General features: G+C 41.7%; 2 protein-coding genes across 2 annotated transcripts; both read right to left on the minus strand.

The window, feature by feature from the left end:
* Nucleotides 1–24,036: 24,036 nt before the first annotated feature.
* Nucleotides 24,037–75,951, minus strand: SLC9A4 (solute carrier family 9 member A4). The gene is made up of 12 exons (XM_063078692.1): nt 75,696–75,951; nt 70,382–70,845; nt 49,420–49,679; nt 47,971–48,188; nt 46,460–46,662; nt 45,836–45,922; nt 42,694–42,764; nt 40,634–40,795; nt 35,658–35,754; nt 30,898–31,029; nt 29,951–30,035; nt 24,037–24,374 (listed from the first exon to the last, which is right to left on the minus strand). Exons 1-12 carry the CDS (start codon nt 75,949–75,951, stop codon nt 24,037–24,039), a joined length of 2,373 nt encoding a protein of 790 aa, XP_062934762.1.
* Nucleotides 75,952–98,670: 22,719 nt separating this feature from the next.
* On the minus strand, nt 98,671–124,848 carry IL18RAP (interleukin 18 receptor accessory protein). The gene is made up of 10 exons (XM_063079043.1): nt 124,779–124,848; nt 124,005–124,311; nt 123,726–123,909; nt 111,536–111,686; nt 106,820–106,885; nt 105,244–105,367; nt 103,236–103,387; nt 102,036–102,173; nt 99,810–99,983; nt 98,671–99,044 (listed from the first exon to the last, which is right to left on the minus strand). The coding sequence occupies exons 1-10, from the start codon at nt 124,846–124,848 to the stop codon at nt 98,671–98,673; spliced, it is 1,740 nt and encodes a 579-aa protein (XP_062935113.1).
* Nucleotides 124,849–137,844: the final 12,996 nt, after the last annotated feature.

Here is a 137,844-nt window from a genome sequence, read left to right on the forward strand (position 1 = left end):
TGACAAGCAGTATCCGAAATGCTTTCTAAGCACTATGTCTTTTAATTCCCCAACTCATATGACCATCATCACCTTTACAGAGATGAAAAAATGTCACTTGCCCAGTGCAATAAAACTGATTAATGTAACAGCTGATATAAAAATCCAGGTTGTCAGACCCATAGCCCACAATCTTAACCACTAGTCTATATCTGCCTCCTCAAAAGCAGATACTTTGCGGCCTCTTTTCTTGGCATTTATTTCTCCACATTGGATCTTTGCAATTCTTGTTACATTTCCTTAAGATAAGCTAGCAGCTATAAGGTGTAAGTATCTGAGAAAGCTCCCACAAAATTCTGTCCAAATTTTTGTCTATTAGTTTACATTCTACACAGAGTGTACGTAATTGGATTATTTGCAATATAAGGAGGTACAGGTTCTCTGAACATCACGTCAATATCAAAAACACCATTCTCACTGTTTCTCGTCTTCCTTTTTTTTGTCTTTTTTGTGACCGGTACTCAGCCAGTGAGCACACCGGCCAGTCCTATATAGGATCTGAACCCGCGGCAGGAGCATCGCTGCGCTCCCAGCACTGCACTCTCCCGAGTGCGCCATGGGCTCGGCCCTCTCATCTTCCTTTAACAGACACTTTCCCACCCTGTACTCAACCTACATGTTTTCTTTGTTCCCACAGTCTGTACAGAGATGAATGCTACATGTTCTGAGCGTAATTTGTTACTTCTGAGTCATATTTATCATTATAAATACTTAATTTATCCTCCCTGGTATGAGATATCTGTTTCAGATAAACTCTTGCTCATTTTCTTATCTTATACCAAAAAAAAAAAAAAAAAAAAAAAACACTCTCAGGAAACTTACAAAATTCTTAAATTTAAGTAATATTGGAGGTAGAACTTGATATGTGTGACTCCTTTGCATGCTTAAGATAAAACTGAAATCACTTCACTAAAATACTGAGTAATATGAGTGTCTGTCCTGTGTTAGGTACTGAACTAGGCTCTACAGCAACAAAGAAAAATAAGAGTTGGCAACTGTCCTCAAGCAGCTAATGAAAAAGAGGCAGTCTTGTTATTAAACCCTTGTATAGTTCATGAATTTAGAGAAACACTAGAGAAGAAAACCCAGGCAGAGAAGGAAGAGCCCCGACGTCCAAACTGAGACCCTACAAGCACGGGAACCATATCTCCATATATGATCATTGAATGAACTGGCGATTTGTAAAAATAATAAATAGTAGTTGAATGTCTATCATGTGACAGACATTGTCTTAGGGTCTTTAAGTATAATTTTAAAAAATCATCACAATCTTATGAAATAGATATTATTTTTTTACCCCTTTTATTATTATTTTTACCCCCACTTCATAGACAAGGAAACTAAGGCATAAGAAGTAAGGTAATTCGCTCAGCATCACCAGCTGGTAGGATTTGAAGCCATGCTTTGAATACAAGTGTTCCGACTGCAGAATCTGCATTTTTTACACCCAAATCACATGTTTCTACTAACTGCGTAGTCTCAGGTAAGTTATTTTTTCAAAAGTAAAGCAACGGTACTTGTTCTACTTCAAAATAATAATGACAATTAATTGAGTAGCTATACTTCAAGCACTATTTTAGACTCTAGAAAAAACTATTAGTAAACATTGCACTTGTTGGTGAGCACTATGGTAGGCCATACATCAAGAAATCAACTACATGGTTGCCTTGGGTTCAGTGTCCCCCAAAACTTAGTCCCCACTGTGAGAGTGCAAAGAAATTGGGAAATCCTATCATGGAAATTGAAAGGTGGGGCATTGAAGAGGTGATTAGATTGTAGAACCATGCTGTAGTGAATGGATTAATAATGGTGGTTGGAGTATGCACTTGAGAGGTTAGTCTCTCTCTGCGCCACCATTTTCTGGCATGTGAGGCCCCTGCATTGCTGTAAAGCCACCACCAAGAAGACCTTCACCAGATGTGTTCAGTGACCTCTGGACTTCCCAGACTCTGAAACTGTAAGCAATAGATTTCATTTTGGTAGAAACTACCCAGTTCCAGGTATTTTGTTATAAGCAACAGAAATAGACTAATGCAATGGTATTTATTAATTTTCTCTTAATCCATGAAATACATATTTATTATGGTTTAGGCACCGAGGGTTAAGTTCATTCATTCCAGTAAATTTACCAAATCCAGATCAATCTGGCCAGGTTCTCCAGGAAAAAATCTCTAATACAGGAATTTGTGTGCAGTAGGTTTATTTAACAATAGTGTTAGAAGCAACAGTTGTGAGGCTCTAAGGAAAGCCTTTCTGGGCACAGAGAGAAGTGAAACTGTAATGTAGCTGCAACAAATACTTGGCCAATTTCATGAATGTTCTAAAGCAGAACAATTCAGAAATGTCCTGAGCTGAGGTGAGATGGATGGTCCTTTTGTCTTCACATGGATGAGTCACTGGATCCAGTTTGTCCCCATGGAGGGGGAGGAAATGTTGGTGGTGCAGTCTGTTCCCCCGAGGGCAACCTCTGGAAGGATGCAGCTGTCCATGGGCAACCCTCCTGGAAGGTGAGAGAATGAGTACGGATAGCCTGAAGGAAGGTCCGAGTGACTCTCCACGGGATCTGCTATAGTCCACCTGCTGCACCACTTGAATCCACTGTGTCGTAGAATAAGTTCACCCTATCTGGGAATGGCTCCTCCAGGATTCTGAGGGAGACCTACAGGGGGAAGTTTAATGGATGAACCGTGGCACCCTCCCCTGTAGCTGGTCTTGGGGCTATAACAAATGCCCCTCCTCTCCCTTCTGTGTTGTTCGTTCTAGATTCCCCTTATCATCACCTATCACTCCTGCTCATCTAGATGGCTTTTCTTGTGGGGTGACATGCCCCTGATGGCTTTGAGCCATTGCTTACCTGTGCCCTTCTAAGGCTATGGCTGTTGCCCTTGTCCATTTACCACAAAAAAAATAATTGGTCAGGGGAGTACCTGTAGAAGCCCCAGAGGATTACCTGGGTGCCAGGCATGTCCCTCCCTGCCCCACTGTGTAAGGGCTGCCCTACAGTATCATGTGCATCAGTCAGTTACTCCTACCAGGACGGTTATTCCTTCCCACCTGCTGCTTTTCAACTTCCAAATTCACTCCCCAAGCTTGGCTTCTGATTGTGTCCATCGGGCAAGAGGTAGACAGGAGCTAGAGGAAGGTGAGATTTCCATGTTCATTCCCCATCTACTTGACTGCTGGACTGGGCTGGGCATTACAGAGGAATGCAGATACTGAAGGCCATGGCTTCTCGGAACAGCCCTCCTATGGCTCACAGAGTCCCAGGTGAATGTGTTCCTGTCAATAATCTGGCCAGATCTAGTTGTATTTTATCCTCCTTGATAGAATACCCTTAGAACCACTTCTACACATGGTCTCCAGACTGCTCTTAATACAAATTAGCAAAGCTCCACAACTCTTGCAGCTTATTTCCTCTTGAGCCAAGCTTTGCACTCCTCACCCAAGGATGTGCTGGGATCTCCCTCTAATTATGGTCTTAGAGGCACTGAAGAAAGATGGAGCAGGTCTAGAAGGGAATTATTGTCCCCTTGAGAAGCGGCTATCACAGGTAAAGTTATTGGAATATTTTCATATGCAGAAAAGCTTGTTCAGGGGGGGCTGCTTCTGCTGGCAAAAGATGGCCAGAGGAAGCTTTGCAGTTTCAAAGTTTTCAGAGTCATCTTTGTCTGCTCGGATAGTGCAGTCCCAGGTCTCAGGTTTCGACACTTGTCCTGTGCTGAGCATACGTAACCTGGCAGGGTTGAGAGTTCAACTGGAGGTGCGACTTCATAACCATCACAATCAGGCCCAGCTCTTGACTGTCACATTTGCACTGGAAGTTCCAGTCAATATATGCTGTATTTGGAGGTGCTTCTCTGATGTTTTTACCTGGTTTTTCACAAAACTACCCAATTTGAGTGAGATGCACAGAAGTAGAAAACTCCACGTAATTTAGACCATAAGCCAAGTGGCTCTTCTTCTTGGCCCTTACGTTATCACAGATTTAATGATGCTTAAAATGCTATGAAAGATCAGAAACCCTTCAAAGCCAGTGGCAAGTCCCAGTAGAAAAATCACAGCAGAATCCCTAAGGGTTATGGATGAAGCCAAGCGAGTAACCTTTTCTTCTGAGTTTTCTCTTCGCATTTCTTCTGAGAGTGCCTGATTATGGGATACCAGGCACCCACACTCTCTGAGAAGCCATCATAAAGTGTATGTTGGCTGAACCACCAAGCCAGACAGCACCCTATTGTCAAATAAAAGTGGTGCGTGTAGGGTATAGGTTTCCAACTGCTGCTTAATGAATTCCCACAAATACAGGGACTTAGAACAATGCAAATTCTTGATCACACAGTGTCCAAGGTCAGGAGTCTGGCACGACATGGCTGAGTTTTCTGCTCAGCGTGTCAGACCAACCTCAAGGTATTAGCTGGGTTGAGTTCCTGTCTGGAGGCTCTGGGAGAAAATTTTCATGCAAGCCTATTCTTTTTGGCAGTATTCAGTTCCTTGTAGGATGAAGTTTCATGTTTGCTAGCTGTCAGCCAGGGGCCACCCTCAGCTCCCAGATGCCACCATTTTTTGCCACATGGCCCCCTCCATCTTCAAGCCAGCAGTGGAGAATTTCTTCCTAACTGAATGCCTATAAGGCTTTGAATCTCTCTTGCTTCCTTTTTGTGACCAACCTGATAAAACTGCTTTGAAATGGATCGTATGATCAGATAAGTCCCCCCCAGATCTCCCCCCTCTTAAAGTCAACTCTGCCATATAGCATAACCTAATCACAGAAGTAAAATTGATCATGCTCACAGTCCCAGGGATTATGAAGGGTGTGTATATCTACAGGAATTCTCAGGGGCTGGATTATGCTCTTGTAGCTGCAGTGACAAAGTACCAAACAATTAGTGGTAAAAAACAACACAACTGTATCCTCTTACAGTTCTTGAGGTGAGAGGTCTGACATAAGTTTCATGAAGCTAAAATTAAGGTCTCAGTAGAGCTGGTTACCCCTGGAAGCTCCAGGGGACGATCTGTTGTTTCCTTTTCAGCATTTAGAGGTCTCTGTCACTGATTAGCTTATGGCCACATCACTCCAGCCTCTTCCTTCATCTCACCACCTTCTCTCCTGCCTTCTGACCCTGCTGCTTCCCTTTATAAGGACACTTGCAATTACATCGGGCCCACCTGGGTAATCCAGGGTAATTGCTACATCTCAAGATCCTCAAGCTAATTCTACTTGCAAAGTCCCTTTTGCCATATATGGTAACATATCCACAGGTTCTTGGGATTAAGATATGGTCTCACTGTACACAAAAATCAATTCAAAATGAATCAAAGACCTAAATTTAAGACCTGAACTGAAACTACTAGAAGAAAACGCAGGGGAAATGCTACATGGAATGGGAGTGGGCATCGCTTTTTTGAGCAAAACTACAGAGGCACAGGCAACTAAAGCAAAAATACACAAATGGGACTACATCAAACTACAGAGCCTCTGCCCAGCAAGGGGCACTGTCAGCAAAGTGAAGAGACAACCTACAGAATGGGAGAAAATGTTTGCCAACCTCACATCAGACAAGAGGCTGATATCCAGAATATATAAGGAACTCAAACAACTCAACAGCGAAAAGACCCAACAAATAACCCAATGAAAAAATGGGCAAAGGACCTGGACAGATATTTCTCAAAAGAAAACATATAAATGCCAACAGGCACATGAAACAATGCTCAACGTCACTAATCATCAGGGAAATGCAAGTTACAACCACAATGAGATATCATCTCACTCTATTTAGAATAGCTATTATCAACAAGACAGACAATGACAAACACTGGCAAGGAACTCTCCTGCACTGCTGGTGGGAGTGTAAATTGGTACAGCCACTGTGGAAACAGTATGAAGGTTCCTCGGAGAACAAAAAATAGATCTACCTTAAGACCCAGGTCTCCCACTGCTAGGTCCACACCAAAAGGGACTGAGATCGATATATCAAAAAGGCACCTGCACCCCCATGTTCATTACAGCACTATTCATAGCAGACAAGAGAAGGAATCAACCTAATATACATAAGCAGAGGAATGGATAAGAAAGTTATGGTGCACAGTACACAATGGGACACTATGCGGCTATTAAAAAAAATCATATCCTGTCACTTGCAGCAACATGGATGGAACTGGAAACCATCACTTTAAGTGAAGTAAGTCAGATACAAAAAGGCAAACACCACATGATATCACTCATATGTGGAATCTAAAAATAAAAATAAAAAGAAGTAGAGGTAGAGAGTAGAATAACAGCGGTGGACTAACAGCGTTGGATGTAGATAAAACTATGCTATCTACTCTAAGTGAGTCATTGTGCAGTATATGCATGTATCGAAACAACATACTGTACCCTACAAATATGTACAAGTAAATGTTAAAATATTTTGAATTAAAAAAAAAAATCAGCTTCATAGACCACACCCAGATAAAAACTCCAGAGATCACACCTGCCCCCACAAAAGAAGATGTGGACGTCTTTTGGTGGTCATAATTCGCCTTACCTACCACAGGAGCTATCTTAGAATTTTACTGACCACATAAAGTATCAGGCTTGAGCAAAACCTTTATAAAAAGATGAAATGCATGAGCATGTGGCTCACACTCCCAATGCCTATCTCTTACTCACTCTCCGGATTTGGCCCCAGGAAAAGATCCCTGTGGCCAGTCGAGATTGCTCTTCTAGTAGCTCTGCACCATATGCTGGCATGATTTGGGAATGGACTACTTGAGCTTTACAACCACAAGTAGAGATGGGCCTGTTTTTACAATAGAAGAAGGAAACTATACCAATGGCTAGAGGTTTGACCTATATATATTACCCTCTTAGTCTGAAAGGGGCAATTACCTATTGAAATAATTTACAAACATAGCCAGTATCCCATACGTTGGTCAATTGGTTGAAGTCATGGAGGGAACAGGGGCTTAGAAGACTGGAGGATTGGTGACAAGCAGGCCTAGGGAAAAGGAATATGGATGGACCTCTCAGGCTGGGAGAACATTTGAATCTCATGTTAGTACTCAGCAAAAGTCCGCTATTACAGAACCTCTTGGTAATCAGGTGAAGTCGAATTCAGGATATCAGTCATCCCTCTTTTCTTTGCCATTAGTTGGTGATTTCATGAGAAAAATGTCATGAAAGCAGGAACAGGAGTTATGTGTGAGTTCAGGAACACACATTTTCCTTCACCAAAACTAACTTCTCACCAGTGCTGGGTGCTTAAATCTCTTTTGATGGGACCAAATTGAAGTGCCCAACCCCAGGGGATCAACCAGTGCATTACGTTGAACCTCTTTTATTATAAAAGAAACAATGATTTGCTCTCACTGGAATAGGAACTTATTCCGTACTTCTTTATGTGGGTTGGAGTTATTGTCAAGTGTCCTTTTATTTAAGCCTGAGAGACCCTATTTAACATTTCTTGTAGGTCAGATATACTAATGATGAATTCATCCAGCTTTATCTGAGAATGTCTTAATTTCTTCTTCATTTTGAGGGATAGTTTTGGTGGATACAGAATTATTGGTTGACAGTCTTGTTTTAGGTTTTTGGGGTTTTTTTTTTTTGGCACTTTGAATATGTCATTCAACTTCCTTCTGGATTCTTGTTTCTGATGAGAAGTCATCTGTTAATCTCATGGAGGATTTGGTGCATGTGATGAGTCATTTTTTTCTTGCTGCTTCAGGATTTCCTCTTTGTCTTTGGCTTTCAACAGTCTGACTATGATGTGTTTAGGTGTGAATCATTTTTAATTTATCTAACTTTGAGTTCTTTGAGCTTATTTGATATGCAGAATAATGTTTTTTACCAAATCTTTTTTTTGGGGGGGGGGTTACCAGTAAGGGGATCACAACCCTTGGCTTGGTGTCGTTGCACTGCACTCAGCCAGTGAGCGCACCTGCCATCCCTATATAGGATCCGAACCCGCGGCCTCCGCGCTCCCAGCGCAGCACTCTCCCGAGTGAGCCACGGGGTCGGCCCTTTACCAAATCTTCTTCATGAGTACCTTGTTTATTCCCGAGTCTTTGTGCTTTCATATAAATTTTAAAATCGCTTTTACAAATTCCACATTAAACCTGTGGAGATTTCTATACATATTGGAGATCTATTTGGGGTAATTAATATCTATTGTATCAAGTCTTTCTATCCATCCTCTCTCTTCAATTGGGTCTACATTAATATTTTCCAAAACAGCTTTTATCATTTTCTCAAAAATGGCTGGTATACTATGGGGAGAAAAAGTTCAGTAATACCAAGTAATGATGTATAAATGTGAAATAACAAGAACATAAACACACCCCTGGTGGTAATGTAAGTTGGTGTACTATTTGGCTCTATCTTTTAAATTTTACTCTTCACATATACTATTATTCGGAAATTATTACAACATCAATTATTTACTATTTCAACCTTCAAACTTTTGTTAACTCTGGTCAACTCCTGGTCAGTCTTTATGTAAAGTGCTACCAGCTTTTTGCTTTAATTTGGTCTTCAACATATCATTCTTACTGTTTCTTAGCGACATACATTAAAATATTTATCTTTAAATTGATGTGATGTCTGAAAATTTACATCAAAATAATCTGTTGACTGTATGGCAGCTGTGAGTATATCTCAAATTAAGATTGGCCATGGGTTAATATTTACTGAAGCTGGTAATGAGTACATGAGAGTTAATTGTAATCTTTTTGCTACTTTTGTATACATCAAAATGTGCAAATTAGAAAGGTTTTCTTTTCATGTCGGCAACCACAGAAGAAATTATAATCAACAATGAAAAATATATAAATAAACTGAAGCTAAGTAATGCAGAGCTGGGAGCTTGTGTGACCATGTGAGGACAAGTGAACATAGGCTGGCAGACCACCAGCTCCACATGCTCTCAGACAGATCACCAGCTCCACATGCTCTCAGACAGATCACCAGCTCCACATGCTCTCAGACAGATCACCGGCTGCACATGCTCTCAGACAGATCACCAGCTCCACATGCTCTCAGACAGATCACCAGCTCCACATGCTCTCAGATAGATCACCAGCTCCACATGCTCTCAGACAGATGATTAGGGCCATGTGCTGTCAGACAGATCACCAGCCCCTCCTGCACTCAGAGAGGTCTCCAGCTCCACATGCTCAAGGACAGTTCTCCAGCTCCACGTGCACTCACACAGATCTCCAGCTCCAGGTGCACTCAGATAGATCACCAGGCCAGTGATGATGGTTTCATTTGTGTCATCATGTACTACCTTATACCAAAGACCTTATATTTTATTTTGTGTTTTATCTTGGAAGATATCAAAGACAATTGAAACAATACTGATCCAATTTCATCAGTGCTATCAAAAATTAAAAGCTCTCTAGTATTAGGAATTGTGAGGCATTGTCCATGTTTGCCTTGCTTTCCTGTTCCACACCTAATCCCAACAGGGCAAATGGGCACACACAGAAAACTCACTCAAGGAAGAGCTCAGAGTTCTGTGAATGAGTTACATAAAGAAAATATGGTCGGTGCCTTAGTTTTCCTCTCAAACTCTTTCTCTCTCTCACACACACACAAACACACTCACACATACACACTTCCTAGGGAAATAGAGAATAAGTTAGCAATTTTTTTTCATTAGGGCTTAATAGATGCCTTGCCTAGGGTTTTATATGTATTATTTTATTTTCAACATCAGGAGTAATATTATTGTCTCCATTTTATAAGTCAGTATATTAAATAAAGATTAATAAAGTTCAAAGAGTTAGGGCAACTTGTCTCAGGTCCCAGAGTTTGTATGTCACATAGCTGTAATTTGATACCATGCTAATTACACCCCCCAAATCAACCCTATTTCCAATACATCAAAATGAACAGTCTGGATAATGGAGAGATAAAACTTTACAAGTCGATTTTAGGACAGCTCTGCAAATGTTGGGAGCAGCTTAAGCAGACATAGACTATTCATGGAGTAAGAAGAATATTTAAACAGACAACTAAAATGAACTGTCCCAAGGTATTTGTTGACAAAGTTACCAAAAATTAAATGAAGGCCACTCCTGATCTTAGATTCAAAAGAATCAACTGGATCCGTATACAAAGTGGATTTTTTAAGTGTTAAATCTATTGAAAGCATGAATGAGTCAAATTTGAATGAGATGCAAATTTGAACCCTGGCTAATAATCTTGATGAGTCTTATCCCCTTTGCCAGAGGAAGTGGAACTTTCTGAGGTAGTAGTATTTCTCATCAATTTTAGCAAATGTGAAATTTTGCAATATTTCGTTACAAAATAATTTCACTTTCTCTAGTTTCTAGATTAACTTAATCTGCTCCAATCACCATTGTTTTAGGCTTTTGTTGTCTTTGAATTCTTTTGTCATCTTTTAGCTAATTACAGCTCTGTAAATTGTATAAAACTGATAGTGTTGCAAATAATTATTGTCCATAGTCATGAAACTGGATTCTATCAGGTGGAGAGACAACTGATTTCCTCTCCCATCATGCAAAAAGGTTTTTTTTTTCATCTTTTTTTCATCTATTTCTAAGTTCATTTCAGCATTCCTGACTGCATATAAATGATTTTGAATTTTCCTATGAAACCTCATAGTAGTTCCTCATTAATTAATAAGGTGAATATAATCATTGACAATTGTTCATTTTATATTTCAGAGTCATGATTTTATCTTTTAAAAAAATCTTTTCACAAGATCTAGGCAGTCTGACTCTATGGTCCATACCTGACAAAGATTCAATGCTTGACCAAACATTCACCAGGCTCCTAAACCTTCTCCTGGGCCCATCTGTGCACGTCCTTGTAAAATCTATTTTAGTAAAGAATCCTGCCAAGTCAGTTTGGCAAGGACCGCCCATCCTCAATATCTGATCAGGTTCCTCACCCTCCACCAACCCACAGGTAATGTCTCATCACCCTGGCCTGTAATCAGCAAAAACCTTGCTAGGTTGGTTTAGCCAGAATTTCCCTTACCCCTAATGTTTCCTCTTAGTAATTTTCCATCCACTGACCCTCACCCTGCTCCTTGGCTATGAATTCCCACTTGCCCATGCTGTGTTTGGAGTTGAGCCCAATCTCCCTCCCTCCCCAGCACACACACTGCAAAACCCCATTGCCATGGTCTCTTTACCTATCACGATGGTCCTGCATAAAGTCTGCCTTACAGTGCTTTAACAGGTGTCATTGAATAACCGTTTCTTTAACACACCTTGTCAATCTAAAAGAGAAAACTGAGGCAAAACTATAAAACAAAGAGTTTATTTGGGCCAGGTTTTAGGACTGCAGCCTAGAAGATGCCTGCCCAGTTTCCCCCTAGTACATGCTCTTTTTTGGCAGCAGTTACGAGCTGGTTTTTAAAGGAAGAAAGGGAGCAGTTGAGGGCAGGCACCAAATGTGTTCGGCAAGAATTTACACTGGTTCACTAAAGAGGCAAACTACTAATTGGTTATACATTGCTCGTTGGGTCATAAATTCCAGAGAATCTGTAATAATGTATGAGGGTCACATTGTACAACTTGCTACAACACTTGGGTTATCTAAATCTGGTGGTGGCAGCCTGTCAACTAGATACATGCCTTTTAGCAGTTATCCTAGACATGGGCAAGGACATGTGACTGAAGCCCCCATGCTCATGTCTCTCTGAGCCTGATAAGTTTTGCAGACTTCACAGGGCCTGGATGGCTCTAAGCTTCTTCCTTTCTCAACCTTTAACTACGAAACTATCTAAAACCATCACTAGCATGAGAGCAAAAGTGTATTGTGCACTGAACTGTATGCCAAACCCTCTGCTGATACTTGGAAGGGTTAAACAAATTGCCTAAGTAAGGTGTTACAAAGACACAGAATAGGATTCAAATTCAGCTCTATTTTACACTTGTATTTAGCTCTCATCCACTTGTATTTCCTCCTCAAGTTCTTTCATTGGCACAAAAATGCTCTGTTCACTCAAAATGGACACAGGGCTCAATATTTAAGAGTTTACTAAACTCATGACCCATCAGATCTTACAACCACTTCATGATGTAGGTGGAGTACATGTCCTTATCCCCAACTTAACGATATGAAACTGACTTGAGAGGTCAAAGGGCTTGTTCAATATTATACAACTACTGTCTTATGGAGCTAGTAATCCAACCCACACCTTCTGATTCTGAATTCTTATATGTTTCTCTGTTGATGGAGGATGCTGTGGGGTCATCCCCAGACAGGTGGCCAGTGCCTACTGGGAAAGCGTCTGCTGCAAGGTAAACTACACTCACTGCAATCCTGGAAATGGTTCAGAAGCTGTAAGAACTGAGCCTGTAGTGCTAAACCAAGATTTAACCACTGCTCTAAGACACAAACATTTTAGGACTTACTAGGGCACATTATGCAGCAACATTTTTCCAGGGCTTTTTATGTCTGGTATTTCAAGATCTTATAGACTAGAAGAGAACACTGCACAGTACACTAAGCCTTGCAAATAATTTCTCAAGTATAAAATTGTCTTCCTATGTATGAAATTTCCTGAGTCCACCCTAAATATGAGGAAGGGCTTATCATTGTGATTTAATCACAAAAGTCCATTTTCTCCTCCAGCAAATTCATCCTACTCAAATCACTAAGAAACTAACCCTCTTTTGATGTACCCCCAAAATATTTTTTCTGCTCTTTCTGCCTGGAAAATTTTAATTACCCAAATTCAACATAGATGTAGTTTACGTTTCAAATTTTCATTTTCATTGTTGTAATATTTGCTCAAATATTTTTTACCAGAGAGCTGCCTGAAACTCTATGTGTCATGGAGTTCATGAAGCTGCAGAAATTCCAGCTGTACTGTCTAAATTCAGAACTTGGAATTCCACTCCGGGGAGTGGGTGCGGCAGCACAAGCATTGCTTGCCAAACCCATGCTCAGAGGACGCTGGTTTGAGCTATCCCGCTCTGTGTGACTCTCCCATGGGTGTATCCTTTGGTAAGGACCTATCCTTTTGTCTTCTCCTTTGAAGAATATCCCCTTTTTGGAGGACAGAACATTTGTCCTCCTTTCTTCTTTCTGAGTGGTTGGTTTTTCACTTCTACATTGAGAACTTCAGTGACATCCCCCCTGCTCCAATACACACAAACCCTTTTAAAGATGGCACAGTTAGATAATAGAGCTGACTCCTGAACCAGGTCCAGGACAAGCACAAACTCAAAACAAAGGCAGCTTTCACCAGTGAAACAGTACACCAGTGAAACCCAGAGTCAGTTTCACTTGCTCTTAGTTATCCAAAAAAATTCCTGTGATGAAGCAAAATAAATGAAAGACTGAGGAGTCTCCCTTCCTTTTAAACTGGTCCAGGGCCATGGTTCTAGGTGAGCATTTATTTTTAAAGTTTCTAACTGGCTCTATTTCCAGTATTTCTACTAGCTCAAAGAAAAAAATACAATGGGAAGAGAAATATTGAAATTTTTAAAAAAGATTAAAGGATAACTCATGTTCTCACTTCACTGTACTTGACCAAAGATGCACACTCCTGAATAAGTGATTTGGCCACAGTCACTGTTAGCTTGAGTTAGCACATCAACATCAAGTGAAACTAAAAGGGCAGTGGATAAACGAGACTTGAAATATTACCTGATCTGGTAAAAAACTTAGAATTTAAATGATGGTGGCAAAGGGCATATTCTTTTTTTTTTTTTTTTTATTTACTAAGTGTATTCTTTACGACAGCTATGTTGTGAGGCTCCCTCCCACAAGAAATGCACTTACACGTCACTTGTGCAGAAAAGGGCAGTTTATTCACTCCAGCTGGCCAGCGTCCATCTCCCAAGGTGCAACCAAGGAAGGACGGCATTGGGCCTTGGTCCTATAGGGTTTTTAAAGGCAAAAACTACATCCTGGTGGCACACGGGTTTGTTCAGGTGCACAAAGCAAGCTAGGGAGCTAGGTCACAGAGGCCGAGAATGAGCTGTTAGAGCAATCAAGCATACAACTTTTCATTGTGTATGTACTCATGTAATAGTCCACTGTGTATGGTTCCTGTTCCCATGTAATAGTTTACTGCGTATGGCTCCTGCTTGTAGGCAACGGCTTTTGTTTCTATGAGGTCAATGGTTTCTCATGCAGAAGCGGGGTTGGTCTGCAGGTCAGACGGGGCAAAATGGAGTTACTTGGGTTAAGCAAGCAATTCTACAGAAGCAGATAGTGGATGTTATGAGGGTGTAGGGAGCTCTATTTCATTCCCAACTCCTCTTTAGGAAGAAATCAAATCATTAATTCATTGGTACTTAATTTGTTGTACTTAGTATGTAAAACAAGGAGTTTGATTGTTTGTTAACCAAGGTGACCAGGAAAAACATTTTCAAACCAATTTTTATTATTACTATATGATTTTTTTCTTTTTTAATGTATTTTTTTGACTAATGCTAGGCTGTCTCTAATAATACCCAAATGGTTGGTATAGACACAGCAGGTTTTCCTAGAGCCATATATATAAACCACCCTGTTAGTCTGATTGTGTGGATTATATATGGGTGGAGCTGATGCTCTGTATTCAGATAGGTCCAGCCTCTGTGTAGGACACAATGACCACAGCAAAGAGGAAAAAGTAAACTTTTTACAACATTGTCAGATTGACCACTTGGTGTAAATCTTTTTATCAAAGCACTGTACATTTTAAAATTGTTATTTAATTGGAAAAACTCTCAGTAAACTAGGAATAGAAAGCAGGTAGGTAGGTAGGTCTCTCTAACCAAGGGGTGAATCTGGCGTATATAGACTGAAGAAGGTTATGGTTAGTGATTTCAGCAAGTTTATCATCTCTGAGGCGAGGCAACAGAGAAGGTATAATTCCTTGTACATAGGTGGTGCATTTAGCCCTTAGGAGGGCAAAGGGAAGGAGGCTCAGCCAGTTCTCGCCAGTTTCTAGTTTAATTTGGTAAGTGTTTCTTTTAAAGTCCTGTTCATTTGTTCTACCTGTCCTGAATTTTGTGGCCTATAAATATAATGTAAATTCCAATTGATTTTTAATGTTTTAGCTAATAATTGGGAAATTTGGGCTGTTAAAGCCAGGCCATTATCAGACCCCAAGGTTACAGGTAGGCCAAATCTGGGGACAATTTCTCACAACAATTTTTTTAGTGTTATCTGAGCGGTTTCAGTTTTGGAAGGAAAGGCTTTTACCCATCCAGAAAAAGTGTCTGTGAACACCAAAAGGTAGCGATACCCATATCGTCCAGGTTATACCTCAGTGAAATCAATTTCCCAGTGTTTTCCAGGGTTGGTTCCTTGCATTCCAGTTCCAATGGGCAGCCTTGATTTTGGTTGTCAATTTACTTGTGAACAAATTTCATATCTGGTAACAATATCAAGATCTGGGATGTAATAATATTTTTAAAAGTTCAGTTAATTTTGTGAATCCAAGGTATGTTCCTTGACGTATCCGTTTAATCAGCAATCTGCCTAGAGCCTGTGGCAAATAAATCCTGTGGTCTGGCAGAATTTTCTAACTCATGGCATTGTTGCAGGCTTTTAAGATCTTAGCACGTTTTACTTCTTTAGTATAACAGGAAGTCGGCGGCAATTGAGGTGCTGGAATGAATATTAAAGAGTCAAATGGCCCCCATGGTTTTAATGTGGCCTCTTTGGCAGTCAAATCTGTAACATCATTGCCTTGGGTCTCAAACGAGTTATCTTTTTGGTGCCCTGGACAATGTATGATGGCCACTCTTTTTGGATATCATATGGCCTCAAGGAGGGCTAGTATTTTTGCTTCATTATTTATTTATTTATTTTCTGATGTTAATAGTCCTCTCTGTTTGTATAAGGCCGCGTGAACATGGGCAGTGGCAAAAGCATATCCGCTGTCAGTATATATGTTAAGTTTTATCTTTTCCATGCTTTAAAGCCTGTGTTAGGGCTATGAGTTCAGCCTTTTGAGTAGAGGTTCTTTCGCTTAAGGCTTGAGCCCAAATGACTCGACCTAAAGTTACCATGGCTGTCCTGGCATACCTGATTCCATTGGAGACAAAACTGCTTCCATCGGTGAACAGCATTTCATTAGGCTCTGTCCAGGGCACAACATCAGTCAAGTCTGGCCAAAGGCCTTGGAGAGTCTTGATTGTTTTGAGGTAGTCATGGACAGGCTCCATATTACTTCTCCGGTTAGGTTGTCTCCCTCCTCTGGTTAGGTTGTCATCCAGGAGGAGGGTAGCTGTATTTATAGCTGTGGTTTTTAGGGGCTGATATAGAAGTAAAACCTGATAGCCAACATTCAGGTGCACTTTGTAAGAGAGTCTGTACAAAGTGAGGGGCCACTAAGCATATGTCTTGTTAGCCTCTTTTACCAGTAAAGCAGTTGCCGTTATAGCTCAGAGACAGGTTGGCCATCCTGCGGCTACACTGTTCAACCTCTTGGAGAGGTAAGTGATAGGCCTCTTCCATGGTCCCAGGGCTTGGGTGAGCACCCCCTTGGCAATGCCTCACATCTCAGCAACAAACAGGGTGAGGGGCTTCATCAGATAAGGTTGGGGAATTTTTAAATCCTTGGGGGAGGTGAGTTCAAGTTAATTGTCCAGAGTATCCTCCCCCAGGGTCAGTCCATTCAAAGGCAAAGAGAGGTTGGCTTATTTTGGCCAGAGGGAGGCTGAGGAAGTCATCCTTAAAATCTAGGTTTTTTGGTTTGTTTCTCTTCTGGACTATCTCTGTCATTAAAATTGAATCAATTTCAACCAGCTCAGATAATTTTCCTTTAAATACTTCCTGTCTTTGAAGCTTTCTCCTAATGTTTGGGGCTGACTGGGTAACAAATACAATATTTATCACCCGCCGGTTTTCTGGGGCCTCAGGGTCCACAGGAGTGTAGGTCCGTAAGCCTCCATAAGGCATTCCAAGAAAGCAGCAGGGGTTTTGTTTGGTCCCTGAATAGTTTCACTTATTTTCATAGGTTAGTGGGCTTCTGGGCTGCTGTGCAGAGTCCCCTAAGGAGAGTCTGGTGATACAGGTCGAGAGCCCCCTTACCTTGGTCCATGTTTGGGTCCTACCCATGTCTGTTACAGAGGAACACGCGTTCAAGGCAAACAGGGTCATCAGAGGGTCAGCCATCATGACCAGTAACAATTTTCAGGGCCTCCCTCCGGATCCACTTGTGTTCTTCTGATGTGAAGAGAATCTGCAGGAGCTGCTGACCATCATCCCATGTAGGCTGGTGGGTAAAGAAAACAGTCTCCAGGAGGGAGATGAGGCCCTGAAGTTCTTCTGAGAAAGAAGGAATTCTGGGATCAGGTGGGGGAATGAGAGGGGTGTTTGGAGGAACAACAGGGGGAGGCAGTGCCACTCTGAGTATGGGAAACAGGCAAAGAAAGTCCAGAAATACACCCATAGTTCTGGTCAATTGGTTTTTAACAAAGTTGCCAGAGCAATTCTTTAGGAAAAAGCTATGTGTATGCCCTGAAAGCTATTTACACTACCATTTAAATATTTTATTTATATCTACCTAAATGTTGACTCTGACAACTGTCACACTATGGAATTAATAAGGCTGTATATATTTTTAAAGTAATGAACAGAGTATGCTTTCTTAGCTCCCTAATTCACATTTTTCTGAGGTGTTTTGTCAGTTAATGCTTTCAACCAACTTAAAAGTAATGTTTTCCCCATTTTCTCCATGAGTGGAAAGAAAGCAGACAAACTGTTTAACAATAAGGTCAGCATGACGTAAAGTAACAAAAGCCAATAAATCAAAAATGAGGTTGACATTCTGGGGCTAATCTAGCAGTCCAACAACAGTTTTTCAAATTCTTTTCTTTGGTTAAAGTATCTTCAGAGATTAAACCATTGCTGTTATGAACTACTGCTGTTTAACTTATCATCAACCTTCCCCAAATTTTAAAATCTTCTCCAGTGAAGGGAGAAGAAATTATTAAAGGAAATACTCTTAGCTTATTTTCAATTTTTAAAGCCACCTTGGGTCTTCAGAGGCATCAGAGAATACGGGAGGTGCTGTGGGGGGGGGGGGTGCTCTTCCTCAGAGAAGCTGGAAGGGAAGGCTTAGTTAAAAGCACAGATGGTGTTCTATTTCCATCCACCTTGGGACTTTTTTTATGGCACCTTTTTAGTCATGACAGCTTGTTGGAGATTATATCAATCCAAACCTGTATGTAAGGGGGTTGTCTCATAGACCTATTTGGAGGAATTTTGTCCCATTTGTTATATAAGACCACAGTTAATGATGCACAAAAACACACAACTAGCAACACACAAAAGACAGACAAGTGGCCATGTCCAAAATTACTATAAGATATCCACAGACACAACAATCATAACAACAAAGATGAGCAAGAAACACGGAAACACAATTCATATTGACTTGCAAGTCCCAAACCCAAATCCAAATTAAGCACAACCCCCTATTGACTTGCAAATCCCAAACCCAAATTGACTTGCAAGTCCCAAATCCAAATCCAAATTACCACTGGGCCCAGTGACGTCTCGGGAGCCCAAGGACTAGGAGAGTTAATGCTGCGTCCAGCCTCCTGCTAAGTCCAACCATTGGTGCACTGTCCCTTACTGAGATCTCACCTACCCAGGGAGAGAGTAAAGTGCCCCATCTGCCCCCAGGGAGAAGAGGAACAGCTTCTCTATTTTCTCCTAGGAGATAAATGCAGGGAGGCATATACTCATGAGAGAAAGAATCTCACTGGGGCCTCCAAAATGTTGTGAGGCTCCCTCCTAAAAGAAATGCACTTACACACCACTCGTAAAGAAAAGGGCAGTTTATTCACCCCAGCTGGTAAGCGTCCATCTCCCAAGGTGCAACCAAGGAAGAGTGGCATCAGGCCTTGGTCTTGTAGGGTTTTTAAAGGCAAAAACTACATCCCATTGGCACACGGGTTTGTCCAGGTGTACAAAGCAAGCTAGGTAGCTAGGTCACAGAGGCTGAGAATGAGCCGTTCAAGCAATCAAGCATACAAGTTTTCATTGCGTATAGTTCCTGTTCCCATGTAATAATTCACTGTGTATGGCTCCTGTTTCAATGCAATTGTTTTTGTTTCTATGAGAAGGTCAATGGTTTCTCATGCAGAAGGGGAGGTAGTCTGGTCAGACAGGGATCAAAATGGAGTTACTTGGGTTAAACAAGCAATTCTACAGAAGCAGATAGCATATGTTATGAGGATGTAGGGAGCCCTATTTTAGCCGCAAGGCTGTTACCACAGCTTAGTGGATAAAAGTTAGTGGCTTTGGAGTTAGACAGCTCTAAACGATATGGCCACTTAGTTTGTGTCCTTGGTGAAAATTTTCCTGAGACTCAGTTTCCTCATCTGTACAATGGGGATAATAATAATAACTACTGAATAAGATTATCTATAAGAATTAAATTTTTAAATATTTGTATAGATTTCTTAGTAAAACACTGAGCATAGTATGTTTTCAACTAATGGTATAGTACTTGCCAAGAATGTAAGTTCCTTTTCAAATATTATGTGAATGCGGGGTGGCCTATTAGCTCAGTTGATTAAATATTATGTCAATGTTTTAATAGTCGAAGTCATTCTCCCTGTACCCTGCCACCCTTTCAGTGGGATTGTTGGTTTCTATTTCCATCAAGACTAAACAGCACAGTTCAGTGTTTCAACGTGCCTAGGGCTGTGGAGATTGTCTGGTTAGGGACTCCCTTGGGAACCAAGAAAAAAGTTCTTTGGAAACAACACATAACTGAAATTAAAAAAAAAAAAAAAAAAAAAACACCTCAGTTTAAAACCAGTCGCAAAACATTTTGTGAGTCCTCAAAAAAAAAAAAAAAAAAAGTAATGGCTCAAATTATCGAACTTGTTCATTATCTGACTTTCAGATCATTTTTTAAGTTTATAAAAGCAGACTTTCAAAATGACAGCAGCTTCTACTGCATTAACACATTTTAAAGCAATATTGTTTTTTGGCAGGATGGAGCTTCTCTGTTTCTTCCCATTGGATCTTCCCCAAGTGAGAAAGAAAACCATGTGCAGATCTGAGTCCCTTATTAAATTCCCAATTCTGCTCAAGGAGGGAGTTTAGGTCAGTGGTAATGAACCAAGACAAATCTGGCTTCTAATGTCTTCCCTGAAAGAAGGGAAACCTTGGACTTGTTACTAAATCTCTCTCAACCTGTTTCCATTCATTTAAGATGGGGTGATACTGGCATTTATGTAGGTGAAGCATTTTGAATCATGCTTTTTGCATGTAGTAAGCACTCTATAAATGCTGGCTATTACTGTTCTATCCAAGACTGATTTCTTAGAACACAGAATAAATAGCTTGATTTTAGGACCACTTAGTTTGATTTGAGGTCTGCATTACCATGTCTGGAAACCGACAGTCGCGACTGTCTTGGTTCCTTCTACAACATGGTTTTAGTCTCTTTGTTGAGTAAACCCTATCTTGAAGAAAGCTGGGCAATGGACATTTGATTTCTAACTGCCATACTTACTTGAGTATCCCTGGCTTGGAAGCTTATTAGAGTCACAGAAAGAAAAAGAATTTATTAAGTCAATTATTGTACACAGATAAAAGGACATGCCATTTGCTAATTGTGGGAGTGACTGGCTTATGGACCCATTAACAATGAACAGTGACTGATGTCCTAAAATGAAGCCTTCTGTCTGCACTGCTGGGTTTTCTCAGGAGGAGTTAGAAATAAGATATGTGACAGAGTTTAGTAGGGAAAAAAAAAATCAAAAACTGCGAGAAACCACTTGCTTTATTTGTGCATGAGATATACTTGTGAAAGCCTTATATTACACTAACACAATCACTGACTTTATTTATTAAAAACGATTACTTTGCCTAGTTTTGGAATGCTGTGAAACATACTGGAAACTATTTTTTTCCATACTGAAAATGCTGAAACACTTATTTCTCTAGTTAATATCCATAAGTTAAGAAAATCACTTTATTGAAGGGAAGATCTCTTACAGGAAATAAATTCCAAGCTGAGGAATGAAACACCATTGAGTTTTCCACAGCAAATGTCCTTTTTCTTCACTGGCTGCCCATCATGATACACACAGAGGCAGGACCTGTAAATTCATGTCTCTTTGGGAATAAGTCAAAATTAGAATTACACACCAGGGTAACTTTCCCCAAAGAAGGAAAGTGGAATAATTTTGAGAAAATAACACAAAAATAAGCAAGATGCGGTTGTTCTTCAATGGAAAAATGTGAATCTAGATCTAGACCTTATCTCTAGTTTTGCTTTTGATTGAGGGATTCTGGATAGAAACACGTCCGGGTAGAGTTGTGATCACGCTTTTCAGTGTTCTCTGTTTCTGTCACGTCCTATCCCTAGTCCCTCCAAGTATCCTCTATCAAACAACCTCTCAGAAAAGTCTCGGATATCAGCTACTTACAACTCTTCATGTAATTTAATCAATGTACGTTCTCTTTTATCAGTGCATATAGTTCAGCCTAAATAATTATGGCTCACAGAGATCAAGCTCTTATTATAAAACAAGCACTAAGCTAAGAATTTTACAGATATTGTCTCATTTAATCCTCATGAACATTCTATGAGATAGATAAATTACCCAATCTTATCGATTGGTAAATTTCAGCTTAGGAATGATAATTAATTTGCCCAAGATCTCACAGCTAAAAGTGCTTTGACTTCAGAGCCTGAGCGCTTAACTACCTACATTGCTTTAAAATCGAAATGATCAGAGTGCCAGGCATCCAAAGAGGTGAGGAAGTACTCAGGGGGCGTCCCTGCAGGCTGAAGCTGACACTCCAGGCTGAAGACTTAAGTTTTCCACATACCTGCCTTAGTGGTAATTCTAGCATGGAATTCAGTAGGCAGTTCTAGCTCTACCTCCTGCTGTTTCCAAGAAGAGAAGTGCAAAGTACAGCCTTCATGAGAGCAAGAAACGCATGAGGGAAGCATAGGAAAGTGTCCAGAATCTCATCCTCCACTTCGTTGTAGCAGAGTCCCTCCTAGGGCTGATGTCTCTTTCAGCAGGTGGCTTAAGGTCAGGAGAGGTGCTCACAGCTTTATGTCAGATTTGTGGGACTGAAGATGAAAAGGATAAATTATTTGGGGCCACTGGCAGAGGACATTGGCTGCTCAGTGGATCAGAGCCAGGCTCAGTAAAAAAAACAAATAACCCAATTTAAAAAATGGGCCAAGGAGCTAAATAGATATTTTTCAAAGGAAGATATATAAATGACCAACAGGTACATGAAAAAATGCTCAACATCACTAGTTATCAGGGAAATGCAAATTAAAACTATGTTGAGATACCACCTCATCCCAGTAGACTGGCTATAATCAAAAAGATGGTGAATAACAAATGCTGGCATTTGTGGAGAGAAGGGAACACTACTGCACTGTTGGTGGGACTGTAAATTAGTACAACCAGTATGGAAAACAGTATGGAGGTTTCTCAAACAACTACAGATAGATCTTCCATATGATCCAGCAATCCCACTTCTGTGTATTTACCCAAAGGAATGGAAATCATCATGTCAAAGGGATACCTGCACTCCCATGTTCATCACAGCTCTGTTTACAATAGCCAAGATATGGAACCAACCTAAATGTCCATCGATGGATGATTGGATAAGGAATCTGTGGTATATATATACCGTGGAATACTACTCTGCCATAAAAAAGAATGAAATACTTCCATTTGCAACAACATGGATGAGCCTGGAGAAACTTATGTTGAGTGAAATGAGCAAAGCGCAGAGGGAAAGATACTGTGTGTACTCACTTGTATGTGGGAGCTAAGAGAGAAAGAGAGGAAGGAAAGAAAGATCACAGTAGTGCATTGGTCTTGCAGAAGGAGAGAGCATTCCTTGGGCTACAAATTGGAGTGGGGGGGAGGGGGAGGGGGAGGGATGTTGGGGATAATTGGGAGGGGGACACGGGGCACAAACACAATTTGTGGTAAAGGGCATGCTGCCAGTATGAATCTGGCCCTCAGGTCATGGGCATGAGGGATGACAATCAGCTTTGTATCTCATGAATATTCATGAAAAAAAGATTTTTAAAAGATATTGGGTTAATTGATTATTGTAGGTTAGTCATTTGGCACAATAAATAACACCGACAAATGTTTGTTAACCTGCAGGTGGCCAGACATAAGAGAGGAAAGGAGGAAGAATGGGGAAGAAGAGAGGAAAAATGAAGAAGTCTTGTAAAATTGGTGAGCTGAAGTGTGAAGTTCAAGGTCAAGTTTGGGGATGATGAGGATGGAAAATTAAATTGGAAAATAATTTCAAACCCGAGGGCAAAATATTACACCCTACAAATGCACACCTAATAAAAACATGTTGTTTATGTTATTGCTATTAAAGTCTGTTTATGGCTGTTGTGTTTCTAATATTTGTTTTTAAAATAAATATTCCAATTATAAAATAAGCTAGGCCTCTGTTCAAAGGTTAATCCCATAGGCCATATCACATCTGCCCATCATTGCTATTGATTAAAAATAGCAAGATTATAACAAATTTTACCTCTTCTTTGAGGTATAACTGCATATTGAATATCAAAATCGAAATTGAATGCATTTGTGTGGGAGGGAGGATAATTGGCTTGTGAAGCCAGCAACCCATCATGTGACCTTGGGCAAGATGTCCTTATCTATAAACACAGAGGGTTGAGCCAGGTGACATCAAAGGCCCCTCTCTGTTCTAATTTGATTATAAACTGCATGTGCATATTGTCAATGTGAATTATTGACCAATCATGCTTGTATCTCAATATCTGATGTGGATTGCACAGTCTTGGTAGAAAGTTCTTAGGAATTCTTAGTAACTTCTGTCGCTCACAGGCAATTGATCTACAAAGGTTTCCCAGCTAAGAATGTGGTAAGGCTGCGAGTTTGTTTTCAGTCCTCTAAAAAATCTTCCTGCTCTTATAGATACATATCTAATGAAATCAAGAACACAAACTCAGTAGCTCTCTTCTGAACTCTAAAAATCCTTCTTCTGTGATAACAGGAATATGGACTCTTGAAAAACACAGAAATAGTCTGTGGACAATAAACCTATTTTCTTTGGAGCAAAGGACTGTGGGACTTGTGGTGTTCCCTGCTGTGTGCATGCTCAGCTGTCCACCTGGATGCCCTTGCTGAGGCCTCTTCCTCACTTTCCCCACTGGATTCACGCTCTTCGTCCACTGCGTGAAACGGCGTTTTGGGCCTTAAAGCCACCCTCCTGCGTCCACCAACGTGCTCTTCTTGGCTTGCGTTGAATGCCTTCCCTGCTCTGTGCAAGCTCCGCATCGGGATTATTTCTTGTGTCAGTCGTCTTTCCTGAAGAAACCCTGCTGGAGCGTGTGCACCGAACGCGATGGACGGGAATCTGGGATGGCTGCTATCCTCATCTAGGAACACATCATGACAAGAAGGGGGAACAAGATCAGAGTGAAGGCTCAGAACTCAGATGGCAAGAACGCGGAGTGAAGCAAAGCCCGTCCTGAGGTCCCAGCTCTCACACTCAAATTTCTTAGCAGAAGGTTTTCCCTTTTCAAGGTCACCACTCCGAGGGGACAGACTGGGGGGAGCTATATGCGTAGTATTATAAATAAATGGGAATGCATGGAATTCAGGCTGCCTCCCCCAGGTAAGTAAGGTAGTGTATCAGGCTGCCTCCCCCAGGTAAGTAAGGTACTGTCTTTTCACAAAGTCAGATCAACTGGCCGTAGACACAGGCCATGAGGCACAGAAATGCTTTGCCTTGTTAAAGGCCAGTGCTAAACTGAAGGGTACATGGCACTGCCATATGCAAGTGGTTGTTCTTTTTCAGTTTGTTTTTTAAGATGTGGTTACCAGAAAGCGTTATATCTGAGTTTCATCCCTTTGACCTTGAAAAAGCCAATCTCAGAGAAGCAGGAATGCAAGGGGGCCACAGTAGACAGCAGGGTGTGGCCGGATGCTCTCCTTGCAAAGGAGCAAGGGCGTGAACAGACTGCGGCTGGCACATGATGGCAGTGATAAGGACAGTAACATCCATTTATTGAGAACTTACCATGTGCCTGTCACTGTGCTAATTGATTGACATATAATACGCCATTTAATCCTAACAGCCCTTGGAGATGAGTAAAATTACATTATGATCCTCATTGCATAGGTAAAGTGGCCGAAGTTTCCTAAGGGTAAGTGACTTTTGGTAGCACACAGCTGGTGCAGATGGGACTGGATTTGAGACAAGCCTGTCCAGCTGAGACATCACCACTGGGTGGTGTCATCTCTTACACATGCCGTGTGTGGGTTGGGAGGGCCATGTCATGAAACCAGGAGCCATTGGGACCTATGTGATGTCCCTGTCAAGTTATCTTCCAAATACCTGAGCCCTGCCAGGACTCTGGGCTGCCCCAGCTTCAGTGGGCACACATCATCAAAGGAGTATTTCTCACAAATCTCACTTATTCTCATTTCCTCAAAATCATGACTGTATAAACTCACTTTCTCTTTAAACAGTCTCCTGAGATTTTAGGTATTTTCAGACATTTATATTTAAATCTGAAAGCCAAGCTCTTTCTCCCAAAACGAAACGAAACCCCACAGTTAGAACAAATATGCCAAAGGTTTACACTTAACAAAATGGGTTTAGAATGTGGGACACCAGAAAGTCTTAAAATATCCTAATAATGTTTTTGCAGAACGTGACCAAATTATCCTGAGAAGGTAGCTTCGAAGTTGGGGGGGGGAGGATCAACTACTTTCAAAAAAGAAAACGTTAGTCAATATGTGTCCATTTTCTCGTGACCTCCCTCTCATTTGCGTTCTGTGACGGCGCCGGCACTGGAGTCCTCTTGATCCTTCGGTGCCTGGAGCACAGTGGCTCGGGCGCTGCTGCCACTCACCGGTTCCTCGCCCGACCCTGGCCCCTGCCTTCGGGCGCGCGGGACGGTCTAGCCGCCGCTTCCTGACCTCCTTCTGCGTCATCGTAACGTGGGGTCCACGCACCGGGAAGAGGCTCGGGCACGTGGCGGGCAAGGTTCCACTCCACTCGAGCGACAAGGTCTGGCCAGGGTGCCAGGCGGGGCAGGGGCCGGCGACTGAGCCTCACCACCTTTGCACGGACGGCGCAGTTCCAGGGAGCGGGCAGTGGACGCCTTTGCAGCAAAGTCTGCGTATCTGCTCTCCTTGCACCTGACTGACAGCCTCAACCTCTGGACGGGGCGCCCGGGGCGGGGGAGAAATAGGGAAGGTGCTTCTGCTAGGGGCAGGGGCTGGGCCGGGCTGGGCCTAGCCGGGCAGCACCAGCCGATGTAGCGCGCTCTGTGCAGACACCAGACCTGCCCTGCAACGTGCCCCTCGCCTCACCCTCCCGCCACACTTTTTTTTTTTTTTCCAATTCTGGTGAAATAGACATAATATAAAATTTACTATTTCACCCATTATTTTTTTCATTTTAACCATTTTTAAGTGAACAGTTCATTAGCAGTAAGCACATTCACACGGTCGTGCAGCCCTCACCACCACCCACCTCCAGAACTGTTTCCTCTTCTCCAGTCCACGAGGGTTTTAAGCAGCCTCAGTGCCCACAAGGTTTTTCCAGGTGGGACTTCTCTACTAATAACACCAAGTGAGCCCCGAAGGCAAAGGAGCCTCAGAAAGGTATGTGGAGTCCCCAAAACCAGCACGGAGCTCCCAGACAAAGAGCAAGGGATGTCCTGACCCTGGCGGGCCGGGGAGAGCTAGGTAGGGAAGCACTCTCAGGGTCTCGGCCTGGCTAGCCAGGGACTGCCTGCTCTCTCAGGGACACCTCCCTCCATGGGCTGCCCGAGCACCTGTCCACTCGCTCCCCAACCTTCTCCTGGTGAACAAAAACTTTAAGTTTGGAGAGAAGGTGGATTCCAATAATCAACTGTGCCCTGCTACACACTGAGGACCGTCTCAGTCTCACCTTGATCGTTATTGCAAGTCTTTGAGATTTATTAAGGAAAACTAGTTGCTAAGTGCCACTTCATTACCTTCCTTTCTCAGACTTCTAGTTAAATCACTCTCTTTGCTTTCCTAGATGAAATTTAAAACCAGTTGAACGCATTTGAAAGAAAAAAGAACTCATTACAAGTAAGATTTTATTCCATGTCTAAATTAATTCCTGTAGAACTGACACTTAGAAGTGTTGTCTTGCTTTCCAGGAACACCTATATCTACCCATGTCAAGTCTTCTTTAATGTCCCTCAACAGTAACAATAATAATGACTAATATTTCCTGCACATCTTGGTTCCAAGCCCTGTCTTAACAGCATTATGTATCCTGTTCATGTGTGTACCTGGAGGTATGTGATTGGCCTCACCTCCAGGCAGCACCATTCTAGGTGGGAGGTGCCAATATTATCTCTGTTACAAATAGGAACGTTTTATTTTGTCTTCATATAGGTCCTATATGTGTGTATTTTCCTTCCATTTTATGGCTTTTAATGAAAGTGTAAGTGAGATGCCCTTTAGTGAAGGCATCTGTTGAAAGGAGAAGATCCTCTGACCTAGTAATCTGGTGAATAATGTAAATGCATTTCCTGATGTCAAACAGCCCCTGCCTTCTGGAATAAGGCCCCCTTTGCAAGGTGTATTATTCCTCTAATGTTCTGCTGCATTTTATCTATAATGCTTATGTATAGTAGTGCCCACATGAGTCTGCTCTGTGGTCATCTCCTGTTACCACAGTCTTGTGACATTGATGCTCATCTCATAAGAAATAACTGTGACACTTTCTTGTCCTCTATTCACTCAGACAACATAAATACTACCAGATTATTTGTGCCAGGAAAATTTCTTTAAATTAATTTATTATATATCCTGTATCTATCTGGTGCACTCTTGTTTGGTTTGTTTGCTTTTGTTTGTGGAATAAACTCATTGATAACATAAAATAATACTACTTACTAAAGTGTGTTCTGGGAATGGATGATTATATCAATGAAATAGAATTGAAAGTCCAAAACTCTCTCCAGCATAAATGGCTTTAGTACAGAAAAGGCAGCATTTATTTCATCTTGGAGGAAAACGTGGTGTTGGGGTAGGAGCATAAGCCATTTGAAAACAATCTGAAGTACATTTCTATCTCAATCCATACATAAAAATAAATCTCAGATGGGTTGAAATTTAAATGAGAAAATTAAACTACTAAAGTTCTAGATAAAGAAAATTAGGTAAAAAAATTGGGGTAATCATTCTCTAATTTTTCTGTTGAAGATTGAGCAAATGTGATAAAAAAAATTTCTGAAAGGCAAATATGTCTAAAAACTAAAAGACAAATGTGAAATTTGAGGAAAAATCACTAGTAACAAATAGGAGAGTAAATGAGTGATATCCTTGTAATATGGAGTTCTTCAAATTCGTTTTTTAAAAATCAACAACCAAATAGAAAAAAATGGTCAAAGGTAGAAACAGAAAATTCCCCAAAAGAAATACAGTTCTCTCCAAAAGATACAAGATATTTAATCCCACTACAAGTCAAAAAGATTCAGATGAAAATTAAATATGGTGTATAAATTTTATGTTATCATATTGTAGATTACTCAAAAGTTTGACAATCGATCAGTGATAGTAAAGGTGTTGGGAAAGGACCATTCTCACAGACTGTGGGTGTGTGGGTAAGTTAGTGACATAATCTTTTGGATGATGTTTTAGCAATACATGTAAAAACTCAAAAATATGTGATTTTTTTACCTCAAAAATTTACTACAGTAAAGTATACTAAAGGAATAATTGGTTATTTGTGTAAAAATCAATCACAAGTGATCCAAAGTGCTTCTTATATATCATTGCTTATATTTATTAAAAATTGGAAATACCCTGTATATTTACCAATTAGGAATTACCTGAATAAGGTATGGTGCTTCTATATAGTTGACTATTATTCAGTCATTAAAAGTGAATACTAGATGCATATCTATTGACATGGATCTCTGTCCACAACACATTGCTGAGTGAAATAGGCAATTTATAAAAATTACAAAACGATGATATTTTGATTTTATATATAATATAATACTGCATGTTTGTTTTGGGGTTTTTTTTCGTTTTTTTGTTTTTTTGTTTTTTTTCTGTATCAGGTCTGGGTAGTGTAGGGATCAGGAGGGTGTAGAGAGAATTGTAGAAGAATACTAACCAAAATGTGCTGTGGTGATTGTATCTGGGTGTTGGGGTTTCAAGTGCTTTTAACTTTCTTTTTTATGCTTCTCTCTTCTGACTGATTTTGATTTTACATTAAGCATGTTTTAAATCAGAAAAAAAAGTTTCCTTTTAAAGAATAATTATTTACTCTTTAAAAATTTAATTCTAAAATTGTATGTGTTTCATTTACTAGAATTTTAAATATGATTTGAAGGCCTAAAAAAGAAAAATCAAAATAGACAATGTAGCATATTATATATATGACAAGCCACCTTTTGCTAATAGAAAATCATTTCATATACATATTTAAAAATAGTAACTTGGCTTTTACTAGAATAATAAGCAGTTTCAAATAATTTCAAGAATTGAATATTAAATGGGAAACATTTAATCAGTAAATTTGGTGAAATCATTTCAGTAAAGTTTAACTAACTTTGGAGAATTCTCCTTATATTTATACTGTGGGTGAATCCCACAACTTCAACAAAGCACCCCTTTTATGTTCACTTAAGACAGGGGTCAGCAAGCTGTGACCTGTAGGCAATGTCTGGCCTGGTGCCTCTGTTCGTATGGTCTCTGAGCTATGGGCGGTTCTCACACTTTTAAATGGCTCAAAAAAGGTAAAAGATAATATTTCATGACAAGTAAAAATGATATGAAATTCAAATTTCAGTGTTCACAAATAAAGTTCTAAGTTACCTCAATAAAGAAGTTGTTTTCTTCCTTTTCTTGTCGTATAAGTATCTATTTTGCCTCTTGGCCCCCAAACCCCAAATATTTACCATCTGATCCTTTACAGAAAAAGAGACAGAGCTGCCAAACACGCAATTACCTGTGAATTCAGCAGCCCTCGCACATCTCGCTGGCTGGGGGTTGCTGTAGGGAAAGGACAGGTAGTGGATGTTCTTGGTGCCAGCCTGTTGGTAGCAAAGAGAAACAAACAGCAGAATGAGCGACTGCAATTAAGAGCTTCACATGGCAAATACGAGAGTACTCCAAAAAGCTCGGGGGAAGATTCGTATTATCTTTTAATTCTATTTTTTCATGAACTTTTTGAAGTACCCTTGTAAAGTGAAGAACACAGACCTATATATGCTGCGTCATCTTGTTTGGGTTACTGGCTTTCAATCTTTTTTGTTGAAAGAATGCAGAACTTCAGTATTCAATATCTGTTTCCTCTTCCTCTCATGATAAAATGGACCATCATAGACCCCTCAAAGTTACTCCCCCAGCCCCAGTGAGATTGGGGTCGAGATTAGGGAGGCATCTACAAGTCCCAGTATGGTTGGTTTGGTATGGCCTCCAACAGGAAGAATTCAGATGCAGAATGGGTAACGGGAAGATGAGGCCCAAGAGTCTTGGGAAGAACGACTCCGTCCCTCTGTCTTCCTGGGAGAGAAGTAAGTCTGGAGGGCCAGAAGGCCTGGTCCATGGAGGTCTCCCTGCAGAGCCCACCTGGCCTCCAAGGGGGCCGGGTCTGGACTCGCAGCCCCTCACCCACCCTGGAGGGCAGTTGGCTGCCATGTACTCCCATGGGCAGGTGTCTCGGCTCCCTGAGGTCCTGGACCCAGAGGGGGAGGGGCTGCCTCGGTGCCCTGCACTCTCTTGCTTTTGCATCTCTCAGGAAACAAGGTAAGGGTTTTGTTTGTTCAAATATTGATGGCAGGTCACCTGAGTGATTCACCTGGTTATTCACCCTGTACAGGGACAGGCCCAGTTATCAGATGATAAACATTTGTAGACTGAAGGAATGTCCCCAGTCAACTGTCCCCAGCATACCGGCTTTGCCCAGGGCAGGCTGTGGGCTTTCCTCCTGCTTTCCCTTAGAGTGTTCTGGCGGCGGATCAGAATCTCTTTAGCCTGCTTCTCACTTGTTTGGGGTTTGAGGTTGTATTTGTTGTAGGACAGGGTCTGCAGAGAAAATAAAATGTCAAACACATAAGGATGTCTTCAGTACAACTTTCAGACCATGGAAACACCAGGAACCTAAGACTACTAGAGCAGCCAGGCACTGCAGAGGAGAAGAAAAGTCTGTGATCCGAGGTCACCGCTCTCAGGGCAGAGCTGTGGCTGGAACCTGTGCCTTCTGCTTGCAGAGCAGGTGCTGTGCATCTGTGTTGTCCCCTTTTGTCTTTGCAGCGATCCCTCCTGCAGGTACCCACAGGCTTTGCTGCCCTGTCCACACACTTTCTTTCCCAGGTCATGTTTTTATGCTAGGCCAGTGGTTCCTGGGCATTTGGATTTAATGGACAAGGAAATATCAAAACTACTTTGGGAATTTCCATGGCATTGCTTTTTAAAATTTTGCCAATTAAAGATATATACACAAACAAAATCAACCAATTGCTATCACCTCTCAACAATTCTGAAAGGAAGATCTTTTACCAAAGTAGTAAGAAATACATAATCTCAGGTTAAAAAATAGTACATTCTATTGAATCAATTTAGCATTAGGAAAATTTCTTCCTTGTCCTTACCCCAGGCCAGTGAAAACTTGTTATGGGCCATAAACAAACATCGGTCCTCAGACAGATGTTTGCAAAGCACTTAACTGGAACTTCTTCCCCCTTTCTTGTTCACAAGGTTCCCAGTGAATGCTCAGTTTCCTGGGTCAATGGATGACACACTGTGTGCACTGAAGTCTTGGTGGATGATAGGATCGGGACCCTGAGTGCTATTCCTCCCAGCTAATGGATAGCTGCTTTAATAGGGATATTCAGTTCAATGGCAATAGAGCAAATGTTCTACGTGCCAGTGCTGTGGCAGGCACAGGATTAAGAAAACGAATGAATTGGAATTCTGGTCTTCAAAAGGCTTACAGTCTCCTGGGAAAGTCAAAAAACAATGTCATGTGCTCAGGTAAGTGATAAGATATCAGGATCTGCAGGGAGTCACAGAGAACAGGTGAAGGGGACTTATCCCAGTCTTGGATGGGAAAAGTTTACTTCACTGAGCTGAGTCTCGAGAGATGAGTGGATGTTATCCTGGGAATTAGTTCCAGGAAGAGGCAGTATAAGAGCTAAGACATGAGCTTCCAAACAACTGGAGGGTGGGGCAGTGCTGGGGGCATTGGAAAAAGCTGAGAACATGTTTGTCACCACAGGAGAATGAAGTACTTCATTCGAAATGTTGTGAGATGAGACTGGAGAGGTAAGGAGGCTCTGGGGCCAGACCACAGCCCACCTGCGGAGGGGCAGTGACTCCATCCTCCAGGCCAGGTGTCTCTTAGGTAGGCTGCACCCACCCCAAGGGGTGCCATGAGGTGATCCACAGGGTGAAAGGAGAAAATACTAATACTTCTATTTCTATCCAAAAAAATACAAAACAGAATAAGCTTTAGAAGTATCTAATATATGGCTCTATAATGGGCCCTCACTTGGTACATATACGAGAAGGTCAAGTTTCCTGCCCGAACAGAAGGGTGTGTCCATAACAAGGAGGGGGTGACAACGGTGTCCCCATGGGTTTCACTGGCCTCCAGTTTATCATTTGCATTTTAGGGAATATGTGTTCAGTTAGTGGATCTGTGGTTTTCATCATCCGCTAACTTAAAGAATCCTCATGGAATAGATAATTGTCTACAAGCAGTTCCATGAAAAAGGCCCACGCTGAAGGCCAAGGGAACAGTGAGGAAGGGGCAAAGCCAGTCTTCTCTTCCTCCTGGTAAAAGCTGTTTATCAGTCACTTTTGACAAATTAACTGATTTGGTAAGAATTTGGACAAAAAAATTGAATTGTGAAGACAGTTTGAAATATGGTTTTTTAGTCTATCATCATCAAGGATGGACCTCAACCTACGTGCATTTTATACATTGAAATATTAAAGAATGATTATGCTGTCATGAAAAATATTTAACAATTGCTAATCCAAAATACAGAGACAAACTTTTACAACTTTTCATCATTGTTAAAGCCATGCAAACTGAATTCAGTGTGTGTGTGTGTGTGTGTGTGTGTGTGTGTGTGTGTGTGTGTGTGTGTGTGTGTGTGTGTGTGTATCTATGAGCATACATACATGTGTGTATACATGTATTACTAGTAGGAATTTCCTACAGCTAGACTTGGGGGAGGCTATACTTTGAGGAACATTTGGACAATTGGTCTTTGGTCTCACCTCACATCCCATCATCCACGTGCTTGTCTATTTTGCAGGGAGCATAGAAATTTCTATGCATATAATGTATATGCAAGTTTCTTCCCTGTATTTCTTACCGAGGCTTGAGTTCTATGGGAGGAAGAACTTTGGGCAGTATTCCTAATGCCTGGCCCATTCTGCTTGCATCTGAACTATTTGCTGAAGGGAACTAAAATTGAATACATGGTTTTCCTTCTTTGAAAGTCTGTAGAAATTCTGAGAGTCTCCTGACCATTTAAGCCACCCCAGGGACAGCTCGTCGATCTTTAGAATATCCTTGGGGTCTGGGCTGAGGTCAGTTTGTTCTCTTTTAAGTTTGGAAAGGTTTCTCAATCTCCGTCTGACTGTCTTCCAGAGACCTCCCTCTGTGGTTGTCCCACTGGAAACCTCCCGTGGTTGGTCCCTCAACCTCCCCACCCAGGAAGATTCCATTCTGGATGTGCTGAGTGGAGGGACTTCAAACAGGAGTGGCCAGAGTCCTCCCAGGGGCAACAGACCCAGCAGGGCCAGCTCACTTTTGGATCAAATGTGCATTAGGATCTCTGCATTCATGCTGGCCCTGACCTGAGTGACTCCTGACTCCCAAGATGACCTCTTCCCAGACATGCATGGGGAGAAACATCCCAACCACCCAGGCCAGAGGACCCCAGATGGCTTAGACACATGGTTTGTGACAATCCTCAGAAGTGTAGATTATCCACTAGAAACAGGGAAGATACAGCTCTCCTGGGTTGAACTTTGAGGATATTTTTCCTTCAGGAGAGCAAGAGGACCATGGCAGAAGAGAGGAGTCACATGACCTTGGTGAAGCTGGGGTTAGAGAGGACGGGAAGGGGTAGGACTGGTGAGCTTCACTTCCAGAGTAGCAAATGTGGATGCAAAAAGCCACCGTACAGGCTTGTTACTGTGCTGTGTTTACTGATTAGGCTCCCCCCGTCTAACTGCCATAGCTCAGCAGTGACCCGTGTAAGTGAGAAGAGGCCTCTGTGCTGAAATTTGGGAGCAGAAAGGAATGGGAATTCTTCTTAGAAGAAAGAACTCTGGAGGGCAGACCTAGTAGGACACTTATTAAAGAAGAAGGAAGTGGATGAAAAGAGATAACAGGCAGTGGAACTTAATTGACACTGGGCTGGAGTCTGAAGATCTCCATCTCCACTTCTGGGCCTTTCTGAAAATTCCACTCTCATCGACATGGGGAAAAGGCTGAGTACAGGTGCCCTCTGGGCCCTGGCCCTCACTGTGCTGCCACATGCTCCAAGCAGGAAGTTCTTGTCTATTTACCTAAGGCAAGATGTGATAGTCTTACTGAAACAGTTTCACTTGGAATAATTTGAAAGCTGTGGAATTTACTCTAATCATGTTATGATTCATGCTGACTTATATTCCTTCAGCTGGTGCAGAGCCTGTCACTGACACATGCCCCTTAATCATTGACCTTTCTGAAGCAGGAAGACAGAAAATGTTCACTTTCACTGAATTATATAATAATTCAGGCTCTTTCTAGAGTCAGGGAAAGAGCCCTGGATAGGCAATTACAAGACCTGTGTTCTTAACTTGGATTTGTTTTGTGACCTTGGACAGGTCAGATAATCAACTTGGCTAAGCTCAGCATCTTCTACTTGAAATGAGGAAATTTGACTACATGTTTTCTGCAGGGGCCGGGGGTTCCACTAAGACTAGGATCTATGACATAGTCACAAAAACAAAGGCCCTCTCAGTGAATCCACTTACAAGTAGATGCAAAAATTTGGATGGACAATTGAGTCCTTAATCAGAAAAAAACTCTGAATTAGATGACATGAATTTAAATATCATTTGGTTAAGTCAAAGTTTCAGGAGGACTGACAAACATTGTCTCCAGAAATGTTCTTGGTATGCAGTTTGAACCAGTTCCCAATGATTAGTATAGATTTCATACCTATTTTTAAAATTGAAAAATAAAATGCCTAATATGCCTCCTTTTATTCAGGCTTTCATCACTGTAGTTTCAACATTCTAACCTAAACATCTCAATTTCCTCATATTTATTATAGTTAATACGATTGAGACAACTGGACCGTCATCAGCGTCCTGGGGCCGTCTTCGTGCTGCAGGGTGGTGGCTGAGCCTCACCACTCCTCCGTCTTTGGAAGGAGATGGACACCCGCTGGCTCTGGAATGCACCAGTTTGCAGGGCTAGTGCATCCTGACTCCTAGAGACGGCAACTGGATTGGCATTTCTTTTATGCCACATGTGCCAATTTTGCAACAGACACATAACAATTTACTTTCTATTCTCAAGACTAAGCAGAGAAAAATCGTTTAGCAAGAGGCTGCTTCAGAGAGACAATGGGAACAAGAACCGACCCCTGGAGGAGCGGTTCCAAGGACACACCATAGGAACAGTGCAGGTGGCTGGTACACACCCTCTGTCGAACTCGGTACATGTTGCATGTCAGAAGGTCCCGCATGGACTCCACATCTTCAGGGGAAAGCCTTTTGATTCCTTGTGTCCTCTGGGCCCTGGAAACATCATCGGAGGAAAGCCAAGCATTATTCTTCCACCTTGGCGAGAGGTTCCACAAAAATAGCAATGACCCTTGCCCTAGACTGCGAGGAACCCCAGGTTCCTATTTTTACATATCTTTCCTATTGTTCTAGTAAGGTGATTACTAAAACCATGAGATACATGTCTTGACTTAAAGTTTCAAACATATGATTCTTTTGCCTATAACTTTTATTGTGGTAATGATTCTAACCCATTTTTTTTAAGTTTTAAGGTGGTGACAAGTTGTTTTTCACTCCAAATCTGTTATGAACTGACATGTTTGTAAAATACAATAAGAATCAATTACTAGAAAGTGATACCATAAAATGCAATCTAAGCATTTTGCTGTTAAATTCAACAGAAATGAAACTACTCAGTTAAAGGCTGGTTCTTTTTTAGTTCTGTGCTCATCTCACTGGGGACAGGTGACAGACAGTTCCTGGACCAACACCACCATCACTCCACATTTTGAGTAGCAATGATCTAAGAGAATATTAAAGTTTCATGAGCACATTTATCATGGAATTTTACCTTTAGGGATTTTATCTTTGGTTAAAGAATAATTTAAGAAACTAGAGTCACATTTTACGAGGGGAATTAGACCATTTATACCATGAAAGTCAGCCCAGCTCTGAGATATTGGGCACCATTATACAACCCCTCCCCCAAAAGAGTTCAAACACCAGGTCATGCCCAGGTTAGAAGTCAATGCACAATTGTCCTCTGGGAATTTCAAAGTCATAATATTACTATGGGAAGAATTCTCATGTGACAAATGCATTTGATTACAATCTAGTGGCAGTAGTTTTGAGAAACTTTTTATTAAATGATATGTACTCACTGTAGAACAAAAAAGAGAGAACTAAAGAAAATTAAAACCTCCTTTTAATACTATTGCCTTCCTTCATCTTGGTATAGACCCTAATGGGGTATTTGAAAAAACTAGCTGCAGCTCTTTTGAGTGCACAGGGCACTAAAGGTTTTAATATCTGCTTGCCGACGTTCTTAAGGTAATTGATCACAGAGATGAGTAATTATTATTTTCAATACAGACTACTTTTTCAGTATTTTTTCCCAATCATCAGTAGCAATATAGACATATAGCGAAGACATTTTGATAGTAATATACAACTCGTAAAAGGTTTTAAAAGACATGGATACTGGATATCATGGTATGGCCAGGATTTCACTAGCAATGCTCTTTGTATAGACTGACTAATGCCCTTTCTACAAAATTATTGGAATCAAAGTTTCCATATCTTAGAAATGCAAATGTCAACTCTATTGATATTCAGTTACCACCCTTGGTAATCTAAACATTATTATCAAGGCATTTCAACCGAGCCATTTAAATGTTCTTCAAATAAAATATACTCTGGTTCAGATACACTTGCACACTCACACAGTCTGAACACATTCCTATATTGTGATGGCTGTAATGTATTGCTAAGCATAAACAACAGCTATTCAAACAGTTCCATTTTCTTTGTTTATAATAAAGCAACCAAATAGGAAAAACCTTGATAAAGGAAACAGTAAAATTAAATTTGATATAGTAGTAGATCCAATTTAGCATTCTCTCCAGTTGATAATTTGATAATTGACCACTTTAGTTTTGTGTGTGTGTGTGTGTGTGTGTGTGTGTGTGTGTGTGTGTGTGTGTGTGTGTGTGTGTGTGTGTGTGTTTAACCTGGGCAATGGAATTTTGTTGTTGTTGTTGGCTGGTATAGGGATTAAACCCCAGACCTTGGTTGCTCTAACCAGTCAAGCTAACCAGCCAGCCAATAATTGACCACTTTGGGCAGGACCAGACTTAACTAAAGGCTGCTGTCTGGAATGAATACTACAGATATCCCAAAGGAATCGCCTCTCACTGATCCAAGCTGAGAAGCTGCAGTTATAAAATTATACAGAGGCATGACTAACTTAGGCAAGGTGATACCCAGAGCTTTCTTCGTGTCCCTTCCTTAGCAAAATCATCCCTGAAATGCTCATCTCCCAGGCATGGGAAAGATATAATCCTTAGGAAAACTGAATTGGTAATAAATCTCTAGGTCAAACAGTCAGATGAGAAGCTGAAAGCCTCTTGTCATTGGAACATTCATTCATTATCCATAAAGGAAATCTCCATCATCTTAAATAAAAGTTCAATGGTAATGTCATGGCTACTAAAATCAAACTGAGAAAATCTGAATTTTAATGTATTTAAATACAAGGTTCTCATTTTCACATTTCTCTTAAATCTTTATGCTATAATAATGTAAAAGGAGGCTTCAATTCTTTTTCTTTTTCCTTTTTTTTCAGGTTTCAATTCTATTATAAAATTTAGTAGAAGATATATTCATGCTTTAGTATAAATTCCCAAAAGATCAAATATTACACCCTGATTCATTTAGAAGAATCTGTCTTGTTCTAATAGCTTAGACGTGAGGTCCATAGGAAGAGTCTGTTCAGATGACTGGAATACTGGCCCTCTGCATACACAGTTATGCCCACCAGCTGCTCTGGGTGTGCAAATGCCCTGCATCATTTTACAGAGGCCACCAAGATGACCAACATTTAGAATGGGTGAAGAGTGGCCGAGAAGATGGCTTTGCCTCCATTATGGAAGTGAAAAAAGGCATTAGAATCCACATCCCAGAGTCTTCCTTGTATGAAGGTTTGTTTTTCATTAAGAAATTAGCTCCTTTGATCTTAGGAGAATTCTGTTTTGCTTGATGTCCTACAGATTTCTGATGAGATCAAATACATGCATTTTAAATACTAAATTTGTATTAAATATTAGCTTTAAAAAATCTCCTTTCCCACCCCAGTTAACTAACTGGTTTGGGCTATAGGAGGAAAAACCTCTCTTACCTTTCAGGGTACCGTACTAATCCTGAATCAATGTCTGGAGAAATAATTGACTCGACAGGGGAGCCCCCTCCAGATACAGCTGGCTTAAAAATTACCTTGAGGTCAGAAATTGGAGCAATTGCTACAGCAAATGCAATGTAATACAGAGACTCAAAATATGTTTTACCACATGATAGACTGATTCTCATTTGAGATAAGCACCCCTGCATTCCTAGACCAAGTGCTCATATAACCAGGGAGCAGACCAAGTGAGGAAGTTCCCAGTGGATAAGCTGCCATAGCTGTCAGCCACTCCACACATGAACTCAACTCACCCTTCAGTGAGCAGCCACACCCAAGACCAGACGAGGTTCACTCTCATGCACTCACGCAGCTCCTTATTCTTTATGATCGTATGTTGTCGGACCTTTTTTACGAATGTCAAGACCGTGCTAGAGTATGGTGCCCATGAGGGCTGGGCCTGTGTCTGCTTTCACAGTGCACATAGTAGGGGTCTAATGAACAGGCCCGGGTCTAAGTTACAAAATGTAAGGAGGTGCCAAAAAGCTCAGTAATTAAAATAAATATGATTTGGGTGCAATGTTTTAGAAAATAAAGGTCAATGCAAAATGCTTAATGAATGACATATCAACATTTTACATTACAGTAGCATCAGTATTTCTGATTTTTCCTTTTGTTTCAGGCTCCATGGTGGCTCAGTATGGCATTGCCAATAAATATTTGTTAGCATTTTCCCGTTTTAGTATGGGAAGTTTCCTTAAAGCCATGTAGTGGCAACACCAAAACAAACACACGAAGCACAAAAGCAGAGCCACTGAGAACAAGGCAGAAAGCTTTCTATTTACACTGAGATACCTCACGGACGCCGCTGAGATTTTTCCCAGGCGTGCAAGAGAGGCAATGGTGTTTCTGATTCATTAGCAGGTGAGGGGTGAAGGTGTCACCTGAGAAATAACACTCAGGCATTAGTGACAATTTTATTTGTACCTATTCTTAGCTCTTCTTTCCACTTGCTTTTCAAATGTGAGGACCTAACGGAAGCTCACGATCAAATGTCTTTGCATGCTGGAGATGACAGGAGAGAGGGGGCCAGTGTTCCTTATCCTCAATATACATTGTGATTAATTTTCCCAATTCATAAACCATTTCTCGAAAGGAAACTGGGCATCTTTGGGATGTGAATTAATGCTTGTGATGTTGAAGGGGCTCTTTTTAAATGTCAGAGTAAAAGCAGCTTTAAAAAATATCTAGCAGCTCTTGAGACAACTGGTTAGAAGATGCCCGAGACACACCATGTTTCACAGAAGATCATCTTGTAATGATGGATTTATGTACCAGTATCACCACCCCCCATGCCCCACCTCCACACCAACTTCCTACGGCCCATCCTCTGCTCCCCGGAAGCCAGCCAGCTCCCTGCTCCTATTCCGTGCCAGACCCACATAGATTCAAGACAAACCTCACAATCTCCCATAGACTTGCCTGAGACACAATTACAAACGCAGCTTCATTTCTGTTTAAATAACCCAGCAACTACCTTACCTCTTTCTACTACCACGCACTCTCAAATGCAAGTTAGCATCTCAGAAAACCAGCTCATCTCTCACACAAATGAGGAAGAAAAATGACTTACGGGAAGAAACACAATGGTACAAAGGGCAGAATCCAATGGTAGAGATTTCTAGTCAGAAGGAAAAAGAGACAGCCTCATAAAACATGGCACAGTTCTGTAAATTCGCATACACCTGCCTCCCAAAGAAAGGTGTCATATAACGGTAAGGAGACAAGCTTGCTAGGCAGTAACTTTCAGAAACTAGGTGAAACGTGTTGAACCTCGGCCAGGCCAGAAATGCCAGGATTCGAATCATGTTTTTTCATGATTCCTCCTCTTATTCCTGCCTCTTCACTCCTAGCATTGCCTTTAAAGGGAACAAGAAGAGAGACTGCCCTTTGGAACTCTGGCATAGAAAGTCTAGATCAAAGAGCAGGTGGACTTACTCATGGGGTACCGAAAAAGCTGTCGAGCTTAGCATCCCGGTCTCCACCATCTCAATAGCTTGTTTCATTTCCAGCTTCTTGTACAAAGAAACAATGCTTGATTTGGGCTGGTTTTCTCGAATCAGGATTTTCCGTAAATATCTGTGATCAAATTTCTTAAACCTAAAATAGAAAACCAACATTTTCGAAATCTTTAATCTGTGTGTGCATTATGTACGTATGCATTTTTCGTAAAACAATCTACTACTTAGCTTTATTCTAAAAATGTTAGGACAGTGCCTAGACTTCACAGCATTTGAAGACATTTTTAAAAATTCATAGCACTTATGTGTTTTTTTAAAAGATAAAAAATGGCCTACTGGCCTACATCCATTAAAAATCAGCTAAACAAGAGGAAGGGACAAGCTGACAGCAGGGCAGAAAGGGTGCATGAGTGAGGTGGGGAGGCCTGGCTGGCGCAGCTCCAACTGTAAGACCAGAAATGGGGGGGTTGAGGCTTTTGAACAAGCGTTCCACTCTAATAGCTCCTAACAGCGGCAGCTGCACTTACAGTAATACTGGCCTATTCAACCAGAACCCCATAAGTTTAAATGGCCCGGTAGTTACAGTAGTTTTGTCCCATTATGCTGCAGATCATTTTGAATCCTGCCAATTAAGTAGCAGGAAAAAACCCAAAACCTCCCACATGTGTCCCAACAGTCTGAATGATGGAGACTCTGAATAGGCAGACTCTGATGGCTGCTGCCTACTGGAGTGCACCTTTGGCCGACCCGTTAGACTGGGCCGTGCACCTGCACGTGGCGCCTTCCAAGACAGCCATGTGTTTGGAGTGGGAATTTTCAGCACCTCCAGTCATTTTACATTCAGGGAGTACTTTGTCTACCAGCTGTATTTTCTGGAGGGGAACGTAACTTCCTGGGCTGCTGGCTTATTACCTGGTGATTGGTTGCCTGGTCTGTGAATTAGTGGACGCTACCAGCAAAGTCCCCTCCCGGTTTAGCAGCCTGACCTCCTGAGCTTTGTGATCTGCCCTTGGCTCAGACCAGGCTTACCCTTGCTACACGAGCCCCCTCAGCCATCTAGATTTCTGCCCTTCTTTGTAAGAGGTCGTGCTTCCTGTTTATCTCTAAACCCACTGTAGTCAGCTCCCAGGTTTCATGACTTTTCTGACGTCCTTCTCAGTGAGTGCACAGTGACCTCATACTGCTCAACCCCACTGGCTGCCACCGCCCCTACCCTCCTGGCCACTCTGTGTCTCCTGATGCTCTGGGTCATTCCTCTGCGCCCTCCGTATCCTGGCTTGTTCCTGCTCTCCTTCCAGCCTCCTCACTTCTTCTCAGGCCCCTTCCATCTGTCCTCTTCCTTAGCTGCCCCATGAGCACGGGAGCATCTCAGAGTCCCAGCCTCAGTCAGCTCCCCTCTTCACACCCTTGGAGTGACCTCACACACACCCATGGCTTTAGCCACCAACCACTCACCAACAACATACAACCTTCATCTAAGCCACAACCTTCCTCCTGAACTCGAGACTAAGCCCAGTAAGAGAATCAGTTCTGTACTGTGATATGATGGAGAAGAGGGACTTTGACATTTTTAAAGAATTGTTAAGTGGGAAAGGACCTTGAAGGTCTTCCACTGTGGCCTCCCCCACAAGGGAGGAACCCCTTTCCAGGAGGCCCAGTGAGTCTCCAAACTCCCTTTTCAACCTCATGAAACTGGTCTTTCCATGGTTGAGCTGCTTTTATCATTGAAAATCTTGTCCTTGTTTTAAACTGAAATCTGACTTTTCTAATTTCCATCCATCAGTTGAACTAGTTCTCTCTGGAACAACCTAAACCAAGTCTACAGCCCCCTCCCCCTGACAGCTCTCCACTTTCCAGCAGAGGCATGCACAGGACTTCCAACTGCTTCTTCTATGCAGTGGCTCTAGAAACCTTCATCTTCCTGGTCCCCTTCCTCCGGATTCTTTCTAGTTTTATGTCCGGTTTGCAGTGGAACCTTTGGAAGTTCCCCATGCCACAAATAGACCTTATTAGGTAACCAACTCCCAGCCTCCTTACTTGTCTCTCACTTGGTAGTGGCTCCACTGCCCACACACGTCTTCAATTCCAGCCTTCAAGTGATCCATCAGCTGCCAAACCAAACACAAGGAAATGACTGCTGGTGAAACGCTAACCCTGAAGGACACACAAGGAAAACTAAAACACCGTGGAAAACAAAGGAGGCTTTAATTTATTGCAGTGTATCTTCTACCACTCCGCTATGTAACTAAAATATATAATGCCTTTCATAATATTCAACTTAGTTTCATGATTTCAAGTCTCTTCAATAAGTTTCTTGGTAATTCATACAATTTTCAATAAAAACAAGGTACCTGGCATTTGCTTTGAATATACTTTTCTAGAATAATATAGGAAATTTCTCAGATACAAAGCCTGATAATTAACTGTTACTTTTAGTTTCATTGCAAAAGAAAAGAGCACATCAGTATAAAATTTATACATTTTCTGAAAGTATAATTCTACATATATTTTATTAAAATAATAACATATAATAACAAAACATCTATATTTCTAACTTTTTATGTGATCATTTGGTCTAAGTATTTACATTTCACCATCCAAAACTGTTTACAGGAATTTGGGAAAAACACAATCTTTAAAATAATTATAAATTAGTTCCCGAACAATTTAAATTGGAAATGATTTTTTTTGTAAAATCGATTTAAATAGTAAATTAATTGTTAAAATACTTATTTCACTGTCTTTTACCTATAATTGTAACTCTTTTGAGAAAAAGAAAAATAATTGAGAAAAGAGTGAAATATCCAAGTTCTATGAACTTAGGTATATTATCTAATTTCTCAAAATAATGAATCAGAAGAGATAAAGAGACAAAAATCTGCAGTCAGGTTAATGCATTACATATTTTAAAACATTCACTCTCCTCATCTGTTAAATACTGTCAAATGATTTTGAAAAATTTTGATTCGGATTTCCGTCAATTTAAATTTAGTTAATTTCCTCAGGGGAATCTGACCATGGAATTCAGGGCAGATTTTGGAATACTTTGTCAGTTACTCTTAGAATTGCAAACACTCAGGGATGGAAGAAACCTAGAAATTGTCAGGTTCGATCACCCCCTCAATGCTTGAACCTCCTGTACACAGCTATGTGAGTGTTCCCAATCACTGCTTGGACACATCCACCCCACCTTTGGGTGTGCCAGTCAAGAAAGGATTTTCCAAATGCTCTTCCATTAATTAAGCTGAAGTCTCTCTCTATATATACCTTCCACATGTTAGTTCTCATTTCTGTTCCTTGCAGCCATACAGAATGGCATCCCTTCGATATTGTGTTGGAATTAAACCAACAGGTAGAAACCATGCTCACCTTCAAATTCACCTTTGCCAGAGTTTTTACCAAAAACTGCCACTAGGCCATGTTTGCCAAAGCAGCGGTAGCCTTTACCCCTTCCCAATTAAGAGTTCCAAAACAACGGAGGACTCCTCATTCCACTGGAACAATGACTTTAGAAGCAAGTAAGACAACTCTGAATGTTAGTCACTGTGATGGTCTTTTGAGGTATCACCTTGGAAAGGCAAGACCCTAGTTATTCAATCTAACACTACTCTAGATGCTTTGAATGTATTTTGCAGATATGGTCAAAGTCCATAATCAGTTGTTAAGTATGTGAGATGATCCTAGATAATTTGGTGGGCCTGATTTGGTCACTTGAAAGGCCTTAAGAACAGAGCTGAATCTTCCCTGATGAAGAAAAACTCCCACTTGTGGACAGCAGCTTCCACGCCTGCCTTTCTCGATGGCCCGCCCTTCAGAATTCTGATGACTTTTTAGACTTTTTCTAGCCAGTCCCCAGATAGAGTAAGACAATTCCTCACAGCAAATTTCCTCATATTTATCTCCTACTCGTTCTGTTTCTCTGTTGAACTCTGATGGAAACACGGACAGCTTGGACTGAAGAGGAGAGAGAACAAAACGAAAGAAGGCTGTCACACCCCCAAAATTCTACAAGCAAGAAACTGGTGGATAAAAGCACTCAGCTGCAAAGGCATCTTACCTTTGTCAAAAAGGAAGTATGACTAGAGGGTGGAGTTGAGAACCCAGAAGGTGAAAAAAACAATTACAGGTGATTATTCCCAGGCCGTGAAACCAAATAGAGCTTGTCCAGGGGGACTCTGAAGTTTGCTTGGGATCAATGACTCCTTTCTCCCTTCCATTTCCCCCCTTTTTGAAAGGGTATATCTATCACTGTTATGCAATGACTGTCCTGTTGTATGTTTTGGGAGCAAATAATTTCTTTCTTGAGTTTCCCAGGTTCACAGATGAAGAGGAACTGTGCCTCGGGATAGATTATATACCCAGAGTCTCACCCAGCCCTGATTTAGAGGACGGAGGTGATGAGATTTGGAACTTTCGAACTGAAAAGATTTAGATGGGATTTTGGATTCTGAATTGATGCTGTTGGCAGTGGATGGAGACTTCTGGGATGTTGGGATAGAGGGCATGTAGTTTGCATGTAGGACAGACACGAATGTTTGAGTGGCAGACGGCAGAACTGTGGTAGGGAGATCAGTGGCCTCCCAGAGATGTTCGGATCCTGATCCCTGTTCTCCAGAACCTGTGACTGAGTTAGTTTACATGTAAAGGAGAATTAAGGTAGCAGATGTGCTGAAGGTTGCTACTCAGCTGACTTCAAGATAACAAGAATATCCTGAATTATCTATACGGGCCCAATGTAATCATGAAGGTCCTTCAGTGTGGAAGAAGACAGTGGAGGAGTCAATGTCAGAGTGATGCCACATGAGAGAGACCTGACCAGCCCTTGCTGGCTCTGAGGAGGGAAGGGGACACATGCCAAGGGATGCGGGTGGCCTCTAGAGGCTGGAAGAGGCAGGGAAACAGATTCTACCCTGGAGCTCTGCAACACCTTGAGTTTAGTCCGGTGAGGCCCATTTCAATCTTCTGACCCCCAGAACTATAGGATAATAAATTTGCATTGTTTTATGCCACTAAGCCTGTGGTAATTTCCTACGGCGACAATAGAAAACTAGCACCAGGTTCTTGGTGGAACTGGCGAGGAGAGAGGCTACAAGTCTAGTGACATGTACACATATCTCATTAGAGGTGACAAATGGGAAACATCTTATTAACTTATCATAATAATGAAGAGGTAACTTACACGGATATGAAGCTCTTCATTGATGGATTCTCTTTTATTAGTTTTTTTAACATCCAGGTACCTGACCAGGGGGCCAATTGTGATTCCCTAGATCAGAAATAATGAATTAAAGGGTTTTGTTGTGGTGAAGACCGTCACCATGAAGAGTAAATCTATTAACAAAAATATTAAAACGGTCCACTTCTATGTTTGTTCTGCAGTAGCTTCTACAAATGCTCCAATCTTTAGTTCTTAATTATTTATTTTAAATGCTGCAATAAAAAGAGATATTATGTTCCGTATTTTAAATAGGAATTTGCTTTCTCCCTTTAAAACAAACTTTCATTAGTTCCTTAAGAGCTAACTCCAGCTAAAATAAAAAATTGTGCTATCTAGTCCTAACTGGAATCTCATTTTCAGAGATACACAGTAGAGCAGTTATCATTCACCTGTTACCCAAGAATATTTTAATTAATATGCTCTATTGATTAAAAGGCAACATGATCTGAAAATATCTGAGAATTTAGTTCAGGTATTGAATACAGATCTGAAAATCAGATAAAGTGTGCTTATTGGTATTTTACCAATTTAATGCATTGCCCTGAAATAATCTACTTACTTTAAATATGAAAGAAATCTACCTACCTGAATAAATGTAGTAAAATATATAACTACTAGAGTAGCAGTGACAAACATTTTCTTCCTAGGAAAAAGAGACAGAGGAAGCAAAAATGCAAGTGAAAAACTTCCAGCTCCTCGCACACCGCTGTAGAAAATTATGAACTGGTCCTTGATGGAGAAGGGGAATGTCCGAAACTGGTTACTGACATAGAAGAGAGCAAATACGCCTGGAAGGGGGGAAATACATATTAGTGCAGAGGGTCACGGATGCGTAGAGACAGCGCGCTAGTGAAATGAGGCCACGTGCACGTACCCTCCTAACCCTCCTAACGAGGCAGCCTGGTCCACCCACGTGCACGCACCCTCCTGACGAGGCAGCCTGGTCCACCCACGTGCACGTACCCTCCTAACCCTCCTAACGAGGCAGCCTGGTCCACCCACGTGCACGCACCCTCCTGACGAGGCAGCCTGGTCCACCCACGTGCACGCACCCTCCTGACGAGGCAGCCTGGTCCACCCACGTGCACGCACCCTCCTGACGAGGCAGCCTGGTCCACCCACGTGCACGCACCCTCCTGACGAGGCAGCCTGGTCCACCCACGTGCACGCACCCTCCTGACGAGGCAGCCTGGTCCACCCACGTGCACGCACCCTCCTGACGAGGCAGCCTGCTCCACCCACGTGCACGCACCCTCCTGACGAGGCAGCCTGCTCCACCCACGTGCACGCACCCTCCTGAGGAGGCAGCCTGGTCCACCCACGTGCACGTACCCTCCTAACCCTCCTAACGAGGCAGCCTGGTCCACCCACGTGCACGCACCCTCCTGACGAGGCAGCCTGGTCCACCCACGTGCACGCACCCTCCTGACGAGGCAGCCTGGTCCACCCACGTGCACGCACCCTCCTGACGAGGCAGCCTGGTCCACCCACGTGCACGCACCCTCCTGACGAGGCAGCCTGGTCCACCCACGTGCACGCACCCTCCTAACGAGGCAGCCTGGTCCACCACACCCCTGATCGTCGTCCCAGACGGAGCAGCTGTCAAGCTGGAAGTCTTCCCTGCTAGCTTCCTAGTGTGTGTGTACGTGTGTGCTTAAGGTAATAAAATCTCAATTTTTTTTAAATGTAAGGTACAGGGTACTTCAGAAAGTTTATAAGAAAACAGAATTAAAAGATAATACAAATCTTTCCATGCCCGTATGTATTTTCTGATCTGTATTCATAATTCTTGCTCCACCTTTGAAAACCTGGTAAAGCAAGGACATCATTTGGGGGATAAAAACATTCTATCCTCTTGTGTTCTTGGGGATGCCCAGTGGAGACCTGCCATTTAAGTGCAGGAGGAACCCTCTCGGTGGCTGCGATCTGGGCAGGGTGAGCAGAGCTCTGTGGCTCACTTGGTCCTTCTGGTGACAGTACAGCCTCTTAGCCTCCACCCACTACTTAGTATTTTTTTTTTTTTTTTATGTGGCAGGAGGAAGAAGAAAACTGGAAAGGGAGCAGCGCAGGAGGCTCCCTGGGCCCCCGTCTCTTACTGATGGCTCTCCAGATCTGGCAGAAGGCCAGGGTGCAGCAGACAAAGGCCCAGTTCCACTCGTGGTTCTTCCCAACAGTGGACACGCCCATGAAGATGAAGATCAGGGTCTCGCTCACACTGCTCAGCATCTTCATGAAGTACTTGATGGTCGTGTAGGATTCCTGGGACACGTTTTCTTCCACGTACTTTTTCATCGTCACTGCGCAGGCTGTGATCCTACAAAAGGAGAAGATCCCAGAGAGACTTGGCAAGGGTCGCCCCTCCACACAAAGCCCTCCCCACTGGCAACGCCCGATACAGAAAGAGCATCTCCTCCGTCCCCCTCTCTGGCTGCAGACTTTCCACAGATTTTCTTTTCTCCTCTTCTCCCTCTGCAAGGGGCGTCCCCAGGGTGGATCTGGGTGTGGTGGAGGCAGGTACAGCATGGCCATCCCACAATAAGATGGCCAGGAGCACAGTGCTTCTGTCCCTCCCTCATCCAGGGCTTGGTCAGCCCCAGTCTTGCTCTCCACTTCTCTCTGCTTTAAGCCAGAATAAATCCACTTCAGTTGCCTAAAAAGATAATTCAGCACGGCCTTCATTTCCTCCAACCAAACAACATTTCTTCCCACAATCTTAGGAGAAATCTTTCATTTCAAATGTTTCTCTTCTAGAGCCATTTTGCAGGTTTGGGGAAAAGAAAGAAACTTCCCTGGTCTTGGTGGTTCTGATCATTTTTAAGACGGGAGAATGATGGCTGCCTGAAGTTTACTATTATATTTAATTGTAATAGGTAATTCTGTACAATAAAACTAGATGTTTCTGCCCGAATAGCTGCATATGAGGACAACATCACAGAGAAAACAACATGACCAGATATAACAAGCCAGGATGAGAAGCCCTGTTCCCAGATAAACATTTTCAAGGATGCAAGGACACAATGATAAGCATTTCAAAAATATTTTCATTAGGACAAAGAAATCTAGATTCCTGGTCTTCTCCCATGTGCCCAGTTTCGCTCCACATGGGACAGTCACGGGGCTCTGATGAGGGCTCAGGAGAGCAGCAGAGGCTGAGCCAGGAGCAGCAGTCCCGCATGGCACACCTCCCTTCAACCTGAAAATTAAATTTTTCAAACAAACCAAAAAAAACTGCTGAGATGAGACTTCAACCTTGACCTTTTCCCAGAGCTTCTCTGCACCAGCTTTTCTGAGCACTCTAAACTGAAGTAGCACTTAGCTAAGCTGTCCTCAGGCAAATCACGAGGAGAGAGCAGTGTTGGCAGAACATTTGTTTGGCAGAGGACCTGAATCAGATTTGACAAAAGTGTAAAAAATCCTAAACCCTCAGTAAATCTGGGAGGAGAAGCATCTGAAGTCATGCCTTTGCAGGTGCCGGGTTCCTGCAACGTGGTCCTACCATGTTTTCTTTACATTACTATGAGACTTGACCCTTGGTTTGTACTCACGCCAGGATGCCAGACAGGTAGAGCGTCTCGGCAGCTAAGTAAGACAAATAGCTGAACATGAAGACGATGAGGGGCTCAATTGCAGAGATATTCTGGGTGAAACGTGTGATAAATGCAGAAATGAATCCAAAGACAATGCCGAAAAACACTCCCCCAAACCCCACAACGATGAATCGGGCACATCCAGCCAAAACATCAACGGGTTCTATGTCTTCGAATGTATGCATCTTTGTGAAGGCAATTGATATATTGTATAAGACCTAGACAAAAAGAGAATGAAAGAAAGAAAATAAACATGGATTATCTAAATTTTATGTCTAATTAACACACAACAATAAGCTTCACAACAACAAATATTAACGTGGCTACATGTGACTTTTAAATGCATTCCCAGTAACGTAGATGTATTCAGTCTCACTGAATAAAAAGTGTAATGCTTACAGCTTGCAATCACCGAGCGCCTACTCTGTGCCAGTCTCTTTGCTAAGCTCTCTGCGTCAGTGAGCTTATTACCTCTAAGCTGCAAAGGCAGCCTTCCGTGTGTGCTCGCCTTTAAACTGAGCACCAGGGTTCGCGCTCTCAGTACAGCGTGCAGAAGGGACATTGCAGGAAGAAGGGGCTTCCCGTAATTTGGGGGAGCCTGAGGAGAGAGTCAGCCACGTGGGTGGAAGGACTGCCAGTGGAGCCTGCCTGAATCACAAGTCCTAAAAGTGATCCCTCTGCAACCTTGTAGCTTCGGCCTGGTGATAACCTGACAAAAAGCCCCAGCATGGCCGACGTGACCTTTTCCCAGAACTTCCTGTGGCCCAGGGGTCTACCCAAGCAGTCCTCCCTGTCACCTCCACCTTCTGAGCCAGGCCCAGAATAACACTCTGTGACAGGGATTGTTATTGTCTGGTCCTGCCCGCCTTTCCCAGGGTGGCCTGTCGTTTGCCCAGCAACTTCAGACCAGCTCCAGTCTGGCTAAACCAGCCAGTTCCTCTGCTGTTCTGTGGCCGATCCACACCCTCTCCACTGAGATTGGAGCCACTTCCAGGTTTGCCTTCCTTGGGTACCCTCCCTCAGCCCGAGGGAACCAGAGAGAGTTGCTTTATCACACTTAATAAATTTTACATGAACGTTTTCTGATTTCTCTTTCCTGATCAACCCAGCCTGCTACACTCTCCATAGACATCATCTCATGGAATCCGCCCAGCAGCTCTTGCTTACGTGATACACACTCTTGGTTCTCTACTTATTTCAATGTTCACTTTGAAGTTTCGGGGGTCTCTGCTTCGTGTCACTCCACAGCCCTGAACTTCTGGCCGCAGACACCTGACAGTGAGACCTATGCAACAGAGAAGTGAGATCTCTGCAGCAGGGGATGTCCTGTGTGGATGTCAGACCTGGAAGGGCTCTGCTAAACCAAAGCACACACCTGCTGGCCTTTGCCTGTACCAGGAAACGTGAGAACAATCAGAGCAGAGGGCAGAAGCAAAACCTCAAGAACACTCAGAGATTGCATTCCAGGTGCTGTAGAATCACAGGGCTGCAGTGGACCCTCTGGAACTGAGGTTGCATTCCGGGTGCTGTAGAATCACAGGGCTGCAGTGGACCCTCTGGAACTGAGGTTGCATTCCGGGTGCTGTAGAATCACAGGGCTGCAGTGGACCCTCTGGAACTGAGATTGCATTCCGGGTGCTGTAGAATCACAGGGCTGCAGTGGACCCTCTGGAACTGAGATTGCATTCCGGGTGCTGTAGAATCACAGGGCTGCAGTGGACCCTCTGGAACTGAGATTGCATTCCGGGTGCTGTAGAATCACAGGGCTGCAGTGGACCCTCTGGAACTGATTGATCTGAACCCCACTCACCCGCTCACCTTCATGCTGCCCCAGCCTGAGCCTCCTGGTCCCTCCTTTCGCACTTGTCCTTACTAAGACAGCTTACAGTCTCACAAAGCCGACTCAGTGTCACCTCTGCTCCTTGCTGTGGCCTGACAGCTTTTGGATTCTTGGTTTTGCTTCACGTCAGGGCTTACCAGAACCACGAGGTGTGGTTGGCAATCGGCGGGCAGCTGGAACCGCCCCCTCCCCAGCCCATTTCCCAGCCCTGGCCCCTCCAGCTCTGCTCTGCGCGTGGCCTCTGCTGACTCCCCATGACGTCACCTTTATGGTAAAAGATTGTTGCTTTCTGACAGAGAGGCTGGCAATAAATGACTGATCATATGCAAATGTCATCTCCAGGCTAGTTTCTTGTTGTGCTCATAGCACGAACAGTCAGAGTACAGGAAAACACAGGCCCCCTTCATCTCTTTTGCCTTCTCATCTAAGGAGTGTCTCACATTTGTTAGAGGGAGGGTGTCCTCTAGTGACAGAAGCAGAAGCAGCAGTTGGTTATGGGGACGAGCATCCTTGCTTTCAGGGGCCCTGGAGGCACCACGTTAACCCCGAGTACACTTTGCTGCCCACTTGAGGGTGGAGATCAGAATCATACAGCATGGCTTTGACTTTGGAATGTAAACTAGCTGAGAAGCTCGTTCTTCAGGGTGGCTCAGGTGTCACCAGTCCACATCTAGGATGCTTCATTGTCAATGGACTTTGTGGATGGGGGAGAGGGAACAGAGAGGATGGTGCTGGCCCTTCTGCCCACAGACTCTTGGTCCACAAGCACCTCCACAGCGCAGCTTCCTCACCTGACTTCTGTGTTAGTCTCCTAAGGCTGCTGTAACAGTGTGCACAAACCGTGCAGCTTACATGAACAGGAACTCATCCTCTCACTGTTCTGGAGGCTAGAATTCTGAATCAAGACATTGGCAGGACCATGCCCTCTGAAGGGGCTAGGGAGGAGCCTTCTGGCAGTTGTTTGGTAATGCTCGGTGTGCTTGGCTTGTGGACACATCACTCTACTCTCTGTCTCTATCTTCCTATGGCCTTCTGCTCTGTGTCTCTCCTCTGTATCACACGGTCTTCTTAAAAGGACATCAGTCGTTGGATTAGGGCCCACCTAGTCTGGTGTGAATTCATCTTAACTTAACTAATCGTACCTGCAAAGACACTATTTCCAAATACAATCACATCCTGAGGTTGCAGATAGATATGAATTCCAACGTCCAGGTGGAGGAATATTCTACCCAGTACGGCTTTTATAACAAAAGTGATTGACGTATTGTAGACTAGCATATTTTTGTTATAAATCTCTCAGAGCATAAATATATTCATTTTGAATTTTACAAGGCCCTAAACTCTTTTAAGAAATCCCAGGACACATGTTTGCAGTACATGGAATAGTGCCCTCTTTTCAATGTAATGAACAGCCAGTAGCCAGTAAGCTTGGTTAGAAAAAAAGGAATGTGGACAGAAGGGTATAAACAGGCTTGCCTCCTTCCCCTTGTTTACCTAAAGGAGAAACTGAAGTCGAATACCTATAGCAAGGAGTTTATTTGAGCATATATAAGGAATTGCAGTCTCGGAAGACATAGCCAAGTTGCTTTGGAATATGCTTTGAAAGAGGTCAGCAGAATTCCACATTTTATTTTCACACGAAGCAGGAGAATCAAAGGGGAGAAGAGGACGGCCCACCCACCCAGGGGTTATATCAGTTTTTCTATTTTGCACATGATGCGTAGATTGGGGGTTGTTACCTCATCGTATCCTATATGCAGGGATCTCGGGTGAGGGTAACAAGAAGCATTCTATGTTATTTTATCCCTGGGGCCAGTCTGTCTGCTTCTAAGTTAAAATGATTTTATGATAACGTTTTCCAGGACGTGGGACATGACTACTGACTCAATCCAGATTTATGAAAGCACTACAACTTAGCTGACCTGGTCAGAACAGAATTTTTTGATTATCATTCCAAAGAGATGCTGCCAGTGTATTTTCTGGGAGGAGAAGAAGCTGGGGGAGGCGAAGAAGATGAATTAGAAAGCTTGGTGCAAACTGGTCTGAGCAAGATACACACACACACACACACACACACACACACACACACACACACACACACACACACACACACACACACACACACACACACACACACACCATGAACACTGGGAATTTCTGAAATTAGGAAAGGAATTACTTTAAAAAAGAAACACTTATGGAAATCCTAAACCAGATTTGCTTAAGAATATACATGCTAAAGTGCAGAAATTTTGAGAAACTAAAGTGCAAAGGAAAACGCCCACAATATCCCACAATCCCTTCCAGAGAAGATCACCATAAATATGTATTATAAATCTATCTTTTCCAAGCCTGTCTATCTATCTACCCCCTGTCTGGCACTGATCATCCATCTCTCTATCTGATCAGAGCCCCTTAGCTCTCCCACTGCAGGGAGTGAAACTGACCAGTCAGCTGCTGCCCCTTCATTGCACTGCCCTTCTCAGCTGAGCACCAGTGTGGCAGGTGCACTGAGGCCAGCCTCTTCCTGGAAGTTCAGGACTCCAGGAAGTCCTCAGCCTGATGACGCCTGATGGGCTTCATAAACTCTTTGAAAAATACAGTTCATGTGAGGTCACTGTTCACTGGGGCCTGGGGCCTCTCCCTGCTCCCTGACTCCCTTCCCATTTGCTCTTATGGGAGTTTCCCCTAAAAGACCTCTGGCACATCTAACGCCCTCTGGATGTCATGGACGACCTGGACAATATCTATTCACCTGTCTCTCCATGTATGAGTCTTGTTTAACAAAGCCATTATAATACTAGTCTATTTTATTTAAGCAAACTGGAGCATTGTTTCAAGAAATCATTGAATAGTTAAAGAAAATATGTGACTTATTTTTTCAAAATGAATCCAGAAGAACCTTAGCAGTTACATCCTGACTCAGAGAGTTTGTTTAGTTTGATTTCACTTCCTGCCTGTCCTCGGAGCAATTCACATCTGGTTCTTAGAAGCCCTGGGTATTGTACCTCTGAGTGCAGCTCACATCCAAAGGAGTGGAGCCAAGATGAGGAGCCACACAGAGTCCCATGAACCTAAAAAAGGCAGGTTTGAATGAGTTAGGTGGGACCTCAGAGTCTATTTGACTCTCAAGGCCAGAGGAAACTCAGAATATGATTGAGACTCAAAGATTTGAATATTGTTGCCACAAACTAAAACTCCATAGCTCACCAGATTATAAGTAGCCACTCAGTTCGTTCCAATGGCCTGGGAAAGTCAACTGGGCAGCTCTGTTCCTGACACTAGTGTGCCTGGCCAGGAAGATGCTATGGCAGTGTCAGAAGCTAAAGTAGTACACATAATTAAGAAGATTACGTTTACAGACACAATCCATATGACTATGTGAAAAACAATTCTTACCTTTCAAATTACCAGGCTCTGGGTATCATTACAGTTGCAAAAGATTTTCTTTGGATTTCATTTCAAATCACAATAATTTGTGTGTATTTTTCATATACTGAAGAGAACAACTCAGCCAATGCTAAATCTTAGAATATCCATGGTCCCATGGAGAACAATATTAGATTTTCCCTCTTCATTCTTTGTCTCAGGAAGTGGTCCTTTTGAGTTACCTTCAGCAAGCTCTCCAGAACCCCCAAGATTGTAGTAGTGGTAGCTCTTTAACTGATACTGCTGTAAAAGTTTGCAAAGCCCTTTTAACACACAGAAATGCACATGGTGACTAAAAGCACCAACCCACCAATCAAGGCTCAGCCGAGGTGGCATCAAGTCCAAATGTGCTGACATTTTTTCTTATTGAGGAATAATTTACGTATGATAAACTTCATGTGAAATGAATGAATTCTTACCATGGAATACATCTATAAGACCACCACCACGGTCAAGCTGTAGAACAATTTCACAAACCCAGAAAGGTTCCTCATTCCTCTTTGAAGTTCATCTCTCCCACTAACTCCAGAAAATCTCTGACCTATTATCTCTATAGATTAATTTGCAATTTATATAAATCAAACAATTGAACTGAAAACTATAAGCTCTTTGTGTCTGGCTTTAGTTTAGCATAATTTGGGGGGGAGTTACCCATGTTGTTGCAGGTATCAGTGGTTATTCCTTCCTATTCCTGAGTAGCGTTCCTGTCTGTTGTTATAGCATTTCATTCATCCATTCACCTGTTAATGGACATTTGTCCTCCCTCCCCCCAGGTTTTGGCTATTATAATATCACTGCTGTGAACATTCATGCACAAGTCTTTTGTGTAGACCTCTATTTCCATTGCTATTCGGTACATACATACGAGTGGAATGGATAGGTGGTATGAGAGACACATATTAAAGTTTGAAGAAACTATCACATTGTTTTCCAAATCATTTTACATTTCCACTAGAAATGCATGAGATTTCCGGTTGCTCCATATCCTTGTCAGCACTTGACGTTGTTTGTCTTTTTTATTCTAGTGGTTCTAATGGGTGTGTAGTAGTATTTCACTGTGATTTTAATTTGCATTTCCCTAATTATTAATTATTTTGACATATTTCCATGTGCTTCTTGGACACTATTATATCATCTTTTATGATGTATCTGTCCAAATCTTGTGCCCATTTTTAGTTGAGTTGTTTACATTTTAATTATTGTTATAAAATGCTTTGTATATTCTCTGTGTAAGTCCTTTGTGAGACAGATGCATACCGAATAATTTCTCTCATTATGTAGCTTATTTTTTTGTTTACTTAATAGTGCATTATGAAGACCAAATTTTTTTCTTTTGATAAAACCCAACTTATTGTTATTTTTTTCCTTCTTTGTTCATGCTTTTCCTGTCCTTTGACTACTCCAAGGTCATAAAGATTTTGTTCCTAGGTTTTCTTTCAGAAGATTTATAGTTTTAGCATTTACATTTAGTATAAAATTAGACTAAGTTTAGTATAAACATTTTTGTTTTAATTTTTAAATATGGTTTCAGGTAAGGGGTGATTTTTATGTTTTTCCACATGGATGCCAATCATTTCAGTATCATGTGTGGAAAAGACTTTCCTCTTCCACTAAATTGCCTCAGTTCCTTTGCCAAAAAATCAATTGACTATGTGTATATAAGTCTATTTCTTTACTCTCTAATCTCTTCCATAGATGACATATCTATTCTTTAATTAATGTTGTTATTTTTCTAGTACTATTGTAATTACTGTGGCATTATAGTAAGTCTTCAAATAAGTCTTCTACCTCTGTTCTTTTTTAAAAATTGTCTTGTGTATTCTAGGTCATTTGAGTTTCCCAACCATTTAGAATCCATTTTGTCAATTTCTATTGAAAAAGTTACTTGGGATTTGACTGGGATTTTATTGAACCTATAGATCAATTGGAAGAAAACTGACACCATAACCATGTTAAGTCTTTTAAACGAGTTATTACTTAGGTTTTCTAATTTCTGTCATTAATATTCTATAATATTCAGAGAAAAGATCTTGCACATCTTTGTTGAACTTTAAGGATTTGTGTTTCATCAGTACTTTTAAATAGAACTTTAATGTTTCCTTTTGCCACTAGTAAAGCTATTTGCCACTCATATATTAAAGAGCTATTGATTTTTGTACATTAACCTTATATCCTGTGACCTTCCTAAATTCACTTATTAATTATAGTATGTCTTTGATAGGTTTCTGAGGATTTCCTACACAAATAGACATTCACAGATAGACATAAACTCTATTTGCTTGGTAATCTTATCTTTATGGGGGTTTTTCCCCCCTTCCCTAACAAATGGAAGTTTTGAGAGTGGATATCCTTGCCTTGATCCTAATCTTAGGAGGAACGTGCTTGATATTTAACCTTTAGTATGCTGTTAGTATGATGCAGGTTTTTAATAAATATTCTTTACTAGGTTGAAGAAGTTACTTATTCTTCCTAATTCGCCAGGAGATTTTATCATAAATGGGTGTTGAATTTTGTCAAATGGTTTTCCACATCTATTAACAAAATCATTTATTCTATTTTCATAATGTTTACATTGATAGATTTTTCCTGATATTTAAAAAACTTGTATTTCTGGTGTGACCATACACGGTCTTGATTTTTTATCCTTTTTATATGTTGCTGAATTGGCTTTGCTAATTTTTTGTTTATGGACTTTTTGGGGGCTATATTTATGATGGCTCTTACTCTGCAGTTTTCTTTCCTTAAATTATCTTTGCCTAAATTTCTTGTCAGGGTAAAGTTGGCTTCATAACGTAGCTGGAAAGTCATCCCTACTTTTCTATTTTTGGAAGAGTTTATGGAAAATAAGTACTATTTCTTCCTTAAGATACAGATAAGGTGTTACATTTTAAATTTCATTATTTATTTTATTATTATTTACTACCATCTTCACTATTGCCTTCCTTTTATTTACTTTGCTCTACTTTTTCTAGTTTATTCAGGTAGAACCTTACATCACTGATTTTAGGTCTTTTGACTCTTTAATATATGCATTTAAAGCTACAAATTTTCCTCTAAGCACATCTTTGAATGCCCCCCACAAATTTTGATATGTTTTATTTTCATAATCATTTAATTAAAAATATTATCTAATTTCTTTGGGATTTCTTTCTTGAATCATGAACTATTTAGAAGTGTGCTTTTTAAATTTTTAAACATTGGAATTATTCTAGACATATTAATTTATTTTTCATTTAATTCTGTGTAGACAAAGAATATACTCTATATGGTCCCAAGGCTTCTAAATATGTTGAAACTTCCTTTATGGTCAAATACATGTTCATTTCCGGTGAGCATGCCTTATGCACTTGAAAGAAAAGTCTGTTTGTAGTAGTTGGGTGTAGTGTAATTGCTATTCTATAAATTTTATAAATAGCAATTAAGACAAAGTGGTTGATAGTGCTCAGATCCTTCATGTCTTGCTGCTATTTCACTTACTTGTTCTATCATTTCCTAAGAGAAGAGTATTAGAATCTTCTACCATGATTGTGGAATTGTCATTTCCTCCCTTTCAATTTGTCAATTTTTACTTCATGTATTTTGTTGCGCTATCATTAGGTGCATACAAATGTATGGTTTGTAGGTGCTTCTGACAAATTAACTTTTATCATTATGATCTATCCCTTTTAGCTTTGTAATACGTTCTATCTTTATGTCCATTTTAACCAATACTGCTATACTGCATCAGCCTTGTTTGCTAACCATTTACCTGGTGTATGTTTTTGCAGCCATTTACTTTCAACTTATCTATGTCTTTATAACTTAATTGCATTTCTTATAAGTAGAATATATTTGGATCTTGTTTTCTAATCAGTTCTGATAATCTCTGGCTTTTAATTGGAGTGTTTAATCCATTCACATTTAATGTAAATGTTGTTATGATTAGATTTAAATTTACCATATAATTATTTTTCTCTTTTCCCCCTCTGTTCATCGTTCCTTCCTGCATTGATTCTGATTCATTAAATAGTTTTTAGGATTCTATTTTAATTTTATCTATTGGCCATACCTCTTTGCATTATGTTTAGTGGTGCTCCACAATAACGTCTTAACTTTTTACAGCATTCTTTGAGTTAACGTTATACCACTACACCTAAAGTAAAGAAATCTTATAACCATGTAAGTCCACTAAATGTACTGAGTTTTAACCACCCTTAAAAATGAAAGTGAGAAAGCTCTTTGTTGTCACAATATTAAATCTCATGGATTCTTTTGACATCGATAGATGAGGCCCTAATGATAATTTATTGCATTTTCTATTGTGACCACCAATGCTTCTAGTCAAAATAGTGATGGTCTCCACTGTGCTTATGAATCCTTGAAAGCGTCACTTCTATGACACAGCATCTGAGAAAGGGTAGCTTTGTGTGCCTACATTACTTTCATCATGAGACCTCTCACTCAAAGGCAAGAGTAGACAGACTCTCAAGAAGCCTCTTTATTGACTGCGGATTGTGAGGTATCTGAGGTAAAACTCTCTGCACAGTTATGAGCTGTGGTAATTATCTTTTCTCAGGAGCATGGAGATAATTGACTAGGTGTGGATGAATAGACAAATACTATGGGATAGATCAATAAATGATAAAGGACCATGAAGAACTATGAGTTTTGAGAACACAAAATGTGTGAATAATCGAAAGCAAAGGGAAGGAAAAGATAATTCAGTAAATGATGCGGAAGCTAATTAGAGTGGGAAGAGAAATAAAAGGATCTATTAAAAAGCAGCAGAGTCTAAAGAACTGAACAAATTCATTCATGGCAGGGCTCTGGAGTGACAAATGTGATAGATTTTAGCACTGTCTACCCAATATCTCTTTCCCTTCTAAGCATCTTACAGGATTGCACTTCCAGCCTCTTTGAGGTTGGTTTTCACCACGTGACTGTACCTGATCAAGTTGTGAGTTTGAAAGGGTTTTGAGCAGAAGTGATGATGTATGTCATTTCTGGGATGGGACATTTACTTGCTGAGGGTAAGACCCTCCCGAAATCTCTCCTCCCTCTGGCACAGTGACTAGCAATGTTTAATATGGGAGCTTATCTATAAGCCCGGGATCTTGAGTAACTATTATGAAGAGAGAGCCCTGCCAACCAGTGAAAGACAAGTAGTATGAGCAAGAAATGACCCTTTATTGTTTTAGGCCACTTAGACTTGGAGGGATGTTTATTACCACAGCAGAACATAGTCCATCCTGGTGGTAAGGGCATGAATTCTTGCTTCTGAAATCCCTAAAACCAGCCCTAGCAGACTAATACAGGATCCTTGTCTTCTTTATTGCCTGTGTATCTTTATAATTAATCCTCATTGCTTGAGCTTGCCATATACTCAGTTGTTACAAACAAAAAGCCTAAGTAATTGCTGACCCTATATATAAAAAGCATTGGCAGTTCAGAGTCACAACACACTATGCATGCCAGATATTGGAAAGGTACAAAGAATGTAATTAAGAACTGTACCCATCAACCTTGCACAAAAAATTAAATAATGAATCCAGTTAACTTTCTAGTCTGCATTAAGGGGCACTGGCACACGAACCTCCATCATAGGGCACTTTCTGGACAACCACTTGCTCTGACCACTAAAGGAAATCAACTAAAACTAGCAATTGTCTGGCAAACACTGCATAATGATGTAAAAGACAGAAGAGAGAAAGCTCTTCTACCTCACTCCTAAAGGAGGAGAAAGAAGACCCGCAGCCTGGGGTAGGAGAGTTAAATATGGTGTTTACCACTCTCCTGAGGCTTGTGTCCCTGCACATTCATTGCTTAAAACCTCAGAGAGTAGAGGCTGAGTTGGTGAACTGAATGGATGTCAGAAAATTTAAGATGTAAGAGAGGGAAGTGTGAGTGGCAGGGTTTTATTGACTTAAGGCACAGCAAAGTCCCTCTAAGTCCTTTCAATTTAAAGAGTTTGAAAATCCTTCTGAGTTGAAGACGGATGGAGGATCATCCCAGGTCATAGCTGCAATTACCACCTACTTGTCAATGACTCTCCCATGTGCATCTTGTTTGATTTCACCTCCAAACTCTAGACTCCTATTTCTAAAACCATTGAACAAGTCCTTCCAATGGCCTGAAGGTATCTCAAACTCAGCAGTTCAGAACTTACCTAACAGTAACCGTCCACCCCCACTGACACCTGTCCCTCACCCAGGATGCTGTCCAAGAAACTGCCCAAGCCCAACTTCCCTCAGTTTATGCAAATCCTTCCCGCCCTCATCTCCTGCACCAACTTGGAATGAATGCCCATGGGACTACCTTTCACCACCTGGTGTTCGTGCACCTATAGAATATGAAAAGCAATTTAAAGGATATTTAACCTCAAAACTCAATTAACTATAAAAGCAAAATTCAGTTGTGACCAGTAGATTTATGTTCATTAAAGACTAGCTGGGAGATTTGCTTCTTCTTAGAAGACAGTTGCTCTGGATTAGTGAAAAGAGCAGTGTCTGACAGTAAGTAGTTGCTCAGGAATACTTTCGATGGATGCGTGGATGAATAATTAGGACTCAGGGGACCTCTGGTTCCACCAAACATGACTGGACTTCATCTTTATACAGGATTTGGATGTCATGGCCTCTCAGTTTTCCCCAGTGGTATCAGTCTATTATTCTCTAACAACCGCAGCTGATCCTGGGTGGTAATGAGTAAAACATGGATTACCGCGGCCTGGTGGCAGAATCAGCTGCTTCCAACCTCCCCCATCACCGGGATCTGATGCTACAAAGCAGGCCTGTGCAGCAGGTTCTTCTGGGTGTCGTCCACTTACGTCATCACTGCAGAAGCCATAGGGAAACTATGTGTCAACCAGCACCTCCCAAACAGCCAGCCCATGGGGCTTTTCACAGGACGTGGAGCATATTTTCCATGGAGCGGCCAACACACCCCACAGACCCTTGAGAATGCATGCACACGTGTTGTTGGCGATGGGGCATCTGTTGAGACTGTGGAACTGGGAAACTCTCTGGGCTGTGCTTGGAGTTCTAGCTTTCCTCCCAAGTTGGAGAGTTCCACTAATGTATTGTGTAAAGTTCTTAGAAATCTCTATGACCTGAAAGGGTTATTTAAAAAATGACAGAAGGATAAGTAGGCCCGTGGTTGTAGGTTAGGAAGAATAATTTACAAATGAAAAGAAATGGTCAGATGCTCATAGCTTGTGGCTCCCCAAAGGCAGGGCAAAATTTGTTTGTTTTTGCATCCCAGCACGTCCTCAGCACAGTTGGCGAGACGTGCATGGTCATTAGGGGCATTAAAAGAGCTGCTGTGCACGCCGTGCTGCCCCCATTCTGATTATTCCCTAAAGAGCTAAAGAGAGATGCTTTTCTCCCTGAGTGTTGGTTTTCCAAATCCATTTTCAGAGCTGCTCCACCCCTACCTCCCTACGAAGAAAGGACAGCTTGAGAAGCAGCGATGCTTTGTTCTTGCACTTGTGAACTGGACTTATTCCTAAACTGCTCTAAGTGGATCACAGTGTAGGCTGGTTAAATACCAGTTTATACAACTCAAACTTCAACCTTTCTGTTTCTTCAACAGAGGAAAATAAACCAAACAAGTGTTTAAGAATCAAATTTGAAAATGTGCAATCACGTGATAGTTGCAGTGCCCGTCCTCACCCCGCATTGCTCAGCACGTCTCCCAGGGATTAACCCACGCCTACGGCACAGGTCTTTCAGGCGGCTGGTGAAAGCGTGCATCTGCAGCTTAGACGCTGGCCATGCAGGAGGTAAAGGTGACATCTAACCGTGGAAGATTAACTGTCAGATTTGCCTCCTCCATGTTGGTAAACCTCTGTCCCCTCCAACACACTCCTGCACTTGTTGGGTCCTCAACTGAGCTGCTCCTCCTGCCCCTCTCTTCTCCCAGCTCCTCCCACCTCCCCAACCTGGTCTGAGTTTCACCTCAAGGTATTATTGGTTGCAGCATCTCTCTGTCTCAAACTCAATTCTCTGTCTCTGTCTCTTTCTCTCTCTCTCTCTGTCTCTTTCTCTCTCTCTCTCTGTCTCTCTCACACACACACACACACACACACACACACACACACACACACACACACACAGGCATACCCTGCAACCTGTCACACTGCCAGAGGCAGCTGTGGGCTGAAGAGATGCTCGCCAGGCAAACCTCCAAATATTCTGGCTGAAAGCGCCTGTCTGAAGGCAAGCACATGGGTCCTGGGCTGGGTGGGCACCAGACTCTTGCCCTCAGCCCACAGTGGGTCAGATGCAGCCCCAGGGGAGACACCTCACAAACTGTGGCACTTGATGAGATTTTGCAAGGTGGTAAATTTCACTACCCAGGCATCTGAAGCCACAAACCAAGGCTGCCTGAGGCTGAGGCCTTGTCCTCATGACTGCACCTGCCTGACCAAAACCGAGCAGATACTCTTTCTCATCCAGCATATAGGAAGAGGACGGACACATTTACTTGTCACCTGCTATGTGCCAGGCATTTGGGCGACATTGCACGTCCTCCTCACAACCATCCTCAGAGGTTGGATTAATTGTTCCCATTTACACATGAGGAAACTGAGGCACAAAAGGGTTGAGTCACTTGCTTAAGTTTGCAGGTCCACATTTCCCTGATGCACTGAGCCCCTTCATTCTTGGCCAGAGGAAATGTGTGCTTGTGAAGTTATCTCCTCTTGCCTCCTATCCTTGGTATCTAAATAAAATGGAAGAAAATAAGAAAATAAAAAGAGGACAAAGAAAAGTTTCCTACTCTCCCCTCAAGATTCTGCTCAAGTTTGTGCAGAGCTCGTCTCTAGGAAAAGGTGAAACTGTGGAGTCCAGACAGACAGACAACCCAGCGTGGGCTCCCGTAGGGTGACAGGAGACCTCCGAGGCTCAGAAGCTCTTTGCAGGTCCACATCGATGAATAACACCACACCCTCAAATACGGTGTTCACTCCGTACCAGGGGCTATTTTAAGTGCTTTATGTGTGTCAACTTAGTTTAACCTCACACAACTCTGTCTTCATCTTACAGAAAGGAAATTGGGGCCCAGAGTGGTTAAGTGACTCACCTAAAGTCACACGGCCTGCAAGCAGTGGAGGCAGGACCTGCACTGGGCATATGCGTCCCTGTCCAAGCTCTCGGCCATGCTTTCTTCCTCCTCAGTGAGAGGTAATGGAGTTAGGACCACTTCTGAGCAGGAAAATATAAACCAGAAAGAACTATGAAAGAAAACTCGCACTCAAATATACACTTTTGATCTTTCCATGAACGGGCCTGATGTGCAGTGTGGACAAGGGACAGGTGCACCAGCAGGTGTGGGGACGGAGGACACTGGGACTCATCTCTGTGCCAGGCCTGCCCTGGCTTCGTCCCACCCCTAGCGTTGGGCTCAGGGAGCGATGCTGAAGTGTGGCGGCGGCAGTTTTTCTGAGGGAAAACACCCCATTTTGCTCATAGCTTCCTGGACAGATCCATATTCCAAGGCGGCATCAGTGTCAGGGTCAGGGAAGGAGGCTGCGGTCCCTGGAGACCCACCCGGCCAGAGCAGCAGGCCACCCAGGGCACGCGCAGCTCCTGCACGGCCTCTCCTGGGGCCGTCGCTGGCTCCCTCCTTCGCTTCTCCACTTTCTACAGCACTCGTTCCTGCAGCGCTGTCACTCCTCTGAGCCCCTGCAGTGCCTGGGGCCGGGTGCAGGGAGGGAAGGGCTGGGAGGGAGATGGAGAGGCCGCAGGCAGCAGTCAGGCTGATGCAGGGACGAGCAGAGAAGAAGAGGAGACGGCGCGGCTGCCTCGCAGAGGGCTCGGGAAATGCACGATCTAACGTTGGCAAAAAGAAGGTGTCACCAAGAGGGGCGAGCTTCAGACTGAAAGGAAGACAGAAGGTCTCTGCTGGAAACCGGCTCCTGCCCGCCTCAGCGCACGGGAGTTACTGGCTGGACAAGGCAGGGGAGGACAGCTGCTCACGCCATCGTCGGGGTCCCGAGCCGCAGGGAATAAGTTCTACGCAGGAGACAAATGGCTCTTCCGAGATCTGTGTCTTCAGAACGAAAACCGCCATGAGGAAATGTAGGCACAGGGAGACCTGGCAACTCACCGAGAGGCCCAAAGGGATGGGACAATCGACCTGCTTTTAACTACCGCACACTGTCCCTTCACAAAACGGGGACAACAGCCCCTACTTCACTGACCATAGTGAGCTTTGAAGAAAGGACAGTCCATGTAGCACCCGTCATGGTGACCGGCCCTGGCCAGGGCGCAGGACGTGCAGCTCCCTCCCTCTAGCACCTGCTCAGCCACATGCCCCGAGAGAGGGACTGAGGCAGCAAGACACCAAACGAGGACATGCTCCGAGAGACGGACGACTGAGGCAGCAAGACACCAAACGAGGAAATCGCCAGAGGAAGGCACCAAACAAGAGCGAAAGCAGGGGGCAGGGGCGGAGGCTGAAGGGACAGCTGGAGTGGCAGCAAGGAGCAGAGAGGCTGGAGCGGGCGGCCTGGGTGACAGTCTCAGCCCACTCTGCTGGCCCTTGGGACCTCTCGGACGACATGGGGGTGATAAAAGCCTGGTGGCATCACCTTGTTGCTTATTCAGCAAGCTGATCCAGGAAAGCCAGCAAGGGAAACACGTACAAGAACAGTCTTCCCTGTCACAAAGGAGCCACACGCGGTGCTCATGGAGGTGACAGCGGCACTCAGGAGGCCTCACTCCAGGAGGCGAGTGTGGGTTTCCAGGGACCCCACAGCAAGGGGAGCCTCAGAGCAGGTCAGCGTCTTGCCTCGAGCTGCACGTGGGCATCGGCTGAGCCGGCCAATTCCGCTGTGGAGAAACAGCCCCAACTCCGCTAACTGGGCTCCAGTCCAGTCTCCTCAGCGTCACACGTGGCCTCTCTCCTGTCCCTCCCAGCTCCAGAAGTGAAAATTCAAAAGGTAAGAAAAAAAGGAAAAAGACTGAAAGGAGGCAGAGCTGAGCGCCCACGTGTGCTCTGTCATTGACCAGGCGGTGTGCCCTTGTTCAGGTTATTATAACTACCTTTGCCTGATTTCCTTCATCTGTGAGGTTGGGGTATTCGTTCATGCCTCGTACTAAAGTCCCAAGGTTTTAATAAAATAATAAATACAGTAACTACCCACATGAAGCCTGGATACGGTAGCTTTCTTGCTGCCGTAACTGGCCATGTGATTCAACTGGGGATACTGTTGATTGTCATTTCTTTTAGCACTCTTAGAAACATCCTTTTTAAAAGATAAAAATTAAAATTGTATACATTACGTGGTGCAACATGATGTTTTGATGTGCACACACGTAGTGTATCATTACTGCAACTAAGCTCATTAACATACACATCTCCTCGCATTGTACCAGTTTTCTTTTCTTGGGTGGTGAGAACACCTGAAATACACTGCCTTTGCAAATTTCCAGTCTACAAGACAGTATTGGTTGTCATTTTGAAGCTATTTGGATTTTGTCTCTGCTCCCTTTGCTGACCATCCAGGGCATGTTCTGGTGATTAGAGACATCACCTGAAATTTCAGCAAAAGGGAAAAGTCAGAGGGACAAAAGACCTTGGAGAATCGGGGTCACCGGTATTTTCACTGTTCTTGAGCAGCTCCTCTTTGGTGAGAAGGCAGCCCTTCAGTGGATAAAGATCTGCAGAGTTGTCACATAGAACCCACAATCACAGGCCGCCTTCTGCATGACTCGGACTTTCTGCTGAGAAAGCAGGCCTGTGACTGCTGCCCTGGGGAAGGCTCCTTCCCCAATGAAAGGGTGAGTTCAAGGCCCTTAGCTCAAAATACAACCGGGCAGCAGAAAGTACCAGTTGCTTTCAAGCTGCTTTCTAAATCTGGCCCTGGGGCTTCTCTGGTTTCACTTAGGGTCACAGCAGTGCCACAGCACAGCACATACTTAATACTCACTGTGCTGTGGGTGACCAGAGAGTGACTGGGAGTGACGTGTGGGCAACCCCACCAGAGCCAATGCAACAGCAGCTTTGCCCGGTGGAGGTCACAGCAGTGTTCTCAGCAGATACTCTGGTCACTTGAAAATTATCATTTTATTTTGAAATGATCATTGTGAAAAAATGTCTATGTGGAAGCAATTAAACTTTGAAAAAGTCAAACAAATGTTGCTAGCAAAGAAATCACAACCACGCTGCAACTGGCTCTGGAGGAGAAATCTGGAGAGAACTCAGGCTCTTGAGCTCAGTGCAGCAGCATGGAGTCAGCAGAGACAAATGCTTTCACTGGAAGTTGATAAAGACTATTTCTTGCAAGGATTTTTGCCAAGATCATATAGTGGAGTTCCCAATGAAGAAACCATGTGTTCTGTGGAAATGAAAGAGGTGGTATTTCAAATTCATTTCTAGACCTCTCTGATAATTTGTGAAGGAGAGGTTGAACGGTTGCCTCCGTGCGGTCTGACGGGGTGGCCATGATGTTGTCACAGACGTACGCTCTCAAGGGCACCTCCAGTGGTGGAGTGAGAGTAAGCGAGCAAGGAGGAAATGGAGTCCCAGACGAGGCCACTTACTCCATTGTCCCCAAACAGAAAGTGTGCAAGTATCTACAGGAAGAATGGGCGAGGGGGATCTCCGAGACCAACCTAGCCCAGTCTGCAAGGACGGGTGTGCACTCGTTGCTCCAGGCATATCACCATTTGAGGTCAAGACACATCAGTTCTCTCGACCTAAAGGCGAGAAATCAGTAGTTCTCAAACTTCAACAATCATCCAAGGTGCTCCTTAAAAATATAGATTCAGGGCCGAGCCCGTGGAGCACTCGGTAGAGTGCTGCGCTGGGAGCGCGGCGACGCTCCCGCCGCGGGTTCGGATCCTATCTAAGAATGACCAGTGCACTCACTGGCTGAGTGCCGGTCACGGAAAAAAAAAAAAAAATATATATATATATATAGATAGATAGATTCACAGGCTCTGCTCCCAGACAGTCAGAACGAGGGAGTCTGGGATGGGGTTTGGATGCCTGAATACACACCAAGCCCAGCAGGTTATTCTGAGGCACGAAATATCTGAATCCTACAGCACTCTGGAACCCAGGCTCCCCTGGCAGCTTTCTGACAACCTGGCTTTTTTGTGAAGCTTGCCCAGAAGGGCAGAATGTGCAGGCCTGAGGACTCTAGTGTCTTCTTTACAGGAAGGGATTCTCACCACAAATAAATAACCTGACTTCTGGCTTCGTGCATGGGTCTCCTTCATATGTTGTTTCTACCCAGATATTTCAGACTATTTTTCAAGATCCTTTTCCTTTCTGTACTATTTTTGCAAAAAGTTTTCACCAAAAAAAAAATGCATGCCAGATGAATTAAATAGTTAACTGTAAAAGGAAGGAAAATAAAAAACAATGTTTGCATGCTCTTTGGTTAGGCACAATTCCTGAAAGCAAAATATGAAAGCCAGGAGCAATTAAAGAGTACATTAGTAGGTTTGAGTATGTAAAAGTTTTAAAGTTTTATAGGATAAAAGACACCATAGTCTAAAAAGTTTAACTGACCAAATGGGAGAGATATTTGGTTTTTCTGTAATAGTCAAAGTTTTAAAATTTACATAATACTTCAATGACTTCCTACAAATCAATTTAAAAAAAATAAAAAATAAAAAAAAGCAAGTGACCCCAAAGGAAAATGGGCACGATGCTATGCAACCATTGGGACATATTTATATGAAAAACTTACATATTACGTATCAAAATTTTAACTGTAAATTTAATCTAAAAATTATGGACATTAAAAAAAAATGTCAACCCTGAGAGGATATGAACTTGCAACTCATACAACATGAGAAACACTAACGATCCACAATCTTTGAAAATATGCTGAATATGATGATGAAAATGAAAACAAACATGAGACAGTTTTTCTAACTCATTACATTGGAAACCATTAAGAAAACAATGTCCCTTGTCATCATGGATACAAGAAAATATGCACTTGATATCCTATGGAAGTGCACTGATGAAGACTTTCTAAAAAATCTTGGCAGCAGTTTTGGCAGTCCTAAAACTGAGATCTAATATTATGTGCTACCCTGACATGTGGCAAAACCAGAAAGGCTTTGAATGGCCTAAACCCAAGTTCCCATCCTGCAACAAGGTCCCCTAGCCAAACTAGCCTCCTTATCAAGGGGACCAGGCGCACATCCTGCTTATCCTTGAGGAGAGGGTTTGGTTCCCTGCCAGCCTGTGGAATCATTCAGGCACGTCAATCACATCCTCCTGGGAGAGCAGGAGTCACCTCACCCTCTTGCTACTACTACAAAGCCTCACCTCACCCTCTTGCTACTCCCACCGCTCCTGGTTCTTCACTGTGTTCCCATGTGCAGTCCCTGGGTGACCCTGGGTGGCATGCAGTGTCTTCCTCCCCTAAGCTGTGAGCATATGTGACTAATAAACTGCTGTCAGTCTCATCTGTCCAGTGTCCAGTGTCATGTGTTCAGCCATTCCCATAACACTAGGGTGAGAATCTCTCATTCACCAATAGGGTGAATAAGAGGTGCTTGTAACCGTATGTTTCAAATTTAAATATACATACTTTTTAACATGGAAATTTTACTTCTAAGACTATACCCTAAATAAATACTCACAAGTGCAAGAAAAAAAAATATGAACAAACAAGAATATTCACTGAAGCATTGTCTGTAGGAGTGAAAAATTTAGAATAACCTGAACAACCATTCATCAGGAAATGGTTAAATAAATTATAGTAAACAACCTATGAAATACTACACAACAGCTGCAAAGACGTAGGAAGAATTCCAAGAATTGTTACATCAAAGCTATAGGTATAATATAATCCCAACAATTTATATAAAAAACATATAACTCTACACCTGCATGTGTATGTGCATATAATAAAGACTTGGAGGAAAAGCACCAGACTAATAAAAGTGGCTGCCTCTTCCATGCAGGGTGACGAGAAGGCAAGTGGAGGCCTTTGTGTTTATGCTGTATAATTTTATGCTGTTGGACTCTTTTACAATGAAAATGCATTCTGGTATTACTTATGTGATGTTATATAATTTTAAGAAAACAAAAGCACATAAAGGTATACATGAAAGTCTTATAATAAACTGAGCAACAGGACTGGCTAGTCCTGAAGGCTCCCGCACCCCCAGCCTACAGACAGCTCCTGAGCCTTCATGCTACATGGTTACCCAGCCTACCAGTCCTTCTCAGCTTGTGCCCAGAAGGACCCCGAAAGAAAAATGCCTGGCTCATATTTTCTACAGGAGTCATGCATTCAAGTGACATATAAGCTAACCCATTTTTGCAAATCCTCTGTCATCTCTTCCTGACCCATACCTTTTATTTAACTTCATCTATTGAAGCATGTTAAAAAAAATAAATTATAAAGGGACTGGGGGTGATAAAAAGCCAAGCTTCTGCTTTTGCTACTGTGAAGGCCCAAAGCGGCCGTTCGCACCGGTTTCTGCTTGCTAAGTGAGAATCAGATGTAAGTAAAGAAAGTACAGCCCTTTGCACTCTGTGAAGAGGCTCAAGAGCGAAAGCAGCGTCACTGAGCAGCTGAGCACCCCGCGCAGACCCTCAGGAAAGCTGCCGGGCCTGGGGCCACAAGCACGGCTGAAGCCCACCTGCGCTGCTGCAGCAGCCGAGTCAGACGCGGGCCCCCGGGTCCCCCGGGCTCACCACACTGACGCCGTCATTGAGCAGGTCCTCGCCGAAGATCATCACGTGCAGCTGCTCGTCCACGCGCGCCTCCTCGAACACGGCCAGCACGGCCACCGGGTCCACGGCCGACATCAGGCTGCCGAACACCAGGCTCTGCAGCAGGGTCACGTCGCGCAGCCCGAAGGCGGCGACCTGGCAGACGGCGTAGAGCGAGAGGCCGATGCCCACGGCGCTGATCAGGGCCCCCAGCCCTGCCCACCACAGGATGCAGCCGATGTTCTCGAAGAAGGGCCGGGTGGGCATGAAGTAGCCGCCCTCCAGCACGAGGGGCGGGAGCAGGTACAGGAAGTAGATGCTCGTGTCCATGACCGGAGGCGACGTGTGGTCGGTGCCGAAGATGACGGCGCCCACCAGGGCGCCCACGAGGATGAGCAGGCAGCTCTCGGGCACCAGGCGCGGCAGCCTGCGGTGCAGACGGAAGCCTGCGGAGGAATGAGGGCCGCCCTTGAGAGGTCTGCACAGGAGGCGCTGCTGCTGCCCGCGGGCTGCGAACGCCCCGTCGGCGGCAGGGACTGCACTTGCTGCGGGGCTGGCGGGGGCATCAGGCACCAACGTGCAGCCCGGCGCGGGCGACGGAATCGGCCCCAGCCAGCTGTCCCTTCCCCTTCCTCCTTCCTGCCTTCCCCATCTCACAGGGCTCCGGGAGGGCACACGAGGTGAAAGAGCAAAGAGGGGAAACTGAGGCACTCATGCAAACCCCGCTAGAAAGCTCACGCAGGGTCCGGCAGTCAACGAAACCTCGGCTAGGTCCAAGCTCACCTTACCGTTCCCCTCTTCGCCAACAAGACACACAGAAATTAGAAGCCCCTTCTTTGTCTCTCTTATTTAGACAACGACATTGCCACAGAAGAGGGAAATCAGGTCACATTCTGTGAGGTACCCTCCACCTCCTTTGCCCCTTCATGCAATCAGCTACATGTTTCCTCAGTCACGACTGTCATTAGCTGTCCCCAAAGTCCACCCCCTCCTCTCCATTTCTTTGGCCACTGCCTTTATTGAGGGTCTCACCATTTCTCGTTGTCATCATTGTGTCGTCCTCCTGACCTCCAATCACACTCTCAACCACCCCATCCCCGGCCATTCCACACTCTCCTGCCAGGTGGTTTTTCTACGCTCTGTGTGTCCAGTTGTCTCAGTCCCCCCCCCCCCAGACTGTGAAGGCACACAAAGCATCTCATGGGGTTTCCACTGAGGAGACCAGTTAAACACCCCCGTGCAGAGGCTGAACCCCTGCTAGGTACGGGACGTAGAAGGTCAGAGAAGCACACTTCACCGCTGCTCCCGCTGTCAATGAGGTTGTAGAAACAAGACATGTACAAACGAGAAGACACAACCACATGACATGTAAGTATGCACAGAAGTGCATATTAAAAATGCCAACAAATCTGGTAAGAGACCAGGGCTCAGCAGGTCACCACAGGGCCTTTCCAAGTCTCTCCCACACACGCTGTATTACTTCTACATATCCTAAATTACAGCCAGCCGAATGCCTTTTCAGTCTGCAGGTCTCCTTTCTTATCTTCTTGCTCTAATATCACTGCTTAGACTGTCCTTTCCTTCATTTACTCAAGTTGTCCATTTCTTGACCTGTTTCGGTTCTGTTCAACCTTTAAGCTTTTTCCAACATCCTCCAGAGGAAATATACCTTCCTCTGAATGATCAGAACAATTTGTGTATACCTGCCTAATAACAATGTCTAATACCTTCCTCTGAATGATCAAAACAACTTATCTATACCTGTCTAATAATAATTTATCTGTATCTGTTTAATAACAATACCCTGTCTACTATTTTTTGTGTGTGACTCATCTCCACTATTAATCTCTAAATTCTCTAAACTTAAGCAGAATGATTTACATCTTATATCTCCCCAAAGTGCTTAGCGAGGTTTCCTGTTCATAACAGCTTATTTGCTGAAAGAACCTGTAAGTGTGTAAGTGAAATGAATAAACAGGTCAAATGTTCATCAGAGAAGTTTTTATGTGGGAAGAAATTGAATAGGCTCTTTGAGAATGACTAGGATTTACGTTGCTGGATAACAGAACAGGAGACATCTTAGCTGGGAGAACCGCAAGAGCAAAAGGAGAGAGGCAGGAATGGCCCAGCCAGATATTTTTCACTGTTGAGGAGATCCACCTGGATCAAAAAAATTCAAATTTTGAGTTGGGAAGAGTATTGGGAGAAGAGTTGGAAGATGATTTTGAGCCAAATAATGGAGGAACTAGAATTCAAAGCTAAGGACGGCAGGCTTCCTCCCATAGCCAGAGGGCCAGCGAACGTCTCCTTAGGGATGTTTGGGTTCCGCCATCCAAAGAGGACAGGAATTTCCCTGACCACAGCTTCCCACTTCTCTATTCATTATAAGCAGGCAGGTCAATACACTGGAGTATAATTATCATCAGGGGACCTCAGCCCCACTCCCACCTCTGACTCACTGACTTCAAGGCCAGTGTAGGCTTCCACCTAGAGCCCTGGACTCCCATTTCTGAGTGACAACTTTCTCCTCCTCCCACCCCTTTCTGCAGTTAGTGCTTATTTGAATGAAATTTAACTTTTCTTTCCTTCTTTTTTTTTTTTTTTCTTTGTTTTGGCAGCTGGCTGGTACGGGGATCTGAACAATTGACCTTGTTATTGTAACAGTGCACTCTAAGCAGCTGAGCTAAGCAGCCAGCATAACTTTTAGCATGTGTAGGAAGTGGAAGAGCCCATAGTGTGATCTTCTCAGGCCCGAGGCTCCCCACGGGGGCCCAGCTCCCAGGAATTGAGTCTCCTGAAATGTATCCAACATTCGCCTGCATTAATCCAAGTTGCACCTGCACAGTTGTAGGAGGAAGAGGCTGCGTACCCTAAGTGGGCACTGGAAAGAAAAATGCTACATGAATTGCAAATTTTGAAACTTTTCTTGTTTTTCATGATGGAGAATAGTCAGTCACTTTGAGATTTTACAGCTCCAATGCTTGAAACTTAAACAGACACAAATAATAAAGTCTTGCCTGAAAGTCAAAGATGACCCTATAATTCCGTTTTTCCCAATGACAAAGTGAATATTCTTCTATGAGATTCCAAGCAGTGGAACTGAAATAAAGGATAACCCACAAAGTCTGACGTGACTTTTATTATCTTTGTTGTATATCTTTGTTTTGTAAATGCATAGTTGAGTGTTCTATAAAGGTTTGGGGGAGTTTTGGTGTTCTTCTGTCAGAGAACCTACCAGTCAGTACTAGGTTAACCTCTCTTCCCATTAGACAAAGGCCCTTGGAGTCAGGACCACGTTCATCTCCACACATTGCATGGGTGCTCAATAAATGTGCCTTGATAGAATGGGGAATAAAAGAATGAATGACAAAGACTGTTAATTATATTCTGATTCATGTGTTAGAATTTTAAAAACCAATATGAATTCCTTAAGTATTCAAGTCTTATAAATCATCAATATTATTATTATTATTTTGCTCCTGGCAAATGAGCCATCATATATAAAATTACTAGCTCAGTGCTCAGTACATAATATATATATATTCAATAAGTATGGTCTTTCTTCTTCCCACTCCCCATATCCATATGCAATATAAGAAAAATCTGAAATCTTGAAGATTAGCAAATATGAAATTGTACTTGAATAAGCAGGTTCCTCCTGATAACCTACTTTATTTTCTCTTTCTGAAGTATTTTGAATTACATCGGCATGAAAATTATGAACATTTAAACCAACATTTCTATGAGTTACAGTGTCCTTAACAGTCCTCTTCTCTTCTAGACATAGTGAGTCTGGGCACATACAACGCCTCTTAAGAATGAGCTATGTTTTATGCTAATATAAAATCAAAATAAAATGTACCCTTTCTGCATTCAGATCTTTACTGAGAGGCAAGCTGACTAGCCAGTCACTAACCGATCTAGTTTCCTGATTCCCAAACCAACCTCAGCTGTTACTATGAAGAGGAAGCCGGGCTGTGGTGGGGATGGAGGGACATTAGGGGCACAGAATCTCTAGCATTGTTTACAAAGGAACATTGGGTACTGTGTAAGATCACCTTGAGTATTCCAGTGTCCATGTGTTTTCATAAAAGCGGTTAGATCCTTTGCTTTGAACTGAGGGCGTTATCCATTTGGAAAGCCAGTTTTACAGGAACACTTCTTAAAAATAATGTGAGACCCTTTGTGTAACTCAATCATTTTGACAAATTGCACAAGAGTTCTTTGAGCTAATAATTCCCATTCAATCTTCACCTTTTACTAGTTGAAGATGAATAGTGTTTATGAAGGAGTGCCTAATGAATAACTCAGTGCCCCCAACACCTGTGGTGAGCGAGTCAGATGGACAGGCAGAGTCCATGGAAGTTAACTGCCAGACCTCGTGGCTCAACCCATATTTCACACCTATCCTAAAGGAAAAAATTATATATATAAATGAGCATCAATATGTTCCCTACACTCTGCCTCAATGAGGCAATCTAAGTACTTGAATAACATTTACAGCTAATGGAAAGGAGACATTATTCTTATACCTGAGATAATTGTATCCATTTTCCATTTTTGAATAAACTGGTTTTAAGGAGACAAGGGGGTTCTATGAGAGATTTAATGATCACATATAAACCACCATTGGTTTCTGACAAAAGACCTCTTGACTGGAATTTAATCCATGAACTTGAAGTTACTTTATTTCACAAAGTAAATCAGAGGTGCCCTACTGACTCCCTTTGGCCTAGGTGTAAACCAATATTTTACCGACAGATACTATCTCATATGCCCCCATATTCAATCACCAAGTGATATCGAATTGCCTGTGGTTGCATTGCTCCTTGCTTTCTGTCAGTTTGCAAGAACACATAGCTTTTAAAGAATGAAGAAAGGGGACCAGTGATGAAGCCCCCAGTTACACAGCCAAGAATGAAAGAGGAATATGTTACGTATTGCAGGTGGTTCCTGAAATTTCCAACCTGTGTCATCCTGACGTCTACATGCTTTACTCTATGTACTTTTTAAAGCATAGAACTTATAATGTCACATGGCTGTCACCCTGAAATGAGAAAAATACCAAAGCAATCCAGGACCCAGACATATGCTTTTAAATCTTAAAGCACAATCCTGAAGCAATAATTGTTTTGTAAATGTAGTTATGACTTTCCCTTGAGTCAAGGAAAGAGCAATTTCTATGTAAAGCAGTAACAGTTAAAATCTACTGAGACCATTTATGAAAATAAAGCATTTTTCACACAGTTATCTTGTGTGAAACACAGTTGCCAAAACCAGGTGTTTAGGGACTTACCTATTTTTGCAAGAGATGCTAGAAGTATCCAGAGGGTGACCTCATAAGGAATTTGCACATAATCATAATCCAGTTCGAAAACAGATATCCTCTCATCTGGCTCTGAGTTGGCAGGAGCAAAACAAGCATTCGGTGCATGCTGGGCAGCGGAATTTGCGGATTCATTCAAATCGGAGGATGCTTCAGAACATTCAAGGGCCACTAGCAATAGCAACCAATTCCAAGCACTGAACAGCACAGACATCTGAAAACCCATGCTGTGGGATTCTGTGCCTACACCCTGTGTGCCCATGTGGCCACACACCTGAAGGGGAAAGGGCTTCCGGAAAGCAGCTGCATCCACCTGGGTCAAAGGTAATACGCGTCCAGGCCCTGGATCATTCCAAGCAGAGTCCGAGTGTGTTATTGAGTTCTGCGTGTGGATGTATTCTAATCTCCTTTGGGTCGTTTTTGTTCAGGCAACTCAGCTTCTGGCTCAAATGCAGTCATTCAATAGATTTGGCAAAGCCCAGGGGGCTCCTGCTGGACCTCCATCCGATCATGACTTGAAGAGCAGTTTATGAAGGAAACAAACGCCTCTTCATTCAAAGCTGTCTCCACACTTCACTGCACACAGGTTTCATCTTGTGAGTGAAAATTTAAAAGGACACTACGGTGTTCATTCCATATTATCGCTGGAGTCCTTCGACTGAGGAAGGCAATTCTTCCCTCTGTGTCAGATCCCAGGAAGGAGCTGCCTGCCCTGCACCTGTTGCTTCTCCTCCCCCTGCCCTCTCGCTTGCTTTGACTGTCCAAGGCTGCAGGTAGCTCTTGAACTACACTTAATTATTTGCTCTGATTTGACTTTTGCAGTGAGATGCTTTCCCTGGTGTTCTCCGGAGGTCATACTGCTGCCACCTAGTGGACACCCATAGTATGACACCCTCTGCATGTTCAATCATGAACGGTGAAGGTGACCGTGCGGTTCACGTTCAAACCAGGGCACTTCTGAGACTGAAGAGGAGTAGTTATGTCAGACCGTCGCTGTGCACCAGGACTGTCTTGTCAAACTGTCACATAGTCCTGATAAACGAGGAAGGAGGCGGCAACAACCAGGATGGTAAGAAATGTCAGCGCAGCACATTGTGGGACTCCCCGAGCAGAGATTCATGGAAGGAAGGATGGTCCACGCTGCATAAACTGCACACGGGATCTTTATAAAATACCAGAAGCCGAAGAACAAGCTCCACAAATACGTATAAAAACCCGGTGTTGAAAAACTCCACGGCACATCCGGGTTTTCCATTGTAGATGCTATTGTTGTCGTGGTTGATTTGTTCTCAAGAATCTGTATCACAGAGTGTTTATGGAATAATTTCGAGATGCATTTTATGAATCTACTTCTAATTCTTCTACATCTGGCCAGGTGACCTTGGCCACGTATTCACCCTTCCAAAGCTCTGTGTCTGAAGAGGGGGAGGATAATAATAGCTTCCTCATCAAATGACCAGGAGCACTCAATGGTGTAAACAAGTAAGGCATCTGGCATATGCTTGGCACTTAATAAATCTTAGTTTTTATTATTTTTACCTACGTGTTTTATTCTTGAAGGATAAGATAAAAGACAATACTGTTGCAGTGATGAGCAGTGCTCAGCAGACAGTGAGAATTACTGTTCACGACTCACATGCTCTCAACTCCTCTTCTGCATCAAACTGCAAGATGACTTCTGTTCTTAGTTTGTGTCAGTGAGCACAGGTGATTCACCTGCCACACACACTCAGCAAAGATCACTGGCAAATTGAGGAAGGAATGATTAAGTAGGGTTAACGCCTACATGCAAATTCACAGTAAGACAATAGAATTATGAGCTCACGCGTGGACTTTTTTTTTTATCTTTCCTTCACAGTTGGACTGCAGAATAGATCAAGTCCATTCACTAAAATGGGACTATCAGGTGGATTACAAGAAGGGCGCCATATTGGGCTAATTAGTTTATCTCAGAATAGACTACATGAAAAGCCTTGTAATAGAAAGCTTCTTTGTAATAGATGTTTTATTTTTACTTGCATTTTATTGTATTTTTCTTCTAAAAAGAAATGAAAGAGAGAGTTTCCCATGGTGCTCTATGGAAAGACCAAAAGTAAGACTCAGAAGACCTCTGTCCTCAGATATTAATTATCTGATTGACTTTGGGAAATTCACTTTACCTGTGTGAGCCTCAGTTTTCTCATCTGTAAAATGAAGATGCTGTCTATACCAGGTATCCCTTTCCTGCTCCAGAACTTCAAATCTTTGTGAATATATGTTTAGCCTCACAGCCAACTGACAGCTGACAGTGCAATCACTAATAGAGATGTGGTGCCAGTATGGGGAGGGCTGCAAGAGAACAACTTGACTTCTGCAGCAGCCTGCTAACCCTTGTTCCAGGTTAAGATGTAGCTGCTCACCTCATCAATCCTTGTCATCACTTCCACCCATGCAATACTTTCACACAGATGTCTGAACACTGGTTCTCAAATGCTCTCTTACTTTAGGTTCCCTAGTGAACAGAGTGTGAGACAAAGCTTTCACACATGGTGCAAACCAAGGGTAGCAAAAGTGAGGGGCAAAGGGAAGGACTTCCAGAAAGACAGTGCGAGGAGCTCCACCACGGTAACTGGTGAGAATTATGAAACATAAAAGCAACCATTCTGCCTCTGGAAATTGTCCTAAAGGCATAGAGCAATTGAAGAAAATCTTCTAAATATGTGTAAGAACTGCAAGAGTCTGTGGCATGGCCTGTTTCCTCTCCCCACCCCTCAGCTCAGTGTGAAGAAAACTCCACTCTGGGTGGGTGTAGTCAGGAGAATGGGGCTCCCTCCAACCCCAGTTCCAGTCTAGGACTACAGTTTCTACCCAGAAAAGTCAGGCTATCAGTGTATGTTACAATACCCTGCTGTTGTGCAAGCTCTATGGTGGGTGAGTGTGACTGAGAGATCCCTTCTTCCATGCAGACCCACTCATAGCGTTGAAGCTCTTCCTCGGACACAGCAGGCCAGGAATACTGGGCCCCAATCATTCTCATCCCAGCTTGCTCATAAGACTGAGTTTTTACACCAAGAGTGTGAAGAAAATGGAGTAAGTATAGTCAAGCCCCCTCACCTCCCATCTGGCAGGGTATGATTCAGCACATCCATTGTAAAGAAGTTATTTAAGAGTGGTGTAACTGCACACACACACACCCATATACTCCTTGGCTCATTACCACTATTGTGTACTCTTGGTATAAAAGACAATGGCTCTGAGCCACTGCCCAGCAGAGCCTACATCAGAATAAAGCTTGTCTACCTTGCCATTGGCTGCCAGAATCTTTTTTCAACTATCTGATTGTGACCTGCACAGGACAGGGGCAGAGGGGTCTGTGATCCAGGACGACAAGGAGCCAACGAGCCAAGAAGACTAGAGGCTACTGCCCCATCCAGCACCCTCAGAAAGCAGGGGTGTCACTCCAAGAAAAGAACGTTGCTGGGCCGAGCCCGTGGCGCACTTGGTAGAGTGCTGCGCTGGCAGCGCGGCGACGCTCCCGCCGCGGGTTCGGATCCTGTACAGAACTGACCAGTGCACTCACTGGCTGAGTGCCGGTCACGAAAAACGACAAAAAAAAAAAAAAAAAAAGAACGTTGCTGTACTTGTCCCCTTCTCCAGAGTAGTGGAATTTAGGTTCTGCCAAAGAAAAGAGGCAGACCACAGAACAGAGAACTCTATAGCTTTCTCCAAGGGGACTAGTTTGTTTGAAACAAAGTATAAGAAAGTTAGTTCGAGCCTAAGGGCACTCCCCAAAACAAGGGATATTTAAGTTGTAAGCAAGTAAGAGCTAGTGGCTCCATGGTAACAGCAAATGACAGGGTATACAAACTGGAAGTTTAACAGAAGAACCAAGGGAGGAGATAGCTAAGAAGAGGCCTCCTGAGATCAGAGCAAGTCTGAAGGGCTGTCCTCCCAGATTACCCTACAAAGGGGCCTGACTTTAATTGATCATACTGTGGAGCAATTTATGGCCCAAGACATTTTTGAAAACAATAGACCATTCAGGTAGCAATTAACAGAGGCTAACAGGTGAATGTGATATCAATAGAGACAACAGACCAGCTAGAAGATTAACAAGCAGATCAGTAAAACAGAGAGTCAAAGAGAAGCCTCCTAAACCACTGTCACCTTGAGGGAGAAGGGAGGGAATTAGGGTGATTACGAGCATGCCCAAGGCTGCCCAGGGAAGTAGGCTTTACTAACATAGTCTAGCCAAGTCACTCAACATGTAAAAATCAATTCAGTAAAGCAGACAATCAAACAACAGGCAGCCCTGGAGTTGGGGGAGGGGCAGGAATCAGTATCAAGAATTGCTACAAGATATCTAAAATATCCAGTTTTCAACAACAAAAAATATATGTAAGACTGCATTCTCTCTACAGGAGACACACTTTTAGGTTTAAAGAAGCAAGTAGGTTGAAAGTAAAAGGATGGCAGAAATTACATCATGGAAACAGTATGGCAAGAGAGCTGGAGTGTCTTTACAAATAACAGACAAAATAGGCTTTAAATTTTAAAAAAAGTTACTAGATAAAGAGGGACATTTTAGAAAAGTAAAAAATCAACCCATCAAGAAGATGTAATAATTAGAAACTTAAATGTTCCAAGTGGGATTTATCCCAGGAAGGCAAGGTTGGTTTAACATCCAAAAATCATTTAATGAAATGCACAGTATCAATAGAAAAAAGGGAAAAACCTCATAACCATTTTAATAGATTAAGAAAAAGTATTTGACAAAGTCAACACCATTTTACTTCAAAGTAAAGGAATAGGAATAGAATCAAGCTTATTCAGCGTGATGAAATCCAAGCCATCATCATACTTAATGGAAAAAGACTAAATGCATTTCCCCTAAGATAAAGACTAAGGCAAGGATGTCCACTCTCGCCACTTCTATTCAGCATTTTACTGGAGGTTCTAGCCAGGACAATTAAGCAATAAAAATAGATAAAAGGTATCCAGATTTGAAGGATAAAGTAAAACTATTTCTATTTGCAGATAACATAATCATTTATATAGAAAATTCTAAATAATTGACTAAGAAACAGATCTAATAATTGAGTTCAGCAAGCTTGCGGGATATGAGATCAATATCCAAAATAAATTGCATCTCAAAATAGCAATGAACAAAATAAAATGAAATTAAGTAAATAGCGCCATTTACAATAGCATTGAAAACTAAAATTCTTAGGAATAAATTTAACAAAGGAAGTGTTGAACTTATATACTGAAAAACAAAACATTGTTGAAAATAGTTAGAGAAGACCTAATAAATGGAAAGTCACACTTATTCATGGATCACAAGACTTAAAATTGCTATGATGGCAATACTCCCCAAATATGATAACAATCATCACAGCCTCTACCAAAATCCAAAAAATGTATTTTTTTCTTTTCAGAAATTGTCAAGTTGATTCTGAAATTCATATAGAATATGACTAGAAGAGCCAAAAAAAACTTTTAAAAAGAACAAAGTAAGAACAATCACATTTTTCAATTTAAAACTTGCTACAAAGCTAGAATAATCAAAACAGTGTGGTACTAGAATAAGAGTAAACAAATGGGTTAATAGAACTGAACTGAGAGTATATACATAAGCCTGTACACTTATGGTCAATTGATTTCTGGCAAAGGTGCCAAGACAATTCAATATGTAAAAAATAGTATTTCCAAGGAACGGTGCTAGAAACCCTGACATCCACTTGCAAAAGAATGAAGATTAAATTAATAAAATAAATTTATTACATTAAATGAGTTAGTATTCACACTGGGCTCAGAACAGTGTCTCACACAGAGAAAGCACTAAGTAATAATTTGTTTTTGAAAAAGGGGGGAGGATAGAATAGGGAAAAGGAAGGCCTCCATTCATTTAACAAATGCTGAGAATGTGCTGTCATGTATGCTGGGGACAACAGGTAGGAAAAGATGTCTCAGGAAGAGAACATGATGTTTAAAGAACACATTTTGTGTCGTGCAGATTTCCCTGAGTAGAACCAAGTGGATGCAGACATTTAGGGATGGTCAGAGCAGCTGACAAGACTGAGCCTTACAGCTGGAGCCTCATAGTTTAATTGAACCAAATTCGTATTGATGTGTCTAATGGTAATAAGATCCAAGTGAATTATATAATTATACTAGTCGACCTAATTCTTTGGAAACTGTCTATTCACAGAGGCACCAGGGTATCCTAGGGTGCTGGGCACTTACCTGTCTATACTTGTACATGTAAAGGGAGAGTCCAAAGGTGAAGGGGAAAAGAAACCACACACACACACACACACACACACACACACACACACACACACACAAACATTTCTTATTTGCAAAGCAGAGAATTAAAGGAATTGTACTGGAACTTTAGATCAGCAACAAGCTATTGATTTAAACAAGCTTTTGGTTTAAATATCCAGATAATTATATTGGCAGTAGGAACCTGCTCTGCTCTGACCCCTTTTAGATGCCGGTCCCAAGAATCTTTGTGGCCCTTGTCATCTGCTCTTGGAAACCCGCCCACACATAGAGCCCAGTGGCACGGAGGGACTGGCCTGACTTGCTCTCCCCAGTGGATCCCTTATAATTTAGGTGGCAGTGTTCTGTCCACCCTCATGGGACTAACTGAGGGTGGTACGCCCTGCAGCAGAACCTCCTATTCCCCAGGGCTTCAGCTGGAAGAAAAGGTTTTACCTTCAGTTTTCACTTTCTTCCCTTTTTACCTTCAATTCTTACCTTCCCTTTTCACCCTCCATTGCCCAGAGGCGACTTTTATTTTAGAGAAGCTCCAAAAGAAACAAGAGCAGAGCTGACATCATATTCTGTGCCTGCATGTGGTGAATTAGAAAGTCATCTCTCTCCAAGAACAGTTTTCAGCAAAATGATCAGTACACCTTTCCTTCTTTCCATAGAGTGGGGCCGAAACTGACTTCACCAGAAAGTATTTGCACAGCACTTCTGGGACTGAAGTATCTGTTGCCTGCCCCTGAGCTCTTATTACTTTGTCATCTCAAATTTCTATTCTTTTTTTAGGAAGAAAAAGGAAAACACAGTGACAGAGAATTGGTCAATGTTGTCCAGAGAGATGACTTGCTTTCCAAGCCCACAGCTAGCAATTAAGCTGGACAGCCTTGGATCATGTTCTGTTATATCATAACCCTGAACTGAAAGCCTGTGCCCCAAGCTGGAGGGAAGCCAGGAGCTTTGACCCTGCTTTCAGGACAGAGAAGCTGAGCTCTGTCCCTGCTCCTGAAAGTCAACCTTCTACTGCTTAGAGATAAACAGAGGAGGCTGGTGAAGGGGGTAGTGAAGTCCAGTACAGAGAAGAGAGGACAGGCATCATGGCGCCACATGGGTGGGTGAGCTGGGCATGAATGTGAGCTTTGGAATGAGACAGATCTTCACACTCAGGTTAATGTCACATTCTTACAATTGTAATTCCCTAGTTTCCCAAAGGGAATAGACATTTTGCAAGGAGGAGAAACCTGAAGTGATGTGCCCTTGGAGATGTCTTAAACTTCTTCGAGCCTCAGCTGCATATCTGTCACAATAATGACAATGATGCGTATCTTAACGATGGATTGAAGATTAGGTGATGTAACATGTGACACAGGGGGAAATGCTTAGTACAGTACATGGTAGACGCTAGGTGAGTGTTAGATTCTTTTTATTTCAGAGACCACAAACTCCTTACAGGTAGAGGTCTTATACCCCTTAATATCCACCATACTGCCTAATAAGTGCACAACACACCCTAAATGTATTGGATGGTTTAAGTCAGACAGCCAGGTGGTGAGAAATGAAATGCATCAAATCTCTCTACCCATTCACGTTATCACCCATCATCACCACTGTTCAGAAGATGAGTCACAGGCTCCTAGAGCAGAGACTGAAACGGCTGAGCCAGCAGCTGAGCCCTGCCTCCTCTTTCCCTTCCCTTCCAGGACTGAGCCCCCCACCACCACCTGCACTGGGAATGCCTCACTGGTCTGTTCTCCATCTCCTCCTTCTAAAGTTACTCTTCCTTTTCCTTATTTCCTCAAACAAATTTCTATTCTCTTAGGGTGACCATGAAATCGGATTACAGGAACACTGATTCTCCTTAAGGTGGGACACTGAGAAGAGGCTGCTTCTGTTAGCCCAGAAGAATCACGCGTGGATATTCAGGCAGTTTCAAAAGGTTAAAGTGGCAGATGCAGGCTCGTGAGATGTGGGGAGACAGCGTGGGCCAGAGGATCTTTCCAGTCCTCTCCTCTACTCAGACTTCAACAATGTAAATGGGCCTGAAAGAAGCCCGGTTGACCTTTTCTCACATCAGTTAACCAGGAACCCACCTGTATGCCTGTGAACTACTGCCATGTTCCGTTTTCTGTGACTCAGTCCAAGTTAATCTCTTTCTTCCTTCAAGGCTCCTGCCTCGTTTGCACAGTCTCCAATACCACAAGCCTATGTAAGTTTGGAAACTGTATTAATCAGCCCAGGTTGTGATAACAAATTACCACTGACTGAGTGGCTTAAACAATAATTCATTTTCTCATGGTTCTGGAGACTGGAAAGTCCAAGACCCAGGTGCCAGCCAATGAGGTTACTGCAAGGTTCTCTTCCTGGCCTGCAGACAGGTGCCTTCTTGTGTGTCCTTGCACAGCCTTTCTTCTGTGCACACTACTGTGTGTGTTTGTGTGTGAGAGAGAGAGATAGAGACAGAGAGAGAGAGAGACAGAGAGAGAGAGAGAACTCTGTGTTGTCTCTTCTTGTAAGTACACTAATCCTTTCGGGCTAGGGCCCATTCTTGTGACTTCATTTAACTTTAATGACCTCCTAAAGACCCTTTCTCCAAATACAGTCACATTGGGGGTTAGGGCTTTCACATATGAATTTGAGGGGGAGGGGCATAATTCAGTGCATAGCAGAACCTTTTCGGGAGAATATTGCCACTGCTTACCTGTGATTTCCTGTGGTGAGTCTAGTTGTTACCAGTACAACTCATTCTTTTCCTGTCTCACCTGGCAGAATGTGAATTTTTTGAGGCACTCTGTTAAGACAGAAGAGTGTATCTGTCAATATGCCTGGTTCAGGAGGCTTCCACAGGCAGCTTGTAATCTCTGAGATCTGTTTTTTGTTACACAACAGAGTTTTATGTCTCTTAATGATCTAACATTCATGACTGTCAGCCTTTAGCAAAGGGAGGAGTTTTGATAAAGCACTGGACAGAGTCTGCAAAGGCCTGAGTATATTAAGTCACTGATACTGACCACTCATCCCACAATGCTCTGCCACAGATCTTTAGTCACCAGCCGAGCGGCCACTCAAGCGTTGGCCAGTGAGCCTCGCTGTACCTGGCCAACCTGCCAGGGTGCCTCAGGAGAGAGCAAGAATTTAAACCTCCACACAGAGGTTTCCCCAATGCTTTCAGAAAGTTGGAGCCCAGACAAAAAAATTCCCACCTCTTTAGCATGGCCTGGAAATACCACCCTGTCCCCAGGTCTCTCTCTGCCTGCTGGCCTGACCTTCCACAGCTGGGGAGACATTTCTGCCCTCTGCTTGAGGGGCTGACATTCCCTCTGTGACAGTAGATGACAGCAGGCTCCTGAACAGAAAACAAAACAAAACAAAAATGTTGATAAGAGACAATATTGAGCAAAGAAGGGCTGGGTAACACAATACATGTGGGTCTAGAAGTGTGTGAGGCTGGAAGGGGAGGGTAATAGGCTTTTGTCATCCAGCAGGCAGGACCTGTCTGTGAGGTGTTTGTCAAGGGCTCAGGGGTAAAGAAAGCCTCTTACAGTGAAGCAGCATTTTTGATAATTGAACCAGCTTGGATAAGGTTTTTTTTTTGTTGTAGGCAAATGAATTTGTGCACATGGCTCTTGGTCCAACATCATTATTACTACTCAGGTAAGAAGACTTTTAATCAGAGTCAGGATGTTTTCCGTGACAGAAGTAAGAAAGGGGATTTGTGGGTCACAGGAAGTCAGGGGCAGAGGTAAAATCCAGGGTCTCAGACATTGGCTCTGCCCACTCAGGGTGTGCCCTAAGCAATGCTGAAATTCAAGAACCAGGAGCACACCGGCTTTGTAAGTCCCTTGGACAGAAGTCATGGATTGTTCATGCAATGTTACGTGGGACAGTGATGTAAGTCTGAGGATAAAGACTAGTGGGGTACCAGGAATGGGGCTATTCTGTCAAATCTGAGAAGAATCTCTTCACATGGAGAAAGTGACCAGATGCTGTGATCCATAGGAAACCAAAAAGTCAGGGAAATCCCCACAAGACATGTTGCGTGTGCTTCTTCTGGGGCAGCCATGTCTATTCTACTAAGTTCAATGTCTGCGTGTGTCCGTCAGGGAGGTTGGTGATGTGAGATGGGAATACATGATGTTTTTATAGCAATTAAACCCACTTGCAGTAGGGTACCCACATCCACACATTCACACCGAATCTCATTTTACTGAGAAATATGCTAAATAATGTGACTCCAGTGTATTCTATTCCTTTGGAGAAGTGTCTGTATTCTCCCTACCTGACAAAAGAGAGGAGACATTTGGCTCATTTTAAGAGGAGGAAAATAGAAACACTTGAAAAGCGTTGGAAAGAGCGCCCGCTGGACTAAGTTGTCAATACCTCTTGTGCAAGTCTGGGATGGGGTGGGTGGATTCTTCATCAGGTGCCCACTTCTTGCAGCAGTGCCTATGGTATGGCCCCAGTGCTCAGTCCAGTTCAGTAGTTACTGTCTGAACTACCTGGTCACAGGCCACTAGTGCAGAATGAGAAGCAAAAAAGAGGAAGCAAACAGGGGAAATGAGGCGGAACAACATGGGGTAAAATCGGGACTCTCTCCACCAACAGAGGACTGTTTCAGTATGAATTTCTTTAACTCTGAAAAGCATGAGAGTTTGAGAAGACAAAACCTAGGAACAGCACTTGGATGTTAAGGAGGACAGAAGTGGCTTCTCTCTTTTATATTGTTCAGGACAGTTTAGAATCTGCTGCAGTAACAAAGCATCCAGGAACTTCAGTGGCTCATCGCATTAGTTATGTCACCCTCATATTACAGTCCAGTGTGGATTGGGAAGGCTTTAGTTATCATGTGGCAATGCCATCTTGGGCATGTGACCTTCAAGGTTACAGTGGCAGAGGGAGAGTGTGCAGAAGTTACACCTGCACTTAATTGCCTCAGTCAAGAAATCACCTACCACTTCCACTTACCTTCTTGAAAAAATGAGTCACGTGGCCCCAACCAGCTACAAAGGAGGCTGGGAAAAGTGGCTGTCCTGTGTGTTCTGAAAGACAAAATGACTTGGAGCACTGTCTCTCCCACACTTCTGCAGTTAGCTCTAACTAGACTCAAGGTATGATTGCAAATGTGATCACCCATTCACAGTTGAGTGGCTGATTTGTAAATAGCTTCCTATGGGATCTGATCAGCAAAAGCCACGGGAACCCTAGAGAATGTAGTGAGACCACAGTGGGAGAAGAACAGAGCCATTTCCTGCAGATATCTTAGTAAGTTCAGCCTGTTCAATAATCATCGTGGTTGTAAAGGCTTGTGAAAACCTCCTAGGCATGCCATGAGACCAAGTAGAAAGGTAAGAATAGCCAGTGGCTGATACTAACTGTGCATATTCTGCTCAGAGACCTGCCTATACAGAGTGGTTTGTAAGGGGGCACAGAAACTTACCTGGGGGTGGGTGCAACCAGAAGTTAAATTCAGCTTTTCCAGTTGACTGTGAATTTTGGCAGAGTTCACAACTTCAAGGACTGAGAGCAACAAGTACACTGTCAATCCAGAGAGAAGTGTTAGACAAAACTCCTGCAGGATATGCTAAGGACAGCCAGACTGATTGATAGAGTTTGGGTATATTGTCCCCCAAAAGCTCATGTTGAAATCTGATCCCCAATGTGGTAGCGTTGGTAGCTGCTTGGGTCATAGGGGATGGATCCCTCATGAATAGGTTAATACCCTGGGGGTGGGTAGTGAGTGAGTTCTCAGCTCTACAGTTCCCACGAAATCTGGCTGTTGAAAAGGAGCTTGGCACCTCCCCTCTCTCCCTCTGTGTGTCTCTCTTGCTTCCTCTCCCCATGTGATTTTGCACCCCCATTGCCTACTGCTTTCTGCCATGAATAGAAGCAGCCTGAGGCCTGCACCAGATGCAGCTGTCCCAGAACTGTGAGCCAAATAAACCTCTCTTCTTTATAAGTTACCCAGTTTCAGGTGTTCTGTTACAGCAACACAAAAATGAATCAACGCACTGGTCCAGCATTCACAACCCCTAGCGATCTGTATAACAGACACTCCAGCCCCCCCAGTGAGAGAGCTCTCAGAGAACAGCTCATAGATATGGGGCTTGTCTGCCAGCTGGGAAGTCTGACATTGCTCCCCCTGGCTGAAGGTGTGCAGAGCTGAAGAGTTATCAACCCCACAGTTTTCATGGGATTGGGACATAGAAGAGTAAAACAAAATCTTGGGAGAGTTTCAAATTTTTCCTTTGGGCTTCAAAAATCAGATTGGTGCCCGACCCCCAGCAGGACATCATTGACAGTGGGAGATCAGCTGGGATAACTGTGATGGGAAAGCAAGGAGAGGGAGGGAAACAGTGGGGGCCATGGTGGGGAAAGGGGGCACCCAGTTCCCCATGAACCGGGTGAATGCTGTGCATGATGCTACATTAAAGTTTCCCTTTTTAAATTACTATGTGACTCTGTCTCCTGATTGGACACAAACTGATAAATACTGGTTAAAGGTCACTGAAGCATTGCCAGTATTGGTGATTATGAATAGAGCTGCTGTAAACATTCATGTATTGGTTTTTGTGTGAACCTAAGTTTTCACTTCTCAAATAGTGGGATTTCTGGGACTACAGTAAGCAGATATTTCACTTTGTAAGGACTCGTTAAACTCTTCGTAGGGTGGTTCCATGGGGTTGTCTTCCCAGCAGCAGTTGATGGGAGTTCCAGTTGCTTCACACCCTCATGTGCATTTGGTGTTGTCAGGTTTCTTTTCTTTCTCCCGCTGCCCCCTCCCCACCATGGCCATTTTAGTCAGTATGGACAGGGTCTTTTTTCTCATTTGGTTTTAATTTTCATTTTCCTAATGGATGATGGTGCTGCACATCTTTTCATGTGATTATTTGCCATATGTGCATCCTATTCAGTGAAATGTCTATTCATATTTTTGTTTCTTTTTTTTTTTTTTTGGTGGCTGGCTGGTACAGGGATCCGAACCTGTGACCTTGGTATTGTAAGGCTGTGCTCTAAACAACTGAGCTAACTGGCCAGCCTTTGTTTCTTTTTTAATTGCATAGTTTGCTTGTTATTACTGAGTTTGGGGAGATCTTTATATATTTTCAATATAAGTCCTGTGCTGAGTATGTGGCTTTCAATTACTTTTTGCCACTTTAAAGCTTGTTTTTCATTATTTTAACAGTGTTTTTCCCAGAAAAAGAATTTTTAATTTTGTTGAAATTAAACTTATCAATCTTTTCTCTTATGGATCATGGTTTTGCTGTCATATTTAAGAACTCTTTGCCTGATCCCAACTCATGTTTTCTCCCCAAATTTTATACATTTAGGTTTTACATTGAGATCGATGACCCATTTTGAGTTAATTTTTACATAAGGTGTGAGTTTGTTATTACATATGTATGTCCAAGTGATCCACCAACATTTGAATATAAAAAAACCATTTGAACACCAAAAAGAAATTCTATCCTTTCTTTATTGAATTGCCTTTGATATTTTTGCAAGAATCAACAGGCCATATTTGCGTGGGTGTATTTTTGGGCTCTCTACTCATTTCTACAGATCTATCATTTTGCCAGTATCACACTGTGATGTTGATTGCTATAAATTTATTTTGATTCATAAAATTCAGTAGCGTGACTTCTCAAACCTTATTTTCTTTTCCAAATTGTTTTGGTTATTCTAGCTTATTTGCCTTTCCACATAAATTTTAGAATCAGTTTGTCTACACCCACAAAAATCCTGCTGGGATGTTGGTTGCAATTGTGCTTAACTCCTTAGTCAATTTGGGGACAGTTGCTGATTTAAGAATACATCGAATCTTTATATCAACAACACGCTATGCCTCTCCAGTTATTTAATTGTTCTTTAATTTCACATTTAAGTACTTTTTCTTTTTCTTTTTTTGGGGGGAGGGCTACCATGAACAGTAATGCTTTTTAACTTTTGGGTTTCAATTGTTTGTCACTAAAGATAGAAATATTTTATATTTTTACAGATAATCATATCTTGAGAACTTGCTGAATTCACTTATGAGTTCTAGAAAATTTTTGTAGCTTTCTTGGATTTTCTACATAGAAAATTATGTAGAAATTATTATTGCAGAATAAGAAGAGTTTTATTTCTTCCTTTCCAAACTGAATGCATTTTGTTTTCTTTTTCTTGCTTTATTGCACTGATGAAGACTTTCAGTACATGGCTGTATAGGATTCTGACAGTGAATACTCTTGTCTTCTGCCCAGTCTTACAGAGAAAGTATACCATCTTTCACCATTAAGGATGACTTTTAGCTGTAAATTTTTGTTGTTGTTGTTTGTTTGTTGTTGTTTTTAAGAGTCCTTTATCATGATGAGAAAGTTTGCTCAGGGGTTTGAAGATGAATGAATGGTGAATTTTGTCAAACGAATTTTTGGAATCAGTTGATACAATATGATCATTAGTTGCTCTTCCTTAGACTGTTAATACAGAAAATTTACATTGAAAGATTTTTTAATATTAAGCCAGCCTTGCATATGCAGGATAAACTCTTCTTATTATAGTGTATTATTATATTTATATATTGCTGGATTCAACTTGCTAATACTTTCTTGAATATATTTGTGTCAACGTTTATGAAGAATGTTGGTCTGTAGCTTTCTTACAATTTCTTTGCTTGGTTTTGGTATTAAGACAATTCTGAATTCATAAAATAACTTGGAAAATGTTCCCTCCTCTTCTGTTTTTTAGAAGAAATTGTAGAGTCGGTGGAGCTGCTGCTGCTGCTTTTTCTTCTTCTTCTTTAGATATTCAGTAGAATTGGGCAATGAAACCATCTGGGTCTGAAGATTCCTTTATTGAAAATTTTAAAATTAAAATTTGAATGTAATTTCATTAATAGTTATGGCCAAGTCAGGTTATCTGTTGCATTTTGGGTGAGTTTTTACAGCTGGTGGTTTTTGAGAATTTGCCCGTTTCATTTAGGATGTCAAACATGTGACCATATAGTATTCATAGGATTCCCTTATTATTCTTTTAAGATGTGCAGGGTCTGTAGTGATTTCTCTTTTTTCTCTCTCAATGTTGGTAATTTGTGCCTTCCTTCTTTTTTTCTTGGTCAGACTTGTTAGGGGTTTATCAATGTTAATGATCTTTTTGAAGAAACAGCTTTTGGTGTTATTGATTTTTCTATTGTTTTCTGGTATCAGTGGCATCAGTTTCTGCTCTTATCTTTATTATTTCCTTCTTTCTACTTCCTAAGGTTGAAGTGTAGATTATTAACTTGAGATATTTTCCTTTTCTAATACAAGCACTTAATATTATATGTTACTCCATAAGCTTGGCTTTAGTCTCATTCTGCAAAACCTTTCTCTTTTATCCATGAATTATTTAGGAATGTGTTATTTAATGTCTTCGTGTTTTGAGCTTTATTTGTTATCATTCTGTTAATGATTTGTAGTCTAAATCCATTATAAATGAGAACATACTTTATATAATTTTAATTTTTAACTTTTATTTTGTAATCTAGTATATGGTCCATCTTGATTAATGCTCTATGTGCACAGCAAAAAACGTGTATTCTTGTTTGTTTGGTTTCTTCTTTTTCTTTTTCTTTAATTTCTTTTCTTTTATTTTCAGTGTTATAAGGGAAATTTATTTAAGGGAAATGCATACATTAATAAAAAAGAAAGATCTCAAATCAGCAATCACCTTTTGCACCTTAAGAAACTAGAAAATAAAGATCAAACTAGCAAAAGAAGTAAATAAAAATTAGGACATAGATAAAAGAAATAGAAAATAGAAAAAAAATAGAGAAAATCAATGAAACCAAAAATTGGTACTTTGAAAAGATCCACAAAATTGAAAAACCTTTACCTAGATGGACCCCCAAAAAGAGAGAAGACTTGAATAACTAAAATCAGAAATGAAAGAGGGGTCACTACAACCAAACTTACAGGAATCAAAAGGATTATAAGAGAATACTATGAATAATTAATGTCTGGAAATTAGATCATCTACATGAAATGAATAAATTCCTAAAAACACACCACCTACCAAGACCAAGTTATGAAAAAACAGAGTTTGAACAGAACTATAGCTAGAAAATGCCGATTACTCAATTTTTTTCACATTTTAAAAATTAATAATGATTCCTTAATATAATCAAACATTGAACATGTTTAAATTTGTCCAATTCTCTCCCCCTCCCTCTTTCTTTCTTACAACTGGTTGTTTACAGCAGGATCCAAACAAGTTCTGTTTGTTACATTGGTTGCTGTGTCAGTTGTCTCTTAAGTTTCTTTTAATCTATAGGCTCCCCCTTTATCTCATAGTTCCCCTTTACCCCACAAAGTTTCCCAAGGTCTGGATTTACTGGCTCCATCCACTAGTGTCATTTAACATGTGCCACTGTCCCCTGCATTTACTGGTGATTGGTTGCTGGTTCCTGAGGCTTGATCTCACTTAGGTTAGATTTGGCTTCAGATATATGTTTTTACTGCAGGAGGCCCATTATGTCTGATCATCTCTCTGTAATGTTAGCAGATGTTGACGATCATTTGCTAAATCGATTATTTCAGTAGGGGTTTCCAAAATAGCATATTCTAATTATTGTATTCCCTCTTTACATACTAGCTGGGATACTTCACTAGACAGAAATTTTCCTCCTCAGCTATTTATGGTTACCCTGAGAAACAATGCATATAGGGAAGACAGGATAAATGCTTGACTCTTCCCTTTTATTTACTAATTTTAGAAAAATGAATTTTCCCTATCATCTTCCAAAGAAACTGAGAGTTTGTTTGCTTTTGTTTCTTGGTCATTATGGTTTTTTGTGGTAGTAAGATTTAGTTTCTTTCTCTTTCTCATTTGCATTTTTGTTCTACTAATGGGTTTTATTCTTTCTTGTGTATTCGTGGTAGTGATTATCACTTTTCAGATTCAAATGCAGGACTCCTCTGAGTATATCTTGCAGGGCTGGTCATGAGGTGGTGACCTTGCACACTTTGTTTATCTGGAAAATACACGATTTCTCCCTCATTTCTGAAGGATAGCCTTGCTGGGTATATTATTAGTATTTTGAATATGTCGTTCCATTTTCTTCTGGCCTGTAGAGTTTCTGTTGAGAAGTCTGCTGTTAGTCTAATAGGGGCTCCCTTATAGGTGACTTGATGCTTTTTTCTTGCTTCTTTTAAGATTCGCTCTTTATCTTTGTGCTTTGCCAGTTTGACTATAATGTATCTTGGAGAGGATCTTTTTGGGTTGAATCTGTTTGGGGATCTTTGAGTCTCCTGGGTCTGAAGGTCCCTGTCTCTCCCTATGCCTGGGTGATTGTCTGTTATTATTCTGGGGTAATATTTTGATAATATATTTGAATAGATTTTCCATGCCTTTTCCTTTCTCCTTTCTTCTGGAACATGTGCGATTCAAATGTTTGTGCTTAAAGTTGTCTGTAACTCTCTTAGATTTTCTTCAGTTTTTAAAATTCTTTTTTTCCTTTTCTTTTTTTTTTTTTTGTCTGCCTGGGTTATCTTGAAAAGACTATCTTCAAGGTCAGAAATTCTTTCTTCTGCTTGTTCTAGTCAGCTGCTTAAGCTCTTCGTGGTATTTTTTATTTCATTGAGTGAATCTTTCAGTTCCATGAGTTCTCCTACATTCTTTTTTAAGGTGTTAATCTCTGTAAATTTCCTTCTGCATATCCTTGATTTTTTCCTCATTTCATTCTGTTGTCTGAGTCTTCTTACATCTTAGCTTCCTTAGGATTATTGTTCAGAATTCCTTTTCAGTCATTTCAAGGGTTTCCTGCTCTATAAGGTCTGCTATTTGAGAATTACTGTTATCTTTTGGTGACATCATATTTTCTTAGATTGTCATATTCCAGTATCTCTATATTGTTGCCAGGTAATCTGGCAGAGCAGTTGCTTCTTCTAATACTCTGGAGTGGGCTTTGAGGAGAGAGATGTCCTCTTCTTTTTCCAGTCTCCACTGATGACTCTCCTTGCATCAAGGCAGTTTAGTGTCTTGTGGGCTACCTGCATGTTGACCGTAGCAACTGCTGTGGGGTCAAGCTGCTTTTGCAGCAGTCATGGCTGTGGCAGTGGCTGTGGTGGGCCACCTGTGTGGAAGTGGTGTTTTCAGCATGCTCTTTGCCTGCTTCTGGGTGGGGAATGCTGCCCTTGCCTCCTACCTATGACCCTGGGTGTGCTCCTTGCCTACTTCCAGGCAAAGGGGGCTGCTCTCAGTTCCTGTCTAGGTCCCCAGGTGTGTTCCTTGCCTGCTTCCAGGTGGAGGGGGCTGCCTTTGGCTCCTGCCTAGAAACCCAGGCATCCAAAAAAATGTGTGTTCTGCTGTTGGTCGGTGAAGTGTTTTATAATTGTTAAGTAGATCTAGAATAACACCAATTAAGTGGTGATATTCAGTTCTTTTGTATCCTTGCTTACCAGTGGTATCAATACTTGAGAGAAAAATGTTGAAGTCTCCAATTACAATTGTGAATTTGTCTATTTCTCCTTTCAGTTAAGTCAATTTTCTCTTCATGTATTTTGAAGCACTGTCATTAGGTGCTTACATTGTTAAGATTCTTATGTCTTCTTCACAAATATATTCTATCACAATGTGATGTTCATCTTTATCCCTGGTAACTTTCTTTTCTCTGAAATCTACTTTAACTCGTGTTAGTATAAGCACTCCAGCTTTTTAAAATTAATGTTTATATATTTGTATCTAACCTTTTACTTTTAACCTACCTATGTCATTATATTTGAAGTGTGTTTATTGTAAAGGGATATCTACAATAAAAATAAAGTTGAGTCATTTTAAAAACTCAGACTAATAATCTCTGCTTTTTTAATTATTATGTTTAGACATTTTACATTTAATATAACTCTTATGTTTGGATTTATGTCTGCCATTTTATTATTTGATATCTATTTATTTCCTGTTTTTTGTTCCTCTGTTTTCCTTTTGCCTTCTTTTGGGTTACTTAACCATTTCTTATTATTCCTTTTTTTTTTAGTTTTATTGTTGTAAGAACACTTAACAAGAGATTTATCCTCTTAACAAATTTTAAGTGTAAAATATATTATTCTCGACTATAGGTACAATGTTGTTCAGTAGAGCTTGTTCATCTTAAATGATACCATATCCCTGTTGATTAATAACTCCCCATTTTCCCTGGCCTCCAGCCCATTCTAGTACCACCATTACAGTCTTGATTTTATGAATTTGACTATTTTAGATACCCCATAAAAGTGAGCCATGCAGTATTTTTTTTTCTGTTTCTTGCTTATTTCACTTAGCATAATGTTCTCAAGGTACATCCATGTTGTGATGTATTGCAAAAATTCCTTCTTTTACTGGCTGAATGGCATTCTGTTGTCTATTATGTTTTAACAATATTTGTGGGTTTTTATTTGTTTGTTTTAGTGGTTGCCCAATGGATTAAAACATACTCTTACTGTATGTTCACATTTTATTTAGAGTAAATATTTTACCACTTCAACTGGTATGTAGATACCTTACCATATAAATTCCCCTACCCTCTTTCCTTTATGTTGTAGTTAACTTATATATTACATCAATCTACATTGAAATTTCTACCAGAAAGTCAGAATGTTTTGCTTTCAACAGATTGTATCCTGAATGCTTTAAATATTTTATTACACAACCCTGGGTCTTATTGAAAGACCCATTCTATGAAGAATTTTATTTTTATTTTACCAGGCAATTGAACCACTTGGATTAAGGCCCTAAAATTTAACAAGCTTTATGGTTTCAATGTCAGTTCTGTTTCATTGCCTTTCAGTTATTTTGTACCTACCCTGTATATACCCCTTCCAATGGCCTATCTGGGACTCAGGAAGTGGTCTATCTTATAGCTCAATTGTCAAAGTTTGTGGTATTCTATTAGGGGTCAGATTCAGACGTGCGCAACTTGGGGATGAATCCAGGAGTATATAAACAACTTTATGGGTTTGTTTTCCTGAGCTCCTCTCTTTACAATCTCCAGGGTATTTTCTCCTCCTCTTTGCAGTTCTCTGATTACAGCTTGGGGACTTTATTCACCCCATTCTGCAGTGCACTTTTCACAACCGTTTTCACCTCTGCAGCCAAATGATAAGAGGACATAGAGAGAGGAAACAATTCATAGAAGTTTGCCGCACCTCTTGGGACCACAGCTCCTTATACCAAAGTGGACAGTTCCTCTCCCTTACAGATGTAGGCTCTTGAGGGACCCTACTGACACTGCATTTTTTGGTGCTACTGCTGCCAACACAAGATTGCTTAGGGGCTGGGTAGTGAAAGAACATAGAAGGGGAAAATGTGGGAGTGGTAGGAAGCCCATTTCCCAGTCTTCAAGCCTGCACTAGTGGCCTTCCTCTGGACTCTCTGTTATGACTGATGTCCACTTGTGGGTTTCAGACTTTACTGAGTCTACATCAGGGGGTATTGGAGGAACAAAAATATAGAACTTTAGTTCCCGTCTTCTCCAATGTGCCTGTTTCTATTTATTTTTCAGAATCCTCACATTGATTTTTTTATGTGTTTTATTCAGTTTGTATAGCCGCAATAAGAGAGAGAGAAAGGGTAGTGTGTGTTTACTTCATCTTACCTGGAATTACAACATAGAAATAATATAGATGTAAAGTATAGGTTTAAAACCCAAAAGAGACCAGAAAAGCTGTGGAAACTTCCTGATATGTCATACAGGGTCAGTGAGGATTACTATACATATGTGTTAAAAGTAGGGTGACCATCATCTACACCAGGATGCTTTTTCAGAGTGAGAGAGAACACTATGAAAATTATTCTTGGGAAACAGGTGTAAACTAGGAACCAGAACATATGGCTACCTTGTTTAGAAGGTGTGGTGGGAAAATAATACTCTTTTCTGATTGTATTCTACTGATTCCAATTGTTTGGTTACAATCAGTCTCCTAAACATAAATTCTGTTCTGGTTGATTTGCATGTAAAAAATATAAGCAAACCTTTATTCTGAGTGCTAATTTGTCATCTTCAGTATACCTACTATCCCCAAAAGAGTGTATTCTGTAACTATTAGAACTAGATCTCTTTTTGTGTATGTACAAAACTGAAGCGTTGAGGATCTTTCTGGAAAGCTAAGGACAAAACTCTGGACCTCTGGATCGCTCATTTCTAGAAGTATCTATCCTAGAATAAAACAAACCAAAGGAGGTTTCTGAGTCTTAGATCTCAGAGAGTGACTGAGAGGAAAACCAACCAGGCATCCTGGCCATCACCAGAGCACAATGGTCCAATGACAGTGTGGGTTCATCCCTGCTGAGACCCTGCAATGATGCTTCCCACAAGAAACTTCCTCCAGGAATAATTTATACCCTTTAACTCATCTTTAACTTTATTACTGATATTTTCTACAAGGATGTTGTTTGGTGCCAATGCCACAGTGGTTTTTATGATGTGGGTGCCTCTGTGAAGAAAGAGCAGGATGGCATTTCACACAGGCACCAAGGATGGCCAGATGACAATGACTTTTAGCCACTCTCAGCTTGGATCGCGTTCAGGCCAGTGGATGTGACACATTACATATGTAAAAGTCCACAAGTTGCTCCCTGTATTGCTCAAATGATGCATTATTCCATTTCTTCAGGGAAGACAGAGCATGAAAATTTACATCCATATACAACTAGAACACTATTTCAACTGCAGGTTGAATTCTCATGGAGAACAAACTCCTGAGGATGCAATCAGCCTTGCCTGTCAGGAGCAACTACTTGGGCCTCCAGTACATCACCCCGTTACTCAGGAGGACTTGCAGGAGACCACTAGGTCAGCAAGCACACAGGAGTGCCAGCCTCAACAGGCAAATGGCTCAGACTACAGTCTGTTCAAGCTCCATTCTTGCTGCCTTTTAACAAGTGCACACACTTATTTCCCAGACGCTTAGCTTGACTGCTGACTCTTGCCTCTACCTTTCCACTTTGTATATAACTGCAAGTCTGTTCCTTGTCTTGTTGGCCTAATAATTTTGGCCCTGTTGGTCCCTTTCCAGTGGCTCAAGGTAAGGTTGTATAATTTATGACCTGCACAAGGTGCTCTGGCCAAAGGGACAAGGAGGAACTGAAATTAACCCTACTCTTCTCCCTAAGCCTATGTCCCAGCACAGGCTACGTCAGCCCAAAGGAAGGAGCACTTCCCATAAGGACATGGTCCAGACTAACCATAGGCCTGTGCACTCTGTGTCCCACTACCTTTTATACTTACTGTCTGTGCTTCAGAGTTGATGGGTCAACACGGAGTAAGAGCTGTCTTCCTTATAGAAAAGCTTTAAGCAAAGTATAATCACTTGCTTCTAATAAAATAATATTTATTTGATTAAAAATGTACATAAAGTCATATGTACAATACATGGTATTGTATTGACAGTCTGTAACCGCAAAGTAGAGGTAGCTGTGTCTGCTGATTTTGCCCAGACCACTAGGAAAATCTCAGGGATGTTGTGTGCTGAATGTGCTTAATGGTTTGGAGAACTCACTCTCCCTCTCTCCAGTCCAGGAAATCAAAGGCTCTAAACCACAGCCTCAGTCTAATTCCAGTGCCTGTCGAGCTGCTCGGGGCTGGCAGAAGCATTCATGCTGTGTGTTCTGTCCATCGACACCTCTATCCCAGGGACTGGAGGGGAGGTGGCGTCAGGACCCGTTTCACCAGTCCCCAGGCTGGGAGCTCCTCCCAGTGGTTTCTGTTTTACTGAGTCCTTTTCAGTGAAAAAAAACTTGGGAAAATTCTGAGTTGGTTCCACGTGAATCCTTTAGAGTTTTTCACAGGCATGTGGTAGCGCATTTGGGTCCAGAACCTGGAATTGGGAGGAACTGATTTTAAGCCTCTCCACGTGACTGTGGGCAAAACTCTGAGAGCTTTTTTCACAAGGTAAGGTAGAGACTCTGGCTCTTGGAAGGAACAGTACTGAATTAAAACGAGTTTCAGTGTTTGATCATTCAAGGCAAGATTCACTGCTGCTTGTAGTTCAAAGACACTGGATCCATTGACATAGTTGGGGCTCAAGATAAATATTCCTCTTCTACTTTTCTTAATAATGTTTACAATGTCTTCTGCATATACTGGAAATAAAGAATTTAATTATTTGTAATTGATATTGTTAAACCTTGAATCACAATAACCTTGAATCTCTGAGATCTACTCCAAGGTTCCTTGCAATGGATACTCTACATAAGGAGGAAAGGAGACATGGTTTAGTCTATCACTTTAATCATGTCAACTCTACCAACAGTTGAAGATACACTCTAGTGTCTAGTCACTCTCAATTTTACATTCCTTCCTTTGTGTTGTCTCCCCAAATTGTCAATTTCTTTAGGAGCAAAGCTCATTGAAACTAGGTAGGCTGGGATAACTGGGGTTATGGGATGTCCCAGGCTCCATGGTGGGAGTATCCAAGGCAGAGAATGTCAGCAGGACATATGAGGTCTGGAAGTCTCATAGATGGCCAGGGCTGGGCCCAGACCTGAGGAACCTGCTCGACCCAGGGCAGAGGCTTGTGGAGGGCAGAGTCCCAGAAAGCAGGGAGGCCACCTGTTTATAATGACAGAGAAAACCTCCTGACACAGAGCCAGGGAAGACATCTTTGTTCTGGAAGGCCTACGTGAGGCCTGATATTACTTTCTTTTGAAGATTGATTTTTGCAATGATAAAGCATGTCTCTGGAACACGTTTTTCTCTGTTGTTGCCCAAGATGTTCTATGCCCATGAAACCTCCAGAAGATGTATATCCATCCCCCAACAGAAAGAATGGCAGAAAAGACTCAGAGAGAGCTTGAATGTACCTGTCCTCTGTGCTCCATATTTTTTTCTTGGCATACAGGACTTACCTCCTCCTGGAGCCACATCTCTTTCAAGCAAACACAAGGTATATCCATATTTGTTTTCCAAAACTTCAGGGAACAGATTCAGGGCCAACTGTTCCTCACTCAGAGATGAAGCGGCCTCATTCTCAAAAGCGCTCCATTTTGCATAGGATACGAAAGCATCGAATTCCTTTTTATCTGAGGAAAAGGAACAATGAAAAAAGTAAGCCATTTGTATATATTTTTTATGATCGTGGTACACATGCATGTGCTTAAAACATATAGTAAATGCATAAGAAATAAGATTCAAGATCCTTTCAAAATTGACTTAAAAAACAAAAGCAGTGGCCACCTCCATTTTAAAGTTACACCGAGTGGCATTGATTGTCTGCCGCAAATCGAATTCTAGTTTATGAAGCACTCTTGCATTTGCACTGGAGTTAGATCAAACAGCTGGGTCTTGGGTGATTAAATCGCAGTCACCAGGAGTTCCTGGAGCTTTCTGTGCATCTGCAGTGTTTGTCTCATTAGCTACACATCAAAGAGGAGTCTGCTCCATCAGAACATGACACTATCCAGCGAGCAAAGGACTGCTAAGACCCAAGACCTGTGTCCATAGGAGAAAAAACACTCCCTTAGAGAGCTGACAGCCCATATACCTATATTTGAATCCCCACATGAAAAATGAAGATAACAACTTTCCAGCAGGCTGGAATGTACGTGTCTGGCTCGTAGCAGGCACAAGATAAATATCCTTTCCCCTCCCTTCTGAGTAGGAAACTATATTTGTAGACCTTATTTTAGAATACTTTAAAGGTCTCATATGCCTCCATTGACTATATTCTTACAAACACGTTGATTACTGGAACATACTAAAGAACTAACTGCAACAAGTAGAAAATCCCAAAAGTTAACTCACAGGCTTTGAAATGGGACACACCCTCCCCAGCATGTCCCACAATCCCTGTCAAATAGAATTGCCACAAAATAGTAAGCAGTCGTGCTAATTGCTGAGGCTATTTGATGCTCTTTACTGTTGCTACACGTGGATCTAAGAAGAGGCCTCAGTGGAAGGAAGTGCCAGCAACAGAAGAGGAAGGTCCAAGAAGCAATGGAGGAGAAAACCAAAGAGCCAGGGCCCAAGCGGGGCTGATCTCTGAAGCACGCATTGCCCAGGTGGGAAGGAGTGGGCTCCTGGGTGCGCAGCAGGTGAGCGCTGCTGTGCCCTGAAGACATGCAACACACCTTAGCAGCCTCCCTTCCTTTCACACCCATGAGAACTCCAGCAAACCAGGATCTTTCTGTGGTCTGGAAACTGAATTTCTTTTGCAATAAAAGAGTGAAGTATAAGGTGATTTAGGTCCTCCACAATTCTAACATTCTAGATCTTTCTAAAATTTTAAATATTAAGCATTAATTTCAAAGCAGTGATTTTGCTGAAAAACATCAGTTTGGCCAGCAGAGGACACTGCATCACCGTGATTGAAAATCGGCTCTGCCTCCCACCCCGCATCCAATTACTACACTGATTAGATAATTTGCTCCATTCCAAAAAGCTAGTATTTTTTAAAAAATAAATCTCAAAAACACTCTTGGCGTAATGGGTCCGAATCCCAAGCTCTAACACCTTCCAGTGGTTCAATTTTGGATACATGACATCATATCAGCCTGGCTTATGGGTTCACTGTGACAGTTGAAGTAGCCACCGTGCATGACAGGTGCACACTGCAGTCCTTAGGAAGCAGTGACAGCTGGCACATGCTGAGTGCTTACTATGTGTGAGCACCATTCTAAAGGCTCAATATGTCCTAACTCAGAGTGCCCACACAGCTTCCTCTGGTGCTGTTACAATCCCATTTTATAGATGAGGAAACTAAGGCACAGAGATGTTATGTCATTTGTCATATTACTTTAGGTTGGTTAGCAGACAGATTATTTTCAATTCCAGCATGCCTCACAATAACACTGTCTACAAGATTTCTGGTAATTGTCAGGCGTTCCCTGATGTGAGGCCACTAGACCTGGAGGAAGGCCTCGACACCTGCAGGCACGACGACATTACCCAATTTCCAAGCTCTTCCCTCATGTTCTGCACTGGCTGGCAGCAGGAATCTGAAATTTTTTCCTCAAATAACTCTGAGGAAACAATGTCAATGGCTAGTGATGGCATTTTCTATTGTCCTGTATTATCACTGTCTATGTCAGTTCTGAGAGGAAGTGTCAGCGGGTCACGTGTTGGAGTGACCTTACCCCCCAGCATCTCGTCCTTGTTCTGGTAGGTTCGGTACAGCAGCACTATTTCGATCCAGTGCCTGTACAGGAGGGCACTCGCCGCCAGCACACCCACCAGGGCCATGACGGTGCCAAGCAGGATGTACACGAGCAGCACTGGAAAGACACAGCAGCTGTGAGCAAACACAGAGGCCCCACTCCCGAGCCAGGACCCCATGGCGCCAGCACCATGCGCCCCCCTGCACCTTCTCCTGCCCTAGCACCTCATCAAAATCACTGCCGCCTTTCTCCTGAATCTGGGAACATCTTGAAATCACGTCTTGAGTGAACTCTCTTACAATAAACTCTAGAGAACTTGGGGGAACGGGCAGTTCCTGATCAGGATAGCCTGGGAAACTTATTACAGCCATTTTATTTATTTTTCCCACATAGACTTCCACATAATCCACTTGCATTCCTCTCATCGTATACTGTAAATTATTTTCATGTATTATCATCCTTACTAAACTTTGAACTTCCTGAGACTGGGAGCCATGTCTGGTTTACCCTTGCCCCTGCCATGGGAGGTAGCTAACGTAGGGGTCTCCTACAGACCTGTGCTGAGGGAAGTCACCATACAGGGCACCCACTGCAGACCAGGAACACACTTTGTCTTATTTAAGCCTCACACACGTTCGAACCTGCTCATGCTACCATCATCTATTAATTAAATGAATGAATGAGTAATATCAACTTCCTCTCTGGGCACCTTCTTTAAGAAATTACCTATAATTTCTAGTTCAGCTTTAAAACAGGTCTGGTCTGTGACATATCATTCTGAACGCTGAGCAAGACTACGCATCCATTCTCCGGCCTTCAGACATGAATGCATTATGTGCTCTGGATTCGGAAGCCAGGAAAGGGAGCTGACTCTTGGCAGTGTCTGCCACATTGGGCACGCCCTGTAGGTATCTGTAGAATGAATGAACGAGCGAGTGAACGAGTGACAGGCTTTGCCAGCACGGCCCCATGCGGGAGTCTCAGTAAGAGGATCAGCTCTGCAGCACTGATGCGCAGCTGCTAGAACACTGCACGGGTTACCATGACCACAGTGCCTAGAACAGCGCCTGTCACCTAGAAAAGGTTAGAGGCTGTCATCGCTGTTACTCTTCTTCAGGAAAATTCCTCCCCTCGCGAGTAAAGGCAGCTGCGAACTTGCAGGGCAGGTTCCGGGCTCACCTCCCTTCTCGGGCCTCAGTTGGACGGACTGGGTCGTGTTCCCGATGGAGTTCTGGGCAAAGCAGACGAACTTCCTGCGCAGATCACTCTGAGTAACCTCTGTCAGCTCTAGGACCCGCTCGATGATTTCATCCTTTAAGGTGGACTTAATCCTAGGAAAGAGGAGAAATGCCACACCCACTCGGTCACGTGCAGTAACACCTACTGGTGGGTCTGGAACTTGTGTGAGCCGCCAGCCGCCGGGTTCTCAGGAAAGCTGTGGACCAGCAGCACAGGAAGACGCAGAAGAGTGTAAACTGCTTAGAGAGACCTCGTTCTTCGTTAAATCATTGACTCTGCTAAGCATTTACACAAGATATAACTTACTCGTGGCCCTCATCTGACTTTCTTTACTCTGAAAATTCCCCTTGAGAACAGATAATAATAAATAATAATATAGAAAATGATTAAGTCCTGAGGAGGGCATCTGTGTACCAGGAACGCTGCTGAGCACTGAAAATGTGCTCTCAGATCCCTTCCACTCTGTACCCCACAGGAGCCCCACAAAGTAATGATGCAAACATCCTGACTTGGCCACAACCGGACGAGGCACAGAGCAGGTGAGCAGCTCCAGGTCACTCTGCAGGGAGGTGGCTGCCGGGGTCCTGGGCCTAGGCCATTCTGCCCCATCCAGGAAGGTCTGAGTCTCAGTGTTTACTCACGATCTACATTCTCTAAAGTTGCCGATCTACAAACTGTCTTCACATTAAGAACTCTTACTTATGTGGGTGATGTGTTAGACTGTGTTGCTCTGAGCCTGCAGGACAGGCTCTTCCTCAGTGAGTGCCTCCCACCTGCCACACATAGTCCCCACCCCTATGGTGACCTTGCAAAGTGCAGGTGATTATCCATAGACAGCAGATGCACGATGGAGGTGCGTGGGGTTAAAGTCACATTTCCACTGGATAGAAAATGGAGATTCAGACCACAGGGCAGGTGACGTCAAAGCACACTCTCTTTGCCACACTCCTCTACTTTGACCTTTAATGCATTGTCAGCTTAAAAGGGGATCCAGTAACTTCCCTGAGCTTAGAAATTCTTGCCAGATCTTATTGTTGTACCAAAATCTGTCCTTTATCTTTTGTAATAAAGAATACTTTTCAAAATGATATTACACTTGTTCATTGAAATATTTTGAAAATAAGAAGGTACTTAATGCATACATAGACTCTTCCTCTAAGCCACATCTTGGAGAAAAGAGCGAATGCATCCTTGAAGGTGATGTCTGATTGAACATGATCGCATCCGAGCCTTTTGACCCTTCCAGATACTGGACACCAGCGTTTCAAGGTATTGGATAGCTCTGAATCTCTAGAGTTACGCTTTCTATTAGCTAAGATCTCTCACCAGTACACTCTGTCCACTGATCTGGGTTCTGTGCTCCAGAGAGCAACACACTAAGTCTAATTTCTCATAAAACATAATAGCTCTGAAGAGTCTCCTTTTCCAGGTTAAGTTGTTGCAACTCTCCCTCACTTCACATATTTTTTTTGTCAGACTCCTTATTATGGCGCCATTTTCTCTGGATACTTTCCAGACCGTTAATGACTCTGAAAATTTGGATTCCTGAACTAACCGCACACTCTGAACAGGTGACCCTCGTGGAAACGGGGTGGGGGGGCAGCATTGTCTCCTGGATATTGGACGTGATACATGATATTTCTACTCAAGGAGCCTGCATCAGTCTGTCTGCTTGATAGCTTGATTTTTAAAGCAGCAGCATCAAACTGTTGCTACCGATTGAGCTTTAAAACAACTTAAATATTTCATTTTATAGCCCTTTCAGGAACTGCACGCAGCCCCCATGTTTAAAATGAACAGACACTTGCATTTCTGTAATTTTAATTTTCACCACTAGCTGGTGCTAGTGGCTACACCATCAACTCAGCGTGTATATTTTAGAGGTTTCTAAAGGTGAAAGCATCTAGTTTGGGTTGCAAAGAATAGAGTCTGCTAGTTTTCTTCTTACCTCTTTCCCTCAGGTGTTGTGGCTTCCCACTCCTGGTCAGAATCTTTGATGTACCATTTTATCACAGGTGTAAAGTCCCTTTGGAAGCCAAATCGTGCTTTGCATTTTAGAGTTAAAGGCTTTCCTGAAAGTGAAGAGGCCAGAGAAAACAGGAAGGAAGCGCGTGTAAGAAATCTTTGTCCTCTGTGGGGGATGAAGACCAGACCAGAAGACAGTTGCTTGATACAGTCAGGTTTGCAGGTAAAACAGGTGTGTCAGAAATAACCAAATGTCTGCAAATCTCTCATTCAGAAACACATAAAATCACGTATGTTTGTCTCTAACAGTCAATACTCATATCTCAAACATTTAACTCTATGTTCTTAAAATGAAGATTAGCATAATCGTATTACTAAGGGTGCCAATGTGGTTTGAGGGAGACGCCAGAAAAACGAGGAGTTTTGGTGACCAGCCTGGTCTTCAACATCAAAATATACATCAATAAAGAACATTTTTCTAGCCAATATTTGCATATTAAATGAAAATGATGAGGTTACTATAGCATGTAGTTTAACAAAGAAATTAGTCAGATATTCAGCTGTTTTTCTGAACAATGCACTATGTGTGAGCATGCATGTTATTAACTACCCTCTTTCTACCTGCTTTCCCCATAATGAATATGCAGATATGCTCTACCTCAGACAATATTCAACCATGAAATGATTAGGGACTCCATTTGAAAACTCATCTTTGTACCTTAATATTTTTCCACCAGTAATAACTTAGAATTCACTATATATCATAAGTAACTTAACTAATTTGAGTTAATTAATATTTTCCACCATTTTTCCTCCTTTCTTCCATTCTTGTGATGTCACCCATACTGCTATTGCTATTTCTATAATCAGGATATGCTGTTACTGTCACCTGGTGATCATAATGTCTACCTTTATGTTTCGTTCTACAATAATAAATCTTTGGTTAGCATTTAAAAGAGCACTTATTTTATTAAGACAACCAGAATATGTTCTTAAATACAGCAATATTCATTTGGCTTTGTGAAAAGACATAGATTAAAATTGACAAAATGAAAGGAGACCACAAGGAAGTCAATTTCCCCTCTACCCAAAAAAGACACTACTTGGGAATAAAAATTGTTTGAGCTGGGGTTGTATTATTCTTTTAAAGGCCAGACCAAACATCATATTCACAAGGATGAATGCTATTCAAGTTGGTAAATTTATAGCTGTAGCCAAGGACCTAACCAATATACATAACCATCTGCTCTTGGTGTGAGTTATGAAGAATCCAAAATCTACTGCCCGTGTCCAGTGCACCAGCCACTTAACGTACATTGTCCCTTTATTTCTCAATGCAATCTTGTGAGGTAAGTTTTATGATGCCTAGTTACAGATTTAAAGGCTGAGGCTTACAAGGATTAAGTAACTTGCAAGGCCACAAACTGGTCAGTGGCTGAGTCAAGACTGACACCTGTTCTGTCTGACATGAAAGTTCGATGCACTTTTCTTTTTATCCCACTTACACCTGTTCCCAGAAGCACAATGTCATTCGAGGGAGATAATACAGCCCAGCTTACCAAGTTCTACTTCCACCGTGTCCTTGATGGGATCCAGAATATCTGGTTTGAGATTAGTGTCACCCACTAAAAGATGAAAACAGAAAACGATCATTTGTATTAGGAAATCTGAAGGCCTGCTTGCTGAAGATTCGCGTTCATGGCCACACTTTGATCTAAATGTTTTGGAGCTCCCTCTTCAAATTTTACCCATAATCCATAAATCTAGGAACTCAGGTTTGTGTGTGAAAAGCTTCCTCTCCAAAATAACTGTGGCATCGGGTTGGTGGTGCTCACAAAACATTAGTCCTTGATTCTTCCCTACCTGCCAGTGTGCATTTTCTTCCACACCAGTCCTGCTCGCTCACTGCGGACTGGAGCCCCCATCCCTGTCTCTCCCATAAGATTTCTGTTTGCTGCCATCTGAATGAGTAACCCAGTGGGGGGAAACCCACCCACAAAACTGTACAAGTCAAGGAGATCTGAGTTCACCCTTTCCATCCTTAAAATCATGGTTTGTTTCAAAAGGAAGGAGAATACAATCCTTAATTAATAATTTTATCCTTCAGCCTCCTGCCGCAAACTTTCAATATGCCTCCACTGTCACACTGTCCCATCTCCTGATATAGGGAGATTCATGGCCTTCGCTCTCAGGGCCGTGCACACTTCCTTCTCAGGGACCACCTGCCCTCGCGGACACCAATGCCCTCCTGCCTCTTTAACCTCTCTCTGTCTCTCTCTGTCTCTCTCTCTCTCTCTCTCTGTCTCTCTCTCTGTCTCTCTGTCTCCCTCCCTCCCCCCCCTCAGCTTCTTCCCACTAGCATTTATTCATGCTCAGTCTCTCCATCTTAAAAAAGAGGGAAAAGCCCTCCACCTAACACCCCTGCCTCACTCACTCCCCCTCCTTCCCAGCCGCATTCTTGGAAGAGTTCCATGTGCTCATTCCCTCCATCCACTCACTTCCCGTGGAGTCTGGTTTCTGCCCCCATCGCTCCTCTGAGACTGCTATGGCCACAGTCACCAGTGACATCCTTGCACCTAAACCCATTGGGCATGGAATTTTCAACCTGCTTTATCTCTGGGGCCAGCCCTCTTTGAAACCCTGTCTTCCTTTGCTTCTAAGTTCCTGTACTCTCTGCTCACCGTCAACCTCCGCATTTACTTCTCTGTGTCCTTGTGGGAGCCTCTTCCTCTGCGCTGCTCTTGACCATCCATCCCCTTCCCAGTTCTCTCCTAGTGTCCTTCCACCCCACCTGCTCTCCCTGGGTAGCACAGTTCACTCTCCTGGCCCTTCCCTATGAAAGGACTCAGACCCTGAGCTATCTCTCTCCTCCATCGTCAGCTTCACCTCCTCTGCTGCTCCCCTGCCCACGCTTCCACAGATGCCCACTTTTCCACGGATGCCCACGCTTCCACGGATGCCCACGCTTCCACGGATGCCCACGCTTCCACAGATGCCCACGCTTCCACGGATGCCCACCTTCCACGGATGCCCACGCTTCCACGGATGCCCACGCTTCCACGGATGCCCACCCTTCCACAGATGCCCACGCTTCCATGGATGCCCGCCCTTCCACGGATGCCCACGTGTCCATGGATGCCCATGCTTCCACGGATGCCCACGTGTCCATGGATGCCCATGTGTCCACGGATGCCCACGCTTCCACGGATGCCCACGCTTCCACGGATGCCCACTTGCCGACGTGAGTTCTCACACTCCCGCTCCATCTTCTCTGGGCATCTTCCTCCTGGTCTGCACCCCCTCAAGTGCAGGAATACTCCGGGGCTCAGTTCTGGGCTCTCCTCCCTTTGGACCCACCCCTAGGTGGTATCACTCAGTTCCTTGGCTTTAGATGTCATGCAAAGTTGACCATTCTCACGGTTCACACCTCCAGCCCTAACTTCTCCAGGCTGCTTCATCTAAATGCCTACTTGTCCTCGTGACCTGGATGAATAAAAGTCCTTTCAAGCCTCATACTTAATGTCCTCCTCAGGCCTTGTTCTTCTTTGGTCTTTCCAGCCCCATTAAGCGGTGCTGCCATTTACCAACGAATCCGAACAGAAAACAAGAACATCTTCGATTTCTCTCTTTCTTCTGTCCTCTACCTGAAATCCATCGTCGTGTTCTGTTGAGTCACAAATCCAGCCACTTGTCACCACCTGTGCTAAGTCTATGCACGGAGCAACCAGAAGCACCTTCCCAGACCCTGCTGCCCCCCCTGACAAACTCTGTCGCACATGACGCAAGCCACCTACGTGCCAGCTCCACACCTGGCCCTCACACCTGGCTCCCCCTTGTCCTCTTCCCCATTCCCAGTCACCAAGTCCTTTCAGTCCACCCACGTCTCTCCACCCCCTCTGCCACTCCCTAGTTCGGGTCCCCATGAGCAATCGCCTGCTTGACCTCAGCAGCCTCCTAACTCTTGTCCCTGCTTCTGTTCTTACTCTCCAAAATTCATTTTCTACACAGTAGACAGAGCTCTCTATCGCTAATGCAAATCCAGTCATGACACTGTCCCACTGAAAACCCTCAACGGCTCCCCATTGTTTCGTGAATAAAGCTCCAGACTGTTCTATTCAAACTGAAGAGAACACACCGTCCAAAGACGTCGGCTCGGCTTCCAGACCCTCACCCTCAAGCGACCCTTTTCCTCCTAGAATGCAGCGAGCTCCCTTCCCTCCCTGGGCATCCGCTGTGCTGCGCCCTCTGCTGGAATGGCACCTGCCCCACCTGCCCCACGTGCCCTGGGCTCGTTTGTCCTGTTGCCTCGTTCTCACCTGGACTCGGCTTCCTGGGGTTCGGGTCTACTATGCTTCCCACACGCCCAACGCGCCTCATTGCTTCCTATGTCTGCCACGTAAGATGCTAAGTTCTCAGAACCCAGATAAACAGTCTAGGTCCTCATTCTTACACCCTTAGCTCCAAGCCTGCCACATCTTAGACGCTCAGTACGTATTTGTGTGAGGAAGAATAAAGGCAAGAATGAATGAGCAAGTGAGAAAGATGGGGATAAAGAAAGAGAAGGCTCGAGTTAAACTGCTGCAGGAGATGCTGTATGGTGTCCCCTGGGCGAGAGAAAAGCAGATCGTGACACTGAGAGTTTGTGTTACTTGGAGGGGAAGGTGGTGCAAGTGGAGTTGTCACGTGCTCACTTCTCTTCCCGGGGACAGTATAGCATAAATGGAGCACTGAGAGCTGTCCAGGCAGGAGCTTGCTCTTAGGGTGCTCCGCGTGGTTTGCATCTTGCAATAAAAGAGCAGGAGGTAAAATCGATTAATACCTTTACCAAGAGCTAAGTCAACCACTCGAGCTCTTCAGTACAGAGCACGAATGACTGGCTCTGCTCTGATTTGACTCCACAGGCCACGCTTAAATCAATTACCTCGTACAGTTTATTCATGCTGATACTTGCAGATCTTGTAAGAATGACCCAAGGGAAAGGATGGGACAAAAATAGGCAAGTCACAGAAGAAGAAATCTAGTGGGCCAGTAAACAGATGACAAGACGGTCAACCTCATGGGTCATCAGAGGACTGTAAATTGGGAGGAAGCGAAAAAAGAAACCTGACTTGACAACAATGGACAAGTCTGATAACAGCAAATATTATTTGGGAATAGCGGGGGTCTGTTCATGGTTGATGGGGCGTATATCGGCAAAACAATACTTTAGCATAAAACCAGGTGTTGATGGCACAAAACACATTTTACAACACAAAATTATATTCTATTTGATTAATATATACACCCATGTAGAAAAAAGCATAAAAACATAAATATAAAGGATATAAACTATGATACTGAGACAACGCTGGAGCAGAAAGAGCATGAGAAGAGATGGGGGCATAGACCTCAAGCTGTATCTGCAACGTTTTGGTTTTTTAAAGGAAAAACAAGATTTTAAGCATGTGGAAAAACGTTAACACTTGTTAAAGCTGGTGATAAGTATATGGATGTCACTTAAATATTTCTGTGTGTGAACGGTTTAATAATTTTTATACTTATAATAAAAGCATACCAGGGACAGTGCATGGATAACCCAACTTGTGACAACTTGAACATGCCAGAACTAAGCTTCCCTTTGGCGGGGGGGGGGGGGGACCTGGGCTAATGGGGAAATAGTTGTTTGCTCACATTCAAGTTTCACACGGCTACAAGTGTATGACTATCCTTGTTTTTTCCCTGAAAGGAAAAAAGTTACACCAACCTAAATGTCCATCGATGGATGACTGGATAAGGAAACTGTGGTCTATATACACCATGGAATACTACTCTGCCATGAAAAAGAATGAAATACTCCCATTTGCAGCAACATGGGTGAGCCTGGAGGAACTTGTGTTGAGTGAAATAACAAAACACAGATGGATAAATGCCACATGTGCTCACTCATAAGTAGGAGCTAAGAGAGAAAGAAGGAAGGAAAGGACCACAGCAGTGCGTTGGACTCGCACAGGGGGAGAACATTCCTTGGGCTACAAAGTGGAGTTGGGGGGAATGTAGGAGAGGGAGGGAGTTTGGGGATAATTGGGTGGCGGACACAGGGTACAAATGCAATTTGTGGTAATGGGTATGCTGCCAGTATCAACTTAGCCGTCACATCATGGACATGAGGGGAGACACTTTTCTTTGTATCTCATGAATATTCATAACCAATAAAAAATAAGTAAGCCAAAGGAAGGTAATTTTAATTGGCCAATTGGGGTTCAGATCTCAAAACCTGAGACAAAAATCTCACTTACCGATGGTTCTCACTTGAACAACAGCTCTGACTATCCATGAACTCACTTTATCCGACTGCGTGTAATCACATACGTACGTGCCCTGGTGATAGTCATAGACTTCGCCCACTAGGATTCGGCTGCTCCTGTTCTTAGAGAGGAATTTTCCATTCTATCCAAAAGATAAGAAAATTAAATAACTTTCTTTAATCACAGAATTTTTATTAATATTAATCGCACCTATAGAAAAATTTCACGAAATTGAACTGAGGAGGAGGAAGGCCAGTCTGAGATGAAGGCATCCCACAAGCTGTGAGGACATTGTTTTCAAAAATTAAATTGTAAGATTCTTATTTGATGCAAGAGGCATTTTCTAATACAATTACATTATGTGTGGAGATGACGGAGCCTGCTCAGCCCACAAAGAACTATTTAACCTAGTGTTTCCCAGACCATGATTCAGCCCCCCAAGAGTATTCTAGAAAACTCATAGTGTTCTAAGGGCTGATACCGAAATTAATTTTTAAAAATGCACATATACGTGTGTATATATATATACGGGTGTATATATATATGTGTGTACCTATGTATGTATTTCTGAAATTGACAGATTTTCCATGCATGGGGGTAATACATAATGTTATTAAATAATAAAGAAACAGGTGTCCGTAAATGTTACAAAGAATGACTGAAGACTGAGAAGCAATTATTTAACTCATAGTGAACCCAGAGTCAAGTAACCGCTAAAATGCAATGGTCCACCTGTGCCTCACTGACTTAGAATCTATTGGCGACTCCCTCTGTCTTTAGGATAAAGTCTAAAATTCTTCACAGTCTGATCTCAGTCTCGCTTCCCGCTGCTGCCCCTAAATAACCACGTTCTTTCCTGGCGCCTGCATTTGCAGGTCTCCCAGCCCTGCACAGGCTCCTGCTCAACCTCCAACTCCGACTCAGGAGGCGGCTCCTGTAGAGACAGTCATCACACGCTCCCCAGCAGACCCGGCCCCTCCATGCACTCCACACATGATTGCGCAGAGCTCGTTTGTAGTAATGATGTGTCTAGGTATCTCTAGTTCTTGAGAGCAGCCTTTGTGCCAGGACATATACCTGGTGCCGGACACACTGAGAACAATGAACATGGATCCTCTTTCCTCAGTCCAGGAAGGCAGGCCCTGAGTAGGAAGCCATCCTAGGGTACCATTCACAGAGTGCCAGGGAGCACTACAGCGGCCCTGCCCTGCTCACACAGTGCAGGGACGCTCCCTCAAGTCTAATCAGAGCCTTGGAGGATATGTAGAAATCAGTCAATTGAAGGTAAGTGCCACTTTAGGAACATTTGAAGCAAAGTGTGTGCACAGAAAATAAGGCCGAGGAGAAAGGCTGATGAACACAGATGTGTTTGAATTTTATGTCTCCAGTATACAGCAAGTGGGACAGCAACAGAAGGCTCTTTGAAAAGGATGTGTGAATAAATGGACATACAACTGAAGAAAAAGCTTTTCAAGAAGGAGAATCACATGATCAGACACTTTAGGAAAAATGACTGGCAGCTAGGTATGGAAGCTCGTGTGAGTTTAAGCAAAGACTGTCATAATCCCCTTTATATCACCAGGGTCTGGGGCATTGCAGGGACTCAAGAAATGTTTGGTGAATGATTATCACTGCCCCTAGCCTCCATGTATAACAGTGTTTCTATGGCACGTGGCCGTCCAGTTTCCAACTGAGAGTACCAGGAGCATATCTCTTACCACTGTAATTAAAAGAAAAGAGATAAACAGCAAAAATAGTAAAAGAGTAAGAATCTGTTGTCTATATAGATTACAAAATTTTTTCTTTTGTACTATCACATATGATCATCCAAAGGATTACCTGACTTTGTGTGGATTTTATTTCTTCTGTTTTACAAATGAGATAACAGACAGAGGTCGGAGCTTAGGTAAGTTGAGAAGACTGAGAATCCACCTAAATTTTTCTGACTGAGTTTCATGTTCTGACTGAGGAATTTCCCTTCCACTTTGCCTGCTGACTGGCAGAAGCAGGGATTCCCCCACTCCAAGTCTCTGGTGTGGTCCCTGTGGTCAAAGAAGGAATTTCCAGCAGGTTAGCACGAAGTATAAGAGGAGAACCAGACTGGTCAGAGGGGGCAGCTGCAGGTGGGAAGTAAACAAGACAAAGTGGTGGGACAGACAGGTGACCTGATAAGTATCAGGTGATCCCAAAGATCAGAAACCCTTCAAAAGGAAGTTTAAGAGCAAGGGGGAGATTCAGAGATAAAATGTTAGAGAACACAGTAATACCACACAGAGATCAAAATTTAGAGCAGAGCTGTGTAGTAAATCACATCAGAGAGCTGGAGAGAAAATGAAGAGCTGTCACAAAGATCTCAGCTGAGCCACTGAAGAGGGCGGGTAACACCAAAGTAGACCTGATTTCCTATTACACAAAAAGATAACTATGGCTTAGTATGCATCATTAAGACTTTGTGAGATGGAACTCAAAGGAAACATCAAAGAAAAAAAATTAGGGAGAAATAATTTATGCCAGGAATGATAGGAAACTAATACAATTACAAATGATTCCAGAGGAAAGAGAGAAGCTAAATTAGCTGCACAGGGAACTCTTTGTTTTGCTCAGATGTGAAACAGTCGTGAACAAAACACGGAAGAGAGAATATCCACCAGTGTGACCCTGTATGAATAAGTCCTAAAAAGAACTGAGGCATGCGAAAAAAAAGCTGGAGACACTGAAAAGCACCTTGAAAGGTACGTATGAAGAAAGAGAAGAGCAAAGTTATTCTAACCACTAAGGCCTGTTGTTATATTATACAGTATTATAATATCATCAAGCTCTTATACTACCAGACGGTAGAGCTACTCATGAAAGCACCATGCACATTGTATCATTCTATGGGGACAGGGCTCCCTGGGATTGGGCAACACAGTGGGGCTCCTGTGCCTAGTCTGGCACCAGAATCCCACTGCCTAGTCTAGGAGAACTACCAGGATCTACATTTGTATTCCTGTGCTCCCTGATGGACTTCAGATCTTCATGTCCATTTTAAAGTTCCCTCTCTCGGACTCGTTGTTTCAGATGTGTATACATGACCTCTCTTCCACCCCTAATCGAATTAACTTCTACTTCCTCCAACTTGGTAAGTGCTGTGAATATATTTTGAGCCAGAGACACTCAAAATAATATAATCACCTCTTGAACACTTCCCAGTCTAAGTACTTAATTTTTTTATTCCATGAAAATATCACTGTCTGCTTCCACCACGCTGAGCTGCTCACCATTCACGGAACATCTCCTCTGTTTTTCCATTTCTGTTGCACAATGTTGCTCTTTGTGATAAGTATCGCTGCACAATCCCAATCATCAACTAACAACATTCTACTTATATATAAATCCTATACTAATATTAATCTTGTAATGGGAAAAGGGTACATTAGGGAAATTATCGATGATGGGCTTGATGTCAAGCCTTAGCTAAAGTCTTGAGTGAATTATTAAACAGATGGTTTATGGTCCCTTAGAAAAGGAAGTGATCACTGAGAGCAGCCAGCTTGCATTCACTGACAACAATTGTATCGAAGTCATCTCAGTTTCCTCTGTGAGTGAGTGGTCAGTTCAGAGGCTGAGGAGTAAAGCAAGCACACTGCTGTAGTGAATAATTGCAAAGTACTTTCACAATCTCCCTGTTAAAAAAAAGATACACGTGGGCTGAGTGATAGGAAATTTTGGTGCCTTTTTAGCTAATTGAGCAGCGATACCCCAAATGGTGGATTAGTGGACCATATGTAACTAGAAGGATCACTCTGGAGTCCACAGCTGAGAACGCTGTCTTCGGTGCTATCCTGTTGAGTATTTTTGCTAAGAGCTTCAGTGAGCACATCTCATGTATGCTTATCTCATCTACAAGCCTCACAAATCTGGAAGAGATGGCTAATATGTTGTATTTCAAAATCAGAATTCCAATATCTTGACACATGGAATGATGAGCTAAAACCAACAAATTAGAATTTAACAGAAATAAATGTAAAATCATAAACATGGGTTACAATTTCTAACACAAAATAGAGAGTGCTCATAGAACTGTTTGATTGCAGTTCTTGTGAAAAAGACCTGTCTGCCCACTAAGAATGAATCAACCATACCGTGGAACATCCCAAAGCTAAGACGATTGTATGCTGAATCAATATTCTGTTCACAACAGGAAGGAAACAGTTCCACTGTTTTCAGCATTGGTTAGACAGCACGTGGATTATTGCATTGAACAGGTGTTAGGAAGCTGCCCAAGATTATGGGAGGTCTGAAATATTCACAACGACAACAATGGAATGGGCCAGTGCATTGATCTTGGAAGCAGTTTTCAAAAATATAATCAAAATCGTCTTTCCTTCTTTCCTAGTTAGAAACATATTAACCTTTGGATAGAGCCAACTTCCCCATGCTCACCAGTTCTCTATGGCACTTGGCTCACAGAATGCCAGTTGCTACAAGAACTAGAACAAAAGGAAATGAGAAGTGGTGTCAGGTCTATGTGCAAAAATTCCATGGAACACAGGGCTCAGAAATGACCCAGAAGCCACATCAGCATTGTGACAAGCAAATGTGGCGTATGAGTGAATTGTCTTAAACCACCAATGGAAATGTTATTCATGGCACAAATCCTACTGACAGGAGGTCACGGCAGTGTCACTGACACCCATATCTTGGTGTCCTAGGTCATTCCAGAAGAGACTCTTCCGCTGCCCTTTGCTATAATTTTGCCTTGTGTCAAAGATTTCTTTAGTTGAAGATCATGAAAATGCTGTCTCATTAAATGTTATTATCATTTATTTAAGATAAAGTCTGTTTATATACAGAAAATGTTCTTGGAATAAATAACAAATAATTCACTTTAATCTTTACTTCTCAATCATTAAAAATTTTAATTAAGAATCTTCAAGCTCTTCTTCACACTTCCTCAGGCCAGAGGCAAGTGCAGGACAGTGATTATCTGCAGAGAGAACAGCTGGCCCCTCCCAACCCCAGTGGCTGAGTGTCAACCCAACCAAGTCTCAGTGCTCTGATTAATGCTACCCTAGACTGGGAGGCAAACTCAAGTTCACACTTATCTGTGGAGCATAGCCTCTGGCCCTGTGTACCCTGAGTGGTTGAGCAGCAACCCCACAGACCTCACCTCTACTCAGAGCCTAGCATATGTGGCTCTGCCCAACAACAGATTACAAACAATCATAGAGCCCAGACAGCAGCTTCTCCTGATTGCAGAGTCCAGCCAGTAGTCTCAGACCATGGAGCACAGCCGGCAGTTCTAGTCAACCTCAGAGCACAGGCTGCAGCCCAGCCCAGCTAGAAAGCCCAATACCAAGGTCTGCTTCTCTAGGGTTGCTACCAACTGACCCATCTAGAGTCCCAAGCCAGATTAAGTAGTGAAGGCCTATCACTGCCAAAGAACACCTTCAAAGACCAGAAGAGGTGGTCCTTTCTTCAAATGCACTGGCACCAATGCAAGGACACAGGGATTAGGAAAATTAGGAAAATATGATGCCATCAAAATAAACTAATAAAGCTTTGATAATAAACTCTGAAGAAATAAAGATCTATAAAATGACTGACAAAGAATTCATAACAATATGAATAGAAAATTAAACAAAAATTTTAAAACAATTCATGAACAAAATTAGAAGTTTAAAAAATAGAAATGATAAAAAATAAGTAATTAGAGGTAAGGAATATAATAACAGAACTAAAAATTTCAGTAGAAAGCTTCAACAGCAGACTTGATCAAGCAGAAAAATCAGTGAGCTCAGGAGGACATTTGAAATTATCCAGTAAGAGGAGCAAAACAAAACAACGACTACAACAACAAAAGGATGAAAAGACAGCCTGCTGGAATTAGGTGGCACCATTAAGATAACTAACATTTGCATACCAGGAGTTTCAGAAGTAGAAGAAAAAGAAAAAGGCCCAGAAAGCATATTAAGGAAATAATGGCTGAAAATTCTCCATATCTGAAGAAAGATAACACTTAGGTACAGAAAACTCAGAAGTCTCCAATCAAATTCAACCCCAAGAGTTCATCAAGACACATCATAATCAAATTATCAAAAATCAAAGACAAAGAAAGAATACTGAAAGTGTCAAAAGATAAAAACATCACATTAATGGGAGTCCTAATATGGTTACCAAAGGATTTATCAGCAGAAATCCTGCAATCTAGGAGATAGTAAAATGATATGTTCAAAGTGCTGAAGTGAAAAAAGTTGCCAAGCAAGAATACAGTGCTCAACAAAGCTGTTTTTCAGAAACAAGATAAAAATTAAAACTTTCTCACACAAACAAAAGCTAAAAAAGTTTATTAACACTAGGCCTACTTTCAGGAATTGCTAGAAGGATTTCTTTAAGCTAAAACAGAAGGTGTTCATTAATAACAAAAAATTATGAAAGTAAAAAATTCCAAGTTATAAGTAAAACATAGTCATGTTCAGAATTTTCTAATACTATTAGGGTGGTGTGTAAAGCATTTTTATCACTACTATGAGGGTTAAAAGACAAAACCATTTGAAACAACTGCAGCTACAATAAATTGTTAAGGGATACAAATGACAAAAAATGTAAATAAATTTTAAGATTGAAATCAAAAAAGGTAGAGGAAAGGGAGTGAAAGTGCAGAAAAAAATGGTGTGCAGAAAGAAAGGTACAAAAAACATCACCACAGAAAACCATCAAACACAAAGGCAGACAGGAAGAAAGATAGAAAGAAGCAAAAAGCCTACAAAACAAGCAAAAAAAGTACCAAATAGTACTAGCAAGTCCGTACCTATCAATAATTACTTTGAATGTAAATGGATTTAATTCTCCAATCAAAAGACATTGAGTGGTTGAATAGATATTAAAAACAAGATCCAATCATATGTGGCCTACAAAACACTCACTTTACTAGTAAGAACACACACAGACTGAAAGTAAAGGGATGAAAAAAGATATTCCATGCAAATGGAACCAAACAAGAGTAGGGGCCCATATACTTACATCAGACAGAATAGACTTTAAGTCAAAAACTGTTAAAAGATACAAAAAAGGTCCTTTTATGATGATACATGGGTAAATTTACCCAGAGTAAATAACAGTTTTAACCATATATGCACTCAACATTGTAGCAATTATTAAATGATCTAAAGTGAGGGATAGACTGCAATGCAATAATAGTAGGGGACCTCATAACCGATGCTCAGCAGAATAGATCATATAGACAGAAAATAAAAAAGAAAATATTGGACTTGAATTATACTTTAGAGCAAATGAGCCTAACAGACACATACAGAACATTGCATCCAACAGCAGCACAACACACAGTCTTCTCAAGCACACATGGAACATTCTCCAGGATAGACTTTATGTTAGGCCACAAAACAAGTTTTAACAAATTTAAGAGGATTAGAATCTTATCAAGTATCCTCTCAGATCACAATGGAATAAAAATAGACATAAACAACAGATGAAATCCTGGAAAACACTCAAATATGTGAAAATTAAATAACATGTTCCTAAACAACCAATGAGTTACAAAAAGATTTTTTTTAAATCAGCAAATATCTTGAACCAAATGAAAATGGAAGCATAACATACCAAAACTTATGCAAAAACAATTCTAAGAAGGAATTTATAGCAATAAATGCCTATATCAAAAAAGAAAAAAGATCTCAAATAAACAATCAAATATTACACATCAAGGAACTAGAGAAGAAATAACAAACTAAGTCCAAAGTAAGCAGAAGGAAGGAAATAACAAAGATCAGAGCAAAAATAAATAAAATAGAGCCCAAAATAGAAACAAAATCAATAAACCTAACAGTTGTTCTTTTGAAAAGATAAAATTGACAAACCTTTAACTAGACTAGTAGAAAAAGAAGTTTCAAATAAATAAAATCAGAAATAAAAGAAGAGACATTACAACTGATACCACAGAAATACAAAGGACCCTAAAAAACTGCTATGAACAATTATTTACCAACAAAATGGATAATCTGGAATAAACGAATAAATTCCTAGACATATACATTCTAAGAAGACTGAATCATAAAGTAGAAAATCTGAACAAACCATTAATGAGTAAAGAGATTGAATCAAGAATAAAAAATCTCCCATAAAAGTCCCGAACCAGATGGCTTCACTGCTCACTTCTACAAAAAATTCCAAGAAAAACTAATACTAGTTCTTCTCAAACTCTCCCCCCAAAAAATCAAAGCTGGGGAGAAGTCTTCTAAACTCATTTATGAGGCCAGCATTACCCTTGATACCAAAGCTGGACAAAGACACTATAAGGAAAGAAAATTACTGGTTCCTGATGAATATAGATGAAAAATCTTTAACAGAATATTAGCAAACCAAATTCAACAGCACATTAATAGAATCATTCACCTGATCAAGCGGGATTTATACCTGGGATAGGAGATCTACAGATTCAATGCAATCCGTGCCAAAATTCCAATGTCATTTTTAACAGAGATAGAAAAAACAATTCTTAAATTTGAATGGAAACACACAAGACCCCCCAAAAGCCACAACAATCTTGAACAAAAAGAACAAAGCTGGAGGCATCATACTCCCTGATTTCACAATATATTTTAAAGTGATCATAATCAAAATAGTGCGGTACTAGCATAAAAGCAGACGTATAGACCAATGGAACAGGATAGAAAACCCAGAAATAAACCTATGCATTTACGGTCAATTGGTTTTCAACAATAGTGCCAAGAAACCTACACATTTACAGTCAACTGATTGTCAATAAAAGTGCCAAAAACACACAAGGACAGTCCTCTCAATAAATGGTGGTGGAAAAACTGGTTATCCACATGCAGAAGAATGAAATTGTGTCCTTATCTTCCACCATATGCAAAAAATCAACCAAGATGTATTAAAGACTTCAATGTAAGACAAGAAACTTTAAAACTACTAGAAGAAAACATAAGGCAAAAGCTCCACAACATCATGGATCTGGGCAAAGGTTTTTCTTTTTCTTTTTTTTTTTTTGGATATGAACCTGAAAACACAGGCAACAAAAGCAAAAATAGATCAATGAGATTGCATCAAACTGAAAAGCTTCTGCACAGCAAAGGAAACAATTAACCACGTGAAGAGACAGTCCATAGAATGGGAGAAAGTATTTGCAAACCATACATCTGATTAAGGGTTAATATCCAAAATATATAAGGAACTCAAACAACTCAATAGCAAGAAAACAAATAAATAAATTTAAAAATGGGTAAAGAACCTGAACAGACATTTTTCAAAAGAAGACACATAAACAACCAATAGGTACATGAACAAATGCTCAGCATCACTAATCATCAGAGAAATGCAAATCAAAACCACAGTGAGGTATCACCTCACATCTATTAGAATGGCTTTTATTAAAAAGATGAAAGATAAGGGTTGGCATGGAGACAGAGAAAAGGGAACTCTTGTACATTGTTGGTGGGAACGTAAATTAGTATAGCCATTATGGGAAACAGTGTGAACTTTCCCCTCAAAATTAAAAGATAGAACTACCATACAATTCAGCAATACCATTCTGGGACTATATCCACAGAATGTGAAATCAGTGTATCAAAGGGATAGCTGCACTCCCATGTTCATTGCAGCACTGTTCACAAAAGCCAAGACGTACAAATATGCAATCAACCCTTGTTCAGCAACAGGTGAATGGATAAATAAAATGTGATTCACACACACACACACACACACACAATGGAATACTATTCAGCCTTAATGAAGAAGGAAACACTGTCATTTACAACAACACAGATGAAGCTGGAGAACATAAGCAAAGTGAAATAAGCCAAGCATAGAAAGACAAATACCACATGATCTCACTTATATGTGGAATCTGAAAAGGTTAAACTCATAGAAGCAGAGAGTAGAATGATGGTTACCAGAGGCTGGGGGAGGGGGGAGGGGTGGTGAGAAGGGATTGGAGAGTTGATGGTCAAAGGGTACAAAGTTTCATTTAGACAGAAAGAATACATTTTGAGATCTACTGCTCGGTAGGGTCAATAATAATATATTGTATATTTCAAAGTAACCAAGAGAATAAATTTCAAATGTCTTGCCACAAAAAAATGATAAATGAGGTGATGAGTATTGTAATTAGCTTGATTTAATCATTCCACACCGTATACATATATCAGAACATCACATGGTGCCCCATAAATGTATACAATTATGATTTGTCAACTAAAAATAATTTTAAAATTTAAAAATAAAATGTTGAAAAAAGAATCTCCAAGCCTACATTTTTTGATGTGTCTATTGAAAATATTTTGGAACCGTCCAGAGACTTTAAGCCCATGGATTTATTTCACTTGGATACTCTGTGCATCTGGTGGGTATATACCTGGTCAGCAGCTTCATTTGAATTCGATAAAGCCATGTTTTCATCACCTTAAGCCAATGTCAGTTTCATCTCTTGTCTGTCTGAAGTGTGAACTACCCACCCCCTGAGAACCTGGGGTTTAGCACGAAGAAAAGTGCATCAGTTTTGGTGATATACTACTGCCATGAAGTTTGTGACTTCCACGTTACTGTGTGCATGCACATGTGTGCAATTCATGAGACATAACCTGACCTGGGACCTGTCCAAATCAGTATCAGAAGGTACAATTTTAATAACAGCCATTGTTCCCCTACTTTTAGGACAGTTGCCTGCCTGTTCACCATTAAACACATGCTGACGTTTGCAGTCAAAGCCCCAGAGAAGTGAAAAAAAGCTTCCTTTTGTGAATGTCATACAGCTTTAGGGTTTGGCTTATAAAAGCAATATACAGGTACTATTATGTGGCTTCTGCTCACCTGCAAGTGAAAATAGCTTTCATTTCAGGTATACAGTCATTGAAGATTCAAACACATTTCCATCTGAAATAACTGGGGCCAGGCTGCTTTACTGGGAGGAACAGCCCACCTAGACAGCAAGATGTCTGTCATCCCAGATTACACATACTTTGAATCAAGGGAAGTATTGTTCTTGAGAGAGAACTGAAAATAATGAACAAAACTATTGGCTTTTCTTACTAACCTCATTTTAGAGGTTATGAAATTAAGACGTTTCTTAAATTAGGATTTTATTGAGGCCAACATTCTTTTAAAATACAGATGCAGGACCATAAGCTACATCGTATGACCTGTCTATGCACTTACTGTTATAATGGACATAGTAACACCAGTCTATCTAACATCGCAGACTCTTAAGAATCAAGTGAGGGAATATCTTCTCATACCACAGTAACTGGAGTTTTGGAGTGCATAAGACCACCAGAAAAACATGGTATACCTTCCTGACTTTAATCAGTGACAACTTAAAATGAAATATTTATATTAACAAACACATGCATTATGAAGTTGAATTTTAAATTGTGCATGATTTTAAAGCAAAGTACTGGACTTCAAACAGTTAATGTGATTGTAGAAGACAATTTAGATTCTATTCCCAGATTCCACCATCCCAACATCAAGTGCCATGGGCTCTGCTGGAGGAGATGCTGAAGTAACATTTATACTTCTACGTTTGCCAGCACATGAAAAAACTATAACCACAATGAAATGTGAAGCGTTTTTATTATGGAAGTTCACTCACATGTGACTCATAATTCATCATTATTATGAAACTTGCTTTTGTTTTCTTTTTATCTTAGCACTGTGTTCCCTCCTTACCATCTCACCTGTGCAAGATACCTGTCACCCAGGACTACCCTGTGTTTGTCCTAATTGTCCCCCAGATGTGTCCTCTTTGGGAAGTATTCCAGTCTCCTAGTTCTTTCACAAGCCTTCCAGGACTTATTCTTTGAGTTCTCCTTTCCCCTTAGCAATGCCCAATGCTTTCCAAAGACAGTAAAAATGAAGCAACCTGTCCCTCTGCACTAGCAGATGTTAGTAAGTTTACATCTTACCTCATCTGTAATATACTTGAATGTTAGAAATATTTCTGGCATTGGTAAAAAGAATGGTTCTACTAATGAGAATACTAGGCTCTGTAGCTACCTAAAAGGCAAGACCATTTTAGAAAATCAGGTCTTCTGCATGGGCACAGGTCCAGCCTTCGGAAAGCTCTAGACCTCAGATTCTCAAACACACATTTCTGTAAAGTATATACAGAGATATTACCATAAAAATAATGCTGTTATACCAGTTTCAGAGAATTCATTCTTACCTGGTACCATGTCACCTCTGGACTTTGTGCATCACTTTGGCATCTGAGACTGGGGCAGTAAATGAAGTGCATGCTACCGAGAAGTAGGTATTGTGTATGGGATACAGAGTTATCACAGGATGCGTTTATCTGGGGTTTAACTTCTAAGACGGTCTTGACACAACAGGCCACATTCTGGGTGCTCCTAGAAGATTAACAAGGTCCTGTGAATATAAATATTTTATCAAGATGATAGCGGATTGGGGAATGTTTTCAGATAGGAATGCATTTGAGATGTACCTAATCCTGGGACTACAAATATATGACCCAGCACTATTCACTGGGGTCAAAAAACGGAGATTGCTCTTGTCCTGAATGATGTGAGAATAGCTTTTAGTAATTTCCCTTAATGGATCTCCATTCCGAGGTTGTAGGTACCACTGAACATCAGGTAGGTCCTTGCTGCCTCTGCAGGGCAGGCGTTCAGGTGAGAGTTGACTTTTGTGATAGAAATGGGATTTCTGTGGCTCTGGCAAGTCACAAAATAAGACAAACTCCTCTTCACTCCCTGCAGAATACGTCCAAAGGAGTTTTTTGGTGGAACAATCTGAAAATCACAATAAACAAAGCAACATAGAAACACATCAGAAAATGGAATTCTAATATATATTTACAAACAGGGTTTGATTTAACAAGGGATTATGCTTCCTTGTGTGTCCTTCACTCTTCCCATTTTGTAGGGGAAAAGAAGTTCACGCTCTGCGTGAAGTCTACGTGTCCCAGGAGACTCCAGCATCACCAGAGCAGCCGGGTTTCCTGTGAAAGACGGTGGAACCATTGTTCAGTCCTATCCAGCTGCTCCTCCTGAACCCCAGCTACCGTCTCTGGGTTCCCATCCATGCGTGGCATCAGCTGAAAGCTGTTAACCCCAATAATTCTTCTCCTACTCCCTTCTTGACAGTAGGAAGGAAATGCTGTGTATTAATGTCACACTTCTGATATATCATATTATCTGTCACTTTAAACTTTGACCACAAGACTCACAGAGTTAACATGAAAAGTGAAAAACCCTACCTGAAATATTAAATCCTTTAATCCTGTCTCCTGCGACAAGCCAAACAAATATCCAACCCAAATAAAGCATTGTTCTCCCTTGTTCCTGTCATCACTGCAATGACCTTGTTCTATCGCCAGAGCAGAGTACGTTGAGCTCAGAGCTCCGCCCTGAGAATCCTCTTCATTTCTGTAAATCAAGAAATGGGAAATGGAGAAATCGGAACCACTGACCAAAATGCAAGTCACACAGGAAGCTTTAAAGGACAAATCCTACCCAGAGGGCCTTCACATGCACATGATTCTTGTGGGTATTTCCAGTGGTGTGTAGAAACTTTTCGACTGTGTCATTTCCTACACGTCTAAAGGACAGAAAGTGTCTCAAGCTCATGATGTCCCTTGGACCTCTGCACCATCCACTGTGTTCTTTTAGTGCCATTTTTTCCCTTGTGGAACTTTTTAAAAATTTTTTCACCTAGTATGTGTATTTCCATGGATAATTTGGAAAGAGTTATGTTTAAGTTTTTCTGAAAAGATCCAAATTGAATTAAAATGCCAGATTCTCCACAGTTATGGAAGCTAGAGACATAGCTCCTATGTATAAAATTTGAGAATGTCTGCACATGACTAGTTTGTAATAACTGTTAGAGAATAAAGGAAGCCTGTCTCTCCCTGCCCCAAATAAGAAGGGAAAAGTTGTCACTGGATGGCATCTCTACCAAAACCCTCAAATGCAAAAGGGAGAGCAGGTCACCTCGAGAGAATCACAGCTGGGCTGCATCCATGCTACCTTGTTGATATGGTGGCCATGGGAACTTTTAAACCACTTATAAGAAATGAGAGATAAGAATACTGGGTAGGTAATACTTGATTATTATTTAATTTTGTTTTTAGCAGAAAATATAAGTATTTTGCAATAGAATAGCTTTATCTGTGTCTCTTAGAGCTCTGAAATATTATCATTAACGTAAAAATGACCTATGCATAACTCTTAGGTTGCAGGAATGAGGTAAGTTCCCCCTGAACTTTGGCTAAAAAGTCCCCCAAACACTCCCAAACTGAATTAGGCTCTTTAAGGGATAGAGGTGGGGGCAAAATAAATAATGCAGTAATGCAGTCCTCGTCCTCAAGGCGTATCAGTATGTAGAACACAGTAAAAGAAACAATTATTGTGACGCTTGCTATAAAATGGTAAGAAAAACTGTAATTAAGACTGTTGCAATAAAGGTATTGCAATAGGGGAGAGAGACCAAGCTCAGCTCCCAACACAACAAAGACAAGTGGGAATTTGTAGTCAGGGAGCAGAGTGGGGGTTAGTGGATGGAAAATTACTCAGAAAAGACATCAATGAGCGGGGATCCTTGCTAGGCTGACCCAACAGGATGCTTGCTAAGGGCAGGTCAAGGACTTAGATATCAAGGGTGCAGGGTGAGGACCTTGATCACATATCAAGAGTGGAGAAGTAACTTTGCAGGATTCTTTGCTAAGACTGGGCTGAGCAGGTTAAAGACAGAGGGTGTCAAAGCGGAGGCCTAGCCAAGCACAGGGCTCAGAGGACCCTGACTAACAGCTGGTCAAGGAGAGAATCTTTGTTGACACAAATATGGAAATAAACAATGATGGCAAAATGCAATAGTGCGGCGCTGGGAGCGCCAAGGCTGCGGGTTCGGATCCTATATAGGGATGGCCGGTGCACTCACTGGCTGAGCGCGGGCGGGCGACACCAAGCCAAGGGTTCCGATCCCCTCACCGGTCACAAAAAAAAAAAAAAAGAAAAAAGAAAAGAACCGATTCCAGAGCAGCACGTGCAACGCCCTGGAGGACTGGGCTCGCTCCTGTCTTCTCTCTGGGTTCTTTCTCAGAGAGACCTTCCCTCACCACCCGAACAAAAAACCCTGCCCGCGCTCCCCACCACCTCTCCAGCCAGGTACTGAGTCTGGCTTTCCAGGTCTGGCGTCCTCTGCAGGGACAGTGCCTGGCTGACAGCAGCAGCTCAGTGACCACCTGTTCAGACGTAACAACTGTCCTTTCATACATTGCTTTGTATACCTAGTTCTCCCGTGAGATTGAGAGCTCCTTAAGAGCAGGGCTGCTGTTTCACAAAACACATCTCCTAACCCTCGGACAATGCCTAATGTGTAAATACTAATCAATTCTGTTGTCCAGATAAATGAACAACACTTCAGGAGGAGTCAGAACGAACGCATATCAATCTATTGTAACAATTCACTTGCTGTGTGACTCCAGTTAGTCACTTAGGCTCTCTCCGGACCTTGGTGTTGTTATCAGCAAAATAAATTATTTAGACCGTATGAGTAATCCCTCCACCTTAGAGCTAGTGGATCGGAATTTCTGGGGATGGGTTTTAACCGGGAAATCTATATACATATATTTTGAAAAGCTCCCTGATGTGTGAGCCACTGGACTAGATGATTGCTAAGATCACCCCAGCTCTACCATTCTGATTCTATGTCTGAATGTCCAAGCCTGTAGCAAATTGCTTACCATGACACCCAACAGCCTCCAGCCCTCAGGAACTCCCATCCCAACCTTGAGATGACAGACACTGCCTACAGTGATGCACCCACCTGCTGGCCTCGCACCTCAGGCAGCTCTGCCTCTGCGACAATGTTTCTCAAATTATCTTGACTATAGGAATCACCTGAAACACCCGTTACAAATGCAGATTTTGGGGCTCCGCAGGACTTATTAAATCAGACTCTCAAGGAGAAGAACAATGGAAACTACATAATGAACAAGTGTAGGGCAATCTCTTTGGGAAGCCCTGCTCAGAGACAAGAATAGAACCTGGGGAGGTGGGCCAGTGCTGAGTTATAGCAGCTGTTGTCAGCACTGTTGGCAACTGAACAACACAAGGACAGGCCCATTCCACAAACCTCCTTCATGTGGGAAAGCACACCATGTGTCTTCTTTTTCAATTATAACTTTCTAAGCCCGTTTAATGTCTGAGTGATGCCTTTCACTCCACCCTCACCCAGTGCTTCAGTGAAGCATAAGGAATCACACACGTGCAGAGTGTACGTATCGTTATTGAGAATTGGGCAACTTAAGCCAACCTACAGACTGCTCAGGAGAGTAAAACAACAGACGGGTGGCACTGAGTGTAGCACTCACTCACTTTTTGGTAACACTCAGGAAAATGGGTGTTGTCCTTATTTTACAGACGGACAACCAAGGCTCACACTGCTTGGAATAGTGGTCCCTATTATTGATGATAATCACATGCCTGGTAAGCAGAGGGATTCATCTCCAAATGCCGAGGGTCTCAGAACTTCTGATTTTCCCATCACCACATGCCGTCCCCCACAAAAGGAGACGAGAGCCCAACAATGACTTTAGAAATGTGCAAGATCCCTTCCCGAAAGCATTTTCCAAATGTGTTTTTTGAGAGTCATATTTCTGTTTTCAGAGGATGAAGATTTCCCCTTCAGTTAGTCAAGGCTACACCTTCAACTATCTTTGGGAGGAATAATAAACTAAAATTTTCACTGACCAAAGCTTCTGATGGGAGATGGGGAAGAGAGAGAGGAAAATGCTAGAGAAGGCAGGAGTCAAGAGGGGGTCTGAGGCCCCGGAAGAGGAATCTCACTATTAAAGACAGACTTTACACATAGTACTGCTTTACACAGAGAACACAAATACAAATAGAGATTTGGTCTGGTGGAAGAATACCAGTATTTAATTCAATTAATATTATTATGATTCTCACATTGTTCATAGTAGCTTTAAACCCCATTGTCTAGGGATAAAAAAAATTAAGTATGTAGTGTCCTCCCTCAAAGATCTTATGGTCAAGATGTGCATTCGAATTCAACAAACACTTTGAATCACTCTACTCTTAACCCTCCCCATGAAATGCTTGAAGCACTATAGACAGATTTTGTTCATAACCACCAGTTTTTAATAAACTCTACATGGAGTATAACATAATAAAGTATATATATGGAGATGTAAATTTTGCTAGATAGCACATCTGTTATTCTAAAATATTTTAAAAGTAATTGTGTTTGCAATTTGTTTTGAAAATTATTTAAGCTCTTTTTACAACTCATATTTTCTGGCTAGGAAATCTAGTGGGAAAAAAAAGTACTATTGTCTTACCTTTATTTCCTGTTCTTAAGACATAAAAAAAGAGGAAGGAACTTCCAGTCCTTATTTCAGTCACTGCCAGCTTTTGTATTTGAAGAAAAACATGCAAGATTATCCATTTTCAAAGTCCTACTGTATTTCTTCCTAGCCAAAGGGAGACCTGGAGGAGACACAACAGTCATTTAACTCACACAAGTTTGGATACAATGAGTTCTGCCTGGAGAGAAAAAGAAATCCTTAGGTATTTTGTAAATGACCATTGATATTGTGAAATGCATGGTCATACAGAGGAAAATAAAATTAGCTACCTGTACCAGTAGAAGAAAATGTCCCCAAAATGGAGCATTTAAAATTCTTCTCTGACCAATTTCCTTGACTAATTAAGGCTTGTGGTCGGGTTTAGTTGAAAGAGTGAGTAAGCCTGTTTCCTTTACAGGAATTTCCTGTAAAGAATATTAGCACTCAACTCAATGTCTTAACTGTGGTTTTTTAAAATTCATGTAATACTAACCCCCAAAAGTGTTAAAGCCTTTCTTGTGATTAACTTTTCAATACTGAAAAAGAAAAATATTTCCAGCACCATTTATATGAGTCAATAATTTATTGATACAGAGAGGGAAATAAATTTAAAGTCTAAAATCACTGAGGTTTTTTGTACCTATTTATTAAGAGAGGGTTTAAGAATATAGCATATAATTAAGAACTCCATTGTTCCTGTAGATAGAACAACTAAAGCCATTTAATACCTAGAACATTCTGAGGCCACACTGGTCATAAAGAGCTTTGTCCAGAAAGCATCTTGGTTAAGCCTAGATATCATCCTCCGTCAAGAGACCAATATTCTAATAAAGAAGAGTCTGATGCAGTTGTGCACATCAGAGCTCAAGGACCACTCCTACACATGACTGAGGATAGCGTGAAATGCAAATGAAGACTAGGTTCACTTTGGAATGAAGGCAAAATAAGTGTTTACCAGAGGTGAGGGTGGGAGGATAGAAGAGGAATTAGCAACTATAGTCAGGAATGAGTCCAGAAAGTGTATCCACCGCTGGTCTGGAATCTACCTAGGATTCCAAGAGGATGTGGGATTGACTGATGTCTGGTAACTGTTGAACTGAACTGGATTCAAGTGAATTGGGGCATGGGAACTGTCCTTGTGAAGTTTCAGAGACCCTGATGCAGACTTCAAAGTTGAGTCTAAAGTTACTAAGAGAAGATCTCCTAAAGTAAATTTGATGAGTTTAATAGAGCTTGAATAGGGCTTACAGAAAGTGAAATATCCTGGTATAGGCACTGTGAAGAAAGTCTCCAAAAATGACAGCTATCAATTTTCCTCCACCCCACTCACTGCCATGTACTTTTGCTTCTCACAGCAAGGGGTAGAATTTATTTTCCCTGTCCTTGAACTTAGGCTGACTTTGTGCCTTACTTTTGACCAACAAAACACGGTGGAAGTGACACCGTGACAATTCTGAACCTAGTTTTTAAAAGATCTTCAGTTTCCACTTTCTCTCTCTTAGAAACCAGATAGCATGTAAGAAGACCAAATGTACTGGGATCAACTTGCAGTAAGAAAGCCCAAGTTAGCCAGATTGTGAGAACATGAGAGAGAGAGAGAGAGAGAGAGACCCGGCCAGACCCCAGTTGTTCCAACCACACACCACAGCCTCAAACATGAAAGTGAGGAGCATGTACTAGAAACTGCAGCTCAAGCAGACAGAATCACCCAGCAGAAAAATAGCCCAGCTGAGCCCAACTCAGATCGCAGAATTGTGAGAAATAATAAATTCTTATGTTTAAGCCACTCAGTTTGGTGGTGGTTTGTTAGGCAGCAATAAATAACAGGTCTTTTGAAACATATATTACCATTGGCTGAATAAATTCTATTTTATTCAGGATGAATTGCTGGGTGAAATGAATGAGTCCATTTGGTGAGTTCAATGCTTCCAATCATATGTGTGCCTATTATTGTCTCAAAAACATGGTACAAGGTAAGTAAAATACTGTTTCTGCCCCCAAAGAGCTCATATTTGGAGGATAGAGAAATAATTGTGGTGTACAATAAAAGTCCAATACAACACACTTTCCCTAACCATCTTCTGTACATGAGCTCTCTTCTGGCAACTGTCATTAGACAGATGAATGAATGCAAGGTGGTTCTTGCCATTCAGAAGTTAGCAGTTTAGTTGGAGGAAGAGGGACCTCTGAAGATCATTTCGTATGTGGTAAATGCCACCTAGAAGTATGCACAGCAGAGCACAGGAGAGGGGCTCCTAGCCAAACTGGGGACTAAAGGATGGCTCCTAGAGGGAATTCACTGAGTTTTCATTCATTTGTTTAACATCATGTGTAGACAGGTACACTGATCACACTGTTCCATGGACTTTCTTTTACTTATCCTTCCACCACCACCTGCTATTTGACTCTGGGTACATTGTTTCTCTAACAGCCCACTTAGGTGGTGGTTGTCTTCTCTCCCAGACCCCTCATATCACTGGTTTCTAGCTGTTATACCCTCCTCCTCCCTACAAACCCCCAGCTTCGAATATCTCGTCCTCACGCTGTAACACCCATTATCCCTCCTCATTGCAGTCATCTGCAACCTGCCCCCACCCCATGTCACTCAGCTTCATTCCCTGAAGAGTTCAGCTCCCACTCACTCTTACTCTAACCAGAACTCTTCCTGTTTTGATTCTTGCTAATTTTAGTATTAACAAAGATGATCAATTTAACACCCTAGTCTCTCAGTGCTTTGACTTCCTTTCCGCCAAAGTCTTGTCCTTCACCCCTATACCAGCCATTTTGCAGATGATATGATTATATATCTGGGGGGGAAAAAAGAATCAGTTAAGTAATTGCTACCAACAATAAGAATTTAATAAAGTAGCAGATAATAAAATCAACACAAAAGCCAATAGCCTTTATGTACAGGTGTATACGTAAAAACTACTTACAACACATAATAGAAAAAAAGACACCATTTTAACAGCAAAATAACATGAAATATTCAAAATCTTTATGAGAGAAACTGTAAAACACTCCTGAAAGAACCAAATGCAGACTTGAACAGATGGAAAGATACCCTATGTTTTTGGCTATGAAGATTAAACTTCAAAAATAAATCAATCCTCCCTGTATAAATTTTAAAAGTTAATGTGAACTCAGTAAAACTGCCGTCAGATTTTTTTCTGCAGTTAAACATGCTGCTTAATAAAGTTCATTTGGAAGGAAAAAATGCAAAAATGCAGCAAATTACAAAAAAATAGGAGCTTTGGGAAGGAGCAGGGGACATAACCACTACAAGATACTTAAACATATTGTGAAATCTTTACAATTAAAACAGTGTGGCATTATCACATGAATAGAAAGTTGACCAATGGAACAGAATAGACCGTCCAGACTAAGTCTAACTGGATATGAAAATTTAATAGAAGTTAAAGAGGGTATCCCAATTCAGTGGATAAAGATGGCTTTTTTAAAAAGTAGTGTGGTAACTGGACAGTCATATGGAGAACAATGCAGTGGATCTATTCCTCACACTATGCAAAACAATAAATTCCAGACATACTGAAGATTTAAAATAAAATATGACTTTATATAAGTATTGGAATAATGGCTTATTTCCTTTTGTGATCTGGGAATGGGTAAGTATCAAAAGCAAAGTAAAAAGACAAATGACCAACTGCAAAAAAAAAATTGCAATTTATATGACAAAGTCTTAATATTTCCCATCTGTAAAGGCCTTCCAACAGTAGTGATAAAAGACATCAACATCTCTACAGGAAAATATGGCAAAAGCTAAGGGATCAGCACACCTTTACATTGTATGGGAATGCAAAATGGCACAACACCTATGAATAGGGGTTTGGCAATATCAAGCAAATATACCTATGCATTACCTTCTGACCTAGCATTCCTACATTTAGGAATCTATCTCCAAAATAATCTAGCAAAAAATAAAAGTGAAAATATGTATTTATAAGACTATGTTTCATAATATAATTTGCAATAGCAAAAGACTAGAAACATTTGGGACTATTTGAAAGAACCATGATACAGTGACACAATGGTGTACCATATTTCTGGGTAAAAAAGAATGAGAAATAGCTCTATATACAACTATGGAGTGATTTCTAGAATATATCATTGAGTGGGAAAATCAAGGCGGAAGAAACGTATATAATATCTACCATTTATCTGTGAGTGGTGAGGGGATATAAATATGCATGCATATTTATTTATATTAAAATGTGGACAGATAAACCAACATCATTTTATTTACTTTATTTTTATTTTTTATTAAAATTATTTTTTGTTAATTGACACATAATAATTGTATATATTTATGGAGTATGCTGTGATATGTGGGTATGTGTATACAATGTGCAGTGAATAAATCAGGATATCAGTATATCCATCACTTCAAACATTTGTCATTTCTTTGTGATGGAAACATTCAAAATCTTCTCTACTAGCTACTTGAAATTATACAATAAATTGTTAGCTATAGTTGCCCTACAGAGCTATAGAACATTAGAACTTATTCTTTATAGCTAGCTGCAATTTTGTATCAATTGACAACCCTCTCCTTTTCCCTTCTCCCCCAACCCTTTACTGTTCTCTAGTAACCACTATTCCACTCTCTATTTCTATTAGTTCAACTTCTTGTAGCTTCCACATATCAGTGAGAAAATGTGGTATTTCTCTTTCCTTGCTTAGCTTATTTCACTTAATATGATTTTCTCCAGGCTCATCCATGTTGCCACAAATGGCAGGATTTCATTTTTTTTAATGGTTGAATATATTGTGTATATAAACCACATTTTCTTTATCCAATCATCCATTGATAGACACTTAGGTTGGTTCCATATCTTGGCTATTGTGAATACAGCCACAATAAATGAGTAAATTCAGGTATCCCTTTGACATGTTTACTTCCTTTCCTGTGGGTATTTACCCAGAAGTGAGATTTCTGGATCATACAGTAATCCTATTTATGGTTTTTGGAAAACCTCTATACATTTTTCCATAGTGGCTGTACTCATTTACAATCCCATCAGCAATGTATGAGTTTCCCTTTCTCTGCATCCTCACCAGTATGTGTTATTTTGTGTCTTGTTGATAACAGCCAGTCTAACTGGGGTGAAATGATATATCTCACTGTGATATCATTTGATCTGCATTTCCCTGATGATTAGTAATGTTGAGCACTTTTTCATAAAACTGTTTTTCAAATACCTGTTCAGGTCATTTTCCCATTTAAAATCAGATTATTTGTTTGCTATTAAGTTGTTTGAGTTCCTTGTACAAGTATATTCTAGGTATTAATCCCTTGTTGGATAAATAGTTTGCAAATATTTTTTACCATTCTGCAGGTTGCCTCTTCACTCTGTTGATTGTTTCCTTTGCTGCGCAGAAGCTTTTTAGTTTGATATAGTCCCATTTGTCTATTTTTGCTTTTGTTACCTGTGCATTTAAGATCTTACTCATAAAAGCTTTGCCCAATCTGATGTCCTAAACAATTTCCCCTGTGTTTTCTTATAGTAGTTTCATAGTTTTGGGTCTTACATTTAAGCTTTTAATTAATTTTGAGTTGATTCTTGTATATGGTAAGAGATAGGGATCTAGATTCATTTTTCTGCATATGGATATCCAGTTTTCCTAGCACCATTTATTGAAGAGACTGTCACTTAAAAAAATATTTATCTGTAGGGGAGGAAGCATAAAAGTGGTGGGAAGAGGAACAGAAGGTGGGCTTTTCTGTATATGCCTTATCTTGTAGATTTTTTTCGTAAAAGAATGTAAATATTTTTGTATTATGAAATGAAACAAAATTTTAATAAATTCCTAAAAATTGAAATAAAACAAATAAATATAACTATATATTGAGTTGGCAAAATATATTGAGGAATAATGTCTAATGACTTTAGAACACAATTCAACTTTATATTCTAATGAAATGTCTACAAGGGTTTAAACAGTGCAAAAAAGTCTTGAACTATCTTTAGTGAACAAAATATTGGGAGATGTGTTTGTACTATAATTATTCTGAAGCTATTGTGTATATTTTAGGATAAAGCAAATTAACAATTGTGTTGATGTCCTTGGGAGCTGGGATTTTCTGCATGGAAATGACACCAATGTTAAATTGACATGGTTAAGTAAAACATGTAGTCCTGAATTTAAATTGGACTTTTCAATATTGGCTCATAATTCATTTTGTATATGTGCTTGTATTTCCTTTTCTACCTATTTAAAACACTTAGAAACATTAATGAATGCAGTAAGAAGGAACAATACTAAGAGCTAGGTCGTGGTCCCTAAATACAATTTCCAACTGAAAGGAATCATGGCTCCTTGCAGGACTGATGGCCTTGTTTGGGACAAGAAAAAAATAGGTTAAGTCTGGAGCATCTTCTCAGAACAGAAAACCACAACCACAGTAACAACAAAAGGAAATGATCAAAAATACTACAGCACTGTCAAAAGGACTTATGAGTGTTGAATCTGAAGGTAACCAAAGAGGAACAATTTGAGTGTTAGAAAATTGTTGTTAACTTTATTAAATATTGGCAATCACATTGTGGTTATTTGAATAAAGATCTGTGTCTTGGAGATGCATGTTGAAATATTTGAGAGTAATGTCATGATGCAAAAAGAATTATATCAAAAAATTCACTATAAGAATATACAGTGAGAAATAGATTAAATGTAGGAAAATGTTTACCATTTTTGAATCAGGATTGTAGATATATGGGTGTTTGTTGTAGATCTGCTTATACTTCTCTGTATATTACAAATGTTTCATAGCAAACACTTAAAAAAAGTAAAGAAAGGGCAGACAAGTGCCCTCTTTTTTGTCTCTTCATGTTCATATAAGCTTGAATTCTCTCTTGACCATATTTTTTTTAAATTTCACAATTTAAATGTAATAAGGTAATAACATTGAAAGTCAAAGAGAAACAACTTGAAAAGTCAATAACTAGTTTACAACTCATTGCAGAAAACAAATGTAACTGTAACATCGTACCTTGCTTTTTGTTTAAAAAGGATCAGTTTGATTACCAACATTACTCATCAGGCTTAACTCAAGTGATTTTGATGATTTCAAAAAGTATCTCATCTACTAACGAATGAAAATGTAAGGGCTTTGGCTATTATGTGCCTTAAGTTGTGAGTTTCTAAAGAAAAAATTTTTAAAGTGGTTTGGTTCAAGAAAACCATTTTAGAAAGTGTGTGGTCTGCTTAGGTGCTTACTTTGAAGAGGACAGCTCTTGTCTGGATGCTTAATTTCTTGTATATTTGTTAAAAATCCAGTTATAGCTCTTATTTTCATAACATCTTCCCTCATCTTTAAACTTCATTTTGCACATAGTGCAAATGGTCATTGAACATACATATATAGTGTAACAGAATCTTTTGGAGGATTTAAAGTTATTTCTTCTGCCACACACATTTCTAAGTAAGCCATATATTTATTCATGTATTTTCAGAAGTTATTCCAGGCAAGCATTCTAAATTTACTTTCACTCTAGAGGGCATTCGGGGGTGGGGAGGCATGTTTTAGAGCTTATATTGGTCTGTACTAGTCTGGCTGTAAGTGACCTTAGTCTGTTTCTTTCCAAGGTCACCCTGTGACCAAGATGGTTTCTAGTCAGTTTCATGTGCAAGTAACCAGAGCCAAATGTCCTCTCTAGAGAAAGGTTTTAAGCCTGAAGGCACTGCACCGGCTCACTGGCCTCTGTGCTCTGCTGTTCCTTCATCTCTCCCATCTCAACAGTGGCCACCCGGAGAGCATCTAACGTGAAGGGCTTGGATAGGAAGGCAGTACTTTCCATGCCATCTCTGCGGGTGTGCTGTGGTTCGAATGACCCCCATAAACTCATGTTGGAACTGAAGCCCCCAATATGTGATGGAATGTGGGGCCTCTAAAAGGTGACTGGATCATGAAGACTGTTCTCTTGTGAATGGACTGATCCATTCATGGAGTCATGGGTCGTCATGGGTGTGGACTGGTTCCTTTACAAGGAGAGCACATGAAAGAGCTCTTGCCATCCGCGCCACGTGATACCCTGCATTGCCGCAGGACTCTGCACAGAGCACCCACCAGGAAGAGGACCCTCAAGAGATGTGTTCCCTAGACCTCAGACTTTCCAGCCTCCAAAACTGTATGAAATAAATTTCATTTCTTTATAAATTACCCAGTTTCAGGTGTTCTGTTAAAAGCAACAGAAAATGGACTAACACGTGGTGTTTGGATGGTAGTGCTCAGTCTAGCCTCCTGCTAAGACTATCACTCAAAGCTTCAAAGCTGCTGCTCCTGGTGGTCTGGGTCAGGTGCACAGAAGCAATTGGCTCTTTCAGGTCTCAACTCCACATTTGGGGCTTTCAATCAACTTAGACTGAAGACTGTTTGTTTCTAGGGCTTCCTGATTGCCCAGGTTTCTTGCTGGCTGTGGCAAGTTTGGCAGCTCTTTTGGCAGCCCATATTTTTGTATGACTTTGGAAGACATCCCTGGAAAAATGAGCCTAGAGTCTGATTCTTCATCTCTAAACAATTCTGTTACCACTCAAACTAGCTAAAGAGAATTATGTTCATTACATCTAAACCTTGATCTCTTTCAGAGGTATTTTATTTTGTTAAGTAAAATGTCGTATGAGTTCTCAACATACAAAATGGACAAAAGCATATTGCTGTCGTTGCAGTATTTAGGGGTAAAGAGAGGGGAGGAGCCTGGAGCCCATGTCACTGGTCCCCCAATTTTCCATCCTGCCATCCCAGCATGGTCCCTGAGGCACCTCTGAGGAACCCTAAGACTCTCAAAACACAATTTGAAAGTCTATGAACATGTTCATAATGAATTATTAATCAAACGCAACAAGTTCGAGTGATTGTGTAAATAGGGTCTGGCGTCCCCTGAGTGTGTATGTACAGAAAGAGATAAAAGTTGGTTTTCTTGAGCCTCACACAGAAATT

Source organism: Cynocephalus volans, chromosome 14, assembly GCF_027409185.1.
Source record: "Cynocephalus volans isolate mCynVol1 chromosome 14, mCynVol1.pri, whole genome shotgun sequence".
In the NCBI taxonomy this organism is placed as follows: Eukaryota; Metazoa; Chordata; class Mammalia; order Dermoptera; family Cynocephalidae; genus Cynocephalus; species Cynocephalus volans.

Excerpts from the sequence above, each read along its gene's own strand:
- SLC9A4 (XM_063078692.1), bottom strand. The coding sequence starts at position 75,951 with ATGGGTTTTCAGATGTCTGTGCTGTTCAGTGCTTGGAATTGGTTGCTA. Across the intron at positions 45,923-46,459 it reads ATTTTACTACATTTATTCAG|GGAATCACAATTGGCCCCCT; the intron begins GTAGGTAGATTT and ends TTTCTGATCTAG. Across the intron at positions 31,030-35,657 it reads TGTACCGAGTTCGACAGAGG|ACCCTGTCCTACAACAAATA; the intron begins GTGTGTACCAGC and ends TTTTCTCTGCAG.
- IL18RAP (XM_063079043.1), bottom strand. The coding sequence starts at position 124,848 with ATGCTTTATTTGGGTTGGATATTTGTTTGGCTTGTCGCAGGAGACAGG. Across the intron at positions 111,687-123,725 it reads CAGAGGTGACATGGTACCAG|AATGGAAAATTCCTCTCTAA; the intron begins GTAAGAATGAAT and ends TCTTTTGGATAG. Across the intron at positions 105,368-106,819 it reads CACGGTGGAAGTAGAACTTG|GAAAGCCTTTAACTCTAAAA; the intron begins GTAAGCTGGGCT and ends CTTCACTTTCAG.